A 144,179-nucleotide genomic window follows, 5' to 3' on the forward strand; every position below is an offset into this window, starting at 1 on the left:
CAGATATATGACGACTCCCAACTAGTCATCCGACAAGTAACAAATGAATATCAAACCAAGGATGACAAACTCCTGCCGTACAAGCAAATGGTGGACAATTTAAAGGCATCAATTACTACTATCACCTTTGAGAAGATACCCAGAGATCAAAATCAAGCTACTGATGCTATGGCTACCATTGCATCTCTCCTAGATCTTCCTCATAATTCAACACGCTACGAGTTCTTGGTAGAACAGCTTTGGATTCCCACTTATGATATCCCTGAATCTGAGATGATATTTTGCCTTGTTAGTTCTAAATCCCCATGGTATGGTGAGTTCTACATCTACCTCTGCGATCACACACTTCCTCCTAACCAATCGAATAACCAACGTAAAACCTTCATTTGCCAAACCGCTCGATATACCATTATTGCTGAAACCCTATACCGACATAGTCTTGATGGTACTCTCCTTCGATGTTTGGAACATGATGAGATAACAAAGGCCTTGGAAGAGGTACATGAAGGAATTTGTGGAACTCACGCAAGCGGCCCGTCCCTAGCAAAGAAGATCATACGCGTTGGATACTATTGGCCGTCTATGGAAAAAGACTCCTACTAATTTATCAGAAGATGTAAGAAATGCCAATTTCATGGAGACCTGATACATGTACCAGCATAGGAATTGCAACCAATCACCACACCATGGCCTTTTTGTTAATGGGGACTTGACCTCGTGGGTAAAATCCATCCATCTTCGTCCAACGACCACAAATTCATCATTACCGCTACTGAATACTTCACAAAGTGGATTGAAGTTGTTCCACTTACCCAAGTCATCGACAAGCAGATCGCCTCATTCATCCTTAATTACATCATCTGCTGGTATGGTGTACCCATATCCATCATCACAGATAATGGTCTTCTTTTCAAAAATCAGGATGTCCCTGAGCTCTGTGAGAAATTTCACATCTAACACCACTTTTCCACTCCCTATTACCCACAAGGAAATGGTCAGGCCGAAGCATCGAACAAGAACATATTGAGAATCCTTAAGAAGACAGTCAATGATGTCGGTCGTGATTGGCATGTTCAATTGAATCTAGCACTATGGGTGTTCGAACTAGCATTTGAACCCCTACAGGCGCAAATCCCTACTCACTGGTCTATGGCACATAGACTATCTTACCTATTGAGGTCGAGATACCATCTCTACGGGGTTTCCTTGCATAATCTCATAGATGACGCCAGAGTATCACATCTTCAGGACTTAGAGCTACTTGATGAGAAGCGACAAGCTGCATACAATCACCTCAAAGCCTATCAACATCGCATGAGTAGAAGCTATAATCATCGAGTTAGACCTCACACATTTGAGGTAGGTGATCTTGTTCTTTGAGAGAATCCTCATAATCAACCAAATAGAGAACATCAAGGAAAGTTTGAATCAAACTGGCTGGGTCCATATGTTATTACTATTGTATTTGGGTCTGAGGCATATCAGTTGGCTACTTCAGAAGGAGAACCGCTAGCAGATCCAATCAACAACATGCACCTCAAACGGTTTTATACGTAAAGATGTACAGGGCATCAGGCTCCCTTACATACCAAAAAAAGACCAAAAAAACATTCAGATCAATGTCCTGAAGAAAATACAAAAAAATCAAAATAGTAAAGAAAAATCATACATCCAAACGATGAACAACCACTCTGGTGGCACCTTGGGTAAGTGCGATGGTGAAAACCTGGCAAACATCATTATCATATCTTCCTAAAAATTGAAAATGGAAATAACCACTTAGCTTTGATTTTCTTGATTTATCTTCTTGTAAAATATCTCTTTAATATCAATTTAAAATTCAAAAAGGAGATGGGGTTCACCCCGCAACGTGATGGTAAAGTCAAAAACCCCAGAATGGGGAGGTCCCATGTTCAACTCACACCACCACTGATGAGTTGACTTAGTCCTAGGCAAGGATGGAGTGATAAGGAGGTTGCATTTCACGGGTGGAGAGATAAGGAGGAACTGTGATTGGTGGAGTGATAAGGAGGTTTTCGCTCGCGACTGTGGAGGGATAAGGGAGATGGTCGTTGCTGGAGAGATAAGGAGGAGGAGACGACTGCTAATAGAACTAATGCTTAGAGGTGTTAATACCTCAGATATGTAAGGCGGGGATGAGGCCCCTCGGTTTGTGACCTCACCTAGTGATTGGACTAGACTACAAATCCATGTCACCGATAAAAAAAAAATTTCAAAAAGGAGATATGTCCAGTCAAAATCCGCTTTATGCCATCTTTTTTAATCCGTCTTGATTCTCCAATCAATCTCAAATTTTCTATAAATTTAGCCCTTTTCTCATTGATTTTTAACCACATTTCGAGTATCCTTATGCTATCAAAATCACTTTTCTATCATTATCTTGCTTTCAATACATTTGTGTTTGTAGGTGAGAGCCACATCCATTTGAAGGAGAAAGAAAGCCAATGGAGAATTATGGAGGAGATATCCACGTTTGTAATGGTTTGCATTTGGTTTGATTATCTTGTCTTCATAGCTCTATTGAGTGTATTAAGACATTTTTCATTGCAACTTAGCTTTGTGGTTAGCTAATGTTTATTGCTTTGATGTTTTCCCAAATTCCTAGTTACATTTTTCGGTGAACCCGACGTGAACACATAAATCTGACAATTTTGTGAGTCTAATATTTGCATGCAGGTTTTTGGTGTTAATCTATTGTTGCATGCAGGCTTTTTGGACTAATCCATTATTACATGTAGGATTTTTGTCCTAATATATTATTGCATGCAGGTTTTTTAAACTAATTTTTTGTTGCATGCAGGTTTTATGTGAGGATTTGTTGTTGCATGTGTGTTTTTTGGACTAATCCATTGTTGCATACAAGTTTTTTGCACTAATATGTTGTTGCATGCAAGTTTTATGAGAGGATCTATTATTACATGTGGGTTTTATGGTGTAAACAATGGTTTATGCAATATTTATTAACATGCAATGAACAACAAATCTTCACATAGATTAATTAGAGGGATTTAATGAACAACAATTTTTCACATAGCCTAATTAGGAGGTTTTAATGAACAACAACTCTTCACATAGCCTAATTAGGAGGTTTGAATGAATCTTACAATTCTCACATAGTTTTAATTAGGATTTGGATCAAAGAACAACAATAAATTTCACGTTCCATGCATGCAAATGGTTTAAAATGAACAACGAATTGCATTTAATCATGGCTTAAATTGATCAAATCTTTTTCAAATTAATGCGAAATTAACCTCATCTAGTCTTAATTAAGATGCAAATGAATCAATAAAATCATTTCATTTTCTAAAGGTCAAATAATCAATGCTTTTCATGTCTTCTTTTATTTTTCTTTTGTGTTTTTAGCCTTTAGATGGTGGGCCTGCCTCCCAATTTGTGAGAGGGAACGACCCTAAGTGGTGACAGGGTTGAAGACGAACCCCTTCCAAACCACTCTAAATAACTGTGGATGCAACAAAAGTTGTAGACAATGGGTGCTGGAATGGTATTGCGACAATTTATTCGTCGGATCAATACCCACCTGAACGGATGCCTTAACTAGAACCCTTTGTTTGTAGAGACCAAAAACCTTCTATCTGTTGGCTCAGGCATTATGATACACACATGCCGAAGACACCTCTCATGTACTCCTCAGTTAGAGATAGCAATTTCTTGGGAAGTGATACCCCTTGAACTCGAAGCTTGGTATGCCCGAGAAGTGAGTGCACTGTAAGGAGGAGCTAGTGCTACCAGGCGTCTAGCTATCCGACTGAGTGTTGTATTTTATGGTTAGAGGATTCAACAGATATGCCCCAGCCAACCATATGATATGTTGTGAATGAGCATGATTGTCTTGGGTCTAAGTCCAAACATCTTGTCTTTTGTGATTGTCAAAAGTTGAATCATATACAATTGTCACAAAACATCATTTGTCAAACAAGTCCAAACATTGTCCAAACAAGGTTAAAAAAACAGGAGCATTCATCCAACAAAGTTCAAAACATTTTCAAAACATGGCTTTCAAACACATTGAAAAACTTTGTCTCAACATTTATGTCACTTAGGTTTAGGTCCTTCGTAGTCCATACTTAGGTTTTAGGACATAGTCATTGCACTCCATTTAGTCCATTTCATTGTTAGGTGTCCTCATTTTGAACATAGGTTTAACACCATTTTACTAAGTTTTGCATGTCATTATTAGGTTCTCTCTTAGGTGTCCTTTTGCATGTCATTACTAGGTCCTATCTTAGGTGTCCTCTTGCATATCATTATTATATCTTCTCTTAGGTGTCATTTTGCGTACCAAAATTAGGTCCTCTCTTAGGTGTAATTTTGCATACCAACATTAGGTTTATATTTTTTATAATCATTGTCAAATACCAAAGTTAGGTTTCAACTAGGTCATATTCTTTGCATATCAAAAATTCATTCCTTGCATATGTCCTTTTGCATGTAGGGTAATATCATTTCATAGTCTAACCCTAAGTTTGGTCTTAGGTTAACATTATCATACATTTTCACCTACATCTTTAGTGTCATATCATAGTATCATAATCAAATTTTGTCCATATCATCATATAAGGTCACATTTGCATACCCTAGGTCTCTCTTCATAACTTAGGTCATTATCATATCATATTGTAGGCTTGCACCTTAGATCATTGTCCTTTTGCATTTAGTGTAAAAATTAGGTTTTTGTCATACTTGAGGATTCAATTCTTTAGATTAAACACTAAGTTGTTGTTAGGAAGCCTTGACCTCGTCCAATGTTTTTATTCTATCAACATCAATTTGTCAAACCTAGATTAGTATCCAAGCATATAGGTGTCCTATTGTCATTTGTCCTATTGTCATTTTGTCTTTTGTCCTTTTAAGGTCTAGAATTCATTTCAATACCCCAAGGGTCACGTCTTTAGGGTTGCATTTCAAAGGTTTATCCAAACCTCAAAAACAAAAAAAACATAGGTTGCATTGCTTAAGATTGCATATCATTTCCAAAAATTCTTGAAATAATAACAAAAAAATAGGTTGCACTTAGTTGCATAACATTATCAAACCATAAAAATTCAAAGGTCCAAACCAAGGTCACATTTTCATTGCATTTAGTTGCATCTAGTTGTCATTCCAAAATTTTCAAAAGTCCAAAAACATAAGTTGCATTGTCATCCTTTTAGGTTGCATTTGTCAATCCCATTAGTTGCATTGCATAGTGACATGTTTGTTGAAATGAGGTCTCAACCTTCTTATGAAGCCATGACATCACAATTGAGCAATCAATCATGTCAATCCAATTTCTACATGTCTTAGAACTTGGACCAAACTTATCATGATGATTTAAATGTCCAAATACAAAAACTAGAGGAGAAACTAGCTCAAGAAAAGGAGATATTGGAACTAAAAGTGAAAAATATTGAGAAGAATAGATCACAAATGTCCAAAATGTTTCAAAAATTTCCAGGTCGAAGTCCAAATATTGAGCCAATTGATGTAAGATCTCTTATCAAATGATCAAACATACCAACTCTCCTCTCACAAATAGAGACGATGAAACAATTTCAAAAAAAGAGACAACAACATTATGTGCCTCCACAATAAGAACAAGAAGGTGTTTACTATCAATCACATTTTCAACCATCACAACCAATTGTTCAACAGTTCCAACATTTCCAACAGACACAACCAATGGTCCAATTTCAACAATATGTCCAACCAACTGTTAATTATCGACAACAAACTCAGTATCAACAACTACAATCACAAATTCAAAAACAAAACTTGCAACATGCACCAAGCCAAATTTTAAACATGTCAAACCAATTTGATCAACATCTAGTTCGAAATCAAAATGTGACATCAGACTAGAACCAACTCCTTGCCAAACAAGTTCAAATTCCAGATACAACTATGTCAAAATCTCGAAAGAAAGGTGGCCTTATTGCAAGGATCTTAAGGAAATTACCAAGTCAGTTCTTTGAGGAAGATCAAGATAATACACTTATGTCTAGCAATGCCTCATCCCCCCACAAACAAATTGACTCTTGAGTGGCATCTATCCCTACACCTTTAGAAGTTTCACAAGAACCTTCCATATTGTCCTCATCAAACAATACACCCAAGGATGAAATTATCCAAGGGCTATCCATAATTGATTGCCAAGATAATCCAATTCTTGATGCACATCCTTGTCATGTTTCAGAAATACTAGACCCAATGCCACCATGCACTTTATTGCCATTCCCTGTTTTAGAGGACCCCATTCGAAGTCCCTCTTCCTCATGTTCAAGTATTGATTCCTTGCCAGAATCCATCACAAATGTTCAAAGTGCATTTCCTTCATGCCAAAACATTGATTCGTTGTTAGAATCCTCCATGCATATCCAAAGTCCAACCTCATGCCAAGAGGATAATTTAGAGCACAAAGAAATGAGTCCTGAATAAAATCAAGATCAAGATCTTGAAACCTTATCATCCCATCCAATTGTTGACCAGGATCCCATTTCCCCAGACACTCTCAATGATTCCCTTATTCCTGTCCATTCTATCCAAGAACACAATATCCTTTCAAATCCCATTGGCATTCCACTTCCTAAGAAAGATCAAGATACCCCTTCCATCCTTTCCGATGATCCCATTGAAAGTCAAGAGCAAAGCACCTTTAAAGAGGATTCCAATGATCTTCCTCCTTGTCAAGATCAAATTATTCCTTTAAATCCTCCACAAGATCCACTTGTTCCTCCATCTCCATGTCCTAATCCCGCATATCCACTCCAAGATCTCATTTCTTTTGATGATCCCGTTATTCCCCCCATTCTATCTCATGAAGAGTTTGTCATTGATCCTGATCCCAATCATGAAGCTAACATTTTGGAGCAATATGTTCATGAATCATCCACTTCGGTCAAGTCCAATCCACTTTAGGATATCATTATTTCTCTCATGTCATGTCCACCTAATAATGGACTCGTGTCTTCTTCCCAAAGCAAAAAGTATCCTACAAGTCAAAATATTCATAAAGGCAAAGGGGTAGACCTTTGTGAGAAAGAACCCCTCCATATCAAAGAAGATCTTAAGGGTCATGTCTACACAACTCACTCTCAAGATGTCGGTATCCCTCCATCAAAATCAAAACATACACCTTTCCCACCATACCTTCCATCCATCTTAGGTCCTTATATCCCTTTGTCCTCTATGCAAGGTCAGCAAAGGCACACATCCTTGAGTAAATTTCATCCATCCAAAAGAACTCCATTTCATTCATATCCATCCATGCATTCCTTTCCCCCTCCGAGCAATTTGGATGCCAAGTATAAAAGTCATAAGTCTAGCAATCCACGTGTATTCAAGGATCCACACGTCCAATATAATCAACATGTCAAAACAAAGCAAAATTTGATCTATAAAGAAAAGGAAAAATCCAAAAGGTCACAAAGGCCCATTGCTCAAAAAAATAATTCAAAATCTATATGGGTTCCTAAATCCCTTATGCAAGAAATGCACTCCAAGGAACTACAAAAAAAATTAACTAGGAATTTGGGAAAACATCAAAGCAATAAACATTAGCTAACCACAAAGCTAAGTTGCAATGAAAAATGTCCTAATACACTCAATAGAGCTATGAAGACAAGATAATCAAACCAAATGCAAACCATTACAAACACAGATATCTCCTCCATAATTCTCCATTGGCTTTCTTTCTCCTTCAAATGGATGTGGCTCTCACCTACAAACACAAATGTATTGAAAGCAAGATAATGATAGAAAAGTGATTTTGATAGTATAAGGATACTCGAAATGTGGTTAAAAATCAATGAGAAAAGGGCTAAATTTATAGAAAAATTGAGATTGATTGGAGAATCAAGATGGATTAAAAAAGATGGCATAAAGCGGATTTTGATTGGACATATCTCCTTTTTCAATTTTAAATTGATATTAAAGAGATATTTTACAAGAAGATAAATCAAGAAAATCAGAGCTAAGTGGTTATTTCCATTTTCAATTTTTAGGAAGATATGATAATGATTTTTGAAAATCATATAAAGCAGATGATGACATATTTTCCATTTTTTAAAATTGAGAGAATATGAGAAAATAATTTATTTAAAATGGATAACGATTTATTTTAATTTTTAAATCATTTTCTTGATTTATTGCCATTTTTGAATTTGGATGAGGATAATTAGAAATAAAGATTTGTTTCCATTCTTGATTTTTAGAAGAAGATAATTAAGATTTTATTAAATAAATATATATTTATTTAATTATGATGAAAGAATTAGCTAATTAAATATTTAAAGAAATTATTCAATTATGAGGAAAATGAAATTGAATTTAATTAAATAATAAAAAATTATTTAATTAAAGTTGGATTGAACTTAATCAAATAATAAAGATTATTCAATTAATGTTAGGAAATTAATGATTAATGATGAAATGGGTTAAATGATTAGGAAAATAGAAAATTTAAATTAGAAGAATGACATAATGTTAACATATGATGAAAATCAAATGTGACATGGAAGACATGTTAAAAATTAAGTTAACGACACAGGAGTGATGACCAATTTTGAGTGTCTACACATACATCATCATCATGACATTACATACATAAAAACATTACATCCACAAAATATGCATACATCAACCTGCATCCACATGTTAGCATCACCTTCGTAATACATGCATATAGACATCATGTAGGAATAAATCATCATAAAACATGCATAAAGGAAGCATCTCATAAACACACACATCTAGCAAGTACAAATATCCATCTAAGCATACATCATAGATCATCATCCTGCATAAAATTTATACATATCATCAAACATGCATCTCATCACAAAATATGGGATCTCCTCACATATCATATCATCGCAAAAACATACATGTATCAGAGTACAATGAAGTCCAAAATATCGACTACCAAGAGCCATCCAAAACACAGTCCAAAATGACAATATGATAACATACATCAATGCTCTCTTAGATGCCACTCTGACCAGATGTTGCACCACCATCACCACCTACTCCCCCACTCCCCCCTGCACCACTTGATCTATCTCGTTGTGGAGGACCCATCACACCCCCACTGCTGTGCATCCTCTGAGACCGCTCTGATCTCTCCCGACGCATTTGTGAATAACTCAGTGCTCGTCGACTAGATGGCACCTCCTGCTCATATAGGCCCCGCCAGTAATCAACCTCTGCACCTGCTCTCTGTAACTCCCTCGCCAATGCATCCACAAAAGGCCCATGACCCTGCACTCCCTCCAAGGCTCACACTCTCTCCTGTAACTAGAGCACCATGTCCATGACCTGATCTCTCTCCTGCAACACTGAAGCCAGCTCTGACTCTCGTGCAAATAGCTACACATCTCTAGTTGCCACCTTTGCCTCCATATCCTCTAGTCGCGTCTGCAAAACTAATATCATATGGTCTCGCAGATCTCCTCCTGTAGCTCCCTCCCCTGTATCCATAGGTTCCTCTCTAGTGGCTCCCTCCCCTATATCCATCTGTGCCTGTCCCTCCCCTGCATCCCTGCCACCTAATCTCGTGCCTCCCTGCATCAAAGGTCCCTATGATAGCCGCAAAGGCTGCCCACCTCTCCCTCTTGCTGTAACCATCCACCACCCCCACCTCCACCTTTGAATCCACCACCTCCTCCAAATCCTGCCCCTCCTCCTCCTCCTCCTCCACCACCACCATCACCTCCTCCTCCATCCCCCCCACCTCCATCCCCTCTCCCTCGTCCACCTACACGACCTCTTCTCCTCCTTCATCTCTGTCTCCTCTCCTCCTCAAAGGATGGAATAGGCTTTGGTAGATCTGATATCCGAGGAATTGGATGTGTCGCAATGTACTGAGTGTACTCATCTGACACCCCTGCATCTACCATCCCTGACCTCATCTGCCATGGTCTCACCTATAGCATGCAAAACTTTGCCAAATCCCGATCATAAGGTAACACTGGTCCCCACTGGAACCTCTCTAGGACCACCTGTGCATACTCTCTTGATCCACTAGGCAATCCCTGCCTCCGCCCAAACTGTCTCAACAGTCTCCCCGATACCTGTCTCTCCACATTGTAGGATGTCCAACCAATAAGGTATCGTTTCATAAACACATAAGGCAAGGCCTCTGCATCATCCTCCCAGGGCTCGCACTCAATATACGGCCTCCAGATCACTATATCCAAATCGTCAAGCGCTCGCCGCCACCACTTTAACTTCCCCAGGTGGGGCTGACTCATCATACAACCTTACATATATACACAGGGCTGGTCTACTGCCCTAAATCTCATACTCACCGGTCGAGTCATAGGAAGGTGCTCCCATGCCCAAATATGAAGAAGGGTGATCCCCACTCCCAATGAGCTCACCCCTCGGTATACTACCTCACGTAGCTCTCGATATAAGTGCGATAGCATGCACTGTCCCCATGCAAAGTGGGTCCCCTCTGTCATCATCTGCTCTATAACCAGGCCCCAACCAACGGCCAGTCCATGCGATCGTCGATCTGAGCATAACAGTCCTCCAACAATACCTGATAAAATAGCTGGTAGTGGCTCATACAAAGCAACTATATCCTCCCATGCTATCAAACCATCATCAATAAATACATCCTCATCAAAGAATCTCTGCACTGCTACTGTCCCCCATGCTCGATCATACGTCACCAACTCTCCTCAAATGGGAATGTGTAGGATGTGCCATACATCCTCTAGTGTAACCGTCACCTTCCCCTGTGCTAAGTGAAATGTGCACGTCTCACTATGCCACCGCTTTGCCAATGTTGTGATCAAACCATGATTCGTCTGAATCACGGGCATATACATAACATCATACAGGCCTGTCGCTGCAATGCAATCCACCTCGACCTCTGTCAATCGATTGCGCAACACCTGTGTAGCGAGATGCCTTTAGCGCATTTGTAAGACGCGAAGATCCTCCTACACATGTGCATCAACCATCATCATCAGCTGTTTTGTTTCAAACTTTCTTAAGTTTAAACCTAGACTATCAACAAGATACTTTGATCAAGTATCTTCGGGTCTCAACAGGTAAGCGATCATGGCACACGTAGACTACAATAGACATTTATCCTAATGACCTAAATCTCAACAGGGCTGCTATGATTCAAAACAACTCTCAACTCACATTTCCATCCATCCACCATTGGCATCAGGAGATTCTTTTTCAACACACTGGGACATCTACCTTCCTAACAAAGGCGTTACTCTGCAAACAATAGCGCTAATATTCTGACAACTGCGCTAAATCAACTACCCAATTGTGCTAAACCAACAATAGCGCTACAACAACTATACAATAGCGCCACATAAAAAAAAAAAAGTGCCACAAGCCATGCTCAATAGCGCTAAAAACACAACAACGCTAAATTACCTATGCAGTAGCGCTAGATTTGACAATAGCGCTAAAACCACTATGCAATAACACTATAGCGGCACAATAGCGCTAATTAAATTGACAACATCTCCAAAACATAGTTTTAGCGTTATTGTTCTAACTCAACTTGGACAAGCTAAAAAACCTATCAAAAATGCATAAAAATAAAAAATTCAAATTCACATACCACTGGTCCGTAGTCATCTGGCCACTGGAATCGACGAATTCGCTCTAGCCGATGATCTGCTATTGGTATCGACATCCTGACTACTGCTAGCTCTTTCAAAAGGTCAATATCAAAGCTCAAAAATCACTATGGAGATGAATGCAAATGAACCTGTTTTCACCCCTTTCCCCTCATATATACCTTTCGTCGTAACCCTAATTTTACCCCGCTCACCAACGTGGTCCCCGTGAACTTCCAGATCCTCCCATTTCTCCATTTTATCTCCGATTCCTTCTATTTTTCACCAGTATTGCTAAATTCTTCTCTTCTACCACCCTGCCAATTTTCATTTTTTTTTGAGAGATCGACCTATTTTTTGAAATTTTCGGCCCATCTCTCGAGGGGGCATACCACCCATTAGATTTACATTTTATGTGGCATATTTCTTCACACCTATTTTTCTTTCTTTGAAATGACGTGATAAATCGCATCGTCTCAAAGAGGGGCAAATGTAGTCACATAAATCTGTCTAGTTTAATTAACTGAATATTTGCTATTTATTTGATTAAAAACCCACTAGCCATCAGTTAATTGAATTAACATTTAATTAATTCATCCTCAAACATTCTCCTATTAATTAAATAAATTAAATAAATTATTCAATTTATTTTAATTAATTCATTAAACCAAATTCACAATCAATTAAATGAATAAATCCAATTTAATCCCCTTTCCTCTTTTAAATAAATAAAATAAAATATTTATTTAAAATCATTAAACCCCCCCACTTGCATTCTCCTAAAAATGCAACTTGCACCTATTTGTTGAAATACATGAATTTTATTTTAATAAATCCTATTTCCCCTCACCCACCAAACCCACTCGCAATCCTAATCCCCTTCTAGACTCTTCTAACCCCTTTCTAATTAGCCTAATCCATCCCCTAATTATTATCACATTCATAAGCAACTTGGAGTCACTTCTCAAAGACTCCAAAGTCTTTGAAAAACATTTAATGCTTTATGTGTCCAACAAGCTAACCTCTAAAGTCTTCTAAACCACTAATGGCTCTTACATGACCATTTATGGTTAAATCCACTTGCACCATGGTTAAGGACTTTGACGTCTAACTCAACCCTCATGTAACCCATGTGTCTCCTCAAGCATTTATTACTTTGACCATGGTTGTCCTCACTAACTCTTGCACAAGAGTTTATCCATTGGATAAAAGCATTATTCTTTGGATAATGAATTCATTCACTCAACTCAACCTTAATTTTATCTCTTAGGTTAACCCTCAGGTCATGTCAAGCATTTAATGCTTCTTCCCTCTCCTCTCAACCCATCTCATGTTGACACTTGTCATCCTGGGATTGGGTTGAAAGTCTTCACATGGATCATAAGCCATTCAATTTTGACCCTTGTTGAGATTAATCAATCTCAATCATCCATTGCTCCATTTTCCCTATAAATAGAGCCCATTTCTTCATAATCCAGATCTTGAAAACTTGTATGCATTTAACTTATAGCCAATTTTAGAGAAGAGCATTTAGCATAAATCACTAAGATATTGTCATTTTGGATTAAAATAAATCTTAGTTCATTTCATAACAGATCATAACTAGTTTGTTTTACACTTGCACAACATAGTTAAAGTATTTCAATCTTGAACCTCTATAAGGCATCCATAGTGCAAAAAGTTGCTGAGAGCTACACTAATTTGGAACTTGGAGAGGAGAGGAACAAGGGAGGAGGAGCTACAAGCATGGTGGAAGGCTTTTGAGATGTCTTCTTGCATTTATTTTCATAGTTAAATGCTTAATTATGTTTTTAGTGTCTCTCTTGGTGTGCCTGCTTAGATTAGTCTTTGGTTGATTAACACTAACATTTCTCTTTGTTTCTTGTGCTTCTTATGTGTTATACGACCTTACGTTCTTGTCTAACAATCTCCCATTTTGCAGAGCATCATCTTCTACTATTCAATATTGATTTAAAAGCTAAATTTTTTTTCCTTGCAAGTGAGCAAGATGTCACGTAATGCACATGCATGGGTGTCCAATTGGTTGACAAAGTACCACTACTGCCTTCCATTCAATGTCATCCTTTGTATAGATGAATTAAGTGTCCGCTAATGGTTGAGAGAAAAAATGGTGAACAAAATTGACAAAAATGGATCAAAGAGTAGTCAAAGAATATTCGATAATTATGCTTTATACTTTAGCTTCCTCTATGGTTCCAAGGTGAAAATGAACTTAGATGTAAAATTTTATAATCTACAAATTGAGATTTAGATTTATTTGACTGGTCAATTTCTCAATACCATGAGCTTTGAGACCTTTACCTTGCTAGATGTATCTGGAAGGTCACTATTAGGCCAATAATGACAATAAAAAAACACAGCCTATCAGAAAAACTCAGTATGAAGTTCATGAGATTTCCTAAGGAGCAATCACAAATTAGTTATCACACAAAACCACTTGAAGAATGGTTGCTTGCTACCTTTAAGTTTAATTATTCAATCAAATTCATAGTGCATCAGGTCATGTCATTATTTAGGTTGTTACATGCACACTATGGGATACCTACATTATATGCCATGAAGTCCAATGTAACAATCAAAGTTCGGACTCTTCTTCATGATATTGAAAATGAAGAGATATTACTAGTGCATAAATGGTTAACAAAGTAAAAATTGCCTACAAATTTTGAAAAACTATTTACACATTGTATCTATGACTAAATTCAATGCTTATAATATAGTATAGTTGTTGTTTAATAGTTATTTCTACCTCATGAATGATTAACCAAGTGATTTTTTTTTCCTTTTTAAAATATCATTTTGATAAATAATTTCAATTTTTTTAATTTGCATAATATTTAACAAATATTGTTTCATAACTCTAAAAAGTACATGATATTATCTTTATCTCATTTAGATCGTGAATAATTCAAATTTAATCAAAATTAAATTAAAAACATCATCTATCATTGAATTTATTAACTAGCGTACTTAGATTTTTTAAAATATAGATATGCTAGTTTAATTAGAAAATGCAATTGATTATTCTTTCATTTCTCAAAATTTATATGTGAGAATTAATTAATTGTAAATACATATTTCTAATTTATGGGTCAGAAAGCTACAAATGTTTGGAGGGTCCGTTTCTTGCGAACGAAACGTCTAGCCCCAAAAATATTCTTATTAAATTTTTTATTAGAACATTTTTTAGTACAGGTAAAAGCTCAGACTTTTATGATTCATTTGATACAAAGAGGCGCTTCAAATAATTTCTTTTAATTTTATTTATTTCTTTTCTCTCTATGTTCTACTTTGTTTTTCGGATGTATTTGTATCCAAATATTTGTTTGCCAGATTGTAGCAGTTTGACAGGAGAGATTAATCACCGTGTGTGAGAGATCGAAACGCTTAAAAAAAAATTGTTTTTGTGCTCCACATATAACCTAATGATGAATTCCAAGTGTTTTCTTTGCATCTTCCTCCTTGCAATCGGATGCATATACTCGGCCAGGGCTGACGTTATCCATCTAAACGCCGACACTTTCACGGACAAGGTAAGATTTTTTTCTTCCTGCTTGGGTTTCTTTATTGCAATCCTTACTCATTCAGTACCTGCGTAAACATTAGAATTTGATGTATAACATATTTCTGAATGATTCTGGGATGTGGGCATCCATCTAGGGCATAATTGTTCAATGCCCACTAGTCGTTCAAATTATTTACTTAGTTTGGACTGGACTAAGCATTACATTTTAAAATGACTACCTCGGGACCACTAATTAAATTTAGCTTAATTGTAGACGCTTGAAAGTATCGTGTATTGCAGGTTTGCAATGGAGGACATCTATGTCCGAATGAAATTCGCCCGATTTTAGATTGTAATGGTGTTTTTTCTTGTAAATCATCCCTTTCGTAACACCGGGAGAGGGATATTTTTGGATTAGGGTACGCAACAATCTTATACTCGCTATGTGATGTCTAGAAACGGATGCAGTATATTGCATAAATATAGTATCGAGACACATGAGGTAAGCATGCCATCCTGCATTAGGGGTTCATCAGTTAAGCATGCTGCAGCCAGAATGGAATGCTGTATTAACATCTCCCAAAACTGGAGTTGGTTTATGACTCAAATCTTGCATCTGGTCTGGTCAATTTAAGCCCATTGTTTTAATTAATTCTTGCACCTGGCCATTTCAATTTAAGTCCGGTGTGTTACTTAATTCTTGCACCTGGCCTCATCAATTTTAGTATGTTGTATCATAGAAATTTTGCATGTGAACATTGTCGTGACGTTTTCACACATCGCCCCATTGCAAATGGGGGCCCCTACTTTTTTGCTTTCTGGAGAAGTTGTCTTAGTTTAGTCGCCTAGCTTAGCAGTAGTTTTGGAGCTTTTAACCTATTACTTGAGAGAAGATGCAATGCAGTTTCCAGGTCGTGTCCAGGCATGAATTCCATGATGAAGGTTCAGAGTAAGAAATGTATGAAAGAGTGAAATTTGGAATATCAATTGCTTTCCTTGGATTTCCAAAAGGAAATTCAAAGGTAAAATCTTCACACGAGGGAGTCCGCCTCTCCACCCTTCCTTTCATCCTTCATCCTTCATCCCTTATCCTCCATATCCTTTACACCTTCCCTAGCTGCGTTTTTTTCATGCCTCTCTCTATCCTCCCTTTCGTCCATCTACCTCCATCTTCCCTCCATCTTCCTTCATCTCCCTGCACCCTCCATCTTTCTTCCATCCTACATTTTCCATACCTTATCCCTCCCCTTTCTTCATAATTCCCCACTTTCTACCCACCCTTCATTCATTATTCCCCACTTTCTACCCTTCCAGCCCCTACCCGCCTAACTATCCTCCATCTACCCTTCCATCTCATCCCTCACTTACCACACCTCATAACCTTTACCTCCCTTATTTCTCTAAGCTTACCCTCCATCTCACCCAAATCCTATCCCTTATCCCTCTATTTTCCTTCACCTACCTATCCTCATCTCCTACCTTCACTCCCCAACATATCCCAAACTTCCTTCCATATCCCTCATTACCTTCATCCTTCACATCCCTTATGCCTCCCTTTCCACCTCACTTCCTACCATTGCTATCCTCCATCTACCTTTTACTTTCACATCCCTTAACCTCCTTCATTTTCCTACTTACCACTACCCTTCCATTTCCCATCCTATCCTAAACCTTCACCTCATACCCCTTTACCCCCTTACTTCATCTACCTAACTCCCATCTAATCCTACCTTCTACTACCCATCCTTATGTCTCCCTTTCCCCACGGAATTTTATTTCATCCCATTCCCCAACCCTTACCATCCTTCCACCCCGACGCCTTCCTCCACTTCACATCCTTTACACCCTGCTCACCGCGACACCTTCCTATCCTTCACATCCCTGTCACCTCTTCCCCCACGACATATCTTTCTTTCACCTTCTGCACCACTCTTCCACCGCGGCACATACTCCCTTCACATCCTTCACACCCCTCTCTCACGCGGCATGTCCTTCACTGTCATCCCTTATGCCTCCCTTACCGTGGCATGCCACTTCACCCATCCTTTATCCCCTCCTCTCATGCGACATGTGCTCTCCCATGTTCTTAAGCAACTGACGGAAATGAAAGAAGAAATTATCAGCGCCAGCAAGGCTAAAGGAGTGCCGACTTCTAAAGGGAGACATGTCAATTAAAAGTCTGACCATTGAAATTTGAAACTTGAAAGAGAGAATAAAATCAGAACAAGTCGGCTTTCACAATACATAATTAAAATAAAATAAAATGAAAAGGCATTTGACAAATAAAGAAAATCAAAACAAGCAAAGCAAGTTGGCCTATGATTGGAAAAGATACACTCCTCTCACCCAACAACGTCTATATAAGGAGATGCCTTAATTCATTTCAACATCATCATTCGATCAAATCAGCAAATTCTGATCTGCATTTGGAGGCACAGCAAATTTTATCAAAGGCAGCGATTTGTGCAATTATTTTGATCATTGCATTTGATCAAAATATACTCAAGGAAGGGCGATTTTGAATTGGGTAGCTTAAGAACAAGTTGAAGATATTTTTCTATCTATTTTGAAGGCAGAGAAAGGGCAGAATTGTGCAAAAATTCATATGACATCAGACCTGTAGGTGCATAAGAGGCAAAATTATCGAGTATCAGACCCAAAATCAGACTTGTGGCAACATTGAAGACAAGATTATCTGAAAATTAGACCTTGGGGATAACATAGAATCAGACCTAACATTTTGTATTCGTGAAGGTTTTGTCTTTTTTGATGTGATATGACTTCAAATCCTTTTGTTTTGCAGGTCTGAGGCATGAAAAGACAAACACTTATGAGTTAGGAGAACAACATCTACAGTTCACACTATCAAACATTGCAGCATCAAGAAGAATTCAAAGATTTCTTGACAAAATGATCAATTAATCCAAGGAGGTGAATCAAATGAAGAACTCAATCAAGAACACTTCAAAAGAAAGGAAGATGATTCAAAACATTGCAAAGGTGAAAGACTTCAAGCATCCCAATAATCGTAACACAAGGAACCCTCTAACATCATGGCGATATGAAGGAGTTTTGTTGATCAAGACAAGTTCAAAGACCTTCAAGATATCATTTCGATACCAAGAAGTCAAGGCCTTGGAGCAAGAAGGGAGGATAACTTACATGATGAAAGAATGTTTTAAGTCAGTACATTGAGGAGATAAATCCAATTGGGTGTATCATTCATCAAGATAAGATCATGAATAAGGGAAGATCAACCAGGGTCATCACATAGTCTACATCAAACGTGATCAAGGAGGGAGATAGTTTTAGAAGAGTTAGTCAAAGTTTGCTAGATCATAATGATGCTTCCCATCATCACTACATGAGCAAGTTGAATATGGTTGAGTATCAAGAGATATTGCTTGAGGCATCAACATTTGCTTATGGTGTTGAGTATCTAGTCTACAAGCAAATTGAAGTGGCATTCTGGTCACCACTCCACCAATCAAGAGGCTCCACATTAGCATGTCCAGATGCAATGTATTTGACTCATTTAAAGGAGGCACAAACTTTGAGATACCTACCCTCATCATCTATTGGTCAAAATTCAAAGGACATGTGTCAAATCAAATGTAGCGATCCCATTGGCCGAAAATGAGTTTGTTGTAGCAAACCCAAATTAGGGTTTTATTATAAAATCTCGGCCATGGATTGTGAATCAATTTGAACCATTAATTGTAATGAAACCTCTATATAAGGCTCAGTTTTCTCATTTGTAAAGGGTTAACAGAAGACAACAAGAGTAGAGTACTAGATAATAGTTCATAGATATCAATCAATATTTAGCAATTAGAATAGAAGTTAGATTAGGAGAAGGCAAAGATTGTTGCCAAGACTCTGTTGTAAAGAGCATATGATTTCATTGAAGCTATGGTGGATTTAATGTGTTATTTCAACAAGTTGCATGGTCTCTACTTTTCAATTCATTTTCATGTTGTTTAGATGAATGAAAGAACTTTGTGCATGGTCAATGGTGAAAGTCATATATCCATACCACTAGCAATATGCTGATTGTAAGTTTTCCTTGTGTAGTCAACTGAAATCCTTAAACAAGCTTAACTTCAATTGCTATTCACACTTTGATATGCATTGCCTTGATGGTATCCTTGTTGTTGATAGTGATTTGAACATCATTTTTGCTTTCCTTAGAAGATTGCACTAAGCTTTGTGGAGTTGTTGCTTTGCATGTCAAAGAAAAGCTTAGTGGAGTTTCACCAAAGGTCGTCCATTGCTCTTACATTCTTAGGATTAGATTAGACGCCTTGAACCTTATGTCTTTTGCTCATTTTATTTCAAAGCAAGTTGTTAACATCTAAGTTCTAGCAAACATTCAACATTCAAGTAGTCAACGTAAGTCCCCTTGGACTACCAACAATCACGTCAACCAATTGAGCTATCTACACGTCAAGACCTGACTATAGAAACCTTGGAGTCATCTTGGTTGATCATTCAATTTAGCATGCAGGAAGATTTTGATCAAGAGAGGATAGAATACTTTTGGTATTTTATTCTGTGTTAGAGGTGTATAAAAACACATCAACAAACATGTCTGGGAATTTGAATATGAGGTTTTGATATGAAAGACTGATTGGCTTACTGCTTTAGCTTGTCCCAATTAACATTGTTTTTGAATAGTTGTTTTGTGAAACCAATATTGTGTCTTTGTGACCACAGCAGATTCTGGATAAAAGAGAAAAGAAGGGTCCTTTTGAGGTGTTTTTAAGATACAAGTTATGTTATGTTATTTTTAGTCATCAATTGCATTAACTCTATTTTCATGTTTGTGATGTTCTTATAGAAGGGAAGAACTCTTTGTAACAAAAACCTGAATTTAAAGGCTAAGAGTCAAGATGAAGAAGTATTGGAAGGAAGCATGGAATTTTTTAGTTTTGTTTAATAGTAACTGTGCTTATGACTTACAACTTAGATTAGTCTTTTATGGCATTTTCTACTTGCTATACAGTGATTTATGATTGCAAGTGTAACAGAAATTGTGGGTGCAACAAGCAGTTTAAAAGAATGATACTTCCTCTATCTTTGAGTGTTAAGTCAGTTCTTTTTACACAGTTGATTTCTTCTCCGTGTAATTGTAAAAGATCCTGTGAGTAGAACCATTAAAATTCTGAGAGTGCAATATCACTCTTATTTGAGAGGGTTATAGCAACTTGTTGCTACAATTGTCTTGATCCCATATCTTCTTTACTGTAAGATTTTGTATCCATTTCACAATTTTGCAGCTACTCGGGAGTAGTTTGCCTACTATAATGTGATTTATTTTCAAGTTAAGGTAGGTTTGTACTAGGATTCTTACAATCCACAAATCAGTCAACAGTTTATACAAGCTTTTTCTAAAACTAAAAATTAAGTACAAGTAAGCATTTCCCAACTATCATGAGGTGAACTATACCCTTTGAAACAGAGAAAAATTATGAAAGGCTCAACATTTTATGAAACCACGAGTAGCAAAATATTGATAATGACACTTGGTCTGGAAAAAGTTAAGCTTGATGAGAGGCTAACTTAATCCCACATTTAAGGCTGGTCTGAAGCAAGACCCTAGGGGGATTGTAGAATCACCAGCACTCAAGGGGAAAATGTTGTAGCCAATGATAGGTTTGACATATCAAATGAATGGCAATCAACTTATCAGTTCTATCTACCAGTTTTGACTTGAAAAATGCAATTCAGAACTGAGTAGGTGCAGTCTAGCAGAATGTGAGGGAGCAATTAATACATCATGAAAAAATATTGTAACATTGATTTTATAATTATATTATTACTTCAAAATTATAGAAATCAGTGGATATACCTTTATGAAGAATATAAGTCAGACATTTATCATTGTCTCAATGGAGGAACACTTAGAGCTGTTAGTGAGGAAGTGTGGCAAATTGCTGCTTATGGTAATGGCAAATTTCTTCAATAGATAAAAAGATGGGAAGCATACATTGGACAAAAAAAGGGAGCTGGGGGCATTAGATTTCATGCTGTCCAAATGTTTCTTAGCCTAAGTCCTCTCTTTATTCAATATTACAATCTTTTACAAGCTGCCATAGATTGCTTCTTTCTAACACCTTTTCTGTCATCTCTGTTTTACCCCAAGTAAATTTATTCAAACAAAAGGTAATTAATTTATTAATATAAAGTTCTTATACAATATTAAATGCATTTTAAAGGTCATAAATTTAATACAAATACATTAATCTATTTGCTCTTCTCTTAATAAAGTTAAAGTAAAACAATGGTAATATGCAACAAATATTTCATGAATAAACATTTTTTTTTGACCGGTAATTTGATTGTATTTATGGGGGTCTCTAGATTGCCTACATCTAGCCGGCCTATTGAATTATTGGATGCCTCTAAGGAAGATAGTTGTAATCCTGTCTTGTGTTACAAAAGGCCACTACAAGGATGTGAGAAGCTGGGTGTGCAAAGATCATCAGATAACCTAGGCCAAGCAACCAATGACTAGCTATGTCTAGCTAGGGCTACTCAAGGGTACGAGGACCCTAAGGTGCAAAGATCATTAGGCAACTGGTTAATATATGCACTTCAATTTTCCAATCAAAATGATCAAGGTTTGACTTTCACCAATTTCTTATGCTTACATGCATCAGATGAAATTGGCAAAACTTTTGTGGCCAAAATGATATCTCCTTCTCAAAATTTTAAGAGCATGGGTTTTACCTCACTATTTTCTCCAAGGAAGGCGAATGTGTTATTTTCAGAAATCTTTAGTAAAATAAATAAGATGGCCTCTCAACTGTCTACATCTAGTCGGCCTCTTGATCTTATGAATGCCTTTAAGGAAGATAACAACAATTCTTTCCTATGTCCCAAGAGGTCAATACAATGGCATGAGAAGCTAGATGTGCAGAGACCGCCAGATAATCTAGACCAATTAGCTAATGATTGGCTATGCTTAGTTCGGCCAGTTCAGTGGTATGAGGAACCCAAGGTTCAAAAATCATTAGATAACTTAGACCAAATTGCCAATGAAATGTCATCCCAATTATTTGATGAAATTGCTGAAGATGTTCTAAATGAGGATGATCAATTGCTCCCAGATCACTTTACAGTTATGTCTACTAGTTCTCAAGACTCTCATTTTGACATCCTACCTAGTATTATGGATGCAAAGGTCAACACTCACCAAACAGATTGTGAAAGCCAACAAGACCCTACATATGATTTCTCACAATCTTTGTCAATCTCCCAATCTCCTGCAAGCCTTTCCCCGATATCTAATTCACCAAAACCAAGAGGGAGAAAACCAAAATCAGTAAAATTGAAAGAGGAAATAGCAGTTGGCATTTAGTCCACTTTAGGGTAAATTTACCGTCATTAAAAGGCCGAGGAGGGCATGTTGCTCTCCTCGTTTTCATTGAAAATCATTTCATGGAATGTTAGAGGCATTAATGCCTCTGACAAAAGAAATCGAATTAAGCTCTAGCTTGATTCGTCAGTAGCTGATATTATTATGTTGCAAGAAACCAAAACTTCTCAGGATACATTTCAGAACACTATTCACAAGTGGGCAAAATGGAAATCATTGCATGTCCCGGCTCAGGGAGCTTCATGAGGGCTTATAGTTTTGTGGAACCCTAAAACAGTAAATGCAGAAATATTAACCACAGGTAATGATTGGCAGCTATTGAATATTCAAAACTTTGATCTGTCTTTCATGCTATTTAATGTTTATGGACCCACTAGTACACTTGACAAAAAGAGACATTGGAATACAATAGCAACAACTATCAATCAATTTGCAAATCACAACATTATTTTGGGAGGTGACTTCGATGCTATTGTCTCCCTCCAAGAAAAGATGGGGTATTTGTCCTCCAATAAGGACTATTGAAGATTTTGTGGGTTTTATCTTCGATAATGCATTGACAGATATAGTGCCAAAAAAGGGTTTTTTTACATGGACAAATAGGAGAAAGAACTTTTCACAAATAGTTGAGAAAGATTATTGATGTTATATGTTGCATTAGTTGTTATTAGATGTTAATAAAAAAAAAATTACCTCCATTCGTATATATTATTGTTTAGTTTCTTTAGGGTATTTTGGCGGGCATACAGAAAACACCACTCCACAAACTTCTTCAGAACCAGGAACGCCATACACAGGAATGCCATACATAGGAAATACCAAATACATATTTTCCAGCAACTATACAAAACCCAAATAATATAAAGTTTCCTCCCCAAATATTAACCCTCAACAATAGTAAAAACTATAGAATAAATAATATTTCAACCCAATACCCAAAACAATGCAGACACAATGCATACACAGAGAAGCCATTGAAAACCAAAATGCAAAGTGAAGAACTTCAACCTGCAACTTGAAGTAATTGTTTGAAGCTGAAGAAGAGCTCCCACAAGCCAAACCAAATCCAATCCAAGCTCCAGCCAAATCCAAGAGAGAAGAAATCCAAAAGCAAGAAGAAAACTTGCTGGAGAAATTTTCCAGAGAAGAGCCAACCCACCCAAAAAACTTCACGGGAAAGAAAATAAAAAGCAACAATAATCCAAAACCCTAGCCTCAATTTCGGCTAATCAAAATATTCCATTTTGGAGTATATTTTACCAACCCACCATATAACATAATTTATTCACCCATTTTGAATTTAACCAATGAGAGTGAAGGGTAGGTAAAGTAAATAAAATATACTTATCCAACTAAGTGGAATTGTTTAATTTCTTTATTTAATTTAATGTGTTCATACACCCCACTTAGGAATAAAAGTCAAACTATTAAATAAATATAAGCTGTAAATAAATAATCCAAATGGGGATTAAAATCAAATAAATCAAAAGCTAATAAAATAAATTAAAGAACCAAATAAATGTAAGATATCAAATAAATATCAAACCATAGAAGGTCAAATAAATAATTAAATAATCAAATACCATTAAACATTAAATCACAAATATTAAATAAAGATTAAACAACAATAAAACTCATCAACTATTAAATAATCATAAAATCAATAAACGTTAATTATCAAATAAATATAAATACCAAATAATTAAATACTCAAAACTTATAAATTAAATACTTTTAAAATGAACATTACCAAATATAAAACTACACATCAAGAGCCACATAATTACTCTAACATAATCAAGTAAATCAACTGACATAATCCGAACTCACAGTGCTAAGGGACCAAGCTTACTAATTGACATGGCGAATTATGCCAAGACGCTGACTACTCACGGTGAACAACTTAGACCTAGAGTATGTGAGGGGAAACTCATGCCATCTCCGAATCACATAAGCCATCGGAACTAAGACACGCTCAGACCTGTGAAGCCAGGTGGAGTCGATGTTTGGTACCTGCAAAATCCCGCAACCACAAAACGACAATACCACATATACATATACATATATAGAACAAGCAAGTGATAAAGAATCGCGACGACACATCCCACTCGCAATGAGTGATGTGGAATCGTCTCTATCATGAAGACAGTCAAACAATAGTCAAACACATCTCATAAACATCTCATCATATGTAATCATGAAGTAGGGTTAGCGCAATCATAATCATCATTAAAATCATGATAAATCTAGCCTATCAATAATCCATCACATAATGAGCATATAAAATCCATCGAGTACATATATCATCAACTCACATGATCAATCATGATAGTACCAACATCCATATAGATAATCAAAATAGCATATGTCCAATAGTGTCTAACATCAATCATAAGTCACTGAAGCACATGAGTTATCATCATCCAAATCATCAAAATATAGTCTAGATAAGTCTATCAAGCATAATATAAAAGTCAACTCTAGTCAAAATAAGTCAAATCAAGGGTGGACACTACATTTTCACTTGCCCCGGATAAAGCCCCGGGTCCTGATGGGTATACGACCCTTTTCTTTCAAAAGGGCTGGGATGTCTTAGGTTTTGATTTGTTGGTAGTAGTTGAAGAGTCAAGAAGAAGTGCTTCAGTGCTGAAGATGTTCAATGTTGCTAATGTAGCAATTCTGCCCAAGGTTAGAGTACCAAAAACTTTTGCGGATTTTAGGCCTATCTCCTTGTGTAATACCATCTATAAAATTCTTACTAAGGCCATTTATCGAAGATTGCAAAAGCTCATTCCAAAACTTATTTCACTTGAACAAGGGGCTTTGTCCTTGGGAGGGAAACTGTGGAAGGAGCTCTAGTTGCACATAAAGTTCTCCACTTTGTCCAAACCGCCCAAATGCCATCTTTTATTGCTAAGCTTGATATGATGAAGGCCTATGATAGGGTAAATTGGAATTTTCTCTTAAATGTTCTCCGCAAATTTGGATTCTCTAATAAATGGTGCAAATGGATTAGAGCATGTATTTCGGGAGCATTCTTCTCAATCATTATCAATGGGACATCTTCAGGTTTCTTTGCAGCTACTCAAGGTGTTAGGCAAGGAGACCCCCTATCCCCTTTCTTGTTCATCATTATGGCAGAAGCGCTTAATAGAGTAATCAAGTTTAATAATGAAAAGGGCACTTGGCTGGGTATACACATTCCCAATACTCCCATTTCAGTCACACATACACTCTTTGTGGATGACACTCTATTATATGGAAAATCCAATATAGCAGAGGCTAATCAGATTAAGAAAGTTTTGGAATCCTACACATCAGTTTCAGGTCAGAAAATGAATGCTCAGAAATCAAAGGTATTTATCTTCAACACAAAGCCTGCAATTAGCAAAAAGATCATAAAATTTTTGGGATTCAAACTAGAAGATTTACCTTGCTCGTACCTAGGTATTCCTTCATGGGAGCTAATAAATCATCTTATTGGGAAAATGTGCTTGAAAGGATTAAATATAGAATTTCAGCTTGGCGAGTCAGATGGCTGTCTCTCTTAGGTCGCATCCTCCTTATCAAAACTGTTTTGGCCTCCATACCTAACTACTACATCTCTGTCCTTAAGGCTCCAAAATCAGTTGTCATGAAGATCCAGAAAATTATCAGAAGCTTTTTATGGAAGGGTAATCTATCTCAAGAAAAGAAAATTCCATTAATTTCACTTACCAATATGACACATGGTAAGGCGGTGGGAGGAGTAGGACTGCTTGATCTCACCAAACGGAATAAAGCATTTGGAGGCAAATTGGTATGGAAAATGTACTCCAAGCCTAATGCAAAATGGTGTCAAATCATGCAAGCGAAGTATCTAGATTCCTCAAACCTGCTGAGAATCCTCACCATTGCTAATCCCCCAAATGGATTTGCAATGTGGAACTTCATGATGTCCTCCAGAGAATTGGTAACCACGTATATTTCTTGGCAAGTTAATAATGGGGAGTCAATTCATTTCTAGAATGACTCATGGAATGGACATCCTCCATTAGCACAATGTCAACATCTGCAAGGAATAATTCCTATTCTCACTCATGTATGGGGTGAGAAACTCATTGATTATATCAATGGACTTGAATTACATTCAGGAAAGGCCATCTGGAAAGATTTCTCGCATATTATCGCTGATACTAATCAAAAGCAGATGTTTCAAAACCTTTTGGATCAGAGAATTGTATTCCTTTCAGATAAACCGGATAAAGTTTTTTGGGCTCCTTCCAAACAAGGTGTATTCTCAGTCAAAAATGGATATGTAGCTTTACAACATATGATGGATCAGCAGCAAAACCAAAGAGCTTTTAAATTCTGTTGGAATAACAAGGTCTTGCCTAAAGCAGGTTGTTTCTCTTGGTTGGCAATTCAAAACAAGACCTTAACTAGTGATAGACTAGTCAAGTTGCAAATCTCGCAACCATTTCTCTGTGTTATGTGTAATAAGGAAAGTGAAACAGTTGACCACTTGTTTGTTCAATGTCCATTTGCTCAACAGTGTTGGTTCTTCATTTTGAATAAACTGCAAATTTCATTGCCTCTGCCAAACACAGTTTGGGATTTGTTTTAGTCTTGGCCTACTCTGTATTCCTCCTCCACCTTTTCTTGTATTTGGCACATCATTCCAGCATCAGTCATTTGGTCCATCTGGTGGGAAAGAAATAAAAGAGTCTTTAGGGAAGTGTCTTTGTCTATTGATAAAGTTTTGGAAGTCATTGAGAAATCAGTTTCAGACCTAGTTAATGTTCATGTTCAATCCCATTTTAACATTTCTTCATTATTTTCGTCTTGGGATTCTTCCATTATCAGAAATTGGAAGCACATTTTATCACCGTCTAACTCTAGCTTGTCATCCTCTAATTAATTGATTAAAGTTGATAGATCTAATATTTCATGGCAACCCCCTCATTGAGATTTTGTCAAAATTAACTTCAATGGTTCATCGAGAGGGAACCCAGGTGAGTCAGGGGCTGGAGTTTGTATTAGGGATCATATGGGCAATTTAAAAGCATTCAAATCTTCTATATTGGCTCCAGGAACTAATAATATGGCAGAGGTGCAAGCATTATTGGAAGGATTGATCCTCGCAAAGAAATTGGGTTTTCTAAAAGTTCATGTTGAAGGGGATTCCTCTCTTATTATTAATGCCTGCATACAGAGGAAATCATTAAATTGGAGGATCAACTATATTCTCGGACAAGTTTGGACTTTGCTAGATTCATTAGAAGCATTTCATATCTCGCACACTGTTGATGTGTATTTTGTACACGACCAAACACAGAATAAAATACCTAAAAGGTACCTTATCCTCTCTTGAACAAAGTTCCCGACTGTTGAAGATCTCGCCGAAGGATCAGTCGAGGCAACTCCAAGGTTTTGCTTTGTAGGATCTCTGCTCGTGGATAAGCTCTTCGCGGTATGATGTGATTTTGTTGGAATCACAAGGGGACTTACACTCAATGACCTAAACGTTTGATTTGCTGGAATCACAAGTCCTATTAACTAACTGGAAGACAAACAAATGACAAAAGATGCAGGGTTCAGGACATCTACTCTACTACCCAGAATGGGAGAAAATGAATGAATGACTAGGTGGAGTCCTACTGGGCTGGGTCTCGCCATCAGGTTGAACAATTCAACACCAACTCAGTGCGATCTTCTAAGGGATGCTTCCAATATGTTCAAATCGTACGCCATCTGACAATGATCACCATTCAAGGTAATGCATGAACAATAGACGTGTAACGACTTAAGATTAAGCTCATTTTATGCCAGTTGACCACGCAGGGCGCACTTACCATCAGTAAGAGGCTAGTGGTATGGACTAGACAGATTCCACACAGGTGCATTCAACAATTTTCTTCACTCAATTTAATCATCTATCATCAAAAATGAAGATTCAACAAGAGACCATGCACATTGCAAAGAAACAACATATTCCACCATATCTTCAATGAAAAGAAGTCTTTACAATTAAGGAAACAATGTCTTGCCTTCTCTTCTTAATCTACTCTAATTGCTATTCTACTATTCTGGCCTCTATTACTAACTATTAACTATTAGCTATTATTAACTAACTATTAGCCTTTACAAATGAGGAGCTAGGGCTTATATAGCGTCCTCAATACAATTCGATGGCTCAGATCAATTTGAGATCAATGGCCGAGATTTTACAATGAAAACCCTAATTAGGGTTTGTTACAACAAACTCAATTCTGGCCAATGAAATAATTGCATTATTTGGACACATGTCTTCTTTGGAATATTTGACCAATGGATAGCCGGGGTAGGTTCATCGAAGTTTGTGTCATCTCCCATGAGTCAGGTACATTGAATCTGGACATGCTGAAGTGGACCAACCTGACCGGAGGAGTGATGACTGGGATGCCACCTTGTCTTTCCTTCAAATGTTGGACTGGAAGAGGTCGTCCTTGATGAGGCTGGGCTGGAGAAGGTTGTCCTTGTTGATGCTGGGCTGGAGAAGGTCGTCCTTGTTGATGCTGGGCTGGAGAAGGTTGTCCTTGTCCTGGCCTGGTCTTCTTTCATTTGCCAAAACAAACCAAAAGATGATTAAGGACACATGATAAATTCATTTCAACATAACATTTTCAACTTAAATCATCAACAAAAAGATATTAACATGAAACTTGCCCAAGATTTTCTCCAAGAATAGACCCTATAAGAATTTTGCCTTGGACCCTTTGGAAGGGTCAGGAGCGAAATTCCAACTTTAGCTCAAAATTCACATTTTTGAAGGTCAAACATCTTTCCAAGGCATTCCAAGTAGCTTCTCTCACCCTAGTCTAGGCCTGACTTCACTCAAGTTTTGAAGGAAAAGGTGGTTTTAGGTTTTTTCGCTCTGGACCCTTTGGAAGGGTCAGGAGCGAAATTCCAACTTTAGCTCAAAATTCACATTTTTGAAGGTCAAACATCTTTCCAAGGCATTCCAAATAGCTTCTCTCACCCTAGTCTAGGCCTGACTTCACTCAAGTTTTGAGGGAAAAGGTGGTTTTAGGTTTTTTCGCTCTGGACCGTTTGGAAGGGTCAGGAGCGAAATTCTTGCTTGTAGCTCATTTTTTCATCATTTCAACTTCAATCCACCTCACAAGGCTAGGAAATAGTTCTCTTCTTTCACCCAATCCAAGTTTGATTTGATTTTGCAAGGGAAAAAAGGTGATTGAAGAATTTTCGCCCTGGACCCTTTGGAAGGGTCAGGAGCGATTTTCATCATTTGGGCTCAATTCCTTCAATCTTGATAATCATTGGCAATTTGGAGTCATTCCTAAGGCCGCCTTTAATCATGATCCACACTAGATTTGGCATGAAACTAAGGGAAAAGATAGGTTTTGCACAATTTCGCCCTGGACCCTCTGGAAGGGTCAGGAGCGAATTTCCCTTTTTAGACCAAAATCATCATTCTTTCAAACCCAATCTTTATTGCAAGGTAAAATCTCACTTTCTTTGCCCTAGGAACAAGGTTTTAAGATCAAGCAAGGTTAAAAATATAGGCTTGTAAGGAATTTCGCTTTGCACCCTTTGGAAGGGTCAGGAGCGAAATTTCCTTCCTTGGCTAAAACACTCATTCCTTAACTCCTTCAAACGTCCTTAAAGATTTCAATAGGCCCATTTTCTCTTTCAACATGCCTTGGACATCAAAATTGGGTCAAACAAGGAAGGAAATGCATCTTAGGTAGATTTTCGCTCTGGACCCTTTGGAAGGGTCAGGAGCGAAAATCTCATTCTAGGCTTGATATTTCATCTTTTATTGCTTTCCATCATTTCTCAAGGCAAGAATATGTCTATCCCTCCTCCATCATGCCTTGGACACTAAGAACTTGGCCTAACAAGGAAGACAATGAGGTCCATGAAGATTTTCGCTCTGGACCCTTTGGAAGGGTCAGGAGCGAAAATCATGTTTTGAGCTTGATTTTTCATTTCTCCAACGCTTTCAAACATTTCAAATGGCAAAATCATGTCCACACTTCCCTTCAAGATGCCTTGCAACTCAAAATTTGGTCAAACTACGGAGGAAATGAGCCTTAGGAGGATTTTCGCTCTGGACCCTTTGGAAGGGTCAGGAGCGAAAATCTCATTCTAGGCCAGATTACTCACTTTTCAAACTCCAAACCACTTCAAGAAGCAAACTTAGATCATTTTCCACTTGAGGAAGAAGGTTTCAAGGTCAAACAAGGTAGCAAATGAAGTTTATGATGAATTTCGCTCTGGACCCTTTGGAAGGGTCAGGAGCGAAATTCTCCTTTAGGCCAAAATCTTGTTCTTCAAAATCAATCAAACTCCCTCTCAAGGCAAAAACATACCCATTCATCTCCCATCAAGCCAACGCCTAGCCAAAATAAGGAAGAAAACAAGAGTTATAAGGATTTTTGCTCTGGACCCTTTGGAAGGGTCAGGAGTGAAAATCATGTTTTTGACCTTGATTCTTGATTTTTCAAACTCTAATCTTCCTTGGGGGCAAACATAGATCTTTCTTCATGCATCTCCACCTTTGTCCTGACTCTTGCTAAAGGAAAAAATGAGTGTTTCAAGAATTTCGCTCTGGACCCTTTGGAAGGGTCAGGAGCGAAATTCTCATTCTTGGCTAAAATCTTCACTTCATCCACCTTCACTCACCTCCTAAAGTTAGAACATGTCAAGACACCCCCAAACATGCCTAAGGAACTATGAAATTGGTCTTGACAAGTGATAAATTGAGGTGCACAAAGATTTTCGCTCTGGACCCTTTGGAAGGGTCAGGAGTGAAATTCCTAATCTTGGCCAAGATCCTGACTTCATTTTCACATTTCTTCATTCAAACAAGCGTTTTTGCCTTCATTCAAGCCTAGGAATGCATTAGTTCTAGGTTTTGGTCAAAGTAGAATGTCATATGGAGAATTTCGCTCTGGACCCTTTGGAAGGGTCAGGAGCGAAATTTGACTTTTTGAACTCTCCGTCAGGATCATTTTATGGAATATAACATTTAAGTATAAGACTTATACTTTAAGTTATATTCCATATATACTTTTAGGATGTTTGAGAGTGGTTTCGGACCTCTAGGAGTTATATTGTAAAATCTAGTTTTTGGAGGATTCTTCAGTTTTCTAGACTTAGTCAAATTTCAGGATTAGGACATTCCAGACTTAGCCAAATTTCAGGATCAGGACATTCCAGACTTAGCCGAATTTTCAGGGCACTTGAAGATTAGGATGACATTTCAGACTTCATCACTCGCCAACTCGACCTAGCTCGGACCTTCAAGAATGGTACCCACTCACAAAGCAAGACACAATTAGCAACGAGAGCAAAACCAGGCCCTAAGGAGGACTCTCAAAGAAACCCTAATTCTATGGCCTTGTGGACTCACCTTGGCTCAAGCAAAGCCTGTAATCCAACGATCCCCTTGACAGCACTCATCCTGCAAAGGCTAAGGGACAAAACCCTAAAAGACCTAGAAAACAAACCCTGGAAAGCAAAAAGCAGGGGTCCCCATTTGCAATGGGACGATGTGTGAATACGTCACAACACACACTTACAGGGAAGGTAATAAGATGGCAGACATATTAGCAAACATGGGCTGGGATGGTCTTCAAATCGAATCGATCAAGGATGATCATGAGTTAAAGGAATTTCCACAATTAAAAAACATTCTTTGGGATGAGATTTTGTGTGTGATGAGACATGGTAACCATCATGTTTAATCAGTTAAATGCCATTTATTTACACTTGCAGGTATGATTTCGAACCAGGGTGATTTAATTGCTTAGCACGGTCGCATGTGCAATATGTCTTAAATCAGTCCCTCGTCATCCTTGCATACATGACTATCTCCTTGGCGCGTGTGAGATGCAATCCGATAACACCTCATACATGGTTAAGCAAAGCTGTCACATGTGAATTCTTGCAAGCATGAAGAATTCATAATTATAACATAGGTGGATGAGCCGGCTATTAAAAATCACTTCCTCCATCTCAAAGGCATTTTTCCCTCGCAAGCTAAACTGGTTTGTGCATAACACAAGTTTTGAAGAGGGAAAACAAACAGAACATTAGAATAGGGCTCCCCGACTTCAATGGAAGGAAGATTGCAGATGGATTCTACTTGTGCAACATGTCGCAAAGAGCACACGGAGTATTTGCCGCGCAACTACAGAGTCTTCTTAGCAGTGGAAGAGTGGGAGAGACCCTTCACGGAGCACATCACAGACGTTTTTCTGGGACAAGTAATCCAAATTCAATCATACTAGATCAAGAGGAGCATCAAGCGGGTGATTGGTGAAGAAATCCTGTTTCCTCAGGCAAGACGGGCCATCTTCCCTTCACAGCTTATCTCTATTTTCTTGTCAAATGCGTTTGATTTGCTCCAATCCCTTTCAATGTTTGAGCTAATTGCTGCCAAAGTTGTCAAGCATGTCTTTCTGCCTGGCAATAAACTTCTTCTTGCAGTCCAAAGATATGACTTATGGGAGGGTAACGCCCACATTGGGGGCATTTTCCTATGACATTTCCTCCTATCCAGACATGTCTTTGTGTCAATTTTTGACAACATTAAACACATGCTGGAGATGCAGAACTTTTCTTATATCCAAAGTGCTTTGGATAGGCACCGTAGGGAAATAGGGTAGGAATTGGTTACTTTGATTAAGAAAAAATCGAATGCCCTGTTTATTTTGTTGAATGCCGAACCCCCCGAGGTGAATCCACCCCTGCAACCGGTAGTGCTGGATTTGAACGTTGCCTTAGGGCCTGTGTTATCGCAGGGCTCCAATGAAGCTGCAAGTTCAGTTCAAATTCCACCTACAGTTGACAGGGGCATAATGCAAGAACATCAAGATGATAACGTTCAGCTGATGGATGAGTAAAGCAGATGGTAAATTCTGTTACATGTTTTGAAGGGCATAATTATAGACGTCTGATGGCTCTTCATTTTCAAAATTGCTGAGGATGGCCAGGCTTCAAAATTAGAAGCCTACGTGTATTATTAACTATCCCAAGTTAATATTTTTGGAATGTAACGAGATCGAGTCAGTTATGTTGTCCTGCAGCCAATTGGAAAAATTGGTTTTTTGGTCTTGTAAAAATGATATTTCTATCATTTCACTAATTTAGCTTCCTTAGGTTAGCGTTAGTTTTTAGGGGATTTCGCTTGAAATTGAAGCTATAACCGGAGGTTTTCTTTTTTCTGGTTCTTTCCTACCAGTATGCTTGTTGAACCAGATTTGTATCCTATTATTATATTAATATATATGTGGCTTGCCACCTTGATTAAAAATAAAAATAAAATTTGATTGTATTTATTGATATATTTAAAAAACCACATACATAACAGAAGCAAAATTAGGGATTAACCCTTGTATCCAGTATCAGAGCTCGAACCAAAACTTATATCAACTCCTATCATCATATCAAAATGTGCCTTACTGTGCATGCTACAACTATTAAACCCTATATCAAAAGTGCCTTACTGTGCCAATACAACAGTGTAACCATTAACAAAATGTGATACCCTGCCACCACAACACTATATGGGAACCAACAAAGACACAAAAATTAAACCTCCTACCTCGACCTGACATCCATAAACAAAAACCCAAACACTAGAATTACTTCTTTCTTTTACCCGACCCATTGACCCATAAATCTTGTGGCTCAAATTTGATATTCTTGGCCGCATCCTTCTTCTTTGCCTCCCTTGCCATCCTCTGATCCACCTTGTTTTGTTGAATGAAGCCCTTTAGCGAATCCCATCCCACGAATGCCTCCTTCTTGCAAGCAGCTTGGTCTTCACTATCATTCCACAACAGAAAGGGCTTGAACTCTGCGCCCTCCCCGTCTTGCATAATGCCCTCCCCAAATTGACGTTGCAACCCTTGGCTAGCTTCCGCTTGGGCAAGAATTGAGGTCAAGCCAAACGTGTAAAACTTTGGAATATAGGCCCGCACCACTCATAAAATTTCCTCCTTTGTGCTGAGCTCCAACCCCCAAGCTACCAACATAGAAACGATATCCACATTCGTTCTGTAATGAAATTACGACTTCATGTAGTCTTCTCTAGGCAAGATATCCAGGATTTGCAAAAAAATGGACTTGTCAAATTTGAACAATTGCACTAGCCTTTTCTTCGACACCTTGCCCAAAAAAGCAAGTTGTTGCTTTGTCGAGTGTAACGAAAAATTGGCCTCCATTCTAATAGATATTCTCCATCTCAGACAGTGCTTGTTGTCACTTTCATTGCCCATTGACTTTGAGAATGAAAACCGTCGGTGACATTTGTGATTAAATAATGCCAAATACACACCTTGTCAAATCATCATTAAACACTCATTAAAACTTCTCTTTATGTTGGCATATAAATTATTAGGCGTCCAACTCAACACCTCAGTAGTCCTCCCACACTCCTTCACTGCTTACATTTTGCAATGATATTGCCACCTTGGAAAGTACATCAGCTTCATTATTGCCCATCCTCAACACGAGTAATTTGAAACCCCTGGAAAGTTTCTAATTCAACTTTGATCAATATAATAAACCTATTAATTTTCCAAGAGACAACCTCACCTTTAATAATAGAATTGAATATTATTTGAGAATCACCTTCCAAATGCAAATGGGGAATTGATTATCATTGCGCCATTCTCACCCCCCACAAAGCTGCCCGCTTCTCTGCTTTGTTATTTGTACCATTCAGTAATCTCCTGGCCCCAATGGCTTGAATATTTCCTTGCCTATCCCAAGCAATGAATCCTGCACCAGAAGGCCCCGGATTGCCCTTCGATGCCCCATCGAAGTTCATCTTTGTCGACACTTCCTCTGGTCTCTGCCATTCAACTTTTGCTGCTAATTCATCATACCTCTTCCTTTGCTTTTCCAGATTAACCCAGTAATGGCCATTAACAGGCCATTTCATGAATAAACATTAATAACATTAATGTGCAACAATAAATTAACCAATGAGATATTAGTAACTGCAAATATATACATCAATGCATATCTTTGAAATCCGCAGAGGCTGCTATCTGGCACGTAGAGGATTAGTTACAGGTCCAAGCTTTCCATGGCAAGGAAGCACTCTAGGAGGACACAATTCTTACACAGAACCCCACACGCTTTCATGTCATGAAAAATGCAGCCCTAGCTAGGACACTCGGGTGTACATTGTACCCCGATTTGGACACATGCTGTGTGCCCCTTCTCCAATGCCCAATGCCCCTTCTCCAATGCCCAATGCCCAGCCAAAGACCTTAACTATTCCCTCGTGTGCTCTCTTTAATTATCTCCTCTATTAATTTATAGGTTTAAATAATAGCTTAGGGGTGGTTACAAAAGTCACTCCCTTTCATAATGTTTCATAATTACATTTATTTAACACTCTTTTATTACAATTTAATTCCATAGGAACAAGTCTCGTAACAATTCCCCCCATATAAATTAGGTACTGCATTATAAACATATAAAATAATCTTTAGTTAAACAATTGTGGATATTGAATTTTAATGATATCAGCTTTTCCCAAGTAGCACTATCACTACCACAATGACTCCATTTAACTTTTACTTCCTCTATAACTCTATTTCTTAATGTTCCAGTTTGTTTTTTAATTATTCTTTCTAGTTCAATCTTAAATTCACAAGAATGTTCAATAAAAGTACATTTCCAGTGAATAACATGATCTGTATTATATACTTATTTCTCAAGTAAACTCACATGGAATACGTTATGAATTTGTAATTGAGGAGGTGTTGACGTGTATTTTGTACACAATCATACACAGAATAAAATACCTAAAGGCATCTTATCCTCTCTTGAGAAAATAGTCTCTAACTGCTGAAGATTCGCGTAAAGGATCAGTTAGGTAGACTCCAAGGTTCTTTTAGTGGGGTCTCCACGTGTGGACAAGCTCCAGTGGTATGATGTGATTTGCTGGAATCGCAAGGGGACTTACATTGAACTTCCGATCTGCTTTGCTGGACACAGGCTCTTACTAACTTAGATTAAAAAAATGGAAAAAGGATAAGGGCGAAGAGAGGATCTAATCCTAATACTAAGAATGTAGGAGCAATGACTTGACCTTTTGATGAAACTCTAACTAGATCTTGTTTTGACATCAATGGAACATCTACACAAGGCTAGTGCGATCTTCTATGGGAAGCTTTATGATGTTCAAATCATCACCGCAGGCATAGATACCATCCAAGTTGATGCATATCAATGAAGAGGCAACAAATTGAAATTGAGCTTAGGCTGAACGATTCCAGTTGACTACGCAAGGCAAATCTGCAATCAACAAACTGCTAGTAGTATGGATGTACGAATTCCATCATTAATCAATCGCATTTCCTCCATTCATCTAATCATCTACCATCTAAGATTGAAGACTTCAACAAGAAACCATGCAAATTGCAAGAAAACGACATATTTCACCATTACTTCAATGAAAATGGAGTTTGTTTACAATCAATGGCAACAATTTCTTGCCTTGTCCTCCTATTCTACTCTAATTGTTATTCTATCAACTATATTCTAACTCTTCCAACTATTTACAACTCTCTCTAATCATCTAAAATTTTTTTTACAAAATGAAATGCCTGGGCTTATATAGTGCCCACAATACAATTTGATGGCTTAGATCAATTCAAGATCAATGGCCAAGATTTTACAATGAAAACCCTAATTAGGGTTTGTTACAACCATTACATAACATTTAATGTTTGACCAATGATAAAATTGTATTGCTTGGACACATGTCCCTTTTAGAAAAATCGACCAATGGATAGCCGGGGTAGGTACATCGGAGTTTGTGCCACCTTCCATGAGTTAAGTACATTGAATCTGGACATGCTGAGATGGACTTCACTGATTGGAGAAATGATGACTAGGACGCCACCTCATCTGACACTTGAAGCTTGCTAGATATTCATTTTGATGTCGTTGAGAGGCTATCTTTAATTAACTCTTGTTCTAACTCCTTTTGTCCTTGATGTGCAGGATGACGATGTACCTCGCCTTGGAACGCTGGATTGAAAGAGGTCGCCCATGTCTTGGCTTGATCGTCCTGGCGAAGACCGTCCTTGATCCAGCTTGATTTTCCTTGAAGAGACCTCCATTTGACGCCTACACAACATTTCAAAATTAGTAACATGATTTTGCAATACATAACATAAATTAGAGAGCAATTTTTTAGGAAACTTAATGATAAGTCCTTTATTAATCATTTCCTAAAAAAAGACTGAGCTAAGGCAAAACAAAATTTCAAAATTAAGGCAATGACGATCAACAATTCAAAATCAAGACAATAAAACCAATATCGCCATACCTCAGGAGAGAGCTAACTCTAGAATGCAAAATGAGGAATTTGCCTAGGCAAAAATCAAAATTTAAAGCCTTTGACTTGATCTTGAAGGATAATGAACGTCCTCCTTATTAATTCGCCACCCTTGGAATCTTTGATGTGTTCTTCAATGTCCTTGGCAAGTTCGCCTAACTTGAAACTTCAAGTTCGCCTCTCCTTTGGATATATGTTTCGCCTTGGATAAAACTAGTGCCTTCTTTTGCTTTGAAATGAAATTCGCTCCTTCAAACACACTCGCACTCCCTTGATGATGTTTGCGCCTTCCTTGACAAGACCCGTACCTTGAAGATAATTTCGCACTTCTCCCTTTGAGATCGCATGAAAAATGATAATGTGAAAATAATGATTCTCACCTCCCTTTATAGCGCTCATCTCACAATTACCACCTTAGGCCGACTTGATAATTAATAAGGCAAATTAAACGATTTTTTAATAAATAATAAAGGCCGACCTTGACAAAATAAACCCAAGCGCTCCCTTTTGATTTTTATTAAATTAATAATTAATTATTAAATGCCTTTATTTTTAATTAATAAATTTCGATTTTTTACAAAGGCAAAAAATAATTAATAAATACATACCATGCGCTATTTAAATGCTTTTAATTAAATATCGATTTTTTCTAGCATTTAAATAAATTTAAAAAATGTTTGTTTAGCGCCCAAAAATGAAAAAGTGGGAAGATACGTACCTCATCGCCCTGGTCCCTGACTGAGGGACAGGAGCGATTTTGCTCTTGTGGGCCTCATTTCACTTCATCACCTTCGAAAATTATATTCAACGGATTCGCAATGCCTCCTTTCATTCATTCATGCCTTGAGATCGGTTGAAATTTGGCGAGAAAATCATCTACAACAAAAATCGCTCTGGTCCCTTCCTGAGGGACAGGAGCGAACTTAAGCATTTTGGTCCTTTGTTGACGTTTGATAATCTTCAATTTGTCTTCAACGGGTTCGATTGACCTCCTTTCTTGCCTTCGAACATAAAATTTGCTTGATCTTTGCCCAGATCGTACCTTATGAAGAACTTCGCTCTGGTCCTTCAGTGAGGGACAGGAGCGAATTTGACCCTCTAGGCAAAACTTCATCATTTCATTGTTTTTTGATCAAGTCTGGATGTTCTATCATGCTCATTTCGTCCTTCACCATGCCTTTGATGTCTCGATTCGTCCAAACAAGGTCAGGAATGGCTCAACTAAGCATTTTCGCTCTGGTCCCTTGGTGAGGGACACGAGCGATTCGCCTTGGTCCCTTGGAGAGGGACACGAGCGCATTTCGCTCTGGACCCTTGGAGAAGGACACGAGCGAAATTTGACTTTTCGCACTCTCAATCAGGACAATTTTAATGGAATATAACATTTAAGTATAAGTGACATTTACTTCTATGTTTCTTCTTTCTTATACTTTAAGTTATATTCCATATATACTTTCAGGATGTTTGAGAGTGGTTTCAGACCTCCAGGAGTTATATTGCAAAATCTAGTTTTTGGAGGTTTTTTCAGTTTCCAGACTTAGTCAAATTCAGGATCAGGGCATTCCAGACTTAGCCAAATTTCAGGATCAGGACCTCACTCAAGCCGGACTTGCTACCCTGTTGATCTCCCTGACAGCACTTCAAGTTATATTCATTTGATAAAATGTACCTCTTTGGACCTTCTCACATCGTCAAGACGTTAAAATCTTGCAAGGACAAAGCAAAATTGGATTTGTAGCTCCGGTCCTTCACTGAGGGACAGGAGCGATTTAGGCAATTAGCACTGTTATGGACGTCCCAAAAATCTTCAATTTATATTCAACGCATTTATCTCATGTTTTTCCTTGTTTTTGAACGTAAACTTGCCTTGACCTTTGTCTGGATTTTGCAAAATGAAGGAAATCGCTCTGGTCCCTGGGAGAGGGACGAGAGCTACAAGGTACCTCGCCCTGGTCCCTTGGAGAGGGACAGGAGCGATATGGTCAATATAGGTCATTCTCCTTCGTTTTTGCATATCAAATTATATTCATTTGGCAAAGTATCTTCCTTCGGACGTCCTCAAATCATTAAACTTTCAAAATCTTGCAAGGACAAGACGAAATTTGAATTGTAGCTCCGGTCCTTCACTGAGGGACAGGAGCGATTTTCCTCCTGGAGGCATTTCTGTGCTCACGAAAATCTTCAATTTATATTCAATGGAAAGATCTCGCCGTTCTCCATCACTTCAAACGTAAAATTTGTCTGGACTCTGCAAGGATGATGAGATATTTGAAATTGAGCTCCCGTCCTTCACTGAGGGACAGGAGCGATTTTGCTCCTACAGGCCAAAATATCATGATTTTACACATTTTAACACTTCACGAGGCGAAAACAAATCAATTCCAATGCCCAGGATCAAAATTCAAAAAAAGTCAAAATTTGGTCAAAATATTCAATTGGACAAAATTCACATTTCATCTTCAACACTTAGACAAATTTAAGCTCTGCATCAACATTCCAATTGAAAATTAGACCATTCTGGCGAATTCATTTCACTCAAAATTTGCATTCTAGAAAAGGAAACTCAAAAGCCCTCAAAAACGACTGGATTTTGGTCCGAAAAGACGGTAATTAGAACCCTAAGGCTTGACCCTAAATCCAGACAACTAACAAACTAACAAAACCCTAGAAAAAGCAAAGCGAAAACGAACAAAATGAGCAAAAAAACATGGGTCCCCATTTGCAATGGGGCGATGTGTGAAAACGTCACAACAGGAGGTAAAGCAAGTCTATAAGCAACACTTTCCTATTTTTTCTAATATTTCAAAAGGGCCACAAAAACAAGGAGCTATTTTGGAATACTTTCCAAGGTTTAGTGAACTCCTTTTAGGTTTGACTCGTAGAAAAATATGATCACCAATATCAAAATGTCGAGTAAATCTCTTGGAATCAGCCCAACTTTATACCGATCTTGGGCAACTTTCATGTTTTGTTTGGCTTGGTTAATAATAGCATCCATTTCTAATAGGTTTTCATTTTCATACCAAATCTTATGGACAGGGTCAGACCAATAGATAGGTGTATTACAGTTTCGACCATACACAACTTCAAAAGGTGACATCTTTTTGAACGATATCCTTGATTATAGGAAAACTCAACTAAATGTAAGTAGTCTTCCTATGATTCAAGCTTATGAATGGTATATATTCATAACATATCTTCTAGGATCCTATTAATTCGTTCAATTTGTCCATCAGATTCATGATGATATACAGTACTGAAGTTTAAATTAGTACCAAGTTCAGAAAAAATAGATTTCCAAAAAACAGATGTAAATCTTGTTAGTTTTAGTGATCAGATTTAAGTAAACTTAGAAATTAACTTAAATGTAAGCACACAAGAGACAACAAAACACAATATACCCTGGGAAAACCTCCCTCTTGGAGGAAAAACCCAGCATCAAAGATCCAGATCAGAACCTTTTATTATGAGCAGATTACAATTAAGAATAGATCAGATTACTTATTCGATTTAGTTCCTAAGCTAGGGCAGAACTTTGCCCAATCAAACCTCTGATGTGCAGGCCCTAATTCGCCTGATCATGTGCAGAACTTTGGCATCATAAAGGAAGATAATTACTGCTCAATCTCACCCAGCAAAGCTCTCAACAAGTTCGCACAGGTCTGCCCTCAATAATGTCCAGGTTCGGATCTGAATGAAGACAGTTTACAGCTCGGATAGCATGCAAGTTCGCACAGCCTCCATAATCAGATTTGCACTATTTAGGAAGACAAATGTTCGCACATGTTGCACAGCAATAGAATCAGATTCGGATCTGATGGAGTGACCAGTAAGTGCAAGATGAGTTCGCTGTTCAGATTGAACACAATTTCGCTCAGCCATGAAATGCAGATTCACTTCAATCAGACTGATTAATTCGCTAGGTATAATGCATATCATAATATTCACTTGACCATGCTTGATCATATGTGCTTGATGTGTGTATGAAATGGTTGATAGGATTGATACAAGACTCAATCACCTTTTTCCTTAAGTCAGCTGGGTCTAAGTAGGCCGACTTGATTTATATTTCCCTTCTTACATATAGGCGCCCATCTTGGGATGATAAATTAATTACAAATTACATAAGAATGGGGCCACACTTTACATTACATTTGACTTTGGACCTATTTAACATTACAAGACATATTCACTCAATATCAATTAAATTTTAATTGCCAAAGGCAACATTTAATTATAGTAGAATCCGAAACTAGCTAGATAATTTCAACACTCCCTTTTAGCTAGGGAGGATTCTAGCCAAATAACAAATCATCATGGACCTTTCCATGATATCCATCTTGCATTGCCCACAAAGGATGGATCCAAAACTTTATTATGCACACTTGCAAGAAATGAATACACACAAATATATAAATACACATCATGAACTTCTTTCATGATATCCATCTTGCATTGCTTGCAGAGGATGGATCCACCTTGCATTGCCCACAGAGGGTGAGAAGAGGTCTTACACCTCAAAACTTCTCTATTGAGAAAAATAATCTGCCACCTTGCTTTCTGCAGAGGGTGGTTCCACCTTGCATTGCCTGCAGAGGGTGGAGGAGGTCTTTCCCCTCAATCTTCTCCCAGAGAAGGATCCAATGTCACCTTGCATTGCCCGCAGAGGGTGACTCCACCTTTCATTGCCCACAGAGGGTGGAAGATGCAACTTAATGCATCACTAGGATTGAGACTCCCTCTCAGCCAAAGCTGTGTTCTCCACAACTCCAAGTCTGTCTCTGAAGTACACAAAGTTCACTCGAGCAAGAGGCTTGGTGAGAACAACTGCAATAGTGTTGACATATTTCAGCTGAATTGCACTTTTCTGTATCATATCACAAATGTAGTGATAATGAGATTCCACATGTTTTGATCTGTCATAAAACACAGGATTAACAAACATCTTAATACAATTCTGATTGTCACAATTAATGACTGTGGGTTCCCAAGATTGCCCAAACAATCTAGCAAGAAGCTTTGTGAAGCCACATTGCTTCACACTTGATGCAATGTACTCAGCTTCTGCTGTACTCAATGCAATTGAGGACTGATACCTGTTGGCACAAGAGATCACGGCTGAACCCAACCTGAAACAGATTCCTAAAGTGTCCTTCCTGTCAGTGATACATTCTTCCCAATCAAAATTCAAAGTAGCCTTCCAAGGAAATGACAGTGTTGATTGGATACTTCAGCCCATAGCCAACTGCTTCTTGCAAATATCTCAGGATATCCTTGGTTGCAACAAGATGAACATGCTTAGGTTTGTTCATGAACTGGCTGAGGGCACTCACTGCATAACAAATATTATGTCTAGTGTTAACTAGATGCATTGAGGATCCAATCAAATACCTGTACTTCGATGGATCTGCAAAATCAGAGTTAGCTGCAAATAAACTCAATTTCTATAGGAGTAGACATAGGTTTGCAATCCATCATATCAATGGCATATTTTTCTTGACTAAGGATAAGATCTTTGCCATACTTCTAGTCTTAGACAGTAATGCATTAGGCCTAGATCCTTCATTCCAAATTCACTGGCTAATTCTTTCTTACATCTAATGATGAGACTATCTCCAACAGTTAGAAATAAATCATCCACATATATAAAAAAAACAGAATTAGCATTTCACTATTGAATACTTTTAAAGTAAAGGTTAGAATCAACATCATTCTTGCAAGATCCTAAACTAATCAAATACTTATCAATCCTTTTTGTACCAAGCTCGAAGAGCCTTTCTTGAGATCGTATAGAGCTTTCTTCAATCTGCACACATGAGATTTTCTATCTTGAATCTCATATTCTTCTGATTATTCAATTAAGAAAAGTAGTCTTTATTTCCAACTTCCAGCCTTTAACTGCAACATGAGCTATAATGATTCTAATATTAGTTAGTATATCTAGCAACATGAGCAAGTGTTTCCTTATAACCAAGAGCTATACATCTAGCTTCATATTTCTCAATACTTATATTAACACAATTACTGAGGATTGTAGGGAACATGGAACTGCCTCTTGATTCTTAATATAAGATTGTGATAAGAATCAACTAATGAAAGCAACCAACTAAGTTTCCATAAAAATGAAAAATGCCAATCTTTTCCTTACTTCACTTTTACGAAATGGACCCATAGCACAATCCTTATGATCATGGCATACCTTCACGTGAAGGAATGAACTAAGAGTTTGTGTGGGCTCTTATTACCAAGTTCCGTCTGAAGCTTGAAGGCATGATAGTTCAAGACTATCTTGAAGAGAAGCATCAATGTTAGGATCAAACATGATTCAATATCGCAATAGAATGAATTAACAAGAAAATTCATGAACATGTAAGATAACTTATCTCTTTATTGACTAGACTTCCACCATTGACAACATATGCAAAGATTGCTCAAAACAGTTTGTATAACACAAGGATTTTGTACATTGCTAGTCCAAAGAATATGATCAACTTCACTCACTACACAACATTCTTTAATGTAAAAATTGTTTTCCATAACAGAGAGTTAACTGTGCCTGATTTGATCAGAAAATCAAGGCAAGTGGATGACTTCAGAAAACTTTGACAATCTAACATATTACAAAATCCATAAGCAAGTTATATAAGCCAAATTGCCTTTCCAGCCAGTGCATAAAGTCAAATATGAGTATCAACCACTAAAAAGATACACAATGTAGTTGAACACAAACATGTGATCAAAAGAACTAAGTTAGATACCTCATTGATCTTAGGTTTCATCATCAAGAGAATACTTATTTCAAAATGTAATAGGCAGTATTGAAGAGATAGATATCACAATGAATATTATTAAGGAGGACAGTGAAAGTCTATGACAGAAAAAAATACATTAGAGCTAAAAGCAGTCCTCTACACAAGAGCAACAGATCAAGGCTACAATGAAAGTATAACAAAGATCATGAGAGCTTTACGAAGAGCTGATGAGAACCAAGAGTTGCACAGTCACAACCCTACATGACAACCTTATCCAAACATAAAACACTCATAGAACAGAAAATACAGTCCATACGATGTTAAAAGATTTGATGCAAATCAAGAGACACACCATAAGAGTATATAATTCCAGAGCAGCAAGACTATTGAGCATTTCAAGACTTAGATAGAATATAGTGCATCAGAACTATGCAGCAAGTATCATAAAGGATTAGATCATAATATGAAAATAGTAAGGCCATCATTAGGCATAGCTACTGAATAGGATGACTAAGGCATCTTTCTTTTACATGCCTATCACACCAATGATTAAAGGACACTATTCATTATATGTTTTCAACTAATGTTCCATATTTCTAAATCTCCTATAAATTTCATTCATCTTTCAATCTTATGCTTGCTGGTATATCTGTTAGGATACTCCTAGTTTTATATCTGCAACAGATGCTGATAATATTAAGTGTCAAGGATGATATATTTAGATCAATGCATCAATTTGGATCATTGCATATTCATAGCAAATCACATTAGGAAGGATGAGAGATAAACATACTCAAAATAGAGAGTAAGACAATCCAAATTCCAACTTCAACAATCCGAACTAAGGATTAGAACAAATTCTTAAAGCAAGAACAAAGCTCGAACTAGGGTGATAGTTACAAACCTTAGGATGACAATTATATCGCTCTTAATGGAATAAAAGAAATACTTAAGATCTGAAGCTAGAAGGAAACAAGTGCACAAACCAACATAAGAAGGCACTCTTTGATGAAATAGTTAACAAGCAAGAGAACCCTGTGCACTAGTTAAGATCCCAAACTCGGGTTGTAGAAAAGAACTAATACCAATAACGACAAGGCAGGCAAATACAAGTCTCCAAACCTTTCTTAACAAGGTAAGCAAATGAGGGTAGAGGAGTAAGAACAACTGCATACAAAGATTGAACCTTTCATATTCTTGTTATGGCCCCATCGATGCCCTCAATTTGACAAGCAGGTATATTGTCCAGATTCGTTGCTGATTCATGCTAGTCCTAGTCCTGCAAAAAAAGTAATACAAGATCTACCTTCAAGCTGTTAGGCTTTATAGAAGGAATGTGCTCTGATACCATGTTAGTTTTAGTGATCAGATTTAAGTAAACTCAGAAATTAACTTAAATGTAAACACGCAAGAGACACAAAACACAATATACCCTGGGAAAACCTCCCTCTTGGAGGAAAACCCAGCATTAAAGATCCAGATCAGAACCTTTTATTATGAGCAGATTACAATTAAGAATAGATCAGATTACTTATCCGATTTAGTTCCTAAGCTAGGGCAGAACTTTGCCCAATCAAACCTCTGATGTGCGGGCCCTAATTCGCCTGATCATGTGCAGAACTTCGGCATCATAAAGGAAGATAATTACTGCCCAATCTCACCCAGCAAAGCTCTCAACAAGTTCGCACTGGTCTGCCCTCAATAATGTCCAGGTTCGGATCTGAATGAAGACAGTTTACAGCTCGGATAGCATGCAAATTCACACAACCTCCATAATCAGATTTGCACTATTTAGGAAGACAAATGTTCGCACATGTTGCACAGCAATAGAATCAGATTCGGATCTGATGGAGTGACCAGTAAGTGCAAGATGAGTTCGCTGTTCAGATTGAACACAATTTCGCTCAGCCATGAAATGCAGATTCACTTCAATCAGACTGATTAATTCGCTAGGTATAATGCATATCATAATATTCACTTGACCATGCTTGATCATATGTGCTTGATGTGTGTATGAAATGGTTGATAGGATTGATACAAGACTCAATCACCTTTTTCCTTAAGTCGACTGGTTCTAAGTAGGCCGACTTGATTTATATTTCCCTTCTTACATATAGGCGCCCATCTTGGGATAATAAATTAATTACAAATTACATAAGAATGGGGCCACACTTTACATTGCATTTGACTTTGGACCTATTTAACATTACAAGACATATTCGCTCAATATCAATTAAATTTTAATTGCCAAAGGCAACATTTAATTATAGTAGAATCTGAAACTAGCTAGATAATTTCAACAAATCTAGGGTCTCGATCTGAAAAATGTTCTTTGGAAGACCATATAATCTAACAATATTTTTCAATTTTTTTATTTAGTATAGATGTTTTGATGTTTTACTTGTAGCTTTAATAAAATTCATATATATACATATAGATATTAGCATGCGTTCACATCCCACATTATGCAAGCCCTCGTCGTTAAGTATAATACAATCTACGTACTCAAAATATATTCCAAGACGATATTGATGCATTCCAGACTACACGAATATCCTCTTTTCATATATCAAATACAAAACAAAAACATGTACAAAGTTATTGGGTTGATCAAGTCCAATAATAGAGTAGGACAAAACATGGTAATCTTGCCAAGCATCTTAACAATATCAAAATATTAACATGTATTGAGCACTTCATGGATAAACATTAGGTCTAACCTTTCCTTTATTTTAATCCATGGATGAAGATTGGTTTGATTAAAAAGTTGATTTGTCTAGAACAATGATGATTTGCAAAGACCCATGTCCTAGAAGATGAGACTCAACAAGGTCATTGAGACCTTCTAATGATGGCTAGAGATTATTGTTTATAGGAAAATCATGATCAAAATTATAGAAAGCACAAGATGCCACCTAGAAAGCTCGATGATTCCAAGAGATCATATAAACTTCATTTGTTGGGTTTCCCATTTCTTTCACAATGTAGTACAATGTTCATCAATTTATTTATACCACCGTTATCTTCCAAAATTTAATTAGCTTTGAGATGAATTCTAAGTTGTGAAGATAAGATGAGGCCTTCATTACATCTTTTTATATTGTTGCAACCATAGAATCTTCAAAATGGATATCATTAAATGAAGTTTTAAACATATTTGATCAATCTATCCCGCATATATGGCATAACTAAACATAACCATTTTCCTACTATGAAAGAGAAATGAGTATTGAAAATTTTAGAGGTGGTTTCTTCCCCTGTAAAATTAATAATGCCCCCATGTCTATAGCTAAGAGACACATTTTGGTTCTGAATATTGTAAGCCATTGTTATGTTAACTAACATATTCTAATAGCTTAGTTATTTTACCAATTTAAAAAATGATCCTAGGACTTATGGGCTATGAGCCTACAATGTAATTTTAAACAAACTTAAATATCAAGTTATTGTGTTTAACTAACAACATGTATAATAACACTATTTTCTAAAAAATAGGATAAAAGTAAATGGAAATTAGCATAGATATACCAAATTTACCATTACTACAATAAATCATTGATTGTATTAAAAAAAACACCTCCTTGTACAAGAGGGTGCTGACATAATAGAATAGGAACAAAGCTGATTTTACTACTACTAAAGAGATATCCATATAGCTAGTAAAGTTGTCAGAAATTTTGTAATTTCTTTTAATATAAACAATCTTACTTTTATAATGAGGTAGCTAATAAGAAATGGATCCTCACAATAATGCATTAGGAGCAATTATTAGTGACAAGAATATGCTAGAAGAGATGAAAATGCCTTAGTGAAAATAAGCCTCAAGGATTCCCAATGTTGGTAGATAATTTCCACAAAGTAAATAAGGATGGGCTTAACAAAGGAAGATCATATAACACAATATAGACATATATGGTCTTACTCCAGTGAATCAATAAAATGTGCTAAGATGGCCATTGTTAGGAACAAGGTCTTGAAACTACCTTACATACAATAGGAACTTTTAAGGATACATTTTCCAAATAAATTATTACAAAAAAATGCATAATAGCATAACCAATATAAAATAAATCTAGTTATATCACAGCCCTAAATGGTGGTAACCTTAATATTTTTACAATGAAACAATTATGTAGATGGTTGTATATGGGGTCCTAATATAATATGATTTGATGATATTATATTATGACATCTTTCTTGATGAAAACGCCACATACATTAACAAGGCCACATAAGAATCATTTGAACTTTAAAAAAGCATATCACAATACACTTATAAACTTGCTCTAAGCATAGTCCATACCCAAGTCGTACTCTAGACGGTTGGCAACCCTATATCCCTATACAAATACATATAATCTTTAATTTAAAATCTTAGGTCTTCCCTTAGGGATTACTCTTCTATGCTTGCGAACATTAATGTCAGAGGTGATAATCATTTAAGATCAAGTTTGATTGATCTCTAAATGTGAACATTTTTTCCATTTCTTATTTACAAGGTAACCAAAATGATCCATGATGATTTAATCTCATAAATATATAATTATGACAACCAACCATTCATATGGCCTCCTAAATTTAGGAGCTTATTATCTAGTAAGGAATCTTCTACTCTACTCTTAGCATGGTATTGCTGGTGATTAATGTCCTAATGCATTTTCCTCGTAAAATATTTTCACTTTCATGGATTCACACATGATAACAACAAATTTTTATTACAACAAAGAAAATTATGTTTAAAATATGAGCTTAAATTCAATTTGTACTTGTGTCCTAGCGACATTCTATTTCCTAATGTAATACTGGTATTTAACGCATTCGGCAATTAGACCATCAAGTTTATTTATTCATCTATCTTATAGTTCCTATAATCCCTTTAATTCCTCAGGTTTATATTATTTTATTCGGTCATAGATTATTTGCTATGCATTGTTTGAGTCATTCGGCCACTCTTAATCAAAAACTGATCATACATGTTATCTTAAATAAATTGGGTTGTTTCATAACCCATTTAGTTTCTATAATTATCTAGCCTAAACCAGCTTTCCATCTGGGTTTCTATGATCTTCCAAGGCTAGTTCATTTGGTAAATAATAGAAAGAGGATAGAGAAATTATGATGGTCTACTTGATAGATTTGAGGTAACCAAATGAAATATCCTTTCCTTAATTGCTAAGCCTAAGTGATATAATAGAATTTGGTCATCTTTATTCAACATCAACCTTCTCTATTGAGTTCTCAAAGATATCACTCATTGCATCATTTAAAGGATTCAAACATTAAAGTTGTGCTATAGATGGTCTTATTGTTGGCCACATTGGGCATATTTCTCTAAGAGTTTGCAGCCATATCTCTTTAGGAAAGTTTGTTTTTATTATGTATTGTTTGAAAAACTTAACATTAATTTGAGGGATCTTCCTGAATTTTATTTGTACTGTTTGCCTCAAATTGTGTACCTGTAGATTGCTTGCGTCTAATTTTAAGACAACAGTTCAGATTTACAATTTTGATTTTTTGGATATCTGTAAATCAGATTTAAGAATTATATTACAATTTTTAGATTTCAGGACTCCAGATTTAAGCTATATCACAGTTATTACTATTCCATTCAGTTTTCCACCTGTAAATTGGTAGCTGGATATAGGAGTGGATGTTCAATTAGGAGCAGATTTTAGGTTTCAGGATTAACTTCTTTTATTCCAGTCTTAAAATTTTGAGAATTTGTATGCAGAAATTTCCATCCATAAAAACAGACTTTCTGTCAGGAATATAGCATGGTTCAGATTTTATATCATGTCTAGATCTTAGCCATTAGACTTTTCAATATATTGGCAAATTTTGGTAAGCACTACTGCTTTGAAGACAATTTTTTTTTTTGAGAGTATGTTTTCTGAAAACTTGGAAATTGCATGACAATAGCACAATAAAATTGTTTCGTTTAACTACTAATATTACTTTCCAATATGTGAATTGCCTCTAGGATTATCAGTATCTCCACTCCATCTCACTAAAGATGCCTTCCTTTTCTCGTGTTTGGAGCTAATAAAACTACATTAATGTTGGCAATTATGAGTTATATAAAAATAGAGCGTGTTCACAAAATGATAGCTTGAATTTGATTATTCACAAGGCCTTTGGTTGTATGGTTTTTGCTGTAATTACGATGTAGGGAAACTATATTCCTGTTGTCGGCTCTGTGATGTCATCCTGAACAATAAACATTCAAATATTTTATTTTGTTAAAAATAGTAAATACCTAAGGTATAAACTAAGGAGATCCGAAAATGCAATAAAATGTCAGTTATGATGTGGCCAGGTTACAAGTATTGTTAGTGTATTTGTGTTAAGGCTACATGCATACTTATCCAACCTGGTTATGTCAAGGTACACATACAACAATCCACTTGGATTTATATCCTACCTGTAACTTGTTCTGTAATTGCTGGAAAATTTCAACAGTCTGACTATCAACTTTTTATTTTTTAAAGTTTAGGCTCTGGCTAGTGGACACTGATTTTAGGTTGCTTTACAATGTCAAACTGAAGAATTACAATAGATGCAAAATGCTGTAAATATTTTATGTACTACGTGTTGGTGTCTGTTTTATCATCTACCAAACATTAGGATAGGATACCCGAAGGTATTCTATCCTCTCCTGAAAAATCACTAGTGATTCCAAGGTCTATATGTGCGAACAAGTGACTTTAGTGGAATAGCTTCTTGGGTAGTGTATGCTGAAATTTTCAAGGGGGACTTACGTTTGACAAGTATTTTTGAACTGCTGGACTTAGATGGATTTAGCAATTTAGGCTCTTCTTTTTTTTTGGGAATTTTCTGGGATTTAGACTTTCAAAAGAAAGGGAAAAAGGGATAGAGTTCAAGGAGGCTAATCTAATCCTACGAATTCTGGAGACGGTATCAACTGGGTGCTCTCGAGAAACCAAACCTTGCTTCGCCACACTAGGGACAATTACACAAGGCCGGTACAATCTTCAATGGGTTGTGCTTATGATCGAGATGATGGGATGCACGGGGAAGGGCTCAGACTAACTTTGCACGATAGAATGGAAATCATCCATTTACCAAAAGTATGAGCGGAGATACACCATAGTTTTGACACTTATCAAATCCTTCATTCAAATTAACAGCAATGAAAGCAAATTTAAATTAATTCTAACTAAGTGTTGAGGCAATTGAAACCATGCAAATCATTCAAATAATAGAGATTACAAAGCAGTGCACATGCAATATATTATCTGGAAACGACCTTAAGCAACAATACATCAAAAACCTCATCCTTTTCAAATGAGAGGAGGCAACCTTATATAGTTTCTCAAAAATAAATGAATGGTCGAGATCAAACAGTGATCAAGGGCCAAGATTGAAAGTCCTAAACCCTAATTAGGGTTTCCCGAAATACTATCAGTTCAAACAAATGAAAGAGTGACAAGTGGCACAGCTGCTAATTTTACTGAGGTGAGGGGCCACTTTTCTCTTTTAGAGAATCAACGCATCTGGACACAATGAGCTTGACCTCCTCCATGGTGACACTTGGCAAACCGCCAATCTGGAAGTCGATGAGGTCCACATCGTCGACGCATGTGGCAAGGATGCCTTCCCATTCCACTGCTTGGGTGAGGAAGTTGTCATCGATGGAGAGGAAGTTTGCAATCTTCGAAAGATCGCCTTTGTCAATCATCCCTGAATCCCGGAAGAAGCTCGCTTGAATCTTGGCTCTCAGGTTCTCTACTTGTAAATGCTTCTCCCTTAGGCTTTCCTTCTTCCAGATCTTTGACGCCACACAGAATACCTTGCCCAGGATCTCTCTAACACTTGCCTCTGTCTCAAAACACTTGGTCTCGGATTTCTTCAGAACCTCAATCCGAGTGACCAGAGCATAGTACCACGTGCCGAAGTGGTACTTGTCTCCTGTCTGTATGATGCCTGCATCCACTAAGCTCCTCTTTGACATGCCTCAGATAACCTTCAGGTGAGGGAGTATTTCATTTTGAATTTCATCCACTTCTTCCCAATTGGATGCTAGATCCTAAATACTATAAATCAATAAAGAAGTTGCCTCATGTGCCGATACTAAGTTTTCTACCAGGGTGTCAGCATGCACCGAAGCATCTAAAATCCATTCCTTTCCTTGAGTGTATGAGCCCTTCATATCATCATAGTCCTTCATTGATCCCTGCTGAAGAGGCTGTGGTGGAGTAGCCGGGACTTCATGGTTGAGCGGGCTGGTAAGATGGAGAACATACTTCTTCCACTGTTGGTTCTCTTCTTCCACTTTCTTCCTCTTTTCCTTTTCATGAGCCAGCCTCGTCTTTAGAACGTTGTAGGAGTCATCAAAATATTGGATCTCTTGGTCCTGGGTAGGCTTACCCATCTCTATAGTGGTAACCTTGTAATCATCTGCGGTGACATTGTCCCTAGTCTTCCCTTCTTTGGGCACCGCTATCTGGACTATCCTGAATCCGGCACTATCTCTCTGAATCAGGGAAAACTTCCTGGCTGGTTTGGGCGGTTTAGCTATAGCGGGTTCATTCACCTTCTCGAGGAATGCTGCGGTGACCTCCTCGGTTGAGTGGGCCTCCTTGGGAACCTTGGCCTTTATCCTTGCTCTCAGCCAATCCGGAATGGTTGATTGTTCTATAGTGTTCCGATCAAACTCATCATCTGCCTCTCCTGGGTTCACTGGTATGCTATCCAAGAAGATTGTAGGTGCTTCAATTTGCCCCCTGTCTGGACTTCGGAAGACCTTTTCCACCACTTCCTCAACTAGCTGGGAAAGCACTCTTACTTCATCATCAATCACACAGATGTTCATCTCTTGCTCCCCAATTGCACTCTGATCAGGCGCAATGGAAGCAGCACTTAGGATGGAGTGACTTTCGCTGGATTCTCTTCTCTCACCTACAGCCCTTTTCCCTGGGACCTTTGTGGAGCTTCCACCCAACTCCTTCCTCTTCCGAGACCAAACACTTTCTGGATTTCGAGCATCACAGGCGGAGGTACAAAGGTCGACGGACGGAGTATCATCTACTCCCATTAATTCATAAGTCAAAGTCATACCTTTGGCCTTCAATTGTTTTGTCTTTTCAGACGCCCACCACCTTGAGTACTCAACCACTGACCTCATGAGGTTTGCTAGATCCGATTTCTCTCCCTCTGTCCAATCTATTAAGACTAAGGGTTCATTCTTCATCTTTTCAAAGCCCGGTTGCTGAAGTTCTAGGCTTTCTTCTACCTGATCAGCAACTTTGAATACTTCTGTTGCTCTCACCATACTCAAAGGAATTCTTGACCAGAACCTCTTCCGGATCTCGAAACTATCGGCTGCATTAGCCCAGTAGTCTTCTAGATCCAGTCTGTGCTCAAACGTTGTCCCTTCGATCTTCTTTATCCTATGGAATGGATCAAAATCCTTTCTTGTCTTGTATTGATAGAAGGGATACCAGGCCAGTTCTTTCTCAGCGGTGGCTGCAGCCTGTGATGATGGACATGTTTCCAGCCCATTACCAATTGTAAGTGAGGACGTCCCTGCCTTCTTCTGCTTATCCCTTTGAATCACTATATACTCCTCCAATTGTCTCACAACCTCGAGCAGCACCACTCGGTTGGTAGGGCAAGCTGGAAGCTTGTATGGAGGCCCGGAGAATCCCTGAATTTAGAGGTAAGTGAACTTTGGATATTGGATGTACCAACACCCGAATCGACCGATGAAGTCCATAGACTCTTGAGAGAGCCTCTGGTGCAGGCCACCTTGAAGTGTCTGGGTAATGTGCATCAGGAAGGTGTCATTCACCCTTTTGAAATGGAACTTCTCCTCCATGTGGAGCTGGGGATAGCAATCATATACTGGAAATTGGTTCTCCTTGTTCCCAACTTCTCCTCTATAAGTGAGACCTCTGTACCTGTAGGTCCTGGCCAAAGAATAAAACAAGTGAGAACTCATGAAGAAAGTCCTATTCGCCTCCAAGTTCCTTAGCTGGCTGTCTAGGTTGTCGCTGATTATCCGGGCCCAGTCTATCATTTTTACTCCATTGATTATTTCATTAATGAAATAATACATCCAGGGTTCGAATGGAGCTCCCTGAGGATTTCCTATTATTCTATTGAGCAAGACAATCATGTCCCCAATGTCCTCCTTGAAGTATGCTCGCACTAGGCTCTTTCTCTGGAGTTTGGAGGCGCCCTTCCTCGGCTTGTCTAGCCAGGAATGATTAACTATGGCATCATATTCCTCTAGGTGGTTGTGGTACAGACTGGCAGCTTCGTCCTTTCTCATATATACTGCGTTGTGGTACTCAGGGATCCTGAAGGCCTCTCTGATGGCCTCATCGCTGACATTCGCCAACACTCTTCCATCAGGTGCAACAATATCCTTACTGATGGGGTTGTAGTGTTTGGCACATTCGACTACTAGTTCATTGCACTGCATGGTGGGGAGGAAGCCGATAGCGTGCACGATACCACTCTTCATCATTTTTCGCGCAATGGTGGTAGGCACAAGGTTGTCTAGACCAAACATTCGCTTCTTAAACTCCCTCAGATTGATGTGTCCAAGTTTGGTGTCGCTGATGTTCTTCCACTTTGAAGTCATCCTCGACTCTGGAGGAGCATCTTTGTCTACTTGGAATTTCATAATGTATAAGGCCTGCAGGCAAACAATGGAAATTTTAAAGTTAGAAAAGGATTTGCAAAGTTTTGAAAATAACAGGGCTGCGAAATGGCTAAGTGTTGGAAAATTTTCCTCTTTTTTATTCTCATACTTAGCCATAAAAATCGAATTTTCACCTTAAAACCCTCAGTCTTAAGGTTGGTTGTGGTTACCACCAAGTGTCAGAACTTTCAAAAAAATTTCATACTTAGCCAAAAAAATGATTTTCTTCCTCCAAAATTTTCGAAAAAACCATTTATTAAATTCTGGAAAATATTCAGAAAATTCACAATTTTAATTTCACCTCTGACCTGGATAGAAGTAAGGCTAGAATTTTTCTCCGAAAAATTCAGAAAATTCAAAAAAATTTGGATGATTCTTCCTTGTACTAGTTGCCTTTCTCCAGAAATTTGTAAACCATTTGCCAAAAAATATTATCCAACTTCCAGCAATATCTAGAATTTTCTCTAGATGATCTTCAAACTGACATACTTTACTTAGCTCTCCTTAGTAACTTTGAACTTCTTGGTGTAATAATGAAGTATTTGTAGACAAGGTTAAATCTTCAAGTAGAAACCCTTAAAATCATCCAACCCATACTTCTAATTTTAACTTCATGTTTTCCAGTTTTAAGACAATATCTCAAAAAAAACATTCCATTTTGATTTAAGTTGAAGATATTTATTGATTCTCCAATATTCCCTTTCAAAAAAAACTTTCCATTTTGAATTAATATCTCAATAATTTTCCAATATTCCCTTTCAAAAACTTTCCATTTTGAATTAGTATCTCAATAATTTTCCAATATTCCTTCAATATTCTCTTTTTCTAGGAAAAAAACTTTCCATTTTGGATTTATTTTGAGGATTTTTAATAATCCTTAGATATTTTACTCATTTTAGATTTAATTTTGAAATCTTTGTGGATTTTGTGACATCACTGGCATCTTTGTTTGACTTTTCAATGTGTAGGTGGATTTTTGAATTTTATCTCCATCTTCTTCAAATTTTGGTGGACTTTGGATACCTCTCCAAGTTATGGCGGACTTTGGTGGTATCTCCTAGATGGCCTCCCTAGCCTTGGTGGACTTTAGACAAGGCTTCTCATGGGCCAGGCGGACTTTGGATAAGGTTCCTCATAGCCTTCTATCCTATGGCGGACTTCAGACTTGGCTCTTCCATCAGTTGGCATGCTTGGGCGGACTTTAGGCTACACTCCTATACACCCTACACATACATGGCGGACTTTGGAGACCTCTCCACCTTGGCCTAGGCGGGCTTCAAGCAACATCCTTCTTGGGCGGACTTTGGAGTGAGGACCTTCATGGTCTCCTTTACCTTTGGCGGACTTTGAGGTGTGCTCCTTCATGACCCTTTCTAACCTTGGCGGACTTTGGCCTTTGCTCCTACGTGGCCTCCTTCTTGGTGAAAATTTGGCTAAGGCATGGGGCGGACTTTGGAGAGTGCTCCACCTTGGGCGGACTTTGGTGCTAACTCCTTCATGGCCCCCCTAAGGTGTGGCGGACTTTAAGGATAGCTCCTCCATCACTTGGGCGGACTTTAGGCATCCCTTCTCTTGCTTGGGCGGACTTTGGAAGGCTCTCCACCTTCATGACCTCTCTAGCCTTGGCGGACTTTGAGGTGTGCTCCTTCATGGCCTCCATCAAGGTGAAAATTTGGCTAAGGCATGGGGCGGACTTTGAAGGTCCCTCCTCATGACTCTCCTAAGGCATGGCGGACTTTGGCCTTAGCTCCCACATGGCCTCCAAATGCATGGCGGACTTTGGAGAGTGCTCCCACATAGCTCCCAAAGCATACATGGCGGACTTTGACACATCCCCTCATGGGCAGACTTTAGAGTGTTGGCCATCATGGCCTCTTCAACACATGGCGAACTTCTGGATAGCCTCATTTGCATCGTGGTGGGGTTTGGACCTGCAAAAATACTTCAAAACCCTTGTTAGCCAGACTTAGAATAATTTTCAGAGAAATTTCAAAATTTCACAGTTTAATCTAATTTAACCGGATTAACTTGAAATTTGAAATTCAGGCCTAGGTGGATCATCTGCAACAGCAAAAAGCCTAAAATCTAGGGATTTAGCTTTTAGGTCAAAACTTGGATTTTTTTAGTTCCGGTCGAAGCTGGTCAGTGGTACAAGTGTAAACCCTAGGTTTGCATCCCGAAAAAGCAAAAAGCCTAAAATCTAGGGATTTAGCTTTTTTAGGTCAAAACTTTGAATTTTCGAGTTCCGGTCGAAGCAGGTTAGTGGTGCAAGTGTAAACCCTAGGTTTGCATCCGAAAAAGCAAAAAGCCTAAAATCTAGGGACTTAGCTTTTTTAGGTCAAAACTTGGAATTTTCGAGTTTCGGTCGAAGCAGGTTAGTGGTGCAAGTGTAAACCCTAGGTTTGCATCCCGAAAAAGCAAAAAGCAGACATCCCTAAAAAATAGGAAAAACTTTCTAAAAATAGCCATACCGGGGATCGGGCTGAAAATGCCAAAAACGAAACCTCCTAAAAAATAGGAAAAAGCAAAAAAAGCAAACTTTCTAAAAATAGAAAGTTGTCCAAATTCGTCCAAATTGATTGCGATCTTCGTCCTTTGGCCTTTCTAAGCACTCTGGTGGTGTCCACACTTGGGAACAAGGCTTGGTGAAACTGCAGCAAAAAGGTCACAGGATGCTAACAAAACCCTAGAAAGAAGGAAAATCAGAGGGTCCCCAGTAGCAATGGGGCGATGTGTGAAAAAGGTCACAACACTACGGTACTTTCAATTCGAGGAGTGAATGAATCATCTTTTAATCTCCAAGCATTCACAACAATATTTGTAATTGACAACTCCATAAATGGGACAACAAAAAAAAAATGGAAACCATTTCAGATTTGAGTGGCACAAGCTATCATATGTGCTTTCCTCTCTTTTTTATCAGAGTGGCAGCAGACTCGGGTTTTACGGAAGAATCAGAACTACGCTGGCATAATAGAATCTCTCTATGGTCGGATGAATGGATAATTTAGATAGGCTAGGGAGATTCGTAATCGTTAAGTTGTAGTATTTTATGGAATCAATCTCACATCAAGTTTAATGTTACACTTCCTTCTTATAATATGTGGAACATATGGAGAATTTGAATGATATATTAATTTCTTCAGCCCCCTTTTATTAATCTATTTTCTGTATGCCCAAATGTCCAGTGAAAAGTTAGCTTTCGCTACCCTGAATGTGGGGGATAAAATATGATCCCCAATTCTTTCTTGTGAAAATCTGCTTTATGGAGATTTGAAAGTTTTGGGTGATCGTTGCACACTAAATGATTATAAAGAACTGAGGTAATAATAGGATTTAGGGTCTGGGTAATAATCCTAATGCGGTGCACATCACATGTGAAGTAAATTTATCAGTGATATAAAGCAGAAATTAATTGATTGATTATTGTTTATACTAGGTACTGAAATTAGGCATGATTAGCTGTTGTTCATGGGAGCGATATCTTGCAAAATTAAATATGCGAGATCATTTATTTTCTGAATCGTTTAATTTGTAAATGGAAAGCCAACACAATAGCGAAGAAGTGTTTATAAGAGAATTTAGCTAATGTTATCTCCAAGCTATGGTAAATTTATCACCGAGGTAAATTTCGTTGACGCTCTCCTTAAATTAATTATAACAAAAGTCAGGAATCAAAAGTATGATTTGTTTACAAGATTAAATTTATCAGATGGTTATACTTATAGGTAAAAATTTTCAAGATATATTAACCCTACCATTTATTTATCCCCATTGTTTGGCTCTTATACCTAATGTAATCTCTGTTTTACTCGAAGTAAATTTATTCAAACAAAAGGTAATTATTTTATTAATAGAAAGTTCTTATACAATATTAAATGCACTTTAAAGGTAATTTACGCTAATTTATTTGCTCTTTTCTTAATAAAGTTTAAGTATAACAATGATAATATGCAACAAATATATTATGAATAAACATTAATAACATTAATGTGCAACAATAAATTAACCAATTCGATATCAGTAACTGTAAATATATGTATCAATACATTTCTTTGAAATCCGCAGAAGTTGCTATCCGGCACGCAGAGGATCAGTTACAGGTCCAAGCTTTCCACGGTAAGGAAGCACTCCAGGAGGACACAGTTCTTATACAGAACCCTGCATGCTTTCATGGCATGAAAAATGCAGGCCTGGCTAGGACACTTCCGGTTGTATGTTGTACCCCGAGTTGGATATGCTATGTGTCCCTTCTCCAATGCACAATGCCCAGCCAAAGACCTTAACTATTTCGTCTTGTGTTTTCTCTCTACTTATTCCCCTTACCTGTACTGCTCTCTGTATCTCCTTTATTAATATATAGGTTTAAATAATTTCTCAGGGGTGGTTACAAAAGTCACTCCCTTTCATAATTTTTTATAATTACATTTATTTAACACTCTTATTACTATTTAATTCCACGGGAAAAAGTCCCGTAACAATTTCTATATTCTACTTTCTCTTTTCATCTTTTCTCTAGCCTTATTTAATATAACAGTATATATAATGCCTCAACCATTACAATTCATAGGGACATGACTCTTGGTCATGTATTCTCTATTGTTATATGCATTTGACTGTTCTCTAAGTCACATATGCAGTATCCTGCAAGCAGAATAGAAGATGTTGCATATACCAACTAGATGAAGAATCTGGCTAACACAAACCATGTGTTCTTAATGTTAATTGGTAATGAGTGTTAGGATTTTTAAACTTTACTATCAGTTTTTTTTACTGATCACCTTATGTCAAATGTATGGTAATCTGAATGATATGGTTTGAAATCCAAGTCAGTTTACTCATTTGAAGTATTAGTTCTTTGTGCCCCACATGGACGGATCAGTATTCATTTCTTGGATGGTGATTGGATGACACTAATTGGAATCCCATTAGTGTTATCCATAGGAAACTTCAAGCAAAACCTTCTGACACTTGGAGATATCTCCATACACTTTGCTTGTACCCAAGCGAAGTATCCATCTTGGAGAATCACCCGATGAGAACAAGAGGTGTCTCTTCCCGACACCATTTTGTTTAGCAATGTACTGCCCTTGTAAAGAAGAGAAGTGAATCATTGAGCTTTTTGTTCATATTCAGTCCTCCTTGAATTATATAATTTAAACTTCTACAAATGTAGAACTTTGACAAGATCCAATCCCAAATAATGCACAAACGAACAGAATGTATAAGCTTCTATTATTTTAGAAGGTGCACTGAAATGAAAATAGTGAAGAAAATACAAGAGAAGGTAATGATTTTTATGCGAGGAAGTTTTATAGGTGGCTTAATTGGGTAGAGCAGAAGTGAGCTTAATAAGTAAACAGCCTGATGACCGTATGTTGTTGTGAAAGTGAATGCTAGGACTCTATTTAAAATGATAATGGTGTTTCCCTGGGATAAGAATGCTAAAATTATCCCTAAAGAAAATGAAGGTAGGAGGCAATTAATACCATGCACAATCTCAAATCAGTTAAGACAATATGGAATCGATTTGCTGGAAGGATGGTTCCGATCACTAGGTTTTTTCAATATTTGTTCTCAGAGAGAAAAAACCATATGCAGGAAACCATGAAAAAATTAATAAAACCTCTGCAAGGCAGTTATAGAATAGCAGATTATTTCTGTTGTCGATTTTTTTTTCTGGAGGAAGTCAATTAGGTGGCTAGAAGCATCAAACAATGAATCGTAATGGAATATAGACGTATTGTAGAAAAGGATCTCTTGGAGATAGTTTAAGAATCATAGGAGCTATAGGATTTATAAATTCTTTTCACCTTTATCCCTGAAGTGAAAGAAATGTGCATACTTGATAGGTCCTGGTCCATCTATTTTTCATTTTTGATTTCCAAAAAAATATATTCTTGTTAAGTTAAAAGAAATAAGAAACGCAATCTCTGCAACCACAGACTTAGGTAAAGAGAGAGCAATTTTCAATAACTTGGGATTAACATTCAAACTATGCCCATTGAAATGGATTCTAGGTTTTTGATCTGGCTAATATCATTCAGAGATAAACCTCTTTGGTTATATTTGTTATGCAAAAATGCTGTACATCAGATGAAAATAATGCCAATTGATTTTTCCTTTTCTTGATTATTCAGGGTTGTAACATAGCTTAACACCTTTTATGACTTTCTGATTCAGGTAAAAGAGAAGGATACTCTCTGGTTTGTTCGGTTCTGTGTGCCATGGTGCAAACACTGGTACATTCCTAAATCTTAAGTTTGTCGTATTAGTACTTCCTGATATCATCCTTGCATCTTCTTGTAGAAAAGTTGCCAGTTTTCCTTTGTGTTTTTCTATTTGCTGCGGTTCCTTTATCTGACTTGAAGAACTTTAGATTTATTTCTTAAATTTAAAGGTCAATACTTTTGGTATTTACAGCAAGAAGATAGATTCATTGTGGGATGAATTTGGAAAGGCTGTTGAAGGTGAGGACTCAGTGGAGATAGCACAGGTGGATTGCAGCACAAGTAAACCAGTTTGTTCAAAAGTTGATATTCATTCATACCCTACCTTTAAGCTATTTTACAATGGAGAAGAATATGAAAAATACACAGGTATGTTATTATTTTAATTACGTCTGAGTGGCTAAAGTCGAATGCATGGGAGTTTTTAGTTCATGGTTGTACTATTTTAGGCACTTGAACATGATGAATAATGTTTACCAGAGCTATAGTAGGGTTTCATTTTTCTTTTTGGAAAACACACATCTGAAATAAGATTACAATAGATTCATAGATAGTTTATCAGATAGTCAAGTAAAGACTGTGCTGGGTCCATTGCCAACATAAGCAAAGAGGGTGAACATCCCTGCTTCAGTACTACCATCAAGAGGAGAATCAACATTTTTCCAAAAAGCATCTAGTCTGTTCAAAACTTCAGCAGTCCAACCTATAATTCCTCTCAGTAATGGTTAGAGGATTTATCCATATAAAATGCCTCTCATCTATGTCTGAAAAGAAAAAAAGATAGCTTGCTTGCAATCTCTTTTTGGTCTTCAGGTAGGATGCCTTTTCAATCCTTCCAACTAGATTTTGTCTCTTTAATATGCTTTTCACTGTCTCACCAATCATTACATTGCTCTACATTTGTAGCTCCTTGAATTCATCCATGGTTGAAAGGGGAGAACTGATCTGAGCAGCCTCCAAGCAGGAAACTTTATTACTTGTTCTTAATTCTCATCGTAGCAGTTGTCTTAGGTTTCCTAAAGATTTTATTATTGGTTCCATCCTTGAGGACCTTTATGTCAGCTCCTCATAGTTAAAATTGACTTTGGGATCCTAAATTTCAAGTGCTTTCTTAGCAGTATGCTTGAAGGTTTTTTTTTTTGGGCTAGCTTAGCCTCCAAAGCTAGGTTTATTCTTTTATTTGTCTTGATACTAACATCTCTCCAGTTTGTAGGTAGGCATGCTTTACTAACTTACCTATGGAATTTTCTACCTATTCTCAGTTCCATTCTGTAGGATTTCTTCTGAATTTTCCAGAATGACAATGTTACTTTAGAGCTCATTGGAAGCACAAACATTACATAAGCTGGCAATCATTGAAAGGTAGCTTTGATATTGGATCCCTTTAGCCAGTGATGGCCACTTCCCTTTCCAACTTGCAAGTTTCGTCAGTATTCTGTCTATCAAATCATTTTATAAGAGATGAGAGTTCTTTCCTCCAAATAGTGGGATGCTAAGGTTAGTATAGTGGATGTTACCAAGGTTTATATCCAAAATCCTGCAAATGGTGGTTCACATATTTTTGTTGGCGTTGAAGAAAGATCCTTGGTCTTAGCTTTTTGACCTTTTAGCCCGAGACTCTATCATAAATCTATAAGATCCCTTTCTTTTGTTGAGCTTCTTGAACTTGAGCTTCTCCAGCTAGACAAGTGTCATCTACAAATTGCTAATGGGAGGTTTGCTATAGGTCAACAGTCACTGCATCCTCTCAGATTCCTATTTTTTTAGAGGCATCCGTGACCTACCTGATGATTCAGCAACAACAATGAATATTTATGGTGAGATTTAGTCTTCTTTCAATTTACGTGAGAGATTAAAGAAATCAACTGGCTCACTATCTATTAGGATAAAGGATTTTGGTGAACAGCTGCAGCTGCTGACCCAATGTAAGATAAAATTTAAGGCTATGTCAAATGAACTTTACATTACAATTTACATTAATGAGCTGGGAAATGGAAGCAAGGAAAACTGGAAGTACAGGAATGAAATCAGAAAATTAACTGCAGAAGTGAATATACTAAAATAGGATGCAACAGGGAACATGAAGCTGGATTCAGAAGCTCACTAGCCTGGATACCAGTGTGCTGTGCTTAGATGTTGACAAGTTATAGTGTTCTCTTTGGCTCTCTCAATAAGCTTCTTTGACAGGAAAGTTCAGTTTTTGGAACTCTTGTTCCACCATATCCTATTCTTCTACCATTAAAGCTTCAAATTTATTTGCTGATTCCAGGGGGGGCTTCTTGGTCTCCAAATTTGTACCGTTTTTCTCTGAACTACTTTTATTGGTTCTTGAAAAGATTCCTCCTCCTTTTTAAGGCTGGCAGTTTTATCATTTACAGACATTCTCTCACAAAATTCCTATGGTAATGACACAATCTGCATCTAGAAGTGATGCTTTTTTATTCTATCACATCTTTTTGTTGAGACATGGACCAGCTAGGACTCGAACCTAGGACCTTCCATACGCTGGTGGAGTGCTCTATCACTGAGCTACTGGCCCCTCTTGGACCAGTCCATCGTCGGTCCGGGTGTGGCTTATTTCCAACACCAACACCCCCCTTTAAGCCACACCTCTCGTGTGCTTGGGGCTCCTAGCCTGGACCTGGCTCTGATACCATGTTGAGACATGGACCAGCTAGGACTCGAACCTAGGACCTTCCATACGCTGCTGGAGTGCTCTACCACTGAGCTACTGGCCCCTCTTGGACCAGTCCATTGTCGGTCCGGGTGTGGCTTATTTCCAACACCAACACTTTTATCCATTTGTTCTGATTTCAATGATATGGTTTGAGGATGAGGCTTAGTTAGATACATGTTGATACAAAGAGTAGATAAGTTTTTGTCAATTTTGCTTGGCATATGTTATTACCCAGAATATTTCTAATTAGTTTGGAAATTTCTTCTTTTTGAAACTCAGTCAATAGCCTGCATAACCTAATCCGGGACCTTTCATAATGCCTTTTTTAAGGATCAGAGCTGTCAACCTAGGGGTGCACATACCAACCTGGTCTTCCCATAACTCAAGGGCTTCTAAAAAGATATCTCTTCTTTCCTTTTCAAAACTGAAAATGACTATTAAAAAGCCTTTAACAGTCTTACCTTTTTTAAAGAGTTAATCTTTTAATTGTGCACCAATAATTTCTGTAGGTCAGCTGCATTGGCCAAAAACATGTGACTTCGCCGATTAGGGCTGTCTCCATCCTTTTATGTTTGGTTTTATATTTTCATGATCATCCCTTAGGTCTATAATACAAAAATTGTTGAGTTCTTAGCTCAGTGTGGAACTTCTGCACAGGTTCAATGTGAACATGCAAGTAATTTGAATTGTTTATATTTCATAATTCACTGAAGTGATAAAGTGAAAATATTTTATTAAATTAATTAAGTCTAATAAAGTGCAGACATGCACTAATGATTTAAACTTATTTTCCAAGTCATCTCCTACGTGAAATAAGAATGGTAGTCTTGTCAGTACAATGTAATAATCCTGAGCTGCTGTGAGTTATAACAGTTGTGGAGGTTTCCTTGTAAGCTTTCAAAGGAATGCAAAACAGATTTCATTGTGTAAAATTTTTGTGCACTTGTGTTTTTTCCTGCAGTTTGAATTTCAATGATTTGTGAGATTAATTCAATATTTTCAAAGCATTAAGTAATTAATCATTGTGATTGGAATTTCAATATGGTATCGGAGCAGTATTGAAAAGGATCTCGTGGGTAAATTTATTTGAAGGGGTTGCAAGGTTTTGGAAGAAAATTGTGGCTAGAATTAAATGAAAAATCGCAGATTCTTTTAAAGTACAATATCAGCCAAGGGGTTTTGTTGAAAAATTGCCCGTAACTTTTTCAATTGAAAATCACAATTTTTTCCAAGTGAAAAATTGTGATTGCTCATGGAGGTAAAAATTTTGCAAATTAATTTTTTTCCCCAATGAATTGTGGAATTTTTATCAAAAAATCTTGTTTTTTTGTGAAAAGAAAATTGGAGCATATTTGAGGTCAGATTGCACTTGGGTTTTATGTTGATATAGGCGGCAACAAGGGTTTGCAGATAAATCCATGGCTAGGTTTTGCAGCCTAAGATTTTTCCCCAATGACTAGGTTTTGCGCAAAGTAGGTTTTATTTTAGGTGTTTTTAGTAAATATGAAATTCATTAGTTTTTGTATTAGCGACAACTAGGCCTTGTAGGTGGTTGTTTAGACATTTTCCATTGGTTAGGGCAGCCAAGTGAGCTAAATGCAAAAGGTAATTTTCTAGAAATTACATTATTTCTAGATTTGTGAGTTTGTTTTACAAAAAAATATTTTTTAATGGTGTTGCCTAGTCTTTGTTTCAAGGATAGGTTGGCCAGTGTGTTAAATTTTCTACCTTGGAAATCATGTTGACTTTGTTACTTTAAGGAAATGATCTTTGGGAAATTGTCAAAGGATCAGGTGGCTCTGCCTGTAGATCTGTAGGATCTGGTAGTTGATAGAAAGAAAGAAATAAAGAGCAAATGAATTATCCTGGATGTAGTGAAGGATCATTTAATTCCTCACTTGTCAAAGAAGAGAACAATTAATGAGATGTGTGATGCTCTGGTTAGCCTTTTCTAGAGCAAAAACAATAACAGAAAAATGATATTGAGAAATAGATTTTGATTCATGGAGATGTCTACTATGATTACTATTGTCAGTTACTTGCTGAGGTTCCCACAACTTTGTCACTAGCTCGCAGCAGTTGGAGAAAAGGGTGAAGATACAGAGCTAGTGAACTTAGAATGGGTTCTCATCTTTAGAGTATTTGTGTCAGGGAAAAGATTCCTTCCGTTGAGAGACTATGAGATGATTCTATAGAGGAGGGAATTTGGATGGAGTCAAAAGCCAACAAGAAAGATGGTGATGAAAATTCAACTCTCTTTGTAAAGATCAAGGGAAATAAAGGAAAAGGGAACAAGGGTAAGGGAAAGGATGAGGAAGGATCCTCACAATCAGCAAAGAAGGACTTGAGTCATATCAAGTGTTTCAATTGTTAAAAGTTTGGTCATTATGCATCAAAGTGCCCATACAAGAAGAAGAACGAAGGGAAGCAATAGTAGCATGAAGTTCGGAAATAGCCTCCGACGTTGCAATGGAGCCTTTAAGAGGTAAGGGTTTTAAATACATTTTGATTTGTTGTGAGTTTGATTTGCTTCGACCCACAACTGAGCTTCTTGTTTTTTTTATTGTATTCTTTTTCAGATTTTCTTTATTTTATTTAATTTTATCTTTTTTTTTTAATGTTTAAATCCTAAACTATAAAGGCTAAAATTAAGATAGTTTGGAAAAACCTCAACTTGAAGCATAAATCCCTAGTAAGAGTTTAATATAAAACCTGAGCCGTGCAATAATAGTATAAAAGCTGCAAACGTAATATGCAAATTTTAATGCTCGCTCATATATCCTAATTGTTCTACGTCAAATTTATACCTGTTAGCAATGATAAAATATTTTATTTAATTTTCTCTACTGCCTTTGACTTGTTTTATCATTTTGGCCTCAATTTACTGTGAATAGACACATGTAAGTTAGCCATTAACCTGAATATAATTCATACTCCAGTCTTGACAAGATGCAACATTGAAGTCCAGAAACAAAAAATATAAATAACTAAGAGTGACATGCTTTTAGCCTCAATTTTATTGTGAAGGTTACAAAAAGTAGTTTGTTGATTCCTCCATTTAGAGACTTAGTTGCCCCCCATTTAGTTTTAACCATCTCATAGATGAGTGCCAAAAATAATATTCTAAAAGGTTGTTCAATGGTAATCAGTGGTCATGTCTTGTATGCTTGCTATACATTATTAGAATCTTCTTGCATTTTTAAATCCTGATAAAATAATTTCCCTAATTTTCAAAAGGAAATCAGTTGAATGACAATATGACACTAATTAGAGTGAGTTGTATATGTGTATATTCTTTTACATACATACAGTCAATTCGCAAATGATAAGGGAATGCAAATTTAAATATAAGACTTTCCTTTGGATAGTATATAAAATAGTAATGTGTTCAAGTGTTGTTCTCACTTGTCCCCATTATCTTTAATATGCATACAATTAGTGCAAAAATTATTAGACTGTTGTGACGTTTTCACACATCGCCCCATTGCAAATGGGGACCCTTGCTTTTTTGCTTTTTAGGGTTTGTTCTTTAGGTTTTTTAGGGTTTTGTTAGTTGGCCTTTGCATTTTGAATGCTGTCGGGGAGATCAATAGGGTAGCAAGTCCGGCTTGAGTGAGGTCCTGATCCTGAATTTTGGCTAAGTCTGGAATGTCCTGATCCTGAAATTTGACTAAGTTTGGAAACTGAAAAACCTCCAAAAACTAGATTTTGCAATATAACTCCTGGAGGTCTGAAACCACTCTCAAACATCCTGAAAGTATATATGGAATATCACTTATACTTAAATGTTATATTCCATTAAAATTGTCCTGATAGAGAGTTCGAAAAGTCAAATTTCGCTCCTGTCCTTCTCCAAGGGTCCAGAGCGAAAAGGCTTAGTGGAGTCATTCCTGACCTTGTTTGGACGAATTGAGACATCAAAGGCATGGTGAAGGACGAAATGAGCATGATAGAGCATCCAGACTTGATCAAAAACAATGAAATGATGAAGTTTTTGCCTAGAAGGTCAAATTCGCTCCTGTCCCTCACTGAAGGACCAGAGCGATTTTCTTTATATGCACAATTTTAGACTTTTTTGGACATTAACTTTTATTCATAGCCTGAGGCAGGATGATATCTTCCCTAGCAAAGACATTTCATGGTGAAAAGTGAAGCATTTGGGCCTGGAGGACAAAAATCGCTCCTGTCCCTCACTGAAGGACCGGAGCTTGAAATCCAAAATTTCGTTGTCCTTGAAAGATTTGAACGATTTGACGACTTGAGGAGAACCAAGGAAGTGCTTTTTACCAGTTGAATATAATTTGAAGGCACAAACATGAGGAAAAATAGACCAAAATGCAAAATCGCTCCTGTCCCTTAGTCAGGGACCAGGGCGAAGTTCAGTGATAGCTCCCGTCCCTCTCCCAGGGACCAGAGCGAAATTCTTCATGAGGCATGTTTTGGGCAAAAAGCAAGCAAGTTTAAAGTTTGAGGCAAGCAAGGACGATGTAACGGGTTCGTTGAAGACAAAATTGAAGATTGAAGGACACCAAATGAGACCTATATTGGCCTGGGCGCTCCTGTCCCTCACTGAAGGACCAGAGCGATTTTTGTCTTAGATGAATTTCTTGCCAAGTTTGAATGATTTCCAAGCCAAAGGTGAATGAAAGGATGCACAACAAGACCATTGAAGATAATTTTTTGAAGGTGGCAAAGTGTAGTTGAGCTTGAAAGTACAAATTCGCTCCTGTCCCTCAGCCAGGGACCAGGGCGATATCTTAGTTATGTTGCCTTTCCTCCAAGTTCAAACCACTCCAAGTCAAGGTGAAAGGGGGCAAGGACGTATTGAGGTGTCTCAATGAAGAACGAAGTTACAAAGACCACCAAATTGAAGGATTTGCACCAAATATCCTAGTTCGCTCCTGTCCCTCAGGCAGGGACCAGAGCGAAATCTTCACAAAGGCCTAAAGTTTGAAGGTTTATCAAGTATCAAATGTCTAAGAAGGATCAAAGGACTTCATTTTACACAATGAAAGCAATGGCAAGTTGGTGAAAGCAAGCATGAGCCCAGGACATTGAAGTTCGCTCCTGTCCCTCAGTCAGGGACCAGGGCGATATTTACTATATTTGCCAAATCCTTCAAAATTCACGCCAAGTCAAGGTTGTACAAGGTCACAAAGGGTCCAAGGTATCTTAAGAAGATGATATGCAAAGGTTTCAAGCGTCAAAAGACTATCAATTTGAACAAGGAAGCTATATCGCTCCTGTCCCTCATCAAGGGACCAGGGCGATTTTCATTAAATCATTCGTTTTCCTTCAAGATCACGTCAAAGTCAAGGTTCGCAAGATCAAGGATATCATTTGCAAGGTGATGAACAAAGAGTAAAGTTTGAGAGATAGCAAAAGTTGGCTAGAGCATAAAGTTCGCTCCTGTCCCTCACCAAGGGACCAGGGTGATATTTACTATATTTGCCAAATCCTTCAAAATTCACGCCAAGTCAAGGTTGTACAAGGTCACAAAGGGTCCAAGGTATCTTAAGAAGATGATATGCAAAGGTTTCAAGCATCAAAAGACTATCAATTTGAACAAGGAAGCTATATCGCTCCTGTCCCTCATCAAGGGACCAGGGCGATAATAGCTAAATCATTCATTTTCCTTTGAAAATCATGTCAAAGCAAAGTTGCAAAAGGTTTAAAACGTCATTTGGAAGGCGACACAAAAGAAGTGAACGACAAAATGTTACCAATTTGAGCTAGATATGGAAGTTCGCTCCTGTCCCTCACCAAGGGACTAGGGCGATATCCACCTTAGAGGGCATTCATTCACCAAATCAAGTTAGTCAAGTTCGAAATTCCCAGCAAAAATGCCAAATTCAATGTGGAGATGGAGGTTTTAACGTCAAAAGCACAAGAATCAAGACCAAATTGAGATTTCGCTCCTGTCCCTCAGTCAGGGACCAGAGCGTTAGGTTTGCATCTTTCCCCCTTTTTTAAAATTCTTGGCGTTAAATCATTTTTTGAATTTATTTTAAATGCTAAAATCGACAAAATCAAAAAAAAATTCAATTAAAGTTAGCATTTAAAATTAGCGCATGGGCCTTTATTAATTAATTTTTGCCTTTTAAAAATCGAGTTTATTTAAAATTATAGGCATTAAATTAATTAATTATAAATAAAAATGGGGCGCTTGATTTAAAATTTGTTTCATTTTACAAGGGTCGGCCTTTAAGTTTATTTTAAATTTGCCTTATTCACCAAAGTCGGCCTAGGGTCAATATGAAGGTGAGCGCCTATAAAGGAGGAGTAGTTTATTTCATTTTCACATCATCATTTATCATCTTTTCATATGCGATTTGGAGTATACAAAGGAAGTGCGAAATTATCATTCAAGAGGAGGTGCGAATTGTGTTCAAGGTGCGAGTCTTATCAATAGGAAGGCACAAGCATTATCAAAGGAGTTCGAGTTTCAAGTTAGGCGAACTTGCCAAGGACATTGAAGAACACATCAAAGACTCCAAGGGTGGCGAATTGATAAAGAGGACGTTCCTTATCCTTGAAGATCACGTTGAAGGCTTCTAACGTTAATTTTGCCTAGGCAAATTCCTCATTTTGCATTCTAGTGTTAGCTCTCAAGAGAGGTATGGCGATATGGATTTATTGTTTTGATTTTGAACGTTGATCGTCATAGCTTAAATTTTGAATTTTGAAATTTTGAATTCCAGTAGCCCAATCGTTTTTTTTTAGGAAATGATAACTCAAAGACTTATCATGATGTTTCCTAAAATTAATTTAATCTATGTTATATATTGCAAAATCATGTTTCTAATTTTGAAATGTTGTGTAGGCATCAAATGGAGATCTCATCAAGGAAAATCAAGCCGAATCAAGGACGATCTTCGCCGGGACGATCAAGCCAGGACAGGGGCGACCTCTTTCAATCCAGTGTTCCAAGGCGAGGTACATCATCATCCTGCACATCAAGGACACAAGGAGTTAGAACAAGGGCTCGTTGAAGAAGTAAATAGTTCCAGATGAATTAATTAAAGCAAGCTTCTCAACAACATCAAGTTGAATATCTACCAAGTTACAAGTGTCAAATGAGGTGGCGTCCTAGTCATCACGTCTCCAATCAGTGAGGTCCACCTCAGCATGTCCAGATTCAATGTACTTAACTCATGGAAGGTGGCACAAACTCCGATGTACCTACCCCGGCTATCCATTGGTCGATTTTTCTAGAGAGGACATGCGTCCAAGCAATACAATTTTATCATTGGTCAAGCGTTAAATGTTATGTAACGGCTGTAACAAACCCTAATTAGGGTTTTCATTGTAAAATCTTGGCCATTGATCTCGAATGGATCTAAGCCATTGAATTGTATTGAGGGCACTATATAAGCCCTGACATTTCATTTGTAAAGGCGAATTAGAAATAATTAGAGAGAGTTGTAAATAATAGAAAGCAGTTAGTACATAGAGAGTAGTTAGAAATTGATAGAATAGTAATTAGAGTAGAATAGGAGGACAAGGCAAGAAATTGTTGCCATTGATTGTAAACAAACTCCATTTTCATTGAAGTAATGGTGAAGTGTGTCGTTTCTTGCAATTTGCATGGTTTCTTGTTGAGTCTTCAATCCTAGATGGTAGATGATTAGATGAATGGAGGAAATGCGATTGATTAATGGTGGAATTCGTATATCCATACTACTAGCAGTTTGTTGATTGCAGACTTGCCTTGTGTAGTCAACTGGAATCATTCAGCTTAAGCTCAATTTCAATTTGTCGCTTCTTCATTGATATGCATCAACTTGATGGTGTCTATGCCTGCGGTGATGATTTGAACATTATAAAGCTTCCCTTAGAAGATTGCACTAGCCTTGTGGAGATGGTCCATTGATGTCAAAACAAGACCTAGTTAGAGTTTCATCAAAAATCAAATCATTACTCCTACATTCTTAGTATTAGGATTAGATCTTCTCTTCGCCCTCATCCTTTTTCCATTTTTCAAATCTAAGCCAGTAAGAGCCTGTGTTCCAGCAAAGCAGATCGGAAGTTCAATCATCAGATGTAAGTCCCCTTGTGATTCCAGCAAATCACATCATACCACTGGAGTTTATCCACACGTAGAGACCCTACTAACCAGAACATTGGAGTCATCCTAACTGATCCTTCATGCGAATCTTCAGCAGTTAGAGACTTTATTCAAGAGAGGATAAGATGCCTTTAGGTATTTTATTCTGTGTATGATGGTGTACAAAATACACGTCAACATAGACCTGCTACTGATATTTTTTTATTTTTCATCCAAAATGTCAAGTGGGGGAAAACAAGGCTTGTACCCCTTGTGGAAGTATGTTAATAGTGTTTCGTGGCAAAAAGGTACAGTTGGAACAACAATGATCAAATTTTGATTGTGTTTCGGGGCAAAATGGTACAATCGGAACAACCACGATCAAATGTAAGCTTTGTCCAATGGCATGGCAAGGTACTTACACGACGATGAAGGCTCATTTCCTTCACATACCAAGAAAAGGTGTTGATTCTTGTCCAAATGAGACAGAACGATATGAGGCTTTGAGGGATCAAGAAAGGGCTGATGGGAAAGTTTATAATATGAGCTCCTCTCATGCTTCAACGATAGGGGCAACTGCTGCAACTCATGATCAGAATAGAGAGACAAAGGCAGATGTGTCTTCTAGAAACGTAACAGTACAATAGTCTCACAAGACACCACATATTGGCAGCTCAAACCCCATTGGAAGGCTATTTGATGTGCAAGGTCGAGAAGCAGTTGATGTAGAGATTGCACGCTTCGTATATGCAAATGGAATATTGTTTAATGCTGCTTGCTCACCTTTCTTTGGAGAGATGGTCCAAGCTATCAATAATGGATCAGCTGGATATAAACCACCTGGGTCTGAAAGCTTGACACTACTTGATTAGAGCGACAAATTGCACCAATGGAAAGAGTGTGGTCTATAGAAGGATTCAATATTGTGATGGATGGGTGGATAGATGCTAGGAATTGTTCACTACTTAATGTCATGGTGACATGCAACAAAGCGCCTTATTTTTTGAAGGCAATAGATTGTTTAGGGAAAGAAAAAATGCAGAATTTCTTCATAACCAGCTATGTGACAGCATTGAGGAGGTGGGGGCATCAAATGTAGTCCAAGTTGTTACTGATGCTGTCCTTGTTTGCAAACCAGTAGTTATGATGGTGCAAAAAAAGTACAAGCATATATTTTGGACACCATGTTGTGTGCATTCATTGAATAATGCACTCAAAGATATTGGCAAGTTCTAGTGGATTTTAGACCTCATAGAAAAGGGAAAAAAACACAAATGTTCACATGTAACCATCACCACACATGAGGCATTTGTCGTAAATTTGCCAAGGTGAAACTTCTCAAACTAGCTGATACACGGTTTACTTTTTACTTTATTCTTCTTGACTGTCTTTGTGAAGTGAAAGGAGCTTTGTGTTCCATGGTTGTTAGTGATGCATGGGCAGCTTGGAGACAATCTACATTAGATACTGCAGTTGAGGTGAGAGGCTTGGTCCTTGATGACTGTTTTTGGGCTGATGTTAGATTTGTTGTGGACTTTATTAGGCCCATATGTGAGGTGATTAAATTTGTAGACTCAGACAAGCCATGTTTGGGAGAGGTTTATGAAGAAATAGATTCCATGTGTGAAAGAGTCAAGAAAATAACAGATGCAAAAGATCTTTCTTAATATTCTTTGATAGAAGAAAAGATTCATGGAAGATGGAACAAACTTAACACACCCCTTCATTGTGTTGCCTATGCCTTAATTCTTAAATGACATAATATGCAAGAAACCAATAGGAGGGCTCCACATGAGGATAGAAAGGCAATGAAGGGATTTTGGGCTGCAATAAAAAAAGATTAATGGTTGAGGTGAGGATCCCTCAATTATAAGGAGTCAATGGAATAAATTTTCACGTGGGCAAGATGATTTTGCTTCAGTGGAAGCTTTATATGATATGTGAGCAAAGAAAGACCCTTTAGAGTGTTGGTGGAACCATGGGGGTGAAACCCTTGAATCACAATCATTTGCAATCAGATTGCTCTCACAAGTAGCTAGCTCTTCATCTTGCGAGAGAAATTGGAGTACTTATGATTTCATTTATTCACTAAAGAGGAACCAATTAGGGTAAAAGAAAGCAGAGAACTTGGTCTACATTCATAGCTCACTTCGTCTTCTCTCTCATGTTGATCTTTGGTACATGGATGGTCCTTCAACAAAATGGGACCAAATTGCACTTGATGGAGAAGTTGCAGTCATGCAGGACGAAGTAGTTGAACTAGATGGCCTTAATGAATTGCCCCCAGTTCTACTACCATAAGAGGAACATGAGTTAGAGAGTGATGAGTATCTAGAGACTATCCTAGTTGATGACCTTGACAAGGATGATCAAAATGTAGAAGAGTAGACAATAGATTTCTGTTTTTTGTTTTTTGTTTGTGTATATGCATCAAACTATCAATATTTTTGGATTTCAATATGTAATGATAATCTAATGTGAAATATGTAGTGTGAGTATTTAAACTTTAAAGTTAATGTTAAACTTTACCACTGTTCTTGTTTTCAAAGTTCTATCATATCTGTTATGATATTTTTTGGAAATTGTTGAGTTATATTTAAAAAAAATTGGTGTCTCCAAGTACCCGTCGCCTTTTTTTGAAAATTTGCCGTATCACTACTAGTACCAGTCTCTGTAATCTCCGAGTACCCCCGTCTCCTAGTAACCTTGCCATTTACATATACCATAGGATTGTGTCAAATTCCAAGGTGAGACCATGCTCCTTACCCTACGTGCATGGGGAATTGTACTATGTTTTTGGTCTATCCAGTCCTACCACATCAACCTTCACTATAAAAAGGTGGTAGAATCATTGAGAGTTGAATAGAGTAATATCAGCCTGAGGAAGCTAGTATTGGAAGTCACATTCTTATTTAGTGAATGAATTGTGTTGTAATTAAAGGCTGATGCTGAAATCAAATTGTAAGCCCTAGCGAGGGCAGTCATTGATGTAATTTCAGATTGTGAAGCAATAAAGTATTAATTTAGTTCATTTTCATGTTGTTTTGTGATAATTGACTTACATTGTGCATGATTGAAGAATGTTTGTGTTTGGCTGCATTGTTGGACAGTTCTTAATTAAACCCTTCATCCATGATTGCATCAAAAAGTTTGATAGGGGAAAGGCATGGAGGGCCAAGTTTTCTAGTTTAGTCGGCACACAATGGCTTGATGTCTTTCTCAAAGGTATTGTTTTTTGGGGCCAAGTATGTACCTAAATGCATTTTGACTTATCAAGATGCATATGGGCATGCTTTATTATGTACAATAGTGAAGTCCTGAACAACTTAAATGGTTTCAATGTCTTTGTTGAGAAGTAGCCAGGACTTTAAATCATGTGAATCCACATAGATAAAAGAGGAAATACGCAAACAACACCTCTAGATACTTACATACAATTTATGGTATTTAGTGCAGCACACAGTTACATTCCTTAGTAGGACTATGTTGGAGAGATGAAGAACCACACATTTAGGGAAATTACCAAATTTATGAACCAAACCAAAATATGGGCACTCAGTTTGGGCTGAGGCCATCAATTGTGAGATTAAATTCAGAGTTGTACTACTTATCAAGTGGAGCACAATGTCACCCTAGAGAAGTTTGGAGTTAAGTCAAATGCTTCCAACTTTTGTGTCTTTGGTTGTGAAGCCTGGCTGTTTACTTTGATGAAAACTTCAAGATCGTGGAGGGGAAAATTCAACCTCATGTTCTAGCTAGCTATTATGAAGATGTAAAGATCTATTGGTGTTTTGTGCTAAGCACTCAAGAAGTATTTTGTTGAATCTATATTCATCAGCCTGTGAGTCAACATCTTCCATTTCTTCTCGTTCATCATTTATTTCTTTTCTATCTGCTTCTTCTCTTGATGATGATGATGACTTGTTGGATGACGAAATTGAGGGGATTCAGTAAGTTGCACTTGCACCTCTTTTTGCACAATAAATCATAACTATGTGGTGGTAAGAAGGTAGTTTGGTAGATGATGCCTGTGAGACGTGAGCTCTTAGACAACTGGTGTGTGCTTTGTTGCATATGCAGTTTGAGAGGATCCATAGACTTATAGATATGTATTTGGTAAACATAAATAGGATGATATGATGGCTGAAAAATATTCTTTCTGATGGCAATAACACTTTAACTTCATCCCTGTTTATTTGATCATGTATGTCACACCATGTAGGAAATAGAAGGTTCAATTGAGAAGTATAAATTTAGCTCAGTTGGAAAGGGATTCTCCCAAGTTGAGGGTATTGACTATTCAGAGACCTTTGGATCTGTTGCAGTGATGAATTCTGTTTGTGTTATCCTTTCGAAGGATTTTTTACACACACAGTTGGGCAGTACAATAGATGGATGTAATGAGTTACTTTTGCATAGAGATCTTCTCTTGCATGCCAGTATAAGTTCAAGCTACAATAATCTCTCTATAGATCTAGATAGGTCCCTTAGGTTTAAAATGAGAAGATGGATAGTTTCTTGCTTTCCTTAGGTATTTTCATTTGCCACTTACATCTAATAGCATACACAAAAAGGTTTAATGATGAGAACTTGATTATTGTACTTTTATGTCCATGACTTGATGACTAGGGGGAGTTCCACCTCCTTGATTTAGGACATCAGGTTGAGTTTGATAAAATGGTTTGAGATGTTTGATGTGGATCTACTTAACTATTTTCTAGGTTTTCAGTTGATTTGGTTTGAGATTGGGATCAATATGCCATAGCTGACGTGTATGCCTTAGACCTGCCAGGCAAATCCCAAATGCTTCACTATATGCATGCTTCATCTTTTTTTCATTCCATCCCTCTTTGTTCCAATAGTTGGAGAGTAGTCTTCACCTGGTTCTTTTCCTTTGATGTTGCCCTTGTCTCTGGCTTTGCACAAGACTTTCATGAGAGCCTCTAGAAAGCAACAAAGCCGATTTGTTGGCATATTCAGGGTACTATTCTGTTTGACATATAGTTCAGTGATTCAGCTTAGTTAGTTAGTTACATGGACTTGAAATGGTTTGGAGATGATTATTCCAGGTCCATTGCTAGCCAGTGTGTTAATGTTTGTAGCTTCATTCGAATGATTATTTAGAATACATATAATATATGTTGATTAATAATAATATATTATTATGTTATATTATTATATTATTATTAATCATATAAAATTTAATATTTAATATTAATCTATTATATTATTCTAAATTAATAATTGATTGATGAAACTTTTTAATATTGATTAAATTATTATAATTAAAGGAGAGACATGTCCGTTCAAGGACATGCCTCTCCAAAGGAATATATATAGTATAATGTTATTCAATTTGAGAACACATAGAATTCCAAGAATGCAAGTATCAGATTGAATCAGATATATACATTAAAATACATCCAATAAAACCTGGGAAAATCAACATGGTATCAGAGCTTAGGCCTGTGAAGTTTAATTTGGAGGTTGGAGAGGGTTGGAGAAGTTTTTTTTTAGAATTTTCAGTCTGAAATATGCCATTGTACGACCCTTGGTTGGCCTCAAAATGAGGACTATAATATATGGATGGAAAGATCTGTGTTTCTAGTTTTCAAATATGTTTATTTCATCAAATGTGATTCAGTTTTGTGCAAGATATGACTACTTTGGTGCAAGTCACTTGAAACCCTACCTAGGGTTAGCAGTTTTGGGAAAAATGTCATAACTTTTGTTTTAACCGTTGGATCTAGCTATAACTTGGAGGAAATGTTTGTAATTAGATTTCCTAACATCTCACCGAAGAGATTGGATAAATTTGGTAAATTGCAAAAGTTACTAACGACTGTGTGTGGCAGATCATAATGAAAGTGTTGATCAAAATTATGAAAATGTTCTACATCATTCAAAGGGAATTATTATGAGAGATGATTCATGCGTGATATTTCTTATATGGGCTCACCTTATGAAAGGAAATGTTTTAAACTTAAGGACGAAAGCACAATAAAATTGAATTAAAGGGAGAAATAAATTGATGCTTATAAACGAATTGATGATTGAGACGAGATGCAGAGGGAGTCTGACATTTCAAAAGAGGACAAGAGGTTGATACAAGAACTTGAGCTTCAGAGGGAGCAGATGGTTCAGTCAACTTGTGACAATTTCGATCATAGTGATTGAGAGGGATTTTCACTATTAAAGGTGAAACACTTACGAGGTAAAACTTGATTCAATTGATTATTATACTAATGAAATCATTTAATGCTTTGTGGGCCCTGTGTAAATCATAAGGAAGTGACGACTTCCAAATGATTTCCACTTGTATTTTTGAGGTTATTGGAAGGTGACGATCTTACAATAACTTGAGCGTGTGGATAGAATCGCCGATAGAGGCAATCCACATGAGAGCTCCTGGATAGAATCGCCGACTGAGGCAATCCACGTAAGAGCTTGTGAATAGAATCGCCGACTGAGGCAATCCACTTAAGAGCTTGTGGATAGAATCGCCGACTGAGGCAATCCACGTCAGAGCTTATGGATAGAATCGCCGATTGAGGCAATCCACATGAGAGCTCATGGATAGAATCGCCGATTGAGGCAATCCACCTAAGAGCTTATGGATAGAATTGCCGACTGAGGCAATCCATGTGAGAGCTTATGGATAGAATCGCCGACTGAGGCAATCCACGTGAGAGCTCATAGATAGAATCGCCGACTGAGGCAATCCACATAAGAGCTTGTGGATAGAATTGCCGACTGAGGCAATCCACGTGAGAGCTCATGGATAGAATCGCCGACTGAGGCAATCCACGTAAGAGCTTGTGGATAGAATCGTCGACTAAGGCAATCCACGTGAGAGCTCATGGATAGAATCGCCGACTGAGGCAATCCGCACGAGCTTATGGATAGAATCGTCGACAAAAGCAATCCACGCAAGAGCTTGTGAATAGAATCGCCGATGGAGGCAAATTCAGACCTTGATATTATGGTCCCTTGGGATGAGCATCATATGGTTGATGCAAATACTCCCAATATCATGAGATGATATTTTTGAGTTATGGTGAATATCATGTGCCTTGATATTCTTGTTTATACCATACTTCATGATATCATAGTGAGATAATATTTTCTCTATTCCATAATTAATCTAGACTTAATGCATTTGCATTGATTTTATCTTCCCTAGCTATAAGAGAGAGTGCTAATTATGTTTTGTGTAGCTATGGTGAGGGCCATAAGTGTTGACATGGGAGATCACTACACATTCTGTTTGATCATCCTCCCTAGCTAAGAGGGAGTGTTAATGTTTGTAGCTTCAGTCGAATGATTATTTAGAATACATATAATATATGTTGATTAATAATAATATATTATTATGTTATATTATTATATTATTATTAATCATATAAAATTTAATATTCAATATTAATCTATTATATTATTCTAAATTAATAATTGATTGATGAAACATTATAATATTGATTAAATTATTATAATTAAAGGAGAGACATGTCCGTTCAAGGACATGCCTCTCCAAAGGAATATATATAGTATAATGTTATTCAATTTGAGAACACATAGAATTTCAAGAATGCAAGTATCAGATTGAATCAGATATATACATTAAAATACATCCAATAAAACCTGGGAAAATCAACAGTGTTAATTATCATAGCTCTGGTCTTATCATTTGATAATCATAATGTGAGAAGCAATTAGTTAGTGCATTATCTTTGACAGAGGCAAAACACAAAGGAATAAATCTTGCCATTTGAGAGGCTTTATGGATGTGTGAGCTATTGACCAAGTTTGGTCTTCATCAAGAGCAGTTTGACCATTTTGGGTGACCATCAAAGTGCCAGTGGTATCCACATAGCATGAAACTTAATGAAGCACCCACATTTCAAACATATTGATATCCAACAAACATTTCATCTAGCGGCTCATCCAATGTCAATGTGATCAATCTGCAGTATTGCCACGTCAGGGGTGGCAAATGTTGGGCTACTTTTGAACGTGGCCAAATTTGAACTTTTAGCTCGCCATATCCCACTGCCAAGCATTTCAAACCTTATCCCAAACAAGCCCTGACACAGTTCGAGCAGGTTACACCATGAAATCATGAGACAATTAGTTTTTGAAATCTGTGATGTTTGGTATAAAATCCTTTTGCATGAATGACCCTGTTATCACAAAAGCTCGCACACTTGCTGAGCTATCAACTTAGCAACCTTGTGAAACATGGAAACAACCCCGAAGTGTGGGACCTTGTGCAAGGGGGTTGAATCTCCGAAGAAGGCTGATTTCCTTCTCAATCCAGGTGCAGGTGTTGAACCAATTCAACACTTCAAAACTAACTCCTAGGCCTATCCTAACAAATTGCAGAGGAAAAGGGAAGAGAGAAATGCTTAAAATGAAAGGAGGTGATGCACCAAGATAAGAGATTGTTCCTCTCCCCACCCGAAATGGCACAAGGAATCAACTAAAATACCCAAGAGATGCACAAACTTCGGTTGTATGAGTGACCCAAACGCATGTATGGAGGTTAGAATTTGCTAAGTGTCAAGAGGGGAGAAGGATTCCTACAAGTCACACTCAAAAAAACAAGTTAACACAACACATATGGAGAGAAGAGCCACAAAACATACACTTACGATGAAGGTAAGGAAACATACACAACATGCATAAGTTGAAGGAAGGCAAGAATGTAATTTCAATTCATTCAAAGGCCAAAAGCCAAACTTACAGTTGCAGAAATGCAAAAAAAATTACAAGTCTTCAAGAGAAGAGAAAGAGCATAGGAAAGCTCAAGGCAGCAGGGAGAGAACCCTTTACAATGAGGCTTAACAACCCTATATAGAAAAATGGTTACAAGAGTGATCATGACCCTTGCATGTCAGTCTGGGAGTGCAGGGAAGTGCATGCACTTGACTTCTGTACATGCAAGCAACCTAGCCATACCAACAAGAGGCAACCCTGAGAAGGTGGATTGACTGACCTTCCAAAGTCAGAGTATACAGACATGACATAAGTCACCACAACAAGCATGGCCCCATACCTCCTGTTGGTGTATGTTTTATCATCTACCAAACATTTAGAATAAGATACCCAAAGGTATTCTATCCTCTCCTGAAAAATCACTACTGATTCCAAGGTCTATATGTGCGAACAAGCGACTTTAGTGGGGATAGCTACTAGGGTAGTGTTTGCTGAAAATCTCAAGGGGGACTTACGTTTACAAATGTCTTTTAAGCTTTTGGACTGAGACGGATTTAGCAGTTTTAGGCTCTCTCTTTTTTTTTTTGGATTTTCGAGATTTAGACCTTCAAAAAAGGGGGGGGGGAAAGGGGATAGGGTTAAGAAAGCTGAGCTAAACCTATGAATTCTGGAGATAGGTATCAATTGGGTTCTCTCGAGAAACCACACTTTGCTTTGCTACACTGAGGACAACTACACAAAGCGGGTGCAATCTTCAACATGTTGTGCTTATGATCGAAATGTCGACATGCACAGAGGATAGGCTCAGACTAACTTTGCACAGTGAAATGGAAATCATCCATTCACCAAAAGTATGAGTGGAGATACACCGTCAATTAACACTTATCAAATCCTTCATTCAATTTTAACAACATGAAAGCAAATCTAAATTAACTTTAACTAATGTGTTGAGGAAATTGAAACCATGCTAATCACTCAAACAACAGAGATTACAAAGCCTTAAGAGAAAGTGCACATGCAATATATTATTTGAAAATGACCTTCACGCAACAATACATCAAAAACCTCACACTCTCCAAATGAGAGGAGGTAGCCTTATATAGTTTTTAGAAAAATAATGAGCGTCTGAGATCAAAAAGTGATCAAGAGCCCAGATTGAAAGTTACAAACCCTAATTAGGGTTTCTCAGAACTCTATTAGTTTGAAAGAATGAGAACATGACAAGTGGCACAACTGCTATTGTCACTGAGGTGAGTGTCCAGTTTCCCTTTTTGCAGATTCAATGTATTTGGACACGATGAGCCTAACCTCTTCCATAGTGACACTTGGTAGGTTACTAATTTGGAAGTCGATGATGTCCACATCATCCGTACACGTGGCGAGGATGCCTTCCCACTCAACTGCCTGGGCAAGAAAGTTCTCGTCAATGAGAAGAAAACTTGCAATCCTTGAGAGATCGCCCTTATCAATCATCCCCGAGTCTTTGAAGAAGCTCGATTGAATCTTGGCTCTCAGGTTCTCTGCCTGTAGGTGTTTTTCTCGTATACCCTCTTTCTTCTTGATCTTTGATGCTACACGAAACACTTTACCCAAAATTTCTTTGACACTTTCCTCTGTCTCACAACACTTAGTTTCGGATTTCTTCAGGACTTCAATCATGGTGACCAAAGCAATAATACTAGGTATTAAAATCATACCTATCCCTAGCCTGAATGACACCTGCATCTACCAAGCTTCGCTTTGACAGACCTCGGATAACCCTCAGTTGTGAAAGTATTTCATCCTGGATTTCTTCAACATCTGCTCAATTTGCAGCTAAGTCCTGAATTCAGCTGATCAATGAAGAAGCCGACTCATGTGCTGATACTAAGTTTTCTACAAGTATGTCAGCACGTAGATGGAAGATTTGATTCCCAGGTCAGTTCTGATGATGAAATGAACAAGATTTTCGAATCAGGGTTTGCTAGAAGGGCAGGTAAAAAGCAGAGGCATAGGATGTAAATCCATCAATGATAGATCTTTGTGATATACCGGGTGGGACTGTAACATTTAAATCAGCTGCAAAGTCATGTTATAGAATTAACTCTGAAGTCAGCACTTTAAATATTGCAATGCTCCATTGTGATGTTGAAGTATCTCCAGATGACAAAGGATTATATAGAGTCAGATGTCTCTACCTTTGGAAATGGCCAATTCACTACATGCAGTTGGGAATGGGCCATGATGATGATTTAATGCTCGGAGCACAGTTCTGTTCAGACTCTTGCTTTTGCTTCCACTTCACTTAATGCTGTCAAAGCTGAACATGGGTACTGCTTCTTTGTGCAAATTGGAAAGATTGGAGTGATAGAAGTTCAAAGCCTGTCTAATCATTTGCAGGGACGTCAAATATTGATTACATAATTGTGTTATCAATTTAGAATTTATTATGTGGGATGAGCAAATTCTTTTCTCAAATCTCTTCAGATGAATAGTATACAAGCCTACAGGAAAGACTTTAACTTCACCAATTGAAAGCAGAATTATCATATTCACACCATGGCCTTTTTGTGAATGAAGAACCTTATGGTTTGCCATTCTGTAGTTCCAAGCTCTGCATCTGTGACAGGGAAATAATTCCAACCTCAGTTTCAATGTTAAAATAATATCATGGAGGTCTTTGCATATTGTTTAGGGCAAAGTATATATGAGTTGTTGCAAGTATTTCTAAATGAACTTTGTACTGACTTGAGGATGAACAAGCTATGTACCTGTATACCGATGTAAATGATGAGTTTATTGTTGCAACAACAACAATCATCAAGAGGCCTATTAACACAAATTCAGATTAAAGTATAACAACGTAGAGATGCACTTTTGTCCTCGTTCTTTAAAAGTATACACAAAGGCTTATATTCCATTATTAAGTTCACTTTCATTTATTTTGTGAAACATTATTAACCTTTAAAATTAAAAGAAAAAGAAAAGAGGCAGTTACAAGAAACTGAAAAGGCTTCTGGGACTTATTTATTGTAATTTTTATTTTCAGAGGGGATTCAGTTTTTGGGAAGGGAGAGGACAGCAGTAGAGTTTCTTTTCAAACAGTATCTTTTTTACAGAGGCATACGAGTCTGTGAGCTCTTGGTTTTCATCAAAGAAATAAAGGAGATATTTTGAATCTGTGTTTATTTATATTTCCTTTTGCTTGCAGATTTTCCTGTGTGATTTTGCAATTATTCTTTGATGTCATCTCTGTTATATCAGCTTATGCATGTGTTTATTATGGAATCTGTGAGTTCTGATTTACTCATTTATTTGAAAGGGTTTGCTGCTCATTCTCTTGATTATCATTCATGGGCTCGGAGTGAATGATTTCTGTGTTGTTTGTCTTCGCTCCCTTTATTCTAAGTTTTCAATTGCATTTGTGTGATGGCTATGCACAGATGTTAGCCATGCCTTTCCTGCATTCTGGTCAAAAGCATACCCCCCAAAACTAAATCATATCATATGGAGGAGCTGCCCCTCTAAAACATAGAGGGAGATCACCAATGCAATGGTGATATCTCCAACTGTTAGTGTCATTTGTTTTTATCGGGTGGGCAAATAGAGTTAAAATCAATTAATTTCCATAAAGACAAATATGTTTTTTTTTTATCGGTAATAATAGTTTTTATTTCATTATAATATATAGATATTACATCAACAAAATCAGGCTTTCAAGAATTTCTCTAGTCCGCTTCTAAAACAGATAAGCCTACAATTTCCTAATTCTCCAGGCATTGGTGCTCAGACCTGTTGATGTGTATTTTATACACGACCAAACACAGAATAAAATACCCAGAGGTACCTTATCCTCTCTTGAGTAAAGCACCTGAATGCTAAAGATATCGCAGAAGGATCAATCGGAGAAGCTTCAAGGTTCTTGTACATAGGTTCTCTACTCGTGGATAAGCTCTTTGTGGTATGATGTGATTTTGCTGGAATCACAAGGGGACTTACACTTGATGACCTGAACGTCTAATTTGCTGGAATCACAAGTCCTATTCACTAACTGGAAGACAAACAAATGGCAAAAGATGCAGGGTTCAGGAAGTCTACTCTACTATCTAGGATGCGAGAAGATGGATGAATGACTAGGTGGAGTCCTACTGGGCTGGGTCTCACCATCAGGTTGAACAATTCAACACCAACTCAGTGCTATCTTCTAAGGGATGCTTCCAATACGTTCAAATCGTACACCATCTGACAATGATCACCATTCAAGATAATGCATGAGCAATAGACGTGTTACGACTTAAGATTAAGCTCATTTTATGCCAGTTGACCACGCAGGGCGCACTTACCATCAGTAAGAGGCTAGTGGTATGGACTAGACAGATTCCACACAGGTGCCTTCAACAATTTTCTTCACTCAATCTAATGATCTATCATCAAAAATGAAGATTCAACAAGAGACCATGCACATTGCAAAGAAACAACATATTCCACCATATCTTCAATGAAAAGAAGTCTTTACAATTAAGGCAACAATGTCTTGCCTTCTCTTCTAAATCTACTCTAATTGCTATTCTACTATTCTTGCCTCTATTACTAACTATTAACTATTAGCTATTATTTACTAACTATTAGCCTTTACAAATGAAGAGCCAGGGCTTATATAGCGCCCTCAATACAATTCAATGGCTTAGATCAATTTGAGATCAATGGCCGAGATTTTACAATGAAAACCCTAATTAGGGTTAGTTACAACAAACTTAATTCTGACCAATGAAATAATTGCATTATTTGGACATGTCTTCTCTGGAATATTCGACCAATGGATAGCTGGGGTAGGTACATCGAAGTTAGTGCCATCTTTGATGAGTCAGGTACATTGAATCTGGACATGCTGAAGTGGACCAACCTGACTGGAGGAGTGATGATTGGGATGCCACCTTGTCTTTCCTTCAAATGTTGGACTGGAAGAGGTCGTCCTTGATGAGGCTGGGTTGGAGAAGGTCGTCCTTGTTGATGCTGGGCTGGAGAAGGTCATCCTTGTCCTGGCCTGGTCTTCTTTCATCTGCCAAAACAAACCAAAAGATGATTAAGGACACATGATAAATTCATTTCAACATAGCATTTTCAACTTAAATCATCAACAAAAAGATATTAAAATGAAGTTAGTTCAAGACTCTTTATAGGGACAGGCCCTATAAGAATTTCACTGTGGACCCTCTGGAAGGGTTAGGAGCGAATTTTGCATTCCTGGCTCATTTAGACCTCCTTTCAACGTTACCTCACAATTAGCTCCTCGCCTGGCCCCAACAAGGTGAAAAATGGTAGTTTCAAAGGATTTCGCCCTGGACCCTTTGGAAGGGTCAGGAGCGATTTTCTTGATTAGGCCTCAATTACCCCATTTTTTCACTCCAAAATCCTTCGAAAGGTGAGCATATGCTTGTTTTTGTCCAACAAAGTCTAGGGATCCATCCTTTTAGCTTCTCACATGGGCAAATTAGGTGATAATGAGAATTTCGCTCTGGACCCTTTGGAAGGGTCAGGAGCGAAATTCCTTCTTTAGGCTTTATTTTACACTTCCTATACTTCAACTCATCTTGCAAGGCTTAAAAAACCTCTCTCTAGTCTTTTCATGCCTTAGGAATCAAAATCTTGTCTTAAATTGCAAGGAAAAAAGGAGAATTTAGAAATTTCGCTTTGGACCCTTTGGAAGGGGCAGGAGCAAAATTTTCATTAGGCTTCAAAACTTTCCTTCTTAGCAACCAAAATCTACTCTAAGGCAAACCAAATGCCTTCTCACACCCTTGTCTAAGTTTAGTTTTGTCCAAAATTTGGAAGAAAAGATGACTTTGAGGATTTTCGCTCTGGACCCTTTGGAAGGGTCAGGAGCGAAAATCTCTTCTAGGCTCAATTCCTTCATCTTTCATGATTTCTTGCAACTTCAAGTCACTCCCAGGGGCAATTCCTTCTTGATTTTAGCTTATCCCACACTTGACTTAGCAAAACTTTGATAGTAAAAAGAGGTTTTGAGAAAATTCGCTCTGGACCCTTCCAAAGGGTCCAGAGCGAAATTCTCATTCTTGTTGAAAATTCTTTGCAAGGTAGGATTTCATCTTTCATTGCCCTAGAAACAAGGTTTCATGTCCAAGAAAGGTCAAAAAGTAGGTTTATAAGGAATTTCGCTCTGGACCCTTTGGAAGGGTCAGGAGCGAAATTTCCTTTCCTGGCTAGAATCCTTCATTTTCATAACTTCCAAACATTCTCAAAGGCTAAATCATGCTCATTCTTCTTCTCACCATGTCTTGGTCATCAAGATTTGGCTAAACAAGGAAAGAAATGCCTCTTAGAGAGATTTTCGCCCTGGACCCTTTGGAAGGGTTAGGAGCGAAAATCTTGAGTTGGGCTAGATTCTTCATTTCTCCCTTTCAAAACGACCTCAAGAGGCAAAGATAAGTTATTTCTCTTCCATCCACGTCATAACAAATCAAAACTTGATCTTCTTCATTGCAAAAATAAGAGCTTTTAGGAATTTCGCTTTGGACCCTTTGGAAGGGTCAGGAGCGAAATTTCCCTTTTGGTCCAAAATCCTTCATTTCTCAACGCTTTCAAACACTTCAAAGGCAACAAGAATGTCCATCCTTCCTTCCAAGATACCCTGCAAATAAAAAATTAGTCAAACTTAGGAGGAAATGAGCTTTAAGAAGATTTTCGCTCTGGACCCTTTGGAAGGGTCAGGAGCGAAAATCTCATTCTAGGCTAGATTACTCACTTTTCAAACTTCAAACCACTTCAAGAAGCAAACTTAGATCATTTTCCACCTGAGGAAGAAGGTTTCAAGGTCAAACAAGGTAGCAAATGAAGTTTATGATGAATTTCGCTCTGGACCCTTTGGAAGGGTCAGGAGCGAAATTCTCCTTTGGGCCAAAATCTTGTTTTTCAAAATCAATCAAACTCCCTCTCAAGGCAAAAACATAACCCATTCATCTCCCATCAAGCCAACGCCTAGCCAAAATAAGGAGGAAAACAAGAGTTATAAAGATTTTCGCTCTGGACCCTTTGGAAGGGTCAGGAGCGAAATTCCTAATCTTGGCCAAGATGCTGACTTCATTTTCACATTTCTTCATTCAAACAAGCGTTTTTTCCTTCATTCAAGCCTGGGAATGCGTTAGTTCTAGGTTTTGGTCAAAGTAGAATGTCCTATGGAGAATTTTGCTTTGGGCCCTTTGGAAGGGTCAGGAGCGAAATTCGCTTTGGACCCTTTGGAAGGGTCAAGAGCGAAATTTGACATTTTGGACTCTCCATCAGGATCATTTTATGGAATATAACATTTAAGTATAAGTGTGTCACTTATACTTCAAGTTATATTCCATGTATACTTTCAGGATGTTTGAGAGTGGTTTCGGACCTCCAGGAGTTATATTGCAAAATCTAGTTTTTGGAGGATTCTTCAGTTTTCCAGACATAGTCAAATTTCAGGATCAGGACATTCCAGACTTAGACAAATTTCAGGATCAGGACATTCCAGACTTAGCCAAATTTCAGGGCATTTGAAGATCAGGATAACATTTCAGACTTCATCATTCACCAACTCGACCTAGCTCAGACCTTCAAGAATGATACCCACTCACAAAGCAAGACACGATTAGCAACGAGAGCAAAACCAAGCCCTAAGGAAGACTCCCAAAGAAACCCTAATTCTGGGGCCCTGTGGACTCACCCTGGCTCAAGCAAAGCCTGTAATCCAACAATCCCCTCGATAGCACTCATCCTGCAAAGGCTAACAGACAAAACCCTAAAAGACCTAGAAAACAAACCCTAGAAAGCAAAAAGAAGGGGTCGCCATTTGCCATGGGGCGATGTGTGAATACGTCACAACAAGACCACCATCACAAAAACACAAAAAAACCTCCAGACTTTCTCCTTCGATGCACAAGATAATATATAGACTTATTTTGTTTAACCTTATCTAATATTTTCAAGCCCGTATTGGGCTTACAAACCAAAAAAGGACCAGGCACTAATATCCAAACATTTCCCCAAGTCGCAGCTGCTTCCTTTTTGCTCTCACACGGGAGCTCGACAGTTTTTTATTGCTGTTGTTGATTGCCTTGAAACACCCGACGCTTCCTCAATCCACTGCGCCTGCCTTTGGGCAGTTCCTTCGGCCACGCTTTCACCAGTTCGTTTTCTTCCTTCTCATGCTGCTTGATCAGCCTCTTTAAGTTCTCCCACGCTCCCACCCTTTCCAAAACATAAGCTTCTTTGTCGACTTTCCCAATCCATCGAACAAAGGAGACCAGACTGAACTCATCTGCATCCTTTGCATCTTCAAAGCCTTTTGAATAATCAAACCCGACACCCGGCACAACCCATTCCAGAATAGAATCTAGTCCTTCCAGCATTGCGTCCTCGAAAATTGATGTAACCACCCACTTCATCGTGTCATTATCATCTCCAACTTCAAGACCCCATGCTATCACCATTGAGATGATGTCTAAATTTACTTTCCACGGGACACATTCTCCATAAAATATGGTCCAACCACCTTCAGAGCAGTGTTGACCATTTCCTCTTCCTTGAAACGAAGGAGCCCTGACATTCTGTCTCTGCTCACTGCCCCTTTGAAACCCTTTTGTTGTTTTCTAGTTGAGACTGTAAAGTTCGCCTCCATTTTCTCAGCTTCTACTCTATCTTTCCTCTCTTACTCCGCTCAGTCCTCTCTGCAGCTTGTTTTCTACTCTTAGCTTCACTAAGTGATCTGCTTTCTTTGGCTTTATAGCCCTACTCCTTCTCTAATTGTGTTCTGTGCACGCCAACCCTTTGCATTTAAATTTCGCACGATTGCCCCTTAAAAGATCTTACACTTGGTTTAAAATCTACTTGATCACTTCATTTAATTATGACTTGACATTCATGTCGTGCATTCGGGAATCATTACAAGTTGCTTTCACATTTGGCCGCCATTTTGAGACTCCCTCGCACTGCTATGATTACAACTGCATTACTTCCCCCGTGCAGGCTTTCACTTCGTCCTTCCTAATAATGTGTCCCGCTTGTTCTATGTATCATCCACCTGACCTCGCCCCACTATATCAATCTCCCAATCATTACCCTATTGCCTCGCCCAGAAATGTTAGGCCTTGAATATCATCCATTTTTAGAACCCCTTCAGACTCAAAAGACAGGGCCCATTTGGATAAACTGTCCGCAGTTTGATTTCCAGCCCTTCTAATGTGGCTAATTTTATAGTTTTCAAAAAAATTTAGTTCTGCTAAAATTACAGTTAAAAAACATTGTAGATGCCACGCACTTATCTCTCCATTCATGATGGCTTGAATGATGATTAGTGAGTCCCCTTCTAAATGGAGGTTTCTAACCCCTGTTTTTTTGGCTAACTCTATCCCTAAAATCGCTGCTTGGATTTCAGCCTCATTGTTGGTGCTCTTCCTAAGCGTTTTAGCTCCATATTTTAAAAGATCTCCATTGTCATCCCATAAGGCAAATCCTGCCCCCGCTAACTGACCATTTTGTTGCGCTGCTCCATCAAAATTTACCTTAAACCATCCCTTCTCTGGAGGTTTCCATTGAACCTTCTCTGACATATTCTTTTTTCTCTTCTTCACTAATCTGGATCCATGTCTGATTTTTGTGCCTGGCCTTGCCTTTTGTATATTTCTGTCCATTAACGTGAATGAGGTGGATAATGTGGAAGAAAGTGAAGCTGCTGAACTTACCACCTCTTCTATTGCTCTATTAATTCTTGTTACCAACCTCCTCTCATCCTCCATTTTATCTTGAAAAATTCTTCTATTTCGTTCCTTCCATATCTCCCAAACAACTAGGGAAGGACTGATTTTCCACACACTAGAGAGAGTTGACCTTCTTGGTTGTCTTGGCCAACTCTCAAAAACCTCTTTTAGGGTATTTTGTAGCGGGCCCTGCCAATTTAGATTCCTCTGGAGCTCAATCCAGCATTTCTGAGCCATTTCGCATGTAAGAAGCAAGTGGTTTGTGGATTCTTCCTATCGATTGCACATGACACACTTTGATGGGCCCACAAAACCGAGTCTTTTCCTTCTTTCTCCTGATAAGATTCTGCCTTTCACAGCTAACCAGGCAAAGGCACCTGCTTTTGGAAGACATTCTTTATTCCAGAGGAGGGTCCAAATTTTTGATTGTGTCTCCTCTCTTCCTTCCAAAAGCTGATAGCCCAGTTTGACTGAATACTTACCATCCTTTGCCCCACACCAGATAACCTTGTAACCTTGTCCTCTTTATCTGTGAGTAAAATCTTCCTTTGATCCAGCACATTTTTCAGCCTCTGTTGATAAAGACAAATATGTTAACCAACAACAGACATCTTTATTAAACCGTTATCAACAGTGAGTATGTTTAGCTTTAGTCATTGTCATTGGAGGGTATAATCTACAGTTCCTCGTCCTTCCCCCAATTCCCGAAATTAATCCAAGGGGGGATTTTAGTGTATAGGTTGTCTCTTGGACCTAAACACACTAAAGTTAATTTATTAGTATTACTTATGTCTTTAAGTACATTCTATTGAAGATATTTACACTTGCAAAGTTTATATATGGTAGGTCTCTTCAGTTGTAGAAAACAATTCTATTGATTTACCTGAATGATTGAAAAACGGTTTTCTAAGAGTTGAAAGTTGATATATTTGAAAGGTCTGATATTTTTGTTCAAACTTTTCTAGTTTACAATGTTAATAAAATTTCTATAGGTGTTTAAAATTAAAGTACTGGTAGGGAAATATACATGTAGGTTTTAATAAGCTGCCAATACCAGACATGTCATATATTTTCTCATACATGTCCAAATCAAGCAACGACAGCATTCTATATAGGCACAGAGCTAGTGTTAAGACTCGTAGGAATGAGGTCGAAATTCAAGAATTTTGAGGAAGTGATATGAGAGAAGCGATCAATCTTGGTGAACAAAATTGACTGCTTTTGAGAAGTTAGGGTACCCAACCTGAAAACAGACTTGTTATCTTCATGCTTTAGAGTCAATGCTTGCTTTTTAGTGGGGTGGATGTTCACAGATACAATCATACAAGTATATTTGTAAGAATAATTGATGGTTGTATCCTTTATCTTATGTTCAATTCTTGTGGCATTTTCCATGTTTCTATCAGATTGCATTTGCAAATCACAATTGATTTGTTGTGATCGTAATTTTAAGGATAGAGTGGCAGAATTTTGGTATTAATGTCTACTGAAATGCACTAGTGTTGGTAGGTTTTCTAGGCTTGACTGTCTGTATATGTGTAAAATATTTAAATAAGATGTTGGACTTTTGCTTCAGGACCCAGGGATGTTGAATCCTTAAAAGCCTATGTGGAGGGTAAAGCAGAAAAACTTGCGAGAGGAGAACTAGAAAATGAACGGGCATTACTATGAAAAAATTAATGTAAACTTTCTGAACTTGTATCAAATCCGCTCTTTACTGCTGAAAGTCTTGGATAGTATACATTCTGGACATGAAAATTAATGTCTGTTTTCTTGAAATAAAATTTTTAAAATCTTTTTTATACTTTTTGCTTTTGTGGCACTGAATTATAAATGGGATTTTTCTTGAATATCCAGATGAAAAATGAGGAGCTTAATGAGCTCAATCTGGTACCAACAGAGACAGCCAACCTTGGTTGTACTCTGAAATACTTTTCAATTTTGGATACATGTTTTATGAGGCTGTGAAAATTGATTATATGATTGCATATATGTATTCAAATTTTTTAGCAATAATCACAAGGCATTAATGCATGCAGATTATTTGAAATGTTCTTGATTGTATAATATAAATATTTTACTCTTGCATTCTAATCAGTTTCATCAGGCTTTTTTGTAATTTGTTCAAGATTTAAATATTAGTTGCAAAAACGAAACCATTGCATCAATGGTCCGGATCCTGTGGCGGGTAGTTTCAATCACCTGAATTTATATGTCACATCCTTTAATTTGTTTTCTCTTTGTCTGAAGCAAGTTTCATATTTGATATTTCTATGTTAGGCACCATTCTGTAAGAAGAAAGAAATGGATCAATACAAAGGAATGCCCAAAGTACCTACGAAAGTAAACCTCGAAAAAAGTGTTCACTGCAAAAGTGTGAATCTTGCTAGATTGCATGGCATACATTTAGAACCCTTATAAAATACAATGAAATGAAATAAGCCATTCTGACAGAAGCAAGCCTGGAGCTGAATAGATAATTTTAAAGTGAAAATTACATTATTAATCAAGCCGTTAGTCTCTGATAATATGTTAATAGTGGGCAGCAAAATGAGGTGATTGCCATTTTAGATAATGGACTGGACTAGTGTTTAAGTTGTCCTCAGATATAATGGAGTAAACATTTCTAGAAGTAAAGATGAGGTAGCTCTCCTAATATCAGATGCAATTCATCGGTAGAGCTAGGTCCATTGGGGCGTGTCAACTATTATTAGCCAGTTTATTTTTGTCGGCACTTGTGTCCTTTATGTTGTTCTCTCCAGGTATAGACTTGAGGGTTCTCATTATGTTTCTCTGTGGTGATATTGTGTAGTTTACATGTAAAAGTATGAACAAAGTGCAATCGTTATTTCTTTTCTCTCATTCTCTATTTCTTTTTTTATTTTAGTTTGACTGCCCAACACATTATTTCAGTTTTTTTAACTACAATCTCGGGGCACTTGATTCCCCTACTAAATTATTTAAATTGGAGGAATGATGAAGTCAATCAATATATTCGAATGCAAGTGTGTCATGCCCCCGTCATGTCTCCTACAATTGCACCCTTAGGAGAAAATTGTCTTGGACACAAGACGTCACAATTTTCTCAAAAACCCTCTTTTTGGACAAAAAGCAGGAAGAAATGGAGGAACTGACTGGTGATAATTATTAGGAACAGATTTACTAAGGAATGTTCTCCATGAGAGCCCGCGAGATGACAACAAGGGCAACAATCTTACGGAAAAGATATTAATACTCAGTTAATATGTTAACTAATGTCCGACTGATATATCCATCAATTAGTGCCCGGATTGATGTATTAACTAATCACCAATTAGGTGCGAATTACCAAGGGCCCCAGCGGTTATGAAGGGATGGGATACATGAGATATGGAGACGTCTTTTGAGAGGAGGGCTGTAACTTTATGAACGGGCAGACATGACTCTTCACCAATGAAGGAGAAGATTTTTATACAACTGTCTATCACTCCAAGGATCAGAGAATCATTTGACTTGGTATTTGATAATATATTAAGCACTAAGCAGTTCAATTGAATATTGTCATGTCCTCACCATGACATCTCCATCTGCATTAAGGAAGAATGAGGAAATTAATTGTCTTACTGGAAGTAAGACTTAACAATTTCCCCCCCATCGTAATTATCTGTAAACTCTGTAGTAGACTGAACTAAGTAAAGATCATTGAATGCTTTCCTTTGGCCCTCACCAATAGCGATTACATTTAATTGTGAAAGGTAAATTAATGTAGATATTTAATGATGGGACGGTTAGATAAAATAGAATAAAACGTTTCTAACTGATAGTTATGAAGGAACAAATAATTATGAAGAGATACAACTCTTCCCCAATAGCCACCACGGGGAAGAGACACTTCCCTCCGTGTCCCAAGAAGACATATATAAGGAATGTGCCAAGCAACTAGGAAGGATCAAGAAACCATCGAATCTCATCTTACAAAATCACTTCATTCTGCAAATCGGTTACTTACTATAGTTGGTATGAGATTCCTTACACATAATTCAAGAAGTGTTATTGTACATATCTTGCATATTCTCATCTTATGGTGTATTTTTCTTATAATTGTTTATATATATATAGTGCCAAAGTAAATAGAAATCTGATAATGATATCTGTTTATATATATATAGTGCCCAAAGAATGAAAGGAAAATCCTCCAGAAAAGAACAACCAAGAAGCACGGATCAAACGGAAGGTCGGCCAAGGACTCGAGAACATCGAGCAAGGCACCAAATAGATCCACACGCCAAGAAATTGCTTTGCACGAGAAGAAATCACCAACATAAACGGTAAGCTCAAAACTGCTCCGGAACCAAAAAACAGATACTCCAGAAAGAATAACTCTTCGGAAAAGAATCCAAATGAACAAAAAATCTGGGATAGTGCATAGGAACAAGCCTGGAAACCGAAAATCTGTTCCACGATGAAAAAGAATCATCTACCGGAACACAAAAGTTGCAATACTGAATTGAACAAGAACAAAGTTGAAAGAAAATATTTTTGGTTGATGCAAGATTGCTCATAGACTGGGGATGCTCCTACATTAGACACCCCGGGTAGAAAGAGATGTTCCATGAGAGGCAACTGATGAACATCGAAAAGGATTTGGGATATAGATCTCATGCTCATTTATGATCCAAACATCTTCCTTGTCTGCAAACCTCTTCCTACCTCCTCTGGAACCTCAACTGGATTCTCTAACTCCTAATTCTCTTTATTTCTCTTCCCTTGCTTCAGACCTGCACACTGTCTCTGACTAATACTCTCTTTTTTCTGCAACTTTGATTTATTTCTGCCACAAGATTTCATCCGGTTCGCCACCATAACCTTACTGCCATCCGGTTTCTTCTTATTATCAGGCTTATGTATCAGACCCTTCTGCAAATCCATTGCACCCTTCAGCACAATCTCTGTAATTGGTTTCTCAGCATTGCAAAGGCTTAAATTCCTCACTTCCTTCTCTTTCTCCCTCAAAGAAGCGAATGTGAACTTCTGCCCATCCTTCTCAATAGTGATTAGGTTTCTTCTATAGTCGTAAATAGCTCCTCTATCAAACTGCTAAGGTCTTCCCAACAAAATATGACAAGCACTCATTGTCAAAACATCACATAGACCTCATCCCTAATAGGCCCAATATTGAGATTCACTAAGCATTGCTCTTTTACTTCTAACTTTTGATCATCCTACAACCAACTTACCTTCTAAGGAAAAGGGTGCTTAAGCCTCATCAATCCAAGCTTCTCTACCGTCTCCTCAGATGCCAAGTTATCAGTACTCCCACTATCCACAATAACTTTACAACACTTATCGCCGGATTTACACATGGTTCGGAAAAGATTCTTCCTCTGAGTAGGTCCGGTATCTTCATTGCTCTGCTCCGTCAAGACTCTTCTAAACATAAGGGATTCTCCCTGCTCCTGTTCCAACACATTATCACCGATAACTCTAACTTCTTGATCCTCATTTGCCACACAGTTTCTTGCCATCCCTTGCTTGCACTCAAAAGATTTATGTTCGGTTTCTCCACACTTGAAACATCTGCCCAAAAATTCTCTACTGCTGCTGCCACTGCCACTGACTTCTCTGTGTCTTCTGATCCGGTTCTTTATTCGACTTAGGTTTTGATTCTCCTTCAACATTCTGCTTCTCTATACTGCCACTCATCTGTCCTTTATATCTCTCCTTTCCTCTAGGGTTATTTTGCTATCTTCTTTTCACTTTCTCCTTAGCCTTCAAAGCATATTGGTAAGCCTCTTCAACTATGGAAATCTTCAACATACTCATTTCATCCTGAATGTTAAATGCAAGTCCATTTATGTACTTAGCCACCTTCTCTCTATCCATCTCTCTATGTCTATATTTGATCGTCGCCTTGTAGAATTCCTCAGTATACTCTTTCACGCTCATGTTCCTCTGCTTCAGGTTCTGCAATTTCTTGAACAATTCCAATTCATAGTCTCCTGGAATGAATTTAGCCTTCAATCTTGCAACCATATGTCTCCACTGAGTGATCTTCATCTCACCATTCTCGACTCTATCTTTCTGCAACTCCTTAAATCATAAAGCAACATGCCCTTTCAACTTAGTTTGTGCCAACCACTCTCTGCGAGTCCTTAATATCCTCAAAGTTGAAGTAGTCCTCCAACTCTCTGATCCAATCAATCAGATCTTCCGGATTCAATGTCCCGGAAAAGTTCAAAACCTCCACTTTATGAACTTTACTCACTTGTGCCACCGCTCTCATAAATCTTTCTTCTCTTAAATCTTTCGATCCTTCAGCTTCCTCGACCTCAAGCTCTTCTCTAGCCTCTTCATACTCATCCTCAAATTTTGGATTCTTTCGCAAACCAACGAATGCATTTCGGATCTCGTTCTTCTCATTCTTGAAATCCGCCATTATCTGCTCCACCCTTTGGGGTTTCATCCTTCTTGGTGGCATCTCCTCCTTTGCTTCGGTGCAACTGCCTCAACTCGACGATCTGACTACCGATTTCGATTGCCTCACACTCGACGATCTATCGAAAACACTCACAACCCGCCTCAACTCGGTGATCTCTCCACCCAAAGGAATGCCTCGAGGTTCGCAACCAACTCTGATACCACTTGATGTAGCTATGATCCGGTGGGTCTTCAGAGAGAACAAACCAGATCTCGCAACAAGAGTGACACAACGGAAGCGACAACAAAATATAGATAAAATGCAAAATCAGATATCCGTATCATCATATTTTCATTATAGAACATCCAATAATCATCCGGTTACATGCAAGCTAACATGCCCTGTTTCAGGCTACATGCCAGATTACAATCCTTCCGGACCTCCAAGAGCTACCGGATTACAATTCCTGAGACTAGATACTCATCACCATCGATCTGCCTCCTAAGGATCATATATAACAATATATATACCCTCTGGAACACATCCGAGTCATCCACAAAAGATTACATTTACCAAGAAAGGAAAATGAAACGTGCAAATAGGTTGGCCCAAAGAATGAAAGGAAAATCCCCTGGAAAAGAACAACCAAGAAGCGCAAATTGAACGGAAGGTCGGCCAAGGACTCAAGAACATCGAGCAAGGCACCAAATAGATCTGCATGCCAAGAAATCACTCTGAACGAGAAGAAATCACCAACATAGACAGTAAGCTCAAAACTGCTTTGGAACCAAAAAACAAACACTCTGGAAGGAATAACTCTCTGGAAAAGAATCCAAATGAACTGAAAATCCTGGTTAGTGCACAGGAACAAGCCTAGAAATCGAAAATCTGTTCCGCAATGAAAAAGAACCATCCACAGGAACACATTGAAGGAACACAAACTGCAATACTGAACTGAACAAGAACAAAGCTGAAAGGAAATATTTTTGGTTGATGCAAGATTGCTCATAGATCGGGGATGCTCTTGCATCAGATTAGGGAGTCCCATGAGGCCAAAGGGGTACCAAGGGTGTTGCCTTTGGGACTATGAGGATGGACTTCTTGGGCACCCTATTGTAAAGAGCCCTCATACTCTCTATCATGGTAAATAGATACATTAATTATAAGGAATAGGATAATGGTGGCGAAGTTGAGGAAAATGGTGATAGGATACCTCACTAGGTATTCCACCTCATTTGGATGGCACAGGTCACATGAGGACAAGGGGGATAAGGTCCGTCCTTGAGCCTAAGTAAGAGGGTCTCTAAGGCACCCCTCTTAGTCATCCTATCTTATGCCCTTCTATGATTTAATTCTCTCAAGCATAATTTAATCTTGTAATTAGGACTATGCTTTATATATGTATGATTGGTGTTCTCTAATTGATAGATCTATTTAATAAATTATGATTATGTGTATTTCCTAACTTACTTGCATGGTTTCAATCAAAGTAACAGGCATCTCTAAACCCTACTCTACCTCAAATAGGGCAAAATTTGGGTACTTATAATTGGGGACTTTACAAAATTTGACTAGCAATTGGGGGTTCTTTCCTTTTTAGGAACAAAACTTGATGCAAGAGGGACTCCCTCCCGCTACAAACTCATGAGACTCACAAACACATACAACAGGTCAAGAACATATCACCAACATCAAAAAATAGATCATAACAAACTACTACAATACGTAGCTTGTACAACAAGCAACCCACTTTAAGGGACATCATTGACAACTTTGGGAAGAGTTTGGGAAGAGGAGGAAGAACAACCTTTCCTCCGGCGACAAACAACAATCTAGGCAATACAATTATTTGGAACATCATTACAATGGGAAGCAAGAGGGGAGATCCCCTTAGAGGGTGTATCGACATAGGGGCAGAGTGTTGACAAGGTGTAACATCATCCATCAAAGGCTGGAGCTGGACAAGAACTTTAGGCAGAGAAGGATCCATGGGGCCAGAGGAGGCCAAACTAGCAACAAGAGGCTCAACATCATCTTGGGAGGACTACTCAAATGTTAAAAGGTAGAGCCTTCATCTTTAGTTCATGGAATAATACTTATTAACTAACAAATTATCGATATTATTGTTTATTATTTTGTTCTTGCCAAGTATTGTGTGTATATGGAACATTAAAGCACAAAGATGAAAATCCCATGAATTTTAGGTTGACACCATTTCACATTTTAGGTTCACCTTTGCGCTAGCAAACACTTGACATCCCATTTACTTAAACTTGAGCAGATCCAAGGTTGGGCTCTTCTTTGATCGCTCCCCATTATCCAAAGTGAACCTTTATAACCATTGTTTTATAGGATGTATCATAAATCTCCAAAAGGATGTTAGAGGTTTTTAAGGCTGCCATGGCAAAAGATCTTTCACAAAACCAAACTACAATCTTTGGGCACTTGAATCCCTCACTAACACAATGAAATTGGAGAATGCCAAAGTGACTAGCAGTTGGGGATAATTTCTTTTCTAGAAGTGAAAGTGAATATCTCTAGTGGATTAAAGATGATAGTACAATCCTTTGAGTGTCTGGAAATGCAACAATATCTCATCAAGTAGCATATTGGTAGGTTATCTATATATGAAATGCTCAAATGTTCAAAGGCCGTTCATCTTTATTTTATGCAATGCCTATTATTTTTTATCATTTTGTTTTTGAAAGTTTATAACAAATTTGTCTCTTCATAAAATACAAAATAAATGACACTTTTTACCCAAACACAAAGACAAACTATTAACAATAGTTGGGTAAACTATTGATTAGTTTCCCTTTGAATTTTAGAAAGGTACAACTCCCTTCATATGATCACAATATTGGATTTTTAAATATGTAAATAACTAAGGTATACTTTTAACCAAAAAGTAGTAAAGGTACTAACATATGCCTATCACGATAACAAGACTTAGAGTTAGAAGTTCTCGCCTCTCCCCAACGGCTCTCTCGCCTCTCTCCATTTGAACTCTGTTGTTGGTGCCTCTGGTTTGACGGTGGTTTCTGCTTCTATGGTGTTATCTGTTGCGGATGTCTATGGCGTTCCCTCGTCTTCTGACTCCCCCCCTCCCCTTTCCTCCTCGCGTGGGGGCTTCTGCTCCTGTGATTCATGATCTGTTTGATGCTGATGCAGCTGCTGTTTGGTCTAATGCTCCTCAGGTTGTTGTTGTTGTAGCTCCCCATGTTCCCCATGGGGTTTTGCCTGGTGCAACACCCACGCCCCTCGCTTCTCCGGCTGTGGGTCCTGTTGTTGTCGTCTCTCTAGCTTTTGGGGATGCAGCTTTGCTGACTATTGCTGATGCTGTTGGTTCTTTGCCCAAACCTGCTAGCAAGCGTAGCTGTGCTTGTGTGGTTAGATCTTTTGCCCAACCCTCGAAGGGGGTCCGTCCTCTTCCTTGTGCTAAATCCTTGCCTATGGTGGTTTGTGGACAGGATGTCGTGGACAACATTGGGTTCTACCAACACTATGTTCTTGTGTGCAGATTCTCTGGGCTCTGGCCTTCTCTACCAGACATTCATTGCTGGGTAAGTGACTCTTGGCGACCTTTGGTTGCTTACAATATTGAGCTTTTCCCTTTTGCTAAAGGCTTTTTTGTCGTTTCCTTCACATCTTCTGCTGATCAGGATTTGGTTTTGGGCATGCTGTGGGCTTGGGGAGTGCACTCCATCTCTGTTAAGCCTTGGACAACTCCTTTTAATCCTCTCACTGAACCACCTAATGTGTGTCCAATTTGTGTCCGACTCATCAATCTCCCTTTTCATTTTTGGGAGCACTCTTATTATGAGGCTATCGGTAACTCTATTGGTGGTTTTCTGAAGGTCGATGAAGCTACGTCCTCAATGGACCACACTACCTTTGCCCGCATTCTTGTGGACATTGATATCTACTCTCCTCTCCCGAGAGATGTGGTTCTTATGGTGGGGGATAGGCCTTGGTCACAACTGCTAGATTTTGAAGGCCTCCTCTTCCATTGCAGGAGATGCTTCTTTATGGGTCATCTTGCTTCAAACTGCTATATTTCACGCCACAAAGGTGTTTCTACTTGGTGGAAGAATGCTACTGTTGATCACTTAACAGTCAATGCTCTTGACTCTGCGTCTGCTAGCTCCTCTCATGAGGATGATGTCGATGTCGTGCCCCACTTCTGCTTCTCTTGTTCTGCAGCCACGAGCCTCTGCTGTTGGATCTGCTTTTGCTGTTGTTGTTTCGTCACAGCTTGCTGCTGGATTTGCTTCTGCTGTTGTTGTTTCGTCACAACCTGCTGCTGCTCTACAACAACCTCTTGTTGTTCTATTGCAACACTCTGTTGACACCACTGTTTATAACCCTGTGGGGTCCTTTTCGGTTGATCTCTCTTTTGATGGACCTATTGACAACATCGCCTGGACTGTGGTTGCTCATAGGCGAAAGGGGAAGTCTTCTCCCCTGCCCCAAACCCCCCCTCGTTGGGGTTTGGGTGGCTCCCCCCCTTGAGTGGGGTCTTTTTTGTTCTCCGGTTGGATAGGATTCCTTGCCTGTTTGACTGTGTTTGTTTCTAATTGCCTTTGGGTTGTTGTTCTTTTGCCAACGTCATCTCTCTTGATGTTGCTTGTTGTCTGTTGATAGTTTTTGACTATGTTAAGGGTTAGCGCCCTAGTTGACGCTGCTTTACTAATAAAAAACATATGCCTATCACCATAGAATGGTCACAGATAACAAATAATTGAAAAACTATATATATATATCACAACTCGATAATACAAAATTATCATATGTAGAACAAGATTCCAAACATAAGCACCAACTCAGATTGAAAACTAAAGTATGGGTAGAACAATTAATAGACTAGAATGCCGATTGATTCCTAGGAAAATGAATAACACTCATGTGACTATTAACATCCAAGAGAATATCACATTCGAATTTAGGCAAACTCAAAGATTTACAACAAATACAAGTAAAATCCAACTCCAATACACACAGACAACAAAGCTAAAAAATTCAGTGAAACTTTATTGATCTCCAAAATTTGATCGAGTCACACTCATATGTCACAACATAAGGGGGACCAAAAATTCCCGATCCCCTTCCAATGTTCAACTTCAACATATTTAAAGCTTACAAAATGTAACTATCCAACAGTTTTAAAGAAATCGATTCTTTAAATAACCATTTAAAACATAATTAAGCTTTTACAACATGGCATAAAACTTAAACCAATGTATAAAAATAGCATTAAGAGAAACAACTTTATTGTGTGGCAGGTGCATCTTTTGGCTGAGTTAATTGCTGTTGTGCTTGTTGTTTTTTGAAATCGTATAGAGCTTTGAGGACAATTGGAATTCTATCCTCATTGGGAATTATCACATTCTTGTTTCTTAAAGCCCACAGTGACCTCCCCTTTCTTATTTCTTCTACTTTTAGGTTGAACGCCTTATAATGATTGGCGCACAAAATTTAGGATGCATCTATCTTTATCAACTTCTCATGCTCCTCCTCTTTGAATGTCTTTGGGTTTGCCAAACTATCAATATTGTTTTGAAATTCAGCCTTCAACTTATCAACTATAGCATGCCCAGAATTGTCTTTCCTTTTTAGCTAACAAGCTATGGTAGCGAACTCCTGAATCACCTCAACGAGTATCTTATTGGCTTCCTTTAATAATTTGCTTTGTTCTTTGATGTTCTGAATAAAAAATTGATGCTTCCAATCCAAACTTTGAAGCCATGTGGTCCAAATAGTGTCATTAGAGGAAAGAATACCTCTGGTGACAACCATGTCAATGCCTATGTCGATGATCCCTGACAACTCCTTCCTAGCACGCTGATGAGAGGACTCTTTCATCTTTGAATTATTGATCTCCATGGGCACCGGATTCTTTGCTAGGATTAGCTCATTGTATGACCCGCTTAAATTATCAATGAATGGAAGACATTTAGCCTTCACTTTCTTCACCCAATCCTTGGTGATCCTGCCAAAATTGCTGTCCGATCACAGGCTGGCCACTAGCTCTTTATTCATATCTGATTCAAGGTTGAGTAACCCTTCAGAAGGGCTTGAATCTTGAGGAGGTGGGCTTAACAATGAATCCATAAATTTGGATAGATTGTCCACCAATGCCTTAAAACCTTCTTTATCCAACTTCACCTTCTCAACCCTTTCCATTACCTTGGTGGCTGTGACTTGGAAATCATGCAGGTCTACATCCATGCTTGGGGCCCCCATATCTATGTAAGGTTAAAATCAACTACGATAGCATGACTTGTTTCTGTCTGGGTAGTGGAATGATCAATTTATAGGAAAAGGTGATTGGAGGTTTCATCCTCTATCAAGTAATTTTGAGCTTTTTGCTTTTGGGAGCAAAGGGGGATTGTAACATTTGGGGCACATCCCTTGATTGTTTCCTAATAGAATCAAGCTTTCGTTTGTTGGAGAGGGAGACTTCCAACAACAAGGGGGATGACATAGCATTGGCAAAACTCTTCATATCCTTAGACTCAAGAAAAGGGTTCTTTTCATAGGAGGAGTTCTATCTATACTTAGTGAGTGAAAAGAGAAGGGAGGCTTAGGCTTACCTTGGTTTAGGTTCTCTATATTGTGGACTTCTATTATGATCACGTCCTGCCCTCCATCTTCAACTACAACTCTACCCTTGTCTCCTCCTTTGTCCTATTGTTTATCAACATTTTCCTCAATCCTCTCCTCGTTGTCCCCTTCTATAATAAGTTTAGAACCTTCCCCACAGGTCTTCTCTAGAGACTTATTCTTCTTAGGAGGTTCTTCATCACCTCCATCGCCCCCTGGTGTGATAGAGGATGTCACTTGAGTGGGAGGTGTTAATGCATGGGTTGTGGCCACTGTTGGAACCACTTGGTGTCGAGGTCTCTTTGCTTTTAGGTGGGTAGCTTTAGCAACTTCACCTTTCTTTTTGGGTACCCATATCATTGCTTATCTTAGGATAGTTGTTGTTCTTCTATCAAGATCATCATCCTTTGGCTGATCCTAATTAATAGGCTCCAAGGGTTGATCTTGTATATCGAAGAGATACATAGGGTCAATGAGGTCAAAGCCATCATCTGTGTTCCCTGCTATATCTTAGCCTAGTTGATAATCTTTTATTTGCTTCAAAGTCAGCCTTGACCAATCTCTTCTTTTGACTTCAAGATTGTTAGCACAATCCTTACAATAATCCTGAAGCTAGGGTATATGATTAAATGTAGGACGTAGATACAAATAGTCCCTAACAATTTTTTTGTTGTAACAATGCAACCTCAAAACATCATAAGTATTTAAAGTATACTTATCTAGGTGCTTTATATAGTGGAGTGCATGTAATTGCGTCTTGCAAGAAGACAAGCCTAAAATGATAGGAAACTAAAAACCTAGTTTCTCTCTTAGTGCAACTTTTATTCACCTCAATAATTTGTCTACAAAGTTCTATAAGAACCCATCTGTCTCCGATCTTCGACAAACTTGGGTAGCTTCAAGGGAAAACCATCAAAGCCTCTTACCGAGATGTAAGTGAAGGTAGGGAATTACACGAAGAAGCTCCCGTATGTATCGATTAGGGTTGCAACTTTTGGTGAGATTCTACATTTCAGATGCCCTTGAAGCTCCCTTACCAAGCCCATAGTGAAAACATCATTGACCCTTCTAAAGTTAGCGTAGCTCTTCTCCAGCTGCAAATCTAGATAAAAATCATAAATTTGAATGTTATCCTCATATTCCTCCACATAACTTAGTCTTGACCAAAATCTAGTGAATGCTAAGGCATACAACAAATATGATGACATGTAGAAAGACTTATTCCACTTGAATTGGGTGATCATATTATGTAAATGGTCACTAATTAACCCCACCCAATCAAGGTACGTTTTTCCAACACAATTAACTTGACCAAAAAGGAACATCCATTCATCTAGGTTTTAAGGTATCTTCATCTCCTCTTAACCTATGTAGAAGGACAATAATGTCTACAATTTATCCTCTGAGGTAAGACTTGTGAATGGTTTTAGGAAGCTTTGATTGCCCTCTCCTTGGTATGACAAACCATTGCTTTGAAATCACATTTCTCCTCCAATTTTTCTTGCATTAAACTTGCACTGTGATAAGGTGAAGTCCCAATGAGAGTATTCCACTCTATTCAAGAGCTAGAAACAATTCTGTATGGTGGCACAGTCTAGGGTTATGAGAACCCTGTTATCCTTTGTCCTCACCTCCCTATTACTAGGGTTATACTTGTTTATACATTTCAGTACTAGCTCGGTGCATTGTGTAGCAATGGGGAAAGTAGTTGCCTCAAGTAATCCACTTTTAGTTAATCTCTGCGTGATTACATATCTATTAGGGTTTCTCTTTCTTTGCTAGAATTCATCTAAATTGACGTGCCTGAGATTCGTATGTCCAATTGCTGGTAACGAGCTAGTCAACCCATCCAAATGCTCATAGCCTATGTATTTAGATTTCATTTTTCTTGAATTTACAAGACTTTTACAAAAATTAATTGAAAAACCTCTCAACTGCAACTACCTTATATTGCCTTAATCTTGATATCAAATCCTGAATAAAATACAAGCACTTTGCTAATTTCAGATTACTCACCCTTTTAGAAACAATTGTTTGACCCGCTGAATTTACGCACACTGCTTGATCTCCTTTACTAATTCTTCTTCTGATCACAATTGATCTTTTGAATGATTTCTTTTAGGGCCAAAATGAGGATAAATAAGTTGTTTTGTAAGCATAATCAATGCACACCTCTTTGACTCCTGCAATTAATGCTTTGATTTTGAAATTCGAGATTTGGTGCCATCATGTTTCTTTATGAGAGTTTCAAATGTATTGTTAGGCTCCGCTATGAGTTTTGGAACTCATTCTAGTGACCCTTCACACAAGTCTTCTTTCTTTGGTTTCTTTATGCTTTGGAAATGAGTATTTCGTAGTGTTTTGTTGAGTAGCAACTTCGGTGCTTGAACTCACCTTCAGGCCCGAAACACCTCATAAACCATCTTTAAAAGTGCTATGGGGTTTTGACCTCGCTTTTGGAACTTTGCCTTCAATGCATCAGAACTTTACTTTCCATTGTGCTTTGGTGCCACTTGTTTTGTCAGGCTCTAACAATAGTTCAAGAACCATCATAGGAGTCCAACACTCTATGTTGAATTGCAAGACTCGAATACTTCGAACAAAAGTTTCACAAATAGAACAAAGTTAAGTTCAAAACTTATGTGTCAGAGTCCGACAAAGGAGATGTAACTTAGATCTAAGTGCAAGATCGGGCGAAGGGTTACGATGCAACATTTTGAACTAAGATAAAAATGATAAAACAGAACGTAAACTTATTAAATGCCGAAGTAGACGTTGGGGAGCGACGTTTAAGTGGAACTCAACCAGGACCGGTAGGATTAAAAGACACTTAATGAAAAAGGACTTGGGCTATTTCAAAATTACTTGTCGGACTCCAACAGGGATTCATGAACTGACTCAAAACCCTGACAAGCTTAAAAAGGTGACTTACATTAGTTTCACTCAACTTATAAAATTACAAGGTAAGATTCAAACTAGATGGAGTGATTGAAATTTAGGCAACAAAAGTATTGTTTATGTATATGAAATATTAAAGCACAAAGATATAATCCCTTAAAATTTTAGGTTGATGCTATTTTTCATCTTAGATTCAACTCTTAGCACTAGCAAACATCTCATACACCCACTTAAACCTCATTAGATCCAAGAGTGGCCTCTTTTTGAATGCTTTTGATTATCCTAATCAAACCTTTAGAATCAACGTTTTAGACGTGCCACGAATTTGCGAATATGATCTTTGAATTTTTTAAGGCACCACACCAAAAGATCTTTCACAAGACTCAACATTTCACTCAAAAAGGAAGTTAAGGGTGCCTCAAAATCAACATCCAATCGCAGATTTCATTTTTAAGGCTGAAATTGAACAAGTGTGGCTATTCAAACAAATAGATGTAATTAGCAAATTTATGGGGCTCTTCTTGTAGAGAGAAAAACACTATTGGTGCATGGTCGTAGTGAGATGGGGGTGGGGGAGATCAAATCAATCCCTATCACTACCCAAAGTGTTCACCCTAAGCAATAGGGGCTATTCTAGTTTGTTGGCATACACACTTATCCATCCAAATTAGATTCTAAACTTATCTCTCTATTTTTTAATGATTTATAATGAAAATTTTAACTAATTTAATTACAATTCTCAAAATAAATGCTATCTCATGGGTGATGAAGAAATCTAACTAGGAATATAATTTTACTTGAAATGAAATAAAAGCAAATCTTATTTACGCTAGTATACATGCAATTGAATTTATCCTTGTTATGAAGGAGCCTCATAGTTATTCTAGTAAGAAACATATGCCACAAGACTCTACCTCAGCCCAAGCAAACAAGTCTCTAGTTGATAAGGGAAATACAAGAATAAAGGAACACAATACAATGCATGAAGAAACAATTGATAAGTCCTCAAGATGCCCAACTATAAGATTCTTCTCAAATGAAGTTTGAAATGAAGAGGCAGAGGGATTACTATCACCAAAAGCCTTGTAGAAAACAACCTTATAGAGAATCAATTAATGATAACAAAGTGATTGATGATTCCAATACAATGTAATGGTGTAGATCATCAATTTTGTGAAATGACGAGGTGTAGGAGTCATTATATAGGCAACATGGGTATATTAGCTATTTATGACTTTTCGAGAGGACAAATGGCCATCTCAAATAATCAAGTTGTCACTTAGTATAGCTACATTGTGGGGTTCTAGAGAATAGTGTGCTAGGCCACAAAGGTGTGTTGGGTCTCATAAAAGGTTCAAAACTAAGCAAAATAGGGACAAGATTGGTGTAAGACATAATGACGTATCACACTTGCATTTTTGGTTCATACTAGGGATTAATGAGAGTAGTATTATAATCATTGAGAGGATTTCTGGTATCACGTTTCCTAGCATTTAAAATTTGTAGACTTGGGCCCAACAAAATTGAAAACCTTTGCTCAACAATAAAAGATGAAAATAATTATATATTAATGACGACCAAAGGTTTATTAAAATATCTAGGCTTTTGATGTGGCATTATCTCCTTAAACTTGACATAAGACTAACCTAACATAGTCTTGGTTTGGATGAGACTACCATTTCTTCCCAATGAATACTAGCTAGAATTCTCTCTATATTTTCTTGGGGGAGCCATTGACAAAAAAATAAGCCATCATAATATATATGGAGTCTAGGAGTGCATAACTATGCAAGCCCCTACATAAATCTAAAATTGGATCAATCTTTCCTTGATAAAACAATGCCAAAGATAAATGGTGGGAGCAACCTTGAAATTATGAAAAGATCTATTGGTGAAGGATCTATCTCAAACATGGTCACTTATTTAAAGAGACTACTATAGAGGCATGCGAAGAAAACCCTCCTAATGTCCTTAACAAGGCAAAGCTAAGTTAATGCTTGTTTGGATTGCTAAACGTCAACATGCTAAATGTAATGCCCCGCTAGGAACCCCAAAGGAAAACCCACAACAAGGGTGAAACAATCTTTTTTTTTAAAAGTATAAACATCATAAGTGCATTTACACAACACACACAATAACACAAGCAGAAGGCTTACACTTGAATTCCTTAAGGGTTACCAACGAAGAATTAACTTCAAGAATAAATTTCACAACATCATAAATCCGCATATGCATCATTAACTCAATGATCACAAGAAGCCAAAACAAATAAAGATTCATCATAGAAAGATTGAAAGGATACAATATAATTTCCACTTCAATAAGCATTTACTAACATTATCAAGGAAACTGATAAAAACATCCAAACGTAGGATTACATTGCTCTTCCAATACATAGCTTCTCAATAAACATAAAGGATAGATCTCATCCAATTACAAGGTTACATAAGATCAATATTGCAATGATACAATGACCACATAGGTCTACAAATACCAATAATTTTCAAAACATGAGATGAAGCATGAGTCACGAACCACAAGAACACTTGCGAACCAATCCTTGCATGAAGGCACAAATCTGAACATCTGATGGGAAGTGACACTACCACCCGACCATGTAATTCTCAAATGGAATCACCCCACCGTGCTAGGAGATAGCTGAGGATCCTCAAACAAGCATAAGCATGACATGGTCGACAAAACAATACGACTCCATGACAACACAATAAGACTCCACAAGAATCCAGGTGACTCAACTTCACAAACACAAGTGAACCGACATCACAAAACACAAGTGAACCAAATGAAAGAGTGTCATCGCATAGATAAAGATGGTTACCTTGGTACAACCTCCATAGGTCTTGGTTCACTGTCCTGGTAACCTCTCTCGACCGTCCGGTTCCAACTAAGTCTCATGCGGACCCTACTAGCCTTTCGTGAAGACAAGGTGGTTGGTTTGCCATTCCAAGCCTTTTCGGAACATTATGAGCTCTGTACTAGCACTCACCTATGCACGAGGTACAATTATCTTTATTAATGTTATGATACTACCCACCCAAATAATTCATTAGATTACCAGTTATTATCTGACTTTCGCTGGGTCGTAATGCCTACCACTTTGGGTGCAACCCTTAAGCGAAAGCCACTCTCTGAAAGGACACTACACAAGCATGGTCACTTCCCGAGGACCCTATGGCGAAACAGACATTCATAACACCACTATTAGAAACAAGTTGTCAAACAAGGACGTATTGACTCTTGACTAACCATAAGGCAAAGACAGTACATGGTTAAGTCAATGGAGCCAACATATATCACTTGGTCAAGGGTACCAATTACACCAACACAGGATGAGTGAACCACATACCAAAATATCACAATAAACATTTGCAAGGACAACTAAATACATCAAATCCGCACTCAGATAATCTTTGAAAAATATTAGCATCACAAACACTTGCAACATCATTAATTGAAAATTAAATAAAACACTCCTTTCCAACAGTCACATCTAATCAATTTCCAAATCAATATTCCAAACCTACCCATTTGAATCTCTAATTCATGGCTTAATTTTCATTGATAAATTTATTAACCACATAATAAAAATCACATGAAAATCACATTACATCACGCAATACCACTTTAAACATTCCATTTATAAAATTTAAGTCCTTAACACAAATCGGTTTGAAAATCGGTGAGGGCTCAAAGCTAAGCGGGGGTCAAACCAACCCGCGGTTGTGCTGCTGTCGGGGGCAACAGACACTACCGACCGGTAGTGCTGCTACCATTGGTAACAACCCTACCAACCGGTAACACTACCACTACCAACCGGTAACACTGCCACTACCAACTGGTAACGGTACTGCCGACCAGTAACACTGCCACTACCAACCAGTAACACTGCCACTACCAACCGGTAGCAGTATTGCCGATCGGTAGTGCCCACTACCAACTGGTAGCGCCCACTACCAACCTGTAGCATTACTACTGATCGGTAGTTTTGCTACCTGCGGGTAGCAGACACTACCGACCCACGTGATGAGGCAAGCCCATCACGGGAGCGGTAAAGGCCACAAGAGAGGCACAAGAAACATGCCTCCAAGCATTCTAAAACCCAAAACACAAAATCAAAGACCACAAGGAACATTCCATTTCCAGAATTATTTCACGGGCACACACATACAGTGCCAATTTCCAAAATTTCAAGGAAGAGTTTACTAGCAAGGTAAATGGTGAAATAAACACACTAGAAATAATAGCTAGCCAAATCATGACAGAATAGAAATAAGGATGCACCCAACAAGCCCAATCTAAAATTCTTTTTCCAAGAAGAGGTAAATCAAGAAATTGTTTGCTATGAACAAACAACACACATCAAAGAAGAAATGGACAAATTCCTTTCCTGAATGCAACCATATGCTTATAGCATCACATAATCAACTATATCAGGCAATCTTTCTTCCATTTCAACATTCCAAAAAGAATCTACAGTCATAATACATAAATTTCCATACACAGGAAGTAAACTGAAAATTTCAAAAACAAATTCAAAACAATAAGGGAATCTCCAACCTTGAAGCAATTAGCAAGCAAAAGGGATGAAGAAACTCCAGTCTTGCAGCCAGGTCGAATTTCCAGCTCCTTTAGGAAGTTTTTTCAGAATTTTCTCTCCAAAAATTCTCTTCTTCTCCTGCCGTGAATGCTGAGAATGGATGCCCAAAAATATCTTTTAACCTATGCTTCTAGGTTAAAGTTATTTCATCCAATCAGATTTAAATATTTTAAAACTAAAAGCAATCAAATCTATTTCTTTCCCAAAAATAATAATTCTTTCAAATGATTAAATTAAAAGGCCAAATGGAAAAATACAAAGGAAAGCTTTTATTTATTTCTTTTTCCATAAATACTTCCTTCAACATAAGCATTTAACCTCTTTAAATGGCTAGGCAATTTATTTATTTCACAAAATATCAATGCAACTTTACACAATAAATTAAGCCATTTAACCATTTAATCTAGCAATCATTAATTTAAAAAAATCAATAATCACAGAGCATATTAATTAAATGATTACGCCAACACAAGATAGCACCATCCATCTAAATTAAATAACCATTTAAATAAACAAAAACACTCAAAACCAAGAAAGATCAAATGATGACTCTCAAATGACCAAACCAAGGCACCATGACTCGCATAACAACCAGACGGGGAAACACAACCGACTGACAACACTCACGAGTGTAACTGCGGTCAAGCTAGGGTACAACAACTATATATATATATATATATATATATATATATATAAGACACACTCAGACCTGTGAAACCAGGTGGAGTCGATACCCCGTACCTACCCGGTACTTGTACCTGCAATGTCCTGCACCAAATAACCACACGTGCATATAGACAATATACATACATACACGTTAAACACACTGATGAAGGAGAATCGTGACGTTCCCTGTCTCACCGGAGTGAGTGAAGGAAAATCATCCCCTTGCATCTCAATACACTTGCAAACACAACATATAAATAACGCATCACAATATAAGGGAAAAGTGTTAGTCCATGATAATGATCCATAAAAAATAACATTACTCATAAGCACTGAAATATTGCATAAAATCATACACCATAAATCCAGATAAAATATGAAATAACATCGCATAATATCCAAATCAAAATACAATAATGTTCTACAAAACAGTCACTGAAGTAACTCAAAACATACAAAAGAGGCTGATCAAGGAGGGGTACTACACTAAAGCTAAGATAGTTGGGTGCATTGTTTGTTATTTGGCTTTTCCCAAAACTCCAAATAACAAGCAATGTGCTACTTGTTTACTTTTAGGTTCTAAAAATACCTTCTAGTTGTACAATCAATCAAATTCAAACAAAAATGGGAAAAAAGTTCCTAAAAGATTATGTAAGAAAAGAGAAGAAATCTACTTAGTGTTTTGTAGTACCCATTTATAGTTGTAGGTGGAGGATGACTTAGACGAGAAAAATGATATGTATTGGTCCAAAACATGTTGAAACACACCATAGTTGTAACAAAACTTATAAACAACCAAAAAGCCATTAGTTCAATTCTCTTCAAGTTCAACCACCTAAAAGCCACACACTAGGTGTAAGGCACTTCATTCTCACAAGCTAGATAGATTTGGGAGCCATATGACACAGTAGATATGGAGAAAGATCCTTTAATGAGATCATATTTAATAAAAAGAAACTACGAACTTTTAAGACATAACCAATTTCTCACTAGCCTTAATGAACACTCAAATGAAGACAGTATATTCACCCCACCTTGCTAGATATAATGTGAATTCTCTCTTGGAATATAGATGTTGATAAGCTCAATAAATGCCAAATGCTTGAGGATAATCATTGAAGTATTAATTTGTTGTATAGCAAGAAATGATAAAATCAAATCATGTACAACTCCTCATTTGCACTAGAATCTAAGGGAGTACTTATTTTAAATTTTCACATACTATAAATGTCACAAACCCATGGAAAGAACCACAAGGATCAAGAAAACAAACCCTTTCACGTGTTAACTAGGAATCAATGAGTAATAATGCTTAGATAGAGTTTTGCTTGTATTGTGATAAAAGGACTGCTTAATGAAGTGTTGGTTGTCAAATCACCAATCAATTAGGTGTTAGTTTTGTAATTGTCTATTTAACTAGTTGATTGACATTAATGCGGGTCATGATTTGAAATCACTAGTTAATATAGGTGGTAATTTGAAAATTGCCTAGTAAAAAATGAAGTTAATGCTCTATATGAGAACTCATAGGAAAACTAACACATAATGATCAATTTGTGTTACTTCTAAGATATTTAGAAGTCTTCTAGTGCATGGAAATACAAACCTTGGGAATCATCTGAGAACAAATTGACAAATGAGATCGCAAGGGTGTCAATAGGAATGCTATATGCTCAAAATATGGAATTGAGTTTAAAGAAATGAATTGTTCAACAAAGAGTGATTGTAGGAGTAAAACCATTAGGTGATGCAGTTTTATTTGTTGAAAATAATAGCTAGCTCGGATACCTGATTATTGAATTTTAATGTTGTCAATGACAATTAAAATTCATATGTATTATCTCTCATGTAAATGTATTATTAAACTGGACCCAAGCATGTAATGTGGAAGGCAATGTAATTATTGGGCTATACCCAAATGTGTAACATGAGGTAGCATGGAAGGCAATTAAATGTAATTATTGGGCTGGACCCAAATGTAACGTGAGGAATGTGTAATGACAATGCAATATAATTTACATGCAAGCCGACTTGGTGGTATTTGGCGCCAAAATGTTGATATAAAACCAACAACAAAATGAAGTCATTTCATCATCAATCTACCACTTATACAATCTGCTCTCCTACATTAGCGAACTCTCCTTCACTTGTGCGAATTTATTTAAGGCTATTATTAGGCGAAGTTGTCAAGATCTTCAAGTGAACTTGAAGGCTCTCCTTGTGCGATTGTGCTCCAGCCTACCTTATACATCTACTGCTGATCTCCTTTAGTCATTTGCTGTTGGTTAGAGCTGCATCCGTCATTGCTCTGCTAACTTGCTGTTTGGACAACAATCTGAGATAAGTTTGCTATATTGTAATTGCCTACATCTGAAATAATACATATTATATTTAAGGCTGGGTTTTTCACCTCCAAGTGGGAGGTTTTCCCAGGGTATTGGTGTCTTTTGTCTTGTGCTTTATTGCTGTTACTGTTTATTCACAGTCCGATTATAATCTAATTGCTTAAAATTAACATTATTCATGTTCTTTGTATCTAATCTTTGGTCATAATGAAAATAAAGAAGCCAAGCATATGCCTCTTCCAACTAGCTTTCCTCATTTGGGGTGATATGGGTAAGATATGAGTATCAATTCTTATGATTGCCATTCATTGCTGATTGTATATTGCAAGTATTATCTATGTTTTCTTTCACAAACAATATTCAACTAGCTCTTCTTAACATTAAAGCAAACATAATGAATCACCATTTGAACCACTTTCCAATGTGGAACATTTGTTGTGATTTTGTAAATTCTACTAGTAGGTGTGCTGAATTTTCATATATAATGAAATTCAATAAGATATGTAGCACTCTTATACACCTCTTTTATATGGGGAATGACCTACTTGAACTCTTTTGAATTGTAGACATTATCACTTTAGCCAATTAATGCACACCCTCAAAGAACTAACTAGATCATAGATATAAAACAACTAAATGATCGGGATAACAATAACACTAAACCTCTTATTATTGTGTGTAGCTTTATTAAGGTTAATATCTTAGAGGAAAATATAATGGAAACAATTTTTTCTCATATAATGGGTGTACTTGTAGAAACTTGTAGAAATGGTTGAAGGTTAAGGCACATTGAATTTGGTCTTTAGGGAAGGTAATTTCAAATAGACAAATAGAAGAAAATGACAAAATAAATTAGTAAATGACATATCAATGTCCATTTTAGTAATCCAACCCTTATATCATTGACTTGTAATGTTAGAAATCTCTAAAAAGGTTTTATGTCATTGACACAGATTCATGTATGAAAGTATGTGCCTTAACCATCTTGAGTTTCAGTAAAAGAAGGCCAACTGTGATTTGAAAACTTCCAATGCTAAGTGACATGATTTATACATTTTAAAAATAAAAATGGAACACCCAATACCTTATAAAAGGGACATCAAATTGAATTTGACAACCTAAAGAAGTATCGATGAAGTTACAAAGCTTACAATAAAGAGTAGGAGAGCAGTAGTTCATAGATGCAATGTTGTAGATGAACAACCCATCTATAACCTAGCCATTTGTCAATAGCGAGTACAACATTATTGGAGCGAAATATCACATGAGAAATATATTTTGCAAGGAGGCACTAATGCAACTTTTGTTATAAATATGTTCTCAACAAGCAAAATATCAGTTCTTGACCTTCCATAAGAATCAACGATGATAAGATTTTAATCATAACTTTAGAAATTGCGGACTATGCCACTCAATACTTCGAAAACCTTCTCATAGACCCGAGGCTCCTATATAATAGGTGTACAAATCCGAAACACGCATCCTTTTGAGCTTTTCTAAGGGGCCATATGTATTTATTATTATGCATAACTTTTTAAAAGATTTATAGGATCTAAGAAAAGTTGTTTTCTCATTTACATGGAGAAAGACCAAGTTTGATTGGTTGAGTTTCATCAAAGCTAATTTTCTAGAGGTGGTGGAAGATTTGAGAAGAAATAGAAAAACCATTGAAACAAATTAATGTGGTTTATGTATCTTGAAGATCACAAAGGTAAACACCATAGATTTATTTCATCCTATGACTTTATACAATATGGCGTATAAAATTATTTCCAAGAGTATAAATTGGATGTGGATGACAAATCTAAACAATATAAAGGATGTTTAGGAGGTGTTATTCCTCACCAAGACTCTAAAGGACCACAACTCTTCATAAATTAAAAAAATATTAAAAGTCCTTACATAAATGTAGCTAGACCATCTTTAGCATACACTATCTAACTAGATTGGGTAGTGGTATGAGCGTGACAAATTCAAATTGAAGATTCTGAAATATAGACAATTACAACCATCCTAAAGATAAAGCAAAGTTGTCTAATCTTTTCACAATGTTGTTGAATCCCTTTCTTTTATTTGTCCATGAGAATGATACTTGTTTTGGATCAAGGTCCATTAGTACATTTTGGGAGATGGTTTTTAATGTCCATTTCTCATTGGGTTTCCACTTATTTACCACCTCTTAATATTTCTAAGGATTGTATTGAAATCTCCCTCAAGTATGACATTCTTATCTCTATTGCATCAATGATCAGTTTAAACCACCCAAGTCCTTTCCTTTATTGGGCAATTTTTAAGTAGGTATTAATTATGATTCCTTAAAGGTGATCTAAGTAGCCCATAATCTTAGATGCTGCTTTTTCATTTGGATAAATGGTTACATATTTACTAAATTTAGGCTCTAAAGTATGCATGCTCTAAGGCCACATGAATATGAAGGCTACACTAGATCAAAATTTCTATTGCATAAGTACAAGTTTTTTACATCTTTTATTGGTTTGTCTACTAGATCGTTACTATGTTTACTCTTCCTAACTAAAATTGCCATTGTACTATGCGCCTCTTTATTAAGGGTATTTGAAATACTAACATTCCAAGATAGGATTTTCATTGTTTGTATGGAGCACCCTTGTCCATCCACTATGATAACATAGTTTCCATTGTTTGTTGAGTTCTAGATCTTATTACTTCTTAGGATTCCTCCTGAATTTGTTCTAGCTCCATCCATATTTCCCTCTTATTTGATGTATACATTACTATTTGAGGTATTTTGCAAGGACCATAGTGAACTCAAATTCTAGATTTGTTAACATGACCCTTCCTCTCCTTTTGTATCCTTTACACTATACTTCATGGAGATATTTAATTATTTTCACTTTCCCTTTTTCTAACATGCCATTATTGCTTCTTTGCTTTCTATGATCTATGTAGATACTATTTCCATTGTGCTTTAGTTTTAGCAAAAGGTGATTAGACATGGTTTCATTTTCATTTGTGGCTCCGTATTTCAAATTCATTTTGGAGCATGTTAGTGCAAATCTAAGCTTACCATTGAGTTCAAGGTATTGAAAAAAGTCAGTTTAGCCTTTTGATTTTTTCATATTAGGCATGTGTGGTTAGATCTGCAAGAGTTTGAAGTTGGGAGGTGGTTGTGAGATCAAGAAGGTAGCTACAATTTTATGATATTTTGGATCAAACCTTGTCACAACCCTCCTTTATCACTTTTGATTTAAATACAATTCTATTATATTTTTTGGTTAAGCTATTTAAAATGATTGAATAAATGTTATAAAAGATTAAAAATGAACACACACTCACACTTGGCGAATATAATTCAAAAGGGCATTATTTTTTATTTTTTATTTTATTTTTCCCACTCCCAATTATGGCACATGTTGTAGGAGGAATTAGAAGCTTCTAGAGGAATCTTCAATGCCTTGCATGTAACTCCCCCACTAGGTTTTTTAATCAATTTCCATGAGTCCAATATTGGAAAATAATCCCACTCTTAATTAATTTCTCTAGATAGTGGAATTAAGAGATTTTCCTTATAAATTGTATGCAAGTTTCAAAGAGGGGAGTTGATTAAGTGTTGAAGAAAATTTTCCAAGTTTCCTTGTTGTTAGTAGTAGGATCTTCTTTGGTAGACTCATTTTCGTTGTAGGATTGCTAAGTTGTTCTTGAAGATTTTTTTCAAGTTGCAAGGAAGGATCAAAAAGGATAGCTAGAGGATTCAACATCAAGCTTCGATAAGCCAAGTTCTCTTCTTTGTCATCTCTCATTTACATCTTCTAGATCTTCTTTTATAAAAATAAAATAAAAAATTATTAGATTGTAAATCTTTTTCTTCTTATTTAGGGATAAATATTGATAAAAGTATTTTCATATATTGCATGCAAAAGATAACTTTATTATTTATTAAATTCTCTTTAGAAAATAGATATCAGATCTTGCTTTTGCTTTTCCAAAAGATTTCTTTCTTTTATTTGTGCAAAAAAAATCACATTCTCCTTATTTAAATTTCTTTTTTCTGAGATTAAAACTCTTCTTTGTGTGATTAAATGATATGAATCTTAATCTTTATTATTCTTCTCTCGAATTCATTTCTCTGGCTCTTCGAATGGAAATCTGAAAGAAAATCTCATTCTTTAAATAAATCCTTCTCTGTGAATGTAGGAATAAATCCCTCTCTGTGAATGTAGGAATAAATCCCTCTCTGTGGAAAAAGAGGTATAAAACTCTCTGTGAATATTAGTTGAATAAAATCTCTTTGTGAATAGTTCTCTGTGTTATCTCATCCCTGTGTATAAATTCTTATTCTTATTTGTTTTACGTTAACATTTCTGTTACACATATGTTTGTTTATATATTGCTCTCTTAGGCTATCAAATAAACTAAGAAACCATATATATATACTATACTATACATTATACTTCGCAAATATTAAAACCTTAACAAAAAAAATGTATTCGAATTAACGCGCACTGTTATCGAAAAACATTATTATGGTGGTCAACGCATGGGAGGCGGAATAACCGCCGGGACAATGGTACCGGTAACCACCGGGGGCAGTGGTACCCTCCACTACCCATGCGGTCACTGTCACGGCAGTGGCCGTAGGGGGAGTGGAGGGGCCTACGGTGTCCCCTCAACCTTGCGGGCCTGCACCTGCAAGACTCTAGGGATGATGGGACCAGTGGTCCCCACCCCCCCTATTTACTATTAAAAAAAAAACAAATTCGCTTATCATTTTTTTTTTTGTAATTAGATTTTTTTTCATATATTCTTTTTAAATTGCAAATTGGAATTGTTAGTAATTATTTTGGGTTAAATTTTAAGTTAATTGCTAATAATTGTTTTAGTTAAATTTTAAGTTAATAAATTAGGATTATTGTGTAATAGATTTGAAATTTAAAATTATTGTGAATAATTGGTGTGTGGGGGAAAAAGCGAGACTAGGTTAATCATGCCCTAATCCTACCTTTTGACACACATTACGGAATACGAAAGAGCCTAGAGATATCGCACAATTGGCTACTTCTTTTTGTGAAAGAGAGAGCCACGGGATATCTATTAGGATTTCTATTCCCTTGTTGAAATTGTAAGATCAAGTAATGCAAGTTCAAACCCTAATCCCAAAATGCAAGTATGAACTAATAACAAGATTGCAGAATTGAGATTAAACAACGAACAGCTGTAAATACAAGGATGAAATAAGAATGCAGATGTGTACCCGGAGTCAAAATCAGACTGAAAATGTTCGGGACGGGGGCGCGGGCGCCACTGTCCTGAAAACTGCACCGGAAACTGCTGTTCTGCACTCTGGAACACTGTCGGAAAGCTGTCTGTCCGGAGGACCAGGGCGCCCAGCGCCTCTGTCCCAAGGACCAGGGCGCCCAGCGCCCCTGTCCCGGTCTTCTGCTCTGCAATTTGATACAGAGTGCTGTCTCGACCTTCTCTCTCCGGATCTGTATCCCGCGGCGTCGTCCGAATCCCGAAACCTGCAATGATATCTGAAAAAGGGTGTATGGGCGGCTATATAGGGTTTTGCCTTAGTCAAACCCCCACTTCGGCGATTTCCACCTCCACGAATAGCCAAGTTGTTTTGTAAAATGTATTGTGTGTGTAGACCTAGTGTGTGTGCAAGGTCCTAAAATGCAAGAAAGCAAACTAGAGCAACCTAGAAAGTAAACCCTAATTGCTTGTAAATGATAACGTAAATGCTCTAAATCAAGATGCAAAGTGATCTAAAGCATGAATAAAGGATATATTGAAGCTTATGCAAAGACATGAAAACAACATGAAATCATACCCAACCCTCAAGGGAGGGGTACAAGCCAATCTTCAGTCGGTAATCTCCTATTGTTCTTCAATGTCTTCCAAGCCCTAAATGGATGAATGGAATTGATAAATGCTTGATAGAGGGATGTTGTAAGATGTTGAAGTCTTCAAAGATCTGCTCTTTCGCTGCATATGAGGTTCCTGGAAACAAAAATCCGATCTTTTCAAATGAAGAAAGAGAGCTCTTATGTATGAAACCCTAGGTCGCAATTTCGTCTTTTGGCCGACCTAGAGATTGAATATCTCGCCAATTTCTTGGGGTTAATCTTTATTTTATGATTGGATCGCGCTCCTAAAATTTTGGGAAAAATGTCCGGGACCATGTGCACTCCAGGCGCCACGGTCCCGACAACTTTTCACCAAATTTTCAGGGCCGTCAGATACGATGATTTTAGAGAGAATCTCGAAGTTACAGGTGATTTCGAGATGTTTTGACCCCCGAAATCAAGCCTCCAAGCTCAGAATAGGGCCTAATTAGGGTTTTTGATTAAGTGATGTATTGGAGGAATAAAATGAAAGGGGCACGCTTTAATGAAAGGGCCCCACTTTGTGTTGTGGAAAATGGTGAAATAGAACCTTTAGACCTAATTAATTCGATTAATTAAGTGCTAAAGGGGAAATGCCATGCAAAGTGCAACTGCGCCAAGGCGGGTGCTAAACTAGGTGTTAAATTGTACTGCTTTAGCAAGTGCGTACAATTTATGACGTTACATTTAGCCCCCACTTTAGCGGTCATATGAGTACTACGTGCATATGCAAGCTAAAGTACAGAAAGTAAACATTATTTGAAAAAGGATATATCCATAAGTTGTCGGACGAAGCCCCCAGCGGTATTTGCAGTACACAGTTAGGAACCGCACCCTACAAAACACACGTTAGATCACAAAAATCACCTAATGCTTACTAAGGAAAGTGATGAAATTTGTGAGTAGCTGTATGCCCCCCCTGTTTCGACTTGCTTATTAGGGAGGTGAAACAGGGTAGCATGTTTACTTACGACAAATTGTGTAAGAGAGTATTGATGAGGGATGTTCACTGAAAAGGCTTCATCAGAGCACTTTTTGGAACATCCCGAGAGTAGGGGAATGAAAATACGATTCCTACGCAACAAACGGTTCGAAAATCGCATCTCCCAAACTCAAGTTATGATGAAATGAGTGAAAGAGGAAAATTAGGGTTTTGAAAATAAAGGTACAGGAATGAACGTATATACCTTGAAAGAGACACTTGCATTTGTCACTTTGTTGATTCTGAGTACTGTTCATTGCAGCGGAGCCCACATAGCTATCATCATGCCTTCATGACGACTGGAGCGTCCCACGAGGGTTGAGATCCTGCGCTAGGCTGTGATTGATGACGAGCCACTGGACGAGGTGAGTTGACTGAACTTTGACTTTTGATTTTCTACATTTTGACTTTTCTGTGATCGTTTGCGGGCCTTGAAGGCTGACCTGGGGCCCACCCAGGGCGCCATGGTCCCCCCAGGGCGCCATGGTCCCTTCAGGGCGCCATGGTCCCTGACAGGGCGCCATGGTCCCCAATTAGGGCTTGGCGAGGGGTTTCAGGACTAGCACACGATGTTCGATAGTTTGCATTAGCGATTTTGATGATCGAGTACTGATTACGGTTATGTTTTTGTGTTGCAGGGCCTTCCGTACATGAGAGAGCATACAGCGGGACATATTCTTCGCAGTTTGTGAGATCAGATTCCGCGGCTTACTCAGTCAGAGAGAGACACACTGTCGATAGTAGGATTATGGTATGTGATCCTCATGCCAACCATTCGGTTCCATCCTGCGATGCTGATGGCATTGATGGAGCGATGGGATCCTGACACATGCACATTTCATCTTCCAGTAGGGGAGCTGATGGTTACACTCGAGGATGTGTACCGTATACTTCGTCTGCCTATCAGAGGAGCGACTGTTACATACGCGACTGATCGGTCAGCGGAGGATCATCAGAGAGAGCAGGTGTATTGCATAGGGAGAGTCATGCCGAGCAAGACGAGAGGTCGCATCATGGTCAGCTGGCTCTTACATCCTACAGGGGAGGTACCCCTTCTGAGGCGCCTTATGATAGCCATCATAGCACTAGCCGTTTGCCCTAATGGGCGAGGCACGCACATGCATGGGGGTCTCACATGGCGCATCAGAGCGATGGAGAGACACAGGAGAGTGTATGCCTGGGGTCGGAGTATGCTTGCACATCTCTATCACGACCTTGAGGAGTATGTATTTGGACAGGGTTGCAGTTTGATGACATGCACACTTCTGCAGGTGTGGATTTTAGAGCACTTCACATGCACCAGGCCTGTCGGCTTTCCGCTGAGTACAACGAGCGAATGACCTAGGGTGTTCGCTTATCCACTTACCAGCGAGTGGAGATTTGGAGATTTGTTATACTGGAGAGTGATTTTTGACAGATTGACAGCCGAGGTGACAGTGTGGAGACCTTACCTACGGATGCACAGATGGGATGGGATGGAGAGGCAGTTAGCATGCTTACAGAGGAACCGCCTACTGCAGGGACGATATTCACACATCATAGTCCCTTTCTACTTTGACCGAGTACGGAGGCAGTTCGGGCTAGAGCAGTGTGTTCCAGCCGATGTGCCCATCTATACTCGACACTCACGGGTCCTTCCCAGACCTAGAGCAGTAGCGAGACCGACGATAGATGACATCGAGACTACAGATATAGAGGGATCTGATCAGGATGTAGTCACTGATTATTCTGTAGAGCCTGGAGCACAGTGCAGGTATGTCTCATGGTTTATGAGATCATATCCAGGTCCTATCTTTCCACCAGATCACCCGACAGGCCATCCAGGCCCATGGAGACATGGAGACCGAGATGAGGACCAGGGATCCAGGTCAGAGGAGCCAGAGGAGGGAGAGGGTCATGAGGAGGCGGGAGATCCTGATCCACCTACAGGCGATCAGCCCAGCGCCGAGGAGGAGGAGGACACAGATGGAGATGAGGACGAGGAGGAGAGAACTAATGATGAGGAGGAGTCAGATGCAGCTCCTCACCATTCAGGGGATGATACCATAGCTCTGGATCCTCCTCATATTCCCCAACAGGGGGAACATGAGGCGATACGGAGACCCGTTCCTAGTACCGCCCAGCCTACACCCATCGTGCACAGATTAGTCGAGCGAGGGGAGCCTAGTAGATCCCAATCACATATGCTACCGTATCATGATCCCTACTGGCGCGAGGGAGACCCAGGTATAGTAGGTTTAAATTGATTATTAATGTTTTGATGATATAGAATGGTACTAATACAAAAATCTATTCTACTGCCACAGCTAATGTGCAGGAGTGGCGTTCCTTGATTCAGCAGGCAGTGACAGACATTTCCACGATAGCACAGATCCCCAGTTCCTCACAGATTGCCTATAGGCCTCAGGGGAACGCGGGTCGGCACGAGGACTTGTTTTCCCCATTCCGAGTTCAGGTAGACATATGGAGGGAGAGAGAGAGAGTCCTATCAGAGGACCTTCAGCGGGCGCGGCGAGATCTAGCAGCAGCTCAGGCCGAGGCTACCACCTATCGCGTAATCCTTATGGATAGGGATCGTAGGAGTTCCTCTCGGAGTCACTCACGGTCTGTATCTCGCTACACACCCATGGGTCCACCTTCACGGCCAGATCAGGAGGGAGCATCCAGTCGACACTCTCCAGCCACTAGTCCTAGGGATAGGAGATGATTTTATGATGTAAAAGAGAGGTCACATTTTGGATATACAGTGACCTATATTTGTATACGATCCACACACATATATATATATGTATATATAAATGCTTCTCTTTTGTCTCAAAATGTGTTATCTTTAATGCTTAAATGTATATTTTGCTTTGATTAAATCTAATACATTTGGTACATGTACATGTATGTTCAGAATTTAATTTCCATGTGATTGATTTCTCAATGCTCCATGATTAAATTGATACATGTGTGACTTAGTTAAATATTTAATCAAGTACTACATTGATGATAAGGAAGACATATGCATTAAGTCTAAGAATCATATAACTAATGTGATTTAATTCTGAACTTAAACACAACATGATACGATTCTACTTAACACATAAATACACTGTATAATATGCTAGCATAATGGAATGTAAATCTTTCATAATTTACATAAATGAATTCAAGACAAACCATAAAGTAAGAAGACACGCTTGTCAGGAACGAAGCAATATAGATTAAACAACATAACATTTAATTCTATTTTGCTTTAATTAAGAGACACTAACATATTATCCAATGTTTGAAGAATTGAAAAGAAGATAGATGAAGAACGAAGAATTAAGCATAATATCTACGCAAGTGCATAGCATTGATAGGTTCTTTAAGAGGCATACCATCTACATCCGCTATTTTGTAAGCACCTGATCCATAATCCTCAATAACGATATATGGTCGAAGCCAATTAGGACTAAATTTTCCCTTTTCTGCAGGTAAGGCATTCACATTGCGCTGATTCTCATAAAGGACTAAGTCACCTACTGAGAAGGAACGTTGAATAACCTTATTATTATAGCTTCGTTGTAGAGTTTTGTGATACGCTTGAATATGCTCAAGAGCATTTATACGCTGTTCATCAAGCATCTCAAGCTGTTGAAGTCGTTGTTCTCTATAAGAGTCATCATCTACTATACCTTTGAGAGAAACCCTAAGTGATGGAATCTCTAGCTCTAAAGGCATAATAGCGTCAGCACCATAAACAAGATTATAAGGAGTAGTTCCTGTGGCAATTCGTACACTCGTTCGGTAAGCCTAAAGAGCATAGATTAGCTGGTTACTCCAATCCTTACCATGCTTATTCACGGTTTTGCGAAGAATTTGTTCAATTATCTTATTGGATGATTCGGCTTGACCATTTGACTGAGGATAGTATGGTGTAGAAAATCGATGTTTTATATGATACTTCTCGAGGAATTTCTTCACGTCCTTGTTCTTAAATGATGTCCCATTATCTGAGATTATAGTAGAAGGTATCCCGAATCGAGAAATGATGTTTTCTAGAAGAAATTGACAAATCACTTCAGCAGTAGTAGAGCGAAGGGGAATAGCTTCTACCCACTTCATAAAGTAATCTGTTGCGGTTATAATGAAGGTGTGTCCTTGAGATGAAGGAGGAGAGATTTTACCAATGAGATCCAAACCCCATGCGGAGAAAGGCCAAGAAGCTACTTGAGAACGAAGTTCTTGGGCAGGAGCATGAATCAGATTATTGTGTTGTTGACATTGATGACATTTCTTAACAAATGAAAAAGAATCCTTCTGCATAGTTTGCCAATAGTATCCCATACGAAGCAATCTATGAACCAAGGATTTGCCTCCAAAATGCCCCCCACAGGGACCTGAATGTGCCTCTTCAAGAGCAACAGGGATTTCCGACTTGTTAAGACAACGAAGGAGAAGACCATCATAACTCCTTCGGTAAAGGACATTAGAAAGAATGATATACCTAGCAGAGAGCTTGCGGATTCTAGCCCTAGTGTTCCTATTAGCGGAATCAAGAAAGGTACCATCGGTCAAATATCTTACGATATGCGAGTACCATTCATCTGAGTCTATAAAATCACATGTTACCAAGCTAGAATCGTCTACAAGAGCTGGAGAAATAAGGTTGTGAATAATGAATTTAAGATCAACCACAGGGTCCTCTAAAGATACCAGAGAAGCCACACATGCCATTGCATCCGCATGTCGATTATCTTTTCGAGGAACGGGTTCCATAGTATAAGAATCAAAATTTTGAAATAAAGAGATGGCAAGGTCTTTATATTGTGATAATTTGTCTTGTTTTGCTTGATATATTCCTGTTACTTGTCTTATAATCAATTGCGAATCTCCATAGATATGTATGTGTTTTATATTCAGAGCTAAGGCTGCTTTTATTCCCGCTATAAGAGCCTCATACTCAGCAATGTTATTGGTACACAGGAAATTTAGACGATAGGATAAGGGAATAGGTTTCTTTGTAGGAGAAATCAGAACAACACCTGCCCCCGATCCCGTACGACACTTAGAGCCATCAAAGTATAACTCCCAAGTTTCATCTTTCTCTATAGAAAGAATGAAGTCATTAGGAAAAGACTCAGGGTTAGGGAAGGAGAAAGGTGAAGGGGCCTCAGCTAGGTGATCGGTCAACGCTTGCCCTTTAATTGCTCTTTGTGAAACAAATTTAAGGTCAAATTCAGTTAACATCATAACCCACTTAGCTAGGCGTCCTAATAAATCAGTTTTAGAGAAAAGATGCTTCAACGGATCAAACTTTATCATGACATGGACTTCTAAATTTAAAAGATAATGTCTCAATTTCTGAGTCGCAAACACCAAGGCCAAGCATTGTCTTTCTATCGCAGAATATCGGGTCTCATAATCGAGTAAGGTACGACTTACGTAATAAACTGGACATTCCTTACCATCTTTATCATGTTGTGCCAACAATGCTGCGAGAGCATGAGAGGAAGCAGACGTATAAAGAAGGAAGGGTTTAGAAGGTTTGGCAGGTTGAAGAATAGGAGGACTAGCCAAATACACTTTTAAATCTTCAAATGCTTGCTGACAATCCTCATTCCATTGAAAAGTGATATCCTTTTTAAGAAGTTGAGTATAAGGAAAGGTACGATCCGCAAGCTGAGACACGAACCTACGAATAGCTTGAATCTTTCCTTGTAAGCTTGTAAGTTGAGACACATTTCTAGGAGGTGGCATGTTGACAATAGCATCTATTTTCTTAGTATCCACCTAAATCCCATGATGCGAAACTATGAATCCTAATAGTTTTCCACTATCCACACCAAAAACACATTTTCGGGGATTCAAGCGCATGTGATATTTACGAATCCTTTCAAAGATTTGATGAAGGATTTTAATATGATCCATGCGAAGAAAGGATTTGGCTAAAATGTCATCAACATAATCCTCTAAAATCTTATGCATATAATCATGAAAGATAAGGGTCATCGCTCGTTGATAGGTTGCACCAGCGTTTTTAAGTCCAAAAGGCATCATTATCCAACAAAACGTACCCCAAGGAGTAGTGAAAGCGGTTTTGAATTGGTCTTGAGGGTTAATAAAAATTTGATTGTATCCTGAAAAACCATCCATGAAGGATAACAAGGCATGTCCTGCCGTAGAATCAACTATCATGTCAATGTTTGGAAGAGGAAAATCATCTTTTAAAGAAGCCTTATTTAGATCCCGAAAGTCGGTACACATTCTTATTTTGTTATCTGGTTTAGCCACAACGACAATATTTGAAATCCATGGGGAATAGTCAATAGGGCGGATAAATCTAGCCTCCAATAACTTTTCAATCTCAGCCTTAACAAGCAAAGCTACCTTAGGATTCATTTTTCGAATATTTTGTTTCACGGGCTTAGCATCAGGAACTAAGACAATGTTATGAGTAACAATCTTAGGATCTATACCAGGCATGTCAGAGTATGTCCAAGCAAAGATCTCGGGGAATTCATGCAATAAATCTTCATATTGTTTTTGTTCCTCTCCATCCAAACATTTTCCAATTTTAATAACTTTCTCTTTATTGCAAGGGTCCATCTTAACATCAGTGGTGTCACTTATGAGAAGATTACTTTGTTGAGGAGTATCCTTTAGCTGAGGGAATTCTTTCACAATCTCATCATTATCCGTCTCTTTTCCAAAGTAGGCTTCAGTGTTCAAACAATAAGGGAGTCCCCTATTGTGATGATAACGAGGAAGAGTGTCATAGGCTCCCAAGAACTCAGCTAAAGCATCGTCGGTAGGGAAGATATCCAAAGCACAATCACCCGAAGGATCCCCATCAATATACTCAGGGTGTTGTATTGATAGAGATGTAGAGATAGCATTAACACTAATGCATGGTCTTTTAGAAGCTTTAGTACGTCTGCAGGGATTATAGCCAAGTCCAAAGGCATAATTGTGAAAATTAGTCTCTAGAGGAACTCTTATCCCTTGTTCATGAGCACCACAACCTTTTCCATGATACCCATGCCTAGCAAAAATGCGAAAACCACAACCATAACGATCAGCCATTTCAGGAAGAGAAGGTGGTTTTTCATAAGACAAAGAATCAAACTCTTCATAATTAGAGATGTGAGGAGAAGAAGTTTGAGAGGTGGCCACAAAATTATTACTCATAGATTCAGGTAAGGTTGATTGATTTTTAGTTTCTTCTTTCTTTTCAACTTTATGATTTTCAGCTTCTTCCTTCTTTTCAACTTTAATTTCTCTAGAAGGAACCTTATATTCACTCACAAAGGTAGGATTAAAATCAAGGGATCCCCAATCGTCGTCTTCGAGGATCTTCCCAGGATCAAAATCCTTCTTACGTGTAGTTTCAAGTCGAGAAGAATCTTCTCCAAGAGCTCCAGACTCATCCAAAGAATTTTGATCATCAGAGAGCGAGGATTCACCGATAGGTATCTTATTTAAAGATTCATCACTAGATGAGGACGACTTAGAAGGACCCCCCTTAGAAGTGGATGTTTGCAAACAGGCTTGAAAATTAGTATCACCTATCAAGGTATATGTCTTATTGTTATAAATAAATTTAACTTGTCTATGCAATGTAGAAGGGACAGCTTGCATACTGTGAATCCAAGGTCTCCCCAGTAGCAAGTTGTACGTTAGATTTCCCGACATAACATGGATAGGTGTAGGCAAAGTAACAGGCCCCATTGTGATGGGTAAGGTGATAGTACCTAACGAAGTTTTAGCCACATTATCAAAGCCTCGAATAGGATGAGAGTCCGGTTCAATTAAGGATGTATCCACATTCATCTTATGCAAAAGATTAACGCTACACACATTAAGACCATAGCCATTATCTACTAGTGTTCGCCTTATAGCAGTGTCTTTCATGACAACCACAATCATCAAGGGATCATATTGTTGTTGGATTTCTTTAGTAGGCAACTCATCTTGGGTAAACACAATTTGAGATTTAGGATTCATCACAGAGTTAACCAAAGATGCTATATTACTAGATGTATTCGGTGGAGGAACATTCAAATCTCTCAAGGCATCTTGTAACATTCCATGATGAGCGAAAGAAGTTTGAATCAAATCCCAAAGGGATATCTTAGCAGGGGTAGCTTTAAGTTGTTCTATGAGATCATATTCCTTTCCAAGAACTTGTGAAATACGTGGAGCTTGTGGAAGAATCGGTTGAGGATTCGGAAGGGAAACTGGGATAACAGGAGGAGGACTAGGTTGCCTATTATTTCTGGTATGATAAGTATGGGCAACCGCATGATAACTCTCTCTAGTTATTTGCTTGGCATAATTATAAGGACTTATAGGTTTTCTTCCTTGCACCGTGATGATTGGTTTATTCGGAGTACGAAAGGAATCATGATCATACCCTCCTTGGATAGTAAGGAGAGGTGTCTTAGGACCTTGAAAGGTGGGAGAAGGATAAGCTCCTTGGACTTCAAAGAGAGGCTTTTTATGCTCATTCAAGTTTATCATGTTAACTAATTTAGAAGTTTTGTTTTTGTTTCGAGATTTCGATAAAGCCACAAAGTCATCAAGAGCATCATCCAACAAAGCATGATCATATCTATTGAAAGGTTTATCCTTTGATTCAAAAGGAGACATCTCCTCATAGAGGGGATTGTTGAAAACAACCATGTTACTAGATTTAGTGGAAGAGTTGATAGGAATGTACCCTTGAGAGGACTCATTCAACTTATCTTTCTCATCACAACGAAATGGCATAGTAACAAGGTTTATGAGTTTTTGGTAAAATGAAGGTTTGGCATCTTTAGGGTTCAAAAACTCATCTAAAACTTCATCTAATTCATCTTGGCTATACTCATAATAATCATCGAAAGCATGAACATTTTGCAAATAAAAATCTGACATTTTGAAAAGATTGCACAAAACTTAAACACCCAATGCAAAGAAACACCCTTTTTTTTTTTTTCTTTTTCTTTTTAATGAAAATGAAATGAAAACACACTAAATCTAGATCTAGATCTAACAAATGCAATGCAAGAGGAAGCAATGATAGGTTCACGTCGGGTTCACCAAAATGTGTGGGGGAAAAAGCGAGACTAGGTTAATCATGCCCTAATCCTACCTTTTGACACACATTACGGAATACGAAAGAGCCTAGAGATATCGCACAATTGGCTACTTCTTTTTGTGAAAGAGAGAGCCATGAGATATCTATTAGGATTTCTATTCCCTTGTTGAAATTGTAAGATCAAGTAATGCAAGTTCAAACCCTAATCCCAAAATGCAAGTATGAACTAATAACAAGATTGTAGAATTGAGATTAAACAACGAACAACTGTAAATACAAGGATGAAATAAGAATGCAGATGTGTACCCGGAGTCAAAATCGGACTGAAAATGTTCGGGACAGGGGCGTGGGCGCCACTGTCCTGAAAACTGCACCGAAAACTGCTGTTCTGCACTCTGGAACACTGTCGGAAAGCTGTCTGAAAGCTGTCTGTCCGGAGGACCAAGGCGCCCAGCGCCTCTGTCCCAGGGACCAGGGCGCCCAGCGCCCCTGTCCCGGTCTTCTGCTCTGCAATTTGATACAGAGTGCTGTCTCGACCTTCTCTCTCCGGATCTGTATCCCGCGGCGTCGTCCGAATCCCGAAACCTGCAATGATATCTGAAAAAGGGTGTATGGGTGGCTATATAGGGTTTTGCCTTAGTCAAACCCCCGCTTTGGCGATTTCCACCTCCACGAATAGCCAAGTTGTTTTGTAAAATGTATTGTGTGTGCAAGGTCCTAAAATGCAAGAAAGCAAACTAGAGCAACCTAGAAAGTAAACCCTAATTGCTTGTAAATGATAACGTAAATGCTCTAAATCAAGATGCAAAGTGATCTAAAGCATGAATAAAGGATATATTGAAGCTTATGCAAAGACATGAAATCATACCCAACCCTCAAGGGAGGGGTACAAGCCAATCTTCAGTCAGTAATCTCCTATTGTTCTTCAGTGTCTTCCAAGCCCTAAATGGATGAATGGAATTGATAAATGCTTGATAGAGGGATGTTGTAAGATGTTGAAGTCTTCAAAGATCTGCTCTTTCGCTGCATATGAGGTTCCTGGAAACAAAAATCCGATCTTTTCAAATGAAGAAAGAGAGCTCTTATGTATGAAACCCTAGGTCGCAATTTCGTCTTTTGGCCGACCTAGAGATTGAATATCCCGCCAATTTCTTGGGGTTAAGCTTTATTTTATGATTGGATCGCGCTCCTAAAATTTCGGGAAAAATGTCCGGGACCGTGTGCACTCCGGGCGCCACGGTCTCGACAACTTTTCACCAAATTTTCAGGGCCGTCAGATATGATGATTTTAGAGAGAATCCCGAAGTTACAGGTGATTTCGAGATGTTTTGACCCCCGAAATCAAGCCCCCAAGCTCAGAATAGGGCCTAATTAGGGTTTTTGATTAAGTGATGTATTGGAGGAATAAAATGAAAGGGGCACGCTTTAATGAAAGGGCCCGACTTTGTGCTGTGGAAAATGGTGAAATAGAACCTTTAGACCTAATTAATTCGATTAATTAAGTGCTAAAGGGGAAATGCCATGCAAAGTGCAACTGCGCCAAGGCGGGTGCTAAACTAGGTGTTAAATTGTACTGCTTTAGCAAGTGCGTACAATTTATGACGTTACAATTGGAATCTCTCAATCCATTTGAGGATTTATTGGATTACTTGGTTGGTGATTTTAGGCTCACTTAAAACAATTAAGTCATATGATTATGATTTGATCCAAAATTTCCAAAAGTATAAACTAATTGTTCATTTTGAACTAATAACTCTATAATTAATTATTCTCACGATAGAAGTAAACATTGCTTAATTTTGTATGTAAATGACACTATTTTTGGCATCATACACATTACTTATATATTAATTTGCATTCATTGATGAGCAAGTTACATTTCCATCATCTTCATGCAAGTTACATGTTTTAATATGTGAGTTCATAATTATCATTATCATACCATTATATATTAATTAGTTTAGTTGTAGAAGAATGGTATTTCTTTTTATCAAATGGTACTTGAATGCCATTGAAGTAGTTGTTCAAGTAATTAAACTTCGCAATGTCTAATTATGTACATTCATTTCGTGATTATTTTCAAGCATGATGTTTTCATAGCTTCTTAGTTAGAAAACTAAATAAAGGAAGTCGGAAAAACCAAAACCTAGCAGCGTTCGATATATATAGTGCCTTTGGGTCACGCTTACGGGTAATGCCGTCGTGTTGAACTACTGCACTTAACGCCTAATAAAGCTGCATCAATGACGTCTGTGACATTATCCCTATAAATCGTTGGGGAGTAATAAGGGACACTTGGAAGTTAAAATCCAAGGGGCGGGTAATCCCCCTTGGATCGATAATCTAATAAGATAATTCTAAAATGATCTTTCATCCGCTGAGTTAAACCATAGTAAACTCCTATAGGGATGTTTGAGTGAAATGCTTTTATGAAATTGATTTAATCTCGAAGAATCGTTGTCAATTGACAATTGGGTCAAGGGTGACGCTTATGATAAGTATTAGGATGTAGTTGTTTTAGGCCACAAACAATAGGTCATCTTGACCCTTTGTTTAAATGCTACCACCGTAGGTAGCAACCGCAGAGAAACTGTCTGGGACATTGACCCTAGACAGGGTTGCGTACACACTAATCAGTTTACATCAAACCATAGAGTAGAAAATAGAACTACATACTTTATGCCTTGATCCTGTGCCGAAACGAGTATGTAGGCAGTCTTGGGACGGAGTTGTCCCTAGTACTCAGACGTTCGTGGGTGGGGTCTAGGCTTGGTAAGAAGAAGGATTGAGTAAGAATCCTAATTTGAAGGATAATTATAATAAAAAGGACAAAATAATTCAATGCATACTTAGAAGGAATCCCATATGGATTCGCTTGACTTCCCGAGGCTTTAAGCCGAATTCTGAGGCGGAATTCAAGCTTGTAATATGTTATTTAATTACTCCTAAGGACGATGACCTCGGTGCACTTCTATTAGAAGAGTGTAGTACTTAGTGAGTGGCTTAGGACCCGAATGGTCCCGATGAGTCTAAGTCTTTGGCCATAGCACCTCCTATCCCAATTGGATAGATGCCTACCCCATATGGGTAGATGCCTATCCCGTATTGGATAGATGAAATCTTATGTCTTGTATGGACATATGCCTAACCCATATGGTTAGATGCTCATCTCGGATGGATGAATGCCTAATCCAAATGGATGGATGCCCAGAGTATGCGATTGAATCAAACACAATGATTAAATTAAAAAAAGAAGAAAAGAATGGTCAATTTTGTTGGGTTAATCAAGGTGGGTTATTACAAACCCAACTTTGTCATTGCATCTAGAAGGCCCAAGAACCTAAGGATTTGTTAGGATAATGTGACATTAACCTTGCAATTCTAATTCATATATCTCCATGTTCCTTGGAAAGTGTTCCCTAGGACATGAGAGAAATATTAAATATTTGTATTGTATTTTCAAGAGGTGAACATGAAGAGGTGATAAAGATAAATTAAAATGGACAAAATACACTCTTTCCCATGCTCATATTGAGACATGAAGGGTCATGCATAAGGAGACCAAATTTAGGAAGAGAAAAGGTGTCCATTTGGAGATTTGAACATTCATTGAAGTTTTGGAGTTCTTAGAATGTTTGAAGTCTAAGTGGATTTTGGTTTGGTGCCCAAGAGGAGTCACTTGAAGAGCTATTTATTATTTTATTATGTCTATTAGATATTCATTCTCCAAGGTGTGGGTTTTTGGAAGTGGTTTTGGCCCCTTGTTTTGGGAAACAACAATGGTTTTTCCTCTCCCATTTGGCTATAAATTGGAGTCAAGGCACAATTGTTTAGTCATCAATTGATCATATTTTCTTTGAGGTTTTGAAGTAGTTCCATGATCTTTTGGAGAAGTGAAGTGAATTGTATTATTATTGTAGTCCCTCTTTTGAAGATTGATAATATACTTACCCTTGTTCTCTGGTAGGGATTTCTCCTGAGAGGGTTTCTCCATTTAAATATGGTGTCTCTTTTGGTATGATTGATTTTATATTTATGTTGAATGGTGCAATAACATGTTCATTTCAGATTTAGTTTTGTTGGTTAACAGATTTTGTTCTCTTCAAAATTTCACAATATTAACTCTTAGCCCATACATGAGAACAAACTATTAACAACAGTTGGAGAAGTTACAATTGTTTATGCAACTTTCCTCTAAATTTGAGATATACAACTCCCTCTTATGATATGGTTTTGGATTTTTTGGGGATTCTTTTAACCTGAAAGCAAAAAAGGTGAGACTTTTAAGCGGAAAGCCTTAAAGGAAAGAGAAGAAAGTAACATGCAAATAATGAAAGAATATTTCCAACTAATCATCACTCTCATGTCAAAGTATGACATAGATTGTAAGGTTCAAGATGGGGAGATCAAAGGATTTACAATTGCCATTGCTATTCAATATTTATTCAAAGATAAACACTATATAACAATGATTGATGGAGGAAAAACAAATACTTTAATGACTTAGTGCACAAAAACTTGAACAAAAATGCATCCACATAAGAGAAATGCAAATTTATCTATCATAGCACAAAGTCTAATCATATTAGATAAACTGTTCAAAAACTTCCTTACTTGATATTAAAGTATCAAAATTAACTAAACCAAGATCTTTCTTGTGTTTTAGAAAACAACACAAAGTCTACATTCCCAAAGCCTAAAACAAAATCCTCCTCCTCTTCTCCCTCCCCCTTTTTTCTATTCTATTATCTCAAAACTCCTTTTATAACTAACATCCATTTGTTGTTTCAATGTAACAATTTATGGGAAGATAATAGTCTTGAAAATGACCGTTACAAGAATTACCCTAAACAAAGCAAAACTCATCAAAAACATCTTTAACACTAAACCCATACCATAAATAATCCTAATTTTCTACTTCTTCACTAGGTACTAGATTCCTGCCCACAATTTGATTTTCAATCATCTTGACCTTTGCCTCTTCTTCAATCAGTACCCAGAGAACTGCCACAAATTCCTCTTCATTCTGAATGCATTCTCGAGCAAAGCCGGTTAAATCGAAGAGGATGTCCTCCTGCATATACTCGACATCAAGCTGTATCACTGGAGCTTTCCCTTTGAGCACCATCTTCCTTGTCTGATAATTTAATTACTAGGGTTTCTTCTCGCAATTATTTCTTCTTGTAACTGTTGTTCGTGATTTATAGACTGTTCCACATTTTTACCTAATAAGTTGATTGTCTTTCTATATTTTGCAAAATCAATCTATTGTTTCCATGCAAGGGCATTCAACCCTTAGATAATATTCCCTTGTTCACTATCTAGCCAATTTAAGTAGGATCAACAATCGACAACTGGTTATCACAAGGCAAAACCATTCTGATAAAGGAAATTCATTATCAATGATAGTGCACGTTACTTTGGCCAACTCAAAGGGTGGTGCATTAAATTTCATTTGTAAAAGGTGACAATATCGAATGCAGCAACTCGTGTTGCCACCTTTACGTGCCTTTAGCCATTTAATCAACCATTAAAGAGGGTACTTTCAAATCTTCATTCAATTTCTTCCTTGGGAGTCGTGTAATGTACGACAACCAGTTGACCTAGGAGCTTATGGAGCACACAACAAGAGATTTTAAATTCTCCGATACCTCGATATCGTCCTCTAAGGGAGTATCAGTCATCAGGAAGAATCGAGCATTTTGAATAGTGCAGATTTTCGGTTGTCGCCTGATCACCCAATAGATAATGGCTCCTCCTTTGGAATTGTGACATTAGGTCAAATTAGAACTGTAGGACCTTAAGGTTTTACCGATGAAGGCATAACCGATATAGAAGACCACTAATAAAATGAAAGCGAGCATTTTAAGTTTGAAAATGGAGGGGTGCTAACAAGTTTCATATTTAGTAATCTTTTAAGATTTGTAATCACATAAGAAAGTTAATATTGCATGCTTTCTTCACCTTGTTTCTCAACAGGATTGACTACCAATTCATCAAAATTGAAGCACTTTTCTCCAAGAAAGAAAATTTTGGGCCTTTGTTGTACTGTCATTCATACAGTCATATTGATGCTACCATTCACATTTGCACACATTTTCCTCAATGATGATATTTTATTATTTTTAAATTAATTTTTTTTATTTTTATTTTTATTATGTTGGGTATTGCATAGTTAGTAGTATCTTGGCATACTACAGAGTGCAGAGTATGCAACTACCAATAGATGCTAAGTCGCATCACCAACAATGGCTCACAACCCTAAACATTATTGCATTAGTAGGAGGAATTCAACCAAGAATATATCAACATTACCCTACTATTGAACAACTTAACTACTCCATAAACCACATAAGTTTCCAAAAATGGTTTTTTGCCCACTTATAAGTAGTTTTTCATCACAAATTAGTGGTTTCAAGTGTACTAAGGTGTGACAATTTGGTGATCTTGAGAATATCTTGTTTTGGGAGAGACACATTCCATTGATAGCCAATGCTGATGTTAGTAGGCCGACCCCCAACTAACTTGCCCCTCTTTGTTAAAGTTTTTGTTTTTTTGCACTCCAACTTCACAAGCTCCATTCTTAGTCATCTGAGCTCATTTTTGCAATATTTTCTTTTTATTTGAGGGAAAAAATTATGAGCTTCGTAGTGGTGTGGACAATTTTTGATTTTGTTTGCTAGTTTTTCCAGAAATTACATATTTTCATAGATGTTGAGTAGTTCTCATTTTGGGAACTTTTGTTATTTTGTTTGAGGTCATATTTTAACATTTTTTTGATGTAGTTTCTTTTGAAAGTGTATATTTTTTATGTACTTTGTAGTGACGTGGCTAGATTAGTTTCATTCTATTAGAAAATTGTAATTCATTTTTGTGTCTAAATTTGGGTATTCACATGCACTAAGATCAAGTCCACTTCAATGTTTTTGGTAAGCGACAACTATAATCACACTAAGTATAAAGTGGAAAGATCACACGTTGATTGCTTTCATTTCTAAACTGTGTGTTCTTGCAATGGAAAAAAAATCAAATTGAAATCCTGGCTCATATAAGTATTCTTCATGGAGACAATCGATAGAAAATTATCTAATGAGAAAGGGTTATCCTGGATATCTAAAAGAAACCATTTTTGAACCTATTGATGTTAATGCAATGACAATATGGGAGATCAATAGTGAGAAAATACTTACATGCATTTGTTCATTATCTATTTTGATTTACAATTTTATCTTGAATCATGCAATACACCTAAGGAGGTTTGGGACTTTTTTTGAAAAATCCTCTGCTAGATTTGACAAGATTAGGGAATATTAGATTGATATTGATTTTATGAATCTCGATTTTAAAGGTTTTGACCACATCCAAGCCTACATGATATCAAGATTAGGTAACTAAGAACATAGCTAAAGGATTAAAATTTCATTAAGAAGGATTCACAATTGATTCTAAATGTGCTATCCAAGCTTGGTCCGAGTATTCAATATTTGTTTCTATCTTTCATACTTATCAAATTTTTATTGGAGAAACATATGTTGAACCTACTTTTGATGCATTTTCAAATCTTCTAATCCAAGAGGAAGTGAAGTCAAATCAAGCGGATCTCATCAAGTCTTCTAAACCACAAGAATTAGTGGCCAGTGAGCCCAAGGTACAAAAAAAATTAGGAAATCCTTGAAAGAAACAAAATAATTAAAAAAAGCTACACAAAGATTCTAAATCCTCCCTCTCTCAAGGAGAATCATCTGAGAAGGAGAAGCCCAAGTGTGCATATTGCAAGAAATCAAGGCATGCTGAATATAAGTGTTATTTATAATAGATTGACGAGTTGAAGCATCTTCATAAGAACAATCAAATTGATTTTCCTTCAATAATGTTAGGCTGTTTGTCTTCTTATTTATCATCAAATTTAGAGAGACAAATTGGGCAAGTACTTGCTAGAATTGCAACTTCTGAGTCGAAGAGGTGTATACTTTTTTTTTTGGAGCTTCACATCATATATCTTCATCATAGAGTGTGTTATCTTCATTTGAGTCTTTACGTTCAGATTTGACATTAAATATGTAATCTATACAACAAGAACACCCAATTTTACTCAAAAATAACAAGCTAGTCTTTACTGAAAGTACACCAATTTAAATGAAACTTCACAAAATACCGCTAAATTCTTTTTTATAATATCAAATAGCATATAATCAGGTCTGAAATATGATTTACAACAACAAAAAATATTATAGTTTCATACTCCAAAATCTAAGCAAAACCTACAAAACTATTATAAATCGTAAACACTCCAATCACTTGAAAAACCACAAATTGGAATTGTTTGATTATCAAGTGAAAATAAAAGCATATGGTATGAATTAAAATCCCAATAATAAAAACATTTGTAAAACACTAATAAAATCATAACTACAAACAAACACACAAATATGTTGAAAAAGCATATTGTAACACACCAAAGAAGACGTGCACATTGATAATGGAAACAATGTCAAATATAATAACTTCCTTAAGGCCAAAAGAAAACTCTGAATGACATTTGTCTCTATGAACAAAGGGATTTCATCATATGACTACCAAACTCTCATGAGTTTTTGTTCACAAGTCCTCTACTCAATGAGTTTTTGTCCATTTAAGAAGCTCCCTAAAAATCATGAAGTATGGGAGAAGAGATATAAAAAAATACCTTCCAAATGACTAGTTTAATAATATTTTTATCCATCAAACATGCAAGCATTGAGCGCTTAAATTTCAACACCTACTTTATGATTCTTTGCTACTTTTGGTTATGACAGTTGTCATAAGTTGTCATGAATTCTCCTCCTCTTGTAATGGTCAATTCTTTGTATAATCTTCTTGCTATATAACTCCCATTGAAGCACAAAAATCCATTGCCCATTATGAGCCAAAAATGCTTAATTTAATATTTAACTATCTACTTGATATTGAAATATTTAGACAATAATAGATATTAAATAAAAAATTCTTCCTATGTTTGCCCAACTAACTCTCAAAAGAACAAAATAGGTTAATATTTGCCAAAATTTAATTTTAAACAAAAAGAAACATGACAAGTCTCATCTCCTCGAAATCGCTTGTCGTCAAGCAATGTAAGTTTGGATGGTCAAGAATCTTTATTCCTTCCCAAGTTACATCCTCTATTAGCAAGTTCTCCATTTAATCAAGTATTCTTTAGTGCTCAAGTTCCTCAATCTATTTTCCCTAGTTTTCAAGACCTCTCTAGGACTTAAGATTACATTCCCTTTATCATCGAAGGGTTGTAAATTGGGGGAAGGCACAATTTGTTGTCCAAGAACCTTCTTCAAACAAAAAATATGAAATATATTTTGAATCTTGCTGTTTGGGGGAAGATTTAACCCATATGCTACCTCACCAATTCTCTTGATGATATTGTATGGTCATAGAGTTTAGGCTTCAAATTTTCAGCCCTACTCTTTTTCAAAGAACTTTGTCTATATGATTGCAATCTAAAAAAACTTAAGTTTTCTACCTCAAAGGATCTCTCTGTTATTTTCCTATCTACATACATTTGATGTTGATTCTAAGCTTGACGAAGGACTATTCCACCCAACATACATGCATGGAAAAATAACAAAGATTGACTAGACAAATGCAAGAAGGAAAACAACCAAATTCTATTACTTCCATGAAAATAACTTGTAATACCCCAAATTTACATGGTACTATTTCGTGGGCTTTCCTATTACAAAGAAATCTAATTCTATAAAAAAATTTACCAGACGAAGCCATAATTTGCATTCCTGAACTATCCTCTGTAACCCATGCTTGCCTTCATTATTCAGAAAGTATAACCACCTTAAATTGTTCTAAAAAGTGTAACTCCCATTTTGGGCGCTAGAAGTTCAACAATCCATTTTCTTTCTCAAGAAGATATTTTATTAAAAATTTAGATTTTGTTAGAACAAATTTTGAGGGCTATAACTTTCGATTTGACCATTGGATCTTCAATCATTATATATCGTTGGAAATTTGAAAGTTCGTGAAGAGGTCTATAACACTAAATTTTGTGAAGAAAATTTACCCAACTTAAAAAGTTGTACGAGGCTTCTAGTAGCCTCACATTTGAATTTGAAACTATATTGGAGAAATTTATCATAATAAAAAACTTATATCTCTCGAATGCCTTAGGATATTGAGATGATTCTTTTATTGTTCACTGCATCTTTCAATTTCTCTCGAAGTAAGTTTTCAAGTTCATATGTGCACAAATGCAAACTTACTAAAAATATCAACCTTGCCATTTTAGCCCTTATTGAAAATAAATAATATTTTTGGGTGATGCAAACTTTATTTTACACCTTGGATGCTCCTACATCAAAGATTGCCTCAAGTTATCTTTTAGTGACCTCAATATCTCTTGACTCTGATTGGTAATATTACTACTGTATGCAGGTACTCTATCATCGAAAATAAACAAATCAACAAAAGGAAGTGCATCATAGATATATAATGCTCAAAATGGTGGAAAACCAATGGAAATGTGGTTTGTTGTGTTGTAGTAATACTCTCCCAAATACAACCATTTTTCCCATGTAGATTGCTGATTTTTCAAACATAGTTTCATAAGTAGCCTTCTATCTATTTATAATATATATTTGGTCACCTATTTGTGGATGATAGCTTGTGCTTGGTGTGAGCTCTGTACCTGTCAAGTAGAAAAGTTACTTCCAAGAAGAACTCCATAAATCTATTATTTCTATCACTAACAATGCTCTTAGGAAACCTATGCAATCTAAATACCTCCTTGAAAAATAACTCTTCTACTTGAAGAGCCTTAAGTTATGATGAGATAGGAAAGAAGTGTGCATACTTTTTCAATTCTCCCACAACAAAATAAATGTAATCTTTACCTTCGAACTTAATAAGTCATGTGATGAAGTCCATAGATATGCTTTCCTATTTCTATTATGGTATTGGAAGTGATTGTAGTAAACCTATCAAAAATATTTGTTCTCCATTTTTCTATTGGCAAGTCTTGCACTCCTTAATGTGTTTATGTACATCCTCTTTCAACACATCCCATGCAAACCTCTCTTGGAGCTTTCTAAAAGTCTTGTAATACCCTTGGTGACCAACCAAGGGTGTATCATGAAATTATTTCATGACCTTCTCCTTAATCTTCAATTTTGGTATCAACCCATCTATTACTGTGTATCTGTCATCTTGCAACTTTTCATCAAAAATATTAGAATCAAATAAATTATTAACACATTCAGAAATGATGACATCTTTCCAATCAATTGAAATAGAAAACAATGATCATAGAGTTGATCTCCTCAAAAGTGCATCAATAACAACATTTGTCTTACCTTTCATTTAATCCATCTCAAAATCACAAGATTGCAACTTTCTTACCATTTTTATTGGTGGTCATTCAAATTATTTCGATTCATAAAATACCTTAAACTATTATCCACAAACAATATATTGTCCAAACCTTTTTAGAGAATGCATAATTGCCAACATTTATTTATCATAAATAGAATATCCCTTCTCAAAATTACTTAATTTTATACTCTAAAATGCTATTGGATGTCTCTTTTGAGTTAGGATAGCTGCTATACTTTCTCTAGACGAATCACATTCAACCACAAAAGGTAGAGAGAAATCAAGAATTGCAAGCACGGGGTGTGAGATCATTATCTCCTTGAACTTGTCAAATATTTTTTTGCACTTCATTGGACCAAGAAAAGGATCCCTTCTTGGTTAGATAAGCTAAGAGAGCAACAATCTAGGGGAAATACTTTAAAAACCTCCTATGATAACAACAATTTAGCTCAAGGAATTCTTTCAACTGTGTTAGATTGGTTAGCGGAGGCCAATCTAGAATTGCCTATATCTTTTGTTGATCTACTTGAACACCCATGGAATTTATGACAAGTACCAAGTACAAGATATTAATCGAACCAAAATCACATTTGGAAAAATAACAATAAAAATATCATTGTTCTGAAATTCCCAAAACAATGTTTAAATGTCCCGAATTCTCCTTCCATGTTTTACTATAAATTATGATATCATTAAAGAATAACAAGATACATTTTCTTAATTGTTTATTGAATAGTTGATTCATGCATGATTGAAAGGTTGTTCGTGCATTAGTAAGGCCAAAAGGAATAACCAAAGATTCAACATCTCCACAGTGACATTGGAAAGTAGTCTTCTCCACATCCTCGTCTCTCATCCAAATTTGGTGATATCTCAATCTTAAATCAATCTTGGGAAAGTAGACAAGTCCATGAAAATCATCAAGAAGTTCATCAATACTTGGAATGGGGTATCTATTCTCAATGGTCCTCTTGTTTAGAGCCCTATAATCTATGTACATCCTCAAAGTGCCATTCTTTTTCTTAACAAGAAATACTGATGATGAAAAAGGACTAGAGCTTGGTCTAATGAAACCCATATCTAATCTCTATGATAGTATTCTCTATGTCTTCCTTGTAGCCCCTTGGATGTCTATATGATGTAGTTATGATAGGTTTGGCACTCTGTTCCAACTCTATAATATACTTAAATCCTCTATCCGAGGGTAGTCCTAGAGGTATATCACTTAAAAATACACTATACTTATCTGAAGTTTCCCGAGTTTCAAAAGGAATCTTACCAAAATTTCCATTTGAAGAGCTTGAAGGATAAATCAAACAAGTGGCTGCCCAAATAAATTGATCCCTTCAAAAAATCCTCTCATCTTCTTGGCTATCATAACTCATGGATCTCCACTCGAGATTGCTTTGAGCACAATCTCCTTGCCTTTTGATTGAAATTTGAACTCCATGGTTTGAAAGTTTTGGTATTATCTCCCAATGGAATGCAACCACTGAACACCTAGGACAACGTCAATTTATCCAATGCCAACATAAAAATAATCACAAAATGTTTAAACATCCATAGTTATTTTAAAAAGTTTGATATTTCTATTGCATGGTATAGTGAAACCATCCACAATTGTGACATTAAAACCTTCAAACTCTTTAGTCTTCAACCCTCGTTTCATAACTAATCCTTCATCAATAAAATTGTGGGTTTCCCCATTTTCAATCAAAATAGTCATTCATTGCCCCTCTAACACTCCAAAAACTCTAAAAGGATGGTATCTTAGTGTTCCTAAAAATGAATCTAATGGACCTTCTTTTGTAGTCTCCTTTCCTTCAACTCCACGACCTGAATCTGAATCCTAAAGATAGATTTAATGTAGTACTAGGATTTGAATTCTTCTAAATAGGTGTAGGTACATGTTATGACTTCTTTTGAAAACCTCCCTTATGATTCCACAAGGTATGTGTCTTGAAGGAGTGTGAGAGAAAATTCTCTGGAATTTATGGCTCAAGGGTTAGGGCTCTCTTAATATCTTCATATAAGGTGAATGGTGCAAAAGATTTTACAAATGCCTTGGTGGTTTAATGAGTCCTGTAATGAAAATATGCTCATTCATATTCTTTGAGATATCATGGGATATCACTTTAATCTTCTAAAACTCTGTTATGAACCCAATCACCAAATATTGTTGTCTAATCATGTATATTTTGCTAAAGTATTCTTCTTCATCTTTCAACTCAAAACTATCACAAATCCTCGATTTGGATTCATAAAAATATGTATTCGATCATGACCTTGAGTGGTATGAACATTAAATGACCATTCATAGGCTTCCCCTTCTAGACGCAAAGAGGCAAACTAAATTGCATCTTTTTCTATCATTGGATTGAGCACAAAATAATTTTCCTTTTTCGTAATTGGGCTCTAGATAAAATATCATCGCTTCCATCAAAATAAGCTGTTGTGAGTTTTTATAGTTTATGCTTCAAATCCTCGTTTTTGTAATTCCCATTCTTATGTGTGTCACTTTTCTTTACCAACTTTGTGTAATCAACATATGCCATTTCAAGTTTAATTTCATCTAGTAGAGATTGGTATTCTGTATGCTATCTATGAATATTCTTCGGGTTAAAGGAACAAGTGTTAATAGATCCATTTTTCTCTTGTTCATTCTCTAGCAAGAATATGTTTCTTGAGGCTTTTGAAGGGA

At 37.5% G+C, this 144,179-nt stretch overlaps 1 protein-coding gene across 2 annotated transcripts; it reads left to right on the top strand.

Annotated features, from left to right (window-relative positions):
- Positions 1-14,809: 14,809 nt before the first annotated feature.
- Positions 14,810-92,802, top strand: LOC131034865 (protein disulfide isomerase-like 5-1). Of its 2 annotated transcripts, XM_057966470.2 has the most exons (6): positions 14,810-14,828; positions 14,967-15,166; positions 61,476-61,534; positions 61,716-61,891; positions 92,260-92,364; positions 92,541-92,802. In XM_057966470.2, the coding sequence occupies exons 2-5, from the start codon at positions 15,059-15,061 to the stop codon at positions 92,352-92,354; spliced, it is 438 nt and encodes a 145-aa protein (XP_057822453.1). In that variant the 5' UTR covers positions 14,810-14,828; positions 14,967-15,058; the 3' UTR covers positions 92,355-92,364; positions 92,541-92,802. The 2 variants fall into 2 exon arrangements, with proteins under 2 accessions (XP_057822453.1, XP_057822450.1); XM_057966467.2 differs by lacking the exon at positions 14,810-14,828 and having other exon boundaries at positions 14,853-15,166.
- Positions 92,803-144,179: the final 51,377 nt, after the last annotated feature.

The sequence above is a fragment of the Cryptomeria japonica genome, chromosome 5 (genome assembly GCF_030272615.1).
Source record: "Cryptomeria japonica chromosome 5, Sugi_1.0, whole genome shotgun sequence".
In the NCBI taxonomy this organism is placed as follows: Eukaryota; Viridiplantae; Streptophyta; class Pinopsida; order Cupressales; family Cupressaceae; genus Cryptomeria; species Cryptomeria japonica.

Coding starts and splice junctions, on each gene's coding strand:
- LOC131034865 (XM_057966470.2), top strand. CDS start 15,059: ATGATGAATTCCAAGTGTTTTCTTTGCATCTTCCTCCTTGCAATCGGA. Junction 61,535..61,715: donor GTGCCATGGTGCAAACACTG/GTACATTCCTAA, acceptor TGGTATTTACAG/CAAGAAGATAGATTCATTGT. Junction 61,892..92,259: donor AGAATATGAAAAATACACAG/GTATGTTATTAT, acceptor CTTTTGCTTCAG/GACCCAGGGATGTTGAATCC.